This window comes from Felis catus, chromosome B4 (assembly GCF_018350175.1).
Source record: "Felis catus isolate Fca126 chromosome B4, F.catus_Fca126_mat1.0, whole genome shotgun sequence".
Taxonomy (NCBI): Eukaryota; Metazoa; Chordata; class Mammalia; order Carnivora; family Felidae; genus Felis; species Felis catus.
The window spans coordinates 135,942,927-136,078,818 of NC_058374.1; the positions used below are offsets into that span (position 1 = coordinate 135,942,927).

Below are 135,892 nucleotides of genomic sequence, written 5' to 3' on the forward strand. Positions count from 1 at the left end.
ACTCGTGGTTCATGGGTTCAGCCCCCGCGTCGGGCTCTGTGCTGACAGGTCAGAGCCTGGAGCCTGTTTCAGATTCTGCGTCTCCCTCTCTCTCCCTGCCCCTGCCCTGCTCACGCTCTGTCTCTCTCTCTCTCTCTCGCTTTCAAAAAAAAATAAACATTAAAAACATATTAAAAAAACACATCCCCCTCCCAAACGAGAAACAGGCAACAAAATCAGACGATGGCCCTGTTGCCTCAGGAAGGGTCCTGAAATGCCCTGAGGGCAGCACCTGTTTGATGACACAGTGGACACCTTGTGGGTGCCTGGTCACTGAGCAGAACCAGGTGCTGGGCCTGAAGACAAGCTGGCAGGGTGCCTGCAGCAGACCCTCCTCTGCCTCCCTGGCCTGCGGGAGGGTGACAGCCTGATGCTGGGGAGACCGAGGGCCAGGTGGCCTGGAGGAAGGCCCCCTGGGCTGGCCGGGAGAGGAGGCAGAGCTGGAAACAGGACCCAGAGGGAGGAAAGATGGCCCAGGCAGAGAAGAGTCATGTGGGTTTGGGGCTGGTGGACAGAGTGTGCACGGAGGGCTTCCTGAATCCCCCCAAGGACAAGAGGCTTGTAGAACCACCACACGCTGGGGAGAAATGGCTGTAATTCCGGAAAAATCCTGCTGGCTGGAGGGTGGAGCCTGACTGTCTGGGAGGGGGCTGCAGGCTGAGACCGGTGGGGGCTCTGGCAGGGGTCCAGGTGGGAGGCGGGGGGGGCGGGGGTTGAAAGGGGGGAGGGAGGGGAGGCTAAGTGAGGAGGCTGTCACCAGGCTTAGGGGCTGGGGGGGGGGGAGACTTTCACGAAGACATCTTCGTTCCCAGCTTCAGCACCCAGTTTGCCAAGTAGGCAAATGATGAACGTAGCCTGGGAAAAACCAAACAAATCAAACCAAGAATCATTGCGGGGGCGCCTGGGTGGCTCAGTCAGTTAAGCGTCTGAATCTTGATTTCTGCTCGGGCCATGATGTCACAGTTGGTGGCTCCAAGCGGACAGTGTGGGGCCTGCTTGGGATTCTCTCTCTCTCTCCCCCTCTCTCTCTGCCCCTCCCCCCCCGCCCCCCCCCCCTTGGGTGCACGCATACTCACTCTCTCTCTCTCAAAATAAACTTTAAACAAAAAAGAATCACGGTGAAAATGACCCTCAGACTTTGGGAAACTGCCCCCCCCCCTCCGCCGCAGTGCCCATCCAAAGGGAAATAATGGAAGCTGACAAGAAAGTGGCAAGTGCCATCTGGACGAATCCACGCGAGGACCACTGCTGGAGCCCCGGGCCCGGCCATGAGCCGCGTTTACAGCCGCTGTTCTCCCGGCCTGCTTCGGCCATCGCGCACTTCCCACCCTCCTGTGTTCCAGAAGCTCAGAGGAAACATCTGATGTCACTAATGGAACAGTCAACATGTGACAAATCTATTTAGCAGACACTCGCTCTCACCTAGCAACCCGGTCGTCGGCAAACTAAGCACCTCACTCCTGATGTGACCGGGCTGCCCTCCGTGCTCAGGCTGAGGTCACCGCTCCCCGCCAGGGACCGACTCCGCCCTTGTCCCGGATACACTGAGAGCAGAACCACAAGTAAGTGATTAGCCGGGTTGTAGGAACTCGTTGGGGGAAAGGCTGCGTGCAGGAGCCTGGAGCCAGGCCCGGGGGCCGCCCCCGCCCCGGGGTGAGCGGCCGCAGTCAGAGCCAGGACCCGGGGACCAGGGCCCTGCTTATTCCTGAAGCAAATATACTTAATCCCCTTTCTGCACGCTAGGAAGCGGAGGTCCCAAGATCCACCGGCTGACTGCCTTGGGACAAACTAATAAATGGCAGAGCCAGGCCTCAAGCCCAGGTCTGACTCAAACTCAAACTCAAACTCAAAGCCGCACCCGCCGTCAACACTGGACGTGACATCGAGGGCTGCACAGGACGCACATGCAAGTCCCGTCATTAAGGGGGAAGCTTCTCGGGCTTAAAGTGAACACCGCAGGCAACCCCCGCCCCCCCCCCCCAGTGCAATTCATCCGGATGCTGGTTTGATATTCACACTGTACCTCTCTTCCTTTCCGTCCTACCGCGTAAAAGGCCCTTTTCCCTAACACACGGGAGCGCACAGACACATGCGACACGACATCCAAGCCTGACGTGCGTTCACACCTGGGTACGGGAAAGATCCCGATCTCTTATGTCCTCGGGACAATAGCATGAGAACAGATCCTGTGACTAACACCGGAACCAAAAGGCAGGGGGGGAGTTCTAAAGATAGATTCAAGACGGTGACCGAAGCATCAGCAAACAGGTGTCCGGCAGGAAGGTCAAGTGAAAGGCTCTTACTAAAAGTAACCCACAGGGACGCCTGGGTGGCTCAGTCGGTTGAGCGTCCGACTTCGGCTCAGGTCATGATCTCACGGTTCGTGAGTTCGAGCCCCGCGTCGGGCTCTGTGCTGACCGCTCAGAGCCTGGATCCGGTTTCGGATTCTGTGTCTCCCTCTCTCTCTGCCCCTCCCCTGCTCTCAAAAAGAAATAAACTTAAAACAAATTAAGAAAAAAGTAACCCGTGTCTCAAAGTTAGAAAACGCGTCAGTCACTCTGCCCAACTGACTCAGGTGTTCCCGTGTCTTCCTGTGGGTCACTTAGCGTCCAGGGTGGCATCGTGTCCACACACCACATCTAGAGCTTGTCCTGGCTGATGGCCGCGGACAGTGCTTACCCCCCCACCCCCCAGGCCTGCGGCAAACCCAGATGCTGACGTCATGTAAGCCACGAGGCGGGAACCGTCTGGGCCCATCTGACAGACTCACCTACAAAACCCAAGTGACAGAAACGGGTCTCTTCCGACAGCACTGACAGACAAAGGCCTTCGTAAAGATAAATTACGGACAAGTATTTCCAGGGGCAGGTTTCCCTCAGAGTCAAGTGCAAGGGAAGGAAGCCAAGACGGCGGTCAGGTTCAGTGCCTCGCTTTGGCACAGCGGCAGGGGAGAGGGTCAGGTTTTGTTTTTAAGTTAGTGTGGTATTTTCAAAACGTGAACACCTCGTAAAAAACCAAATCACACGCCGAGGCTGGTACGCTCTGCGGAAGGGGCTGGTCTCCTCCACTTGTGAATCCATTCTTCCAGCTCTAATGAAATAGAATGGGGCGCTGGGGTTTATAAGCAACATGTATTTGGTTGTCACACGGTTCCTAAAAATACCCTTGTTAATTTGCTTTCCAGGAGCTACAGGGACATCATTTTGTTTTCACATTTCGTGTTGTTCCCAGTTCCTGAAATAGCTCCAGATAGCAAAGGTTGAAATGGGCGTTTTTCGGATTCGAACGAACCAGTTTGTGCTAAAGGCTGAGCGGTGGCTGGGGCTCCTGGGTGGCCTGGAGGGGGCTGGTTGCGGGAGGAACCACTCAGCGATCCCAGGGTTGGCACTTTCAGCCCCGCCCACACTGGGGAGGAGGTGGGGCTAAAGGGTGGAATCAATTCACCCATCAGTGGTCCACAGTTTAATCAGTCGGTACCATGTGAGGAAACCTTCATACACCCTGAACTATGGGATACGAACTACAGAATTCGGAGAGCTCCCGGGCTGGTGAACACACTGAGGCGGGGAGGCCGGTGCACCCGGGGAGGACACGGCCGCCCCCACCCCTTCCCCGCACACCTTGCCTTCTGCCTCGCTTTAGGGGGCTGACCTGGTGGCAGCCCCCATGATGAATCGGTAACGTACAGCGAAACTGTTTTCCTGAGTTCCGTGAGCCACTCCGGGAAATTAATCAAGCCCTCGGAGGGGTCTGAGAGGTGGTGGGAACCTCCAACTTACAGCAGGTAGGTCAGAAGTTGTGTGTGACATTCCCCGGGCACTCGCGGCCGCCCTAAAGCTAAAAAAGGAAATCACGAATGGTTACCTGATAGAGATCGCGGTCCGGCAGGACAGGAGGCTCCGTCAGTCTGCAACTGTTTTAACGATTTACAAGAAAAACAGGGCAAGCTCCAGAAACCTCGGAGCCTCCGAGCCTCCGTTTCCTGGAGCCCTAACGTCACCCTCCCCTCCAGAGTGATGTGGGGAACTAAGGCAAGAAGAAAATGTAGATAAAATTACGTGTCCTTGTAACCTGCAGCACACTGACAGATACCTGAGGCAAATACAGAGGAGAACATTCCTCCAGGAAGTCCCTAGGGTCTTAAGGTTAATGCTTTGCTTGCTGGAGGGAAAAAAACAATCTTAGCTTGACAATAGCAAAGGCTCAGGTATCCTAGGAATCCTCCTTCGCAAAGAGAGTCCTTTTGTTTTTTAAAAGTTTTAAATGTTTATTCATTTTTGAGAGAGAGGGGGCAGGGGAGGGGCAGGGAGAGAGGGAGACCCAGAATCGGAAGCAGGTTCCAGGCTCTGAGCTGCCAGCACAGAGCCCGACGCGGGGCTCGGGCTCAAGAACCGTGAGATCATGACCTGAGCCGAGGTCGGACGCTTCACCGAATGAGCCACCCAGGCGCCCCTGAAAGTCCTTTTGGAGGCCTCCCTTTGGCCTTCCCTCACCTCCCCTAACTCTGTGGTATAGAACCAGTCACGCCTCACGACCCCAGCGCAGCTTTCTGCCCAGGGTCCTGTCCACGTGCTTTAACAGAAGCACCTTTTCGCACCAAAGACGTCTCAAGAATTCTTTCTTGGCCGTGGGCCCCGGACCCCAACCGTCACTTCAAAAGCGCATCAGTGGGGGCGCGGGCGGGGCCGTCTCGCGGGACGTGGGCCCTTCACCCGTGGGATCCGACGCCATCTCCAGGCAGATGGTGTCAGAATTGAGTTAAATCGTGGGACACCCAGCACCAGCCGGAGACGCGCAGAATCGCTTGGGGTGGGAAAAAATCCCCCCCGTCTGGGGCCCGCAGTACCGTGCGAGAGTGACGGAGAAGCAGGGCCCCTCTCCCTCGCGAGACACCCCTTAACCTTTCAAAGAAGTGCCTTTATTTATTTACAGGGCTTACGAAAGGAAAAAAAGCTCTAGAAAAAAGGAAATTTCAAAATAGGCCCAGGTGCGGGGAGCATTTGGGAGGGTCGGGCTGCGGTCTTCTGCGCCTCCTGGTGGTCACTTCCAGGTTGTGAGGACGGTTCTCCCCGAGTCTCTCGATCGGCCCCCTCTGGGCCCCAGCGACTGGCCCTGGCGACTTCTCAGCTCCCGGTCGGCCCCGTCGCCCTGCGCCAGCTCTTCGTCATAGCTGCAAACAGAGGGACATCTTCAGGGTCCAGCAGCAGCAATGCCACGCACGGCCACCGGCCGCTGAGCGGCGGCGTGGCGAATCCCGCAGCAGCCAGGGAAGCGGCCCGGCCCCCACCCTGCGCTCCCCCAGCCCACCAAACCCTGCCCGAGGCCACAGAGCGCAGGCGTGCTGCCTTGTTAAACTGTTTTCAGGAACAGCTGACATCTTATAAAAGGCTACCAGATGGAACGGCGCAATGACCCCAAGGGACACATGAGTGAGACACCAGGGTGGTGAGGGAGAAAGCTGACGTCCGGAAATATTTTTACGCACAGCATCGGGGGCAGGTTATGACTGACCCAGGTTGAGATCGGGAACGGGGTGTGAATGACCCACCCGGGAGGAGGGGGCCAGGACAGGGAGAGGCTCACAAGAAAGCAGGGCCCTCCCAAGAAAGGCTAGATCCCGCCTCCACCAGCCTCGACTTACCTGCCCCTCTCCATTAACATTCGCGCACCAGGCCTGTGTAGGAAAGCGCATGATCTGTGTAGGAAACAGAGCCTGGGCTTTCGCCTTGGAAAGAACTGAGCTGGGACCCTGGACGCGCCCGCCCGATGATGACATCTATCGGGGCAGTCCCTGGCCCCTCTCGCCACGATGAGCCCCTCTTACGGGGTCCGTGAGGGTGGAGAAACCCCACTGCACCGCTTGCCGGCCCTGGCAGGTGCAGGCTCTGGCGAACGAGGTCTCCTACCCCCACCGTGACTTCACATCACCCTCCTGACTCAGAACAGCGGGCCTTATGATCCCCACTTTCTGTATGCTGTGAAACCTCGTTCACGGGGGTCATTTGGTGGCCACGCCCTGACCGAGGACCCTCTGTGATAAGCAGACATTCGTGCCAAATGCGACAGGGACTAAGATGCTGAGTTATGTCGCGTTGGCTGAATTTTGCTCACTTTGGGAAAAGGGTCTATTTCTGTTAAATAACTGTTTATTCCCAGAATCAGAACCTGCACGTCGAGTGTGGTGAGGGACGGAAGCTTCTCAAGCTGCAGAACACAGTCTCTGCATCGTGCTTCTGGTGGCAAACTGGGGGCTGAGAAGGAAGGGCAAGGAGGCGGAAGGCCAGTTTGTTGGGCTTCTCTCTGTCGGGATGGGGATCAGGGCAACAACGGCGGACCCCCGTCTCCCCCGTCTCCCTAAGGAGAGATGATGCCGAGGGGAGGACTCCCCAGGGACGCCGGAGGGTCCGCCTGTGGGGGGTCCTCCCAGGAAGCCTCCCGGGCCCCTCTCCACCCCAGGGACTGCTAGAGCCCCTGGACGCCCCGTCCGCATGTCAGCACCCACCCGTTGGCACCTGCTGCCGGTTCTGTGCCTGTGCTGCTGACCTAAAGGCCGGAGGGACCCCATCCACCTGGCTCGCAGTTGCCCCAGCACCTCGCTCTGGGGCGGGTGTGCAATGAGAAGGTACTGAATGATGGGGGGGGAGACCCACACAGGGATTACCAGTCTCACTGTGCATTTGTGCTGGTGTGTGCAGCTTGCAAACATGACAGAAACAAGCATTTGGCAAGCAGCTGGCATCTGGGACGAGCTGTTCCCAGGGGCGGGATGGCCCCCGATGGAGCTAATGTGGAGGAGAATCAGGCAGGAGGGTTTTCAAGGGCCCCCTCCCATTCTAGCAGGCTTTCCTCCTGGCTTTTTTTTTTTCTTTTTTTTTTAGCTGACTTATTTTGAGAGAGGGAGAGAGACTGAGAGAGCTCGCACAGCAGGGGAGGGACAGCGGGAGAAGGAAAGAGAAAATCCCAAGCGGGCTCTGTGCCGGCAGCTTGGAGCCCAGTGCAGGGCTCGATCCCACGAACTGCAAAATCGTGACCTGATATGAAATCCAGAGTTGGTTGCCCAACCGACTGAGCCACCCAGGCGCCCCTCCCCCTGGCTTTTTGACAAGTGGATGGCAGTCATCGGCAGGGTTCAGGCAGTGTTTTAAAGCCTGTACGAGTATACCCAGCACCTTCAGACCTGGGCCTGGAGGCCGCAGGTACAGAGGGCGGGGCCTCATGGCTTGAAGGCCAATCAGGGTGACGAGAGCGCCTATTTCTGGGGGCCGGCGGCAGCAGCAGCCCTGTGACCCTGGGGCAGTTAACTGGCACCCCGGCTTCCTCCTCCTCCTGCCGGCACCCCCGGAGGACGGCTGGGAACAACACTCCAGGAAAGCAGAGCACCTAGCTGGGCAGGAAGCCGGGGCCCGCCCTCCTGCTGCGGGAGGGAGGCCGAGGCTGTGAGCCACAAACAGGATTCCTGCCTATGAGGTCATCTGAAGCACAGGGAGCAGTCCTGAATGGAAGCGTCTGGAACTATCAGCTCTGTGCTGGAGCCTTCCTTACATATGGGGTGGGGTGAGGGCAGCTGAGTGGGTTGGTGGGGGGCGGGGGGGTCACCTCTGTCTCTTCACCTAACCGCAGGGAGGCTCTGACCTCCGCACCTTCAACAGGGAGCAGAGTGCCGCCCTGCCCCTCGGGCTCCCGGCAGCCCCGCCACCCACCACCCTGGGCTGGTAGCTCGCGGATCCGGATCCGGGTCCCTCACGCTGCTGGCGAGAGGCAAGACTCCTCCCCACGCTCTGCCCCCACCTGTCTCAGAGGCTGTCGGGGCTCAGCCCCCGTCTCCTCCATGTCACCCTGCACGTCCCTCGCTGCCACTCCCAGAGGCCCCACACACGCTCCAGTCTGACCCTCCCCTCCAAACTCTTCCTTCAGGCCCTGCACTCAGACCAGGCAGCTGACCGGGGCTGGAGAAAACGGTCAAGGGCACCGAGCGCTCGCGCTTGAAGCTCCCCTCCGCCGCCCTTGGAGGCTCCACGCTCTTCTCTGCGGAGCTGACCTTCCACCCTCCCCTGTACCGCTCGCCCATCATCAACACCAGGCAGGGCAGAGGCTCTGCGGTCCAAGCCCCCGCGCCCGCAGCGCCTCCAACTGGGGGCCTGGGACCTTGTGCTGAGAGAAGTTCACTACAAATTTCTTCCCTTGTTTTCTTGAAACATTAAACACCCGTTTTTACTTTCACAGAAATACATAACGTGAACCTGACATACGGGCCCCTTCCAGTTCGGGACACTATCTCCCTTTCTCTCCGGCTCCCTTCCACACCTCACGGCCTGTGGCGGCAACATCCGTGTGGACAAGCTGATGCGCAGCCCTCCACATTTCTGGGCTCGCCCACGCTCACGGAGGCAGCCCGACACACAGACGTACGTCCATGCTGGGGTGGGGGCTGAGGCCACTGCCCATTTAACAAGGATTCTGGGATGCGCTTTCCTCCCTCAGCGTCCCCGGCCCCACGGCAGAGCTCCTGGGCCACGTTTCAGTGGCCACCCACCACCCCGTGGTACGAACGAGTGGTACTTCACGTATCCACTGCCCTCCTGACGCTGCTCCCACTTTTTGTCACTGCCGATGGGCCACACCACCTCTCTAAACCTTTGTTTCCGCATGCCTAAGGTGGAGCTAATGACGACACTGACCTCAGGAGGGTGCTGGGGGAACGAAGCATGGGAACACGTGAGTAAAGGCCTTGGCAGTTTCTGGCATGTGGTCAGCCCTCAACTGCCTGCTACTATTGTTACCATTTCTTGTCCTTCCCTCTGTACAACAGCCCCACTCAAAAGGCGCACAAACTGAGGCTCAAAGAGTTGCAGAGTTCCTCAATGTCATCCAGCTCCAAGTGGTGAGGCCTGGGTGCGAGCTGGGCCCGGGGGGGGGGGGGGGTGGAGGTAAGCCACAGAGATCTCCTGTTCCCACCTTACAAGGTGCCCAGCATGTGGCAAATGCTTCATGAATAATTATCAAACAAAAGGCCTAGACAAACACCTAGTTTAATACCCGTTTTTTCGCTACCACGTGATCTATCCCGGAACACCGTTAGTAAAAGAAATGCTCGGCCCAAACAAGGCAAGTCCACACACAACCAGAAAATCCAGGCTGGGCCTTGCCACCCCTCCGTCTGACACACGCGAGGACGGCTGCCCGGTCTGCACGCCAACTTACAGAATTTCGTAATTGCCAAGAACTTCCTTCGGGGGTGATTTGTTCCATTTACAGTCTGGAATCTCGCCATTAGGGACTGCGATATTGAGGGTGTCATTGATCAGGTTATACTTAAGGATTCGGTCATTGGCGGTGCTGGAGGTGAGAGACGGGGACGCGTTCACCTACGAGAGGAAAGGAATCACTCTTCACGTGGATCACTGGCTCCTTTGGCATGAACACACACACTGCAGAGGAAAACGCTGGCTACCGCGCCTTTTAGGCAAAACTGTCAATTCGTCCCCTTAACGTATAGTATCTTTAGGCACCTTGTATAGGAAGCGTTTTAGGATCCTACTTGCATCAGCTGTTAGACGAAATATAAAAAGTCAGACACAGGTTGGGATTACGACCTACAAATCGCTCAGCGCACAGATAGAAATGTTGAGTGAATGCAGATCATAAACCTAACCTCCGTGTCTACCTGTGTGGACACTCTACCCCAAGTATTGGAAGCCACTCAGAGCTTTGCTAGAATCAGCAAACCCAATTACCCTAAGTAGCATCGTGGGGTTGAAGTAAAAAGTCATGTGTCCCCGGGGCGCCTGGGTGGCTCAGTTGGTTAAGCGTCCGACTTCGGCTCGGGTCATGATCTCACGGTTTGTGGATTCAAGCCCCACGTCGGGCTCTGTGCTACCAGCTGGGAGCCTGAAGCCTGCCTCTGATTCTGTGTCTCCCTCTCTCTCTGCCCCTCCCCTGCTCATTCTCTCTCTCTCTCTCTCTCTCTCTCTCTCTCAAAAATAAATAATAAAGATTAAAAAAAATTAAAGAAAAAAAAAAGGAATGCGTCCCCTCTGCTCCGCCTTTTAAGCAATCTCAACACCCAACGTGGGGCTCGAACTCACAACCCCGAGATCAAGAGTCGCGTGTTCCACTGAATGGGCCAGTCGGGCGTCCCCAGTGGGCCCCTTTTTGGCGAAGAGAGTAATACCTCACCAATAAAGCAATATTCTGACAAATGGAACCCATCTGATAAACGGAAGGTTAGTCCCCTAAGGCCTCTGAGGAGCTAAGCAACGTCGAGTCCTCAGGTTAAAATGCACGGACTGGGTGGAGAGTCCTGCAGGCCCTCAGTCACCAGCTATTTACTCCACTTCAGGCACAGCTGTAATGACCTTGGTTAGCTGCTTCCTCAGGCCACGGCAGAGTGGAGGCAAAAACCTGCAAGTTACTCGGGTTTCTCCCAAACAGTCAGGCCGTGTCTTCGTGCTGCTGGTAGGGCATCCAACGTATACAGTCAAAGGGGCTGCATGAACCTCAGGCGCCCTTGAAATTACCACTGTAGCATATCATCATGCCCTAATTATCATAAATAGGCTACAATTAAGGTCTGTTATGTTAGAAGGAGTATTCGTCACATTCACAATTAAGGTCCTGGCTCATCAAGGAAAGCTTGACTGCCATTCAAGTGAGTCGCTTTAAAATGGAAAAAAAGGGCTCTGTAGCGCAATGGCTAGCGCACTGAACTTCTCAAATGGAAAAACAGAGCACGTAAATATTTTACACACGCGTCTGTCGATCTCTCTACATATCTGTGTATGTCTCTGCACACGCGGGTTGGGCAGCGTAAGAAGTAACCCGGGAAGAGCTATTTTGGAAGTTTGCTCTCTGATAACCTGACTCTTCCGGCAGCTTCCCGCAGGGACGGCTCCCACTGTCCACCATCAGCAAACTTGTCCGACCTGCCCGTCTGTCCCCGTCACCTTCCAGAGCCTCACGTGCCCCGGCCCTGCCGCCTGGCCTGAGAGACGGGGCAGAGGCAGTCGGGAGGGCGACCGGCCACACGCGCTCCTGCGGGCGGTTACCTCAATCAGCCAGGGCTTCAGCTTGTCGTCGATGATGATGTCATAGCCATAGCACTCGAAGCAGTGTTTGTCGTTGTTCATCACCGGCTGTAAGACAGGAACTAGCGTCTTGTACAGCCAACCTCGGGGGGGGCCCGGCTGGGACCGCCGCCCCGGACACACAGCAGGTCACGGGGCAGGACCTCCTCGCGGTCCCGACGTAGCGTGCGGGGTCTCACCACCAAGATCAGCGCTCCCCACCTCCACCCCCAGTGCCGCCTCCCATCCTTCCCCGGCTCCTCCCACAGGACCCAGACTCGGAAACCTCCCTCGGCCTCTGAGGGCACTTCCTGAAGCGATTACCGGTGTCTCCGGGTCTCGCTCATCAGAGGCTTGATCAAAGCAACCATGTGTCTGCTGGCATGGGACTGTCCTCAGAGTGGACAGAAGCCCAGCTCCAGAGTCCAGGCCTGTGCAACCTCGTCACAGGCCCTTCTCAGGTCCTTAGGGATGCGGGCTGCCAGGCTACGAACCTCCGTTCTCTTTGACAAGCCAATCCGTTTACTAAAAATTTGGGGACTTTCTTTTTAACTTTTTTTGTTCCATTTTTATTTTAAAAACTTTTATATGTTTATTTATTTTTGAGAGAGAGAGAGAGAGACGGAGCATGAGCGGGGAGGGGCAGAGAGAGGGAGACACAGAGCCCCAAGCAGGCTCCAGGCTCTGAGCCGTCAGCACAGAGCCCGACGCGGGGCTCAAACCCACAAACCACGAGATCCTGATCTGAGCTGAAGTCCGACGCTTAACCCACTGAGCCACCCGGGTGCCCCTCTTTTTAACTTTCAATTCCACTTTATAAACCGTTCTCCAGGTACATAAAAAACCCTGCCAGCCGCTCGCTTACAATGCAGGTCCCCAGGCCCCACCGAGGCTGCGTGGATGAAAACCTGTGGGAAGGCCTAGCAAGCAGCCATGTCACATACACCTGGGGACCCTGCTGCCCCCCACAGTGAGTAAAGCCCACAGACACAGCAGTGAGGCCTTCTCACACATTAGCGGGCGTGTGGACTCTACTTCAAACACTGGATCTAGAACCAAAAACTCCTGAGGGGGACACAGGCCAGTCCAGCCTCACTCACTGGAGGAAAACTAGGCTGGGGCGGCAGAGGCTGGTTTCCCAGGGGAGTCAGTGGGCCCGCATCTTGCCAGGGAGTGGTCCTACCCCGGCCACTGCCCACACCACCGTCCCAGCAGCCCGTGCAGGACAGGAGGTTGCTAGCTCCCCCGGCCCCCACCCCACTGTCTCCTGGTTTCCCAGAGACGGCCTCCGAGGCTCAGAGGGGCCGGAGCACCCTCCACGGGACGTGCCGCCTACTCTCTGGGCCGGGCCGAGCGCCCTCGGGCATCACACCCACTGGGCCTGTCTGCTGGGAGCCCCCTCGGCAGGCCTGGGCCCCAACGCCTGTCCCCGCGCTTCCCCATTCTGGGGCCGGGCCTCCCTTTTGCTTCTGAGTCACGGGGTGATGAGCATCTGGGAGCCCACATGTGAAGCTCGGGGCACAGCCGCCCGCGCACCAGTGGCCTGCTGTTCATTCCTTCCCGTTCCCTCAAAACCAGCCGCACACCTGCTTCGGCACAGCAAAACAAGACACCGACGGGGACTGCGAGCCAGCCAATGAGGACCACGTTTGGGACAACAGGGAGGCGGGTTTCTAGCACCCCGACGTCCATGACGCCACAGAGCGGGAGGCCCAAACTCGAGGAGGCCACCGCGAGTCCACCTCTGACCAGCAGCTTAGGCCAAAACACGCCCCCTCGATCCGATGGCACGGACGGGCTGCAGGGGACACCGGCAGGACTCGCCTGGGCCGGCGGCTGCCGCGGGAGGCCCGGCAGCCGGTACGCCCTGGGCGGCACCCGGCCGGAAGCTGGCCCCTCTCCCTCCGCCAAGCTGCCCCGGCCTCTGGCAGACGTGTGGCCACGCGGGAGGTGGGCCCGTAAAGGCGAGTCTCCGTAGCCAAAGAACCAGCAGCCCTCCCCGCCCCGCTCGGTGGCTCCCGGGCCCGGCCCCTGCCCTTCCCTCACCGCCACGGCCTTCAGCGACTGCACGATGATCCAGTGGATCTCGTCGAACAGCTTGCCGGTCACCTCCTTGCCTCGGGTGCTCTCCAGGTACAGCCGCAGGTTGTTCACCGTCCACTTGCCCCCGTGGATGTGGTTGTAGTCCTCCTGGCGACGGGAAAGGACACGGGGCCCCAGGCAATGCACCCCGAGGACCCCAGCACTTGCTCTCTCACCCTAGGACGGTGCTGGGTGCTCCTGCCCCGTGAGGACCTGGCCCTCCTATGCGGCGCTTGGTTCAAAATACCCACCTGTGGGCGCCTGGGGGGCTCAGTCGGTTAAGTGCCAGACTTTGGCTCAGGCCGTGATCTCACAGTTCGTGGGTTCGAGCCCCGCGTCGGGCTCTGTGCTGACGGCTCGGAGCCTGGAGCCTGCTTGGGATTCTGTGTCTCCCTCGCTCTCTGCCCCTCCCATACTCGTGCTCTGTCTCTCTCAAAAATTAAAAAAAAAATAAAATAAAATACCCATCTCTGGGCGCCTGGGGGGCTCAGTCGGTTAAGTGCCCGACTCTTGGTTTCTGCTCAGGTCACAATCTCAGGATTCACGAGTTCGAGCCCCACATTGAGCTCTGTGCCAACAGTGCAGAACCTATTTGGGATTCCCTCTCCTTTCTCTCTGCCCCATCCCACTCGTGCTCTCTCGCAAAATAAACTTTAAAAAAAAATTAAAAAAAAAAAAGAACCACCACCTCTGTAGTTCACTCATAATTAGCAATTCATACCCTGCAATGAGGGTGGAGTATGTCACCCAGACCCCCCTTCAAGATCACGACACTCACTCTTCTGGCGGAGACCCTCGCTGGGAGCTGCCCTTGGCTAAGGGGAGCAGAACAGTCCAAGGTCACGCCCGCCCCAGCGGCCCGTAGTCCGTGACGGGCTGATGCCAGGGAATCTCGGTCCCTGCTGCAGCTGCGCCCCAGCTCGACCCTCCCTCTGCCCTGTCCTCACCCCCCTTCCCTCCCCATGTTGCCCCAGCAAACCCCCCATGCACTCATCTCTGCCTCCGAGTCTGCTTCCAGAGAACCCAACCTGAGACAGGCCGGTGCCAGGCACCGTGGTCCAAGAGCACCCCACAACTGGTCACAACATCCCGTCTGCGCGTAAGAGGGCTCGGGCTCGCGGAGGTTACCTGACCTGCCCAGGGTTCCACGCAGGCTGTGAGGGAGCTGGGACCCGAGCCTGGCTTTCCCACCCCCCATCCAGAGCGCTCTCTATTTCTCTGACTCTAAACATGAAATCTCTACCCCACTCCTCTTTTTTTGGAGGCAAAAAGCTAAAAATCCCGAAGTACATCTGGAGGTTGTGAGGCTAGGTTTCACTCTCCTAAATAAAAAGTTGAGAACTTTTGAAAAGAAAACCAGCCTAAGAAAGGACAAACACCACTGACTCAAAACGGACTTGGTTTTCATAGAAAAACAGAATTAACCACATTAAAAAAAATACCTTTTGAGGTCAGAGACACATTTACACGTCAGTTTCACTCAGATACCTTCAAAGACGAGCTACGCAAGCATGTTCACCTCAAATGGTCTCTCTAATAACTCAGCGTCTGTACCCCAAAAACAGGGACTCGGAGAAGTTACAGGGAAGCCAGGCTACCTGCCCACCCACACCTTCCTTTTTCCAGTTACAGATTCTCACTAGCAAGGAAAGTTTACTTAAAAGATAAAGTTCTGGGGCGCCTGGGTGACTTAGTCGGTTAAGCGTCCGACTTCAGCTCAGGTCGTGATCTTGCGGTCCGTGAGTTCGAGTCCCGTGTCGGGCTCTGTGCTGACGGCTCAGAGCCTGGAGCCTGCTTTGGATTCTGTGTCTCCCTCTCTCTTTACCCCCCCTCCCGCCCCCACTCGCCCTCAAAAAAATAAATAAATAAACAGGGGCGCCTGGGTGGCTCAGTTGGTTAAGCGGCCGACTTCGGCTCAGGTCATGATCTCACGGTCCGTGAGTTTGAGCCCCGCGTCGGGCTCTGTGCTGACAGCTCAGAGCCTGGAGCCTGTTTCAGATTCTGTGTCTCCCTCTCTCTGACCCACCCCTGTTCATGCTTTGTCTCTCTCTGTCTCAAAAATAAAAACGTTAAAAAATTTTTCTTTAAATAAATAAACATTAAAAAAAGAAATTAAAAAAAAAAGATAAAAGTTCTAAACATACAGAGTATACACGGCAAAACACTGTCTTCCACAAGCACAGACCTAAAAAGCGAGGAAATGTGTCCTGCTGTTAGGACTGTAGCAACACTAGTTTATCAGATTTACTCCAGGACACTCTATCAAATCAATCTGCAAATACTGCCCATGTCGGGATGCACCCCTGATCTCTCCATCCCCTTCTCTGCCTGCTGGATTGATCCCGCCTCCCAGTGCCCCCCGCCCCATACTCCTGCACCCCCTCTGCAGCCCTGCAGCCTCCCTTATCATCAGTCTTCTGTGATCTGCCTCCCCTGCTGGTCTCTGAGCCTCCTGAGGGCAGGCTGTCCAAGGGCATCTCTGTCCCAGGTGTCGGGCTATGCTCTGCACCCAAGGACACTCGGGAGATGCAGCCGTGGACTGCTTGACGTGTCAGCGTCCCGTGTAACATCTGTCCTTCATGCGATTCTGAATCGGAGCCACGTGAGGCTACCAGCAAGTAGTCTCCTCAGAGGAAGGACTTCCTCACGTTAAAAAGCTAAGCATTTACCAACAGAACCGACAGGGACGGCACAGAGGCTTCTGGAACACTGCAACGATGCCAAGCTAAGGTCCTGCCTTCTGCTCTCTCCTTCCACGGATTAAAAAAAAAATGACTTCTGTTTCTTATTGATGCAGCAGTGACTCAGCTGACTGGTGTCCTGAGAAGGCCCATCAAATGGAGCCTTCCCAATGTCAGTGTGGCCCTGCAATCCACGGGGGGGTTGGGGCAGGCCAACATATTCTGCACTGTCCTCAGAAACCAAGAGGACTGGAGGCTGGTCACTGGCCACACCCACACCCACTGGCCACACCCACACCCAGGCCTCACTAACTTGGCTACAAAGGGCCTGATGTCATTGCTCAGCTTTCTCCAAACGGCTGCGTCCCCTGAAAACTCATTTTCCCAATTCATTTTTTTTTTCAAGATTTTATTTTATTTTTTACATTTTTTTTGATGTTTATTTTTTGAGAGAGAGAGAGACTCAGAGTGTGAGCGGGAGAGGGGCAGAGAGAGAGGGAGACACAGAATCCCAAGCAGGCTCCAGGCTCCGAGCTGTCAGCACAGAGCCCGACACGGGGCTCGAACCCACGAACCGTGAGATCATGACCTGAGCTGAAGTCGGACGCTTAACCGACTGAGCCACCCAGGCACTCCAAGATTTTATTAAGTAATCTCTACACCCAACGTGGGGCTCGGACTTAAACCCGGAGATCAAGAGTCTCACACTCCACTTAACTGAGCCGGCCAGGCGTCTCCGTTGTTCCAATTCTTCTGAATAAAGTTCTGGCCAAGCCATCCTTTCTCCTCTAATCTTGACCATGTAACAGTGATGCTCAGAAGTTTGCTCTCAGGGAAACCCGAGGGACAGTGAACCAGGGCTGGCCTCACACAGAAGACCGTCAAGGCCCTCAGTAAATGGTGGCCATTGTCATTTCATTACCAGCAAGGTAATACCAGGGCTCTGTTTGCAGATGAGGAGGCCCAGGGAGGCCGTGTGACTTGCCCAAGTCACACAGAGAGAAGTGACAGACGGGGGACTGAGCCCATGCTGCTCTGAACAAACCCTTCAGTAGGTGACTCAGAAAAGCTTGGTTTGGGAGCGTCTAGCTGGCTCAGTCGGAAGAGCATGCCACCTTTTTTTTTAATATATTGTTTTTAATGTTTATTTGTTTTCGTGGGAGAGAGACAGAGCCTGAGCGGGGGAGGGCCAGAGACAGAGACGGAGACACAGAATCCAAAGCGGGCTCCAGGTTCCAAGCTGTCAGCACAGAGACTGACCCAGGGCTCAAACCCACAAACTGCAAGATCGTGACCTAAGCCAAAGTTGAATGATTAACCAACTGAGCCACCCAGGTGCCCCAAGAGCCTACAACTATTAATCTTGGGGTCATGTGAGCCCCCCAGTGGGCATAGAGATTACTAAAACAATAAACTTAAAAAAAAAAAAAAAGAAAGAAAGAAAAAGAAGCTTGTTTTCTATCAATGCTTACCCTCTTTCCACTCCAATTATACAAAAAGGACCAGGATACTCAAGGCCTCCAATCAAGCAAGATCCAAACAGAAGAGTCTTTCATAAAGAAATGAGACCTTCAGAACATTTTTGTTAGGACCAGATTAAAGCCCCAAAGCCCACACAGAACCGACAAGGTCCTGGGGCCCGGCCTCGCTGGCCTCACCAGGTACCTCTAACTCCACCACCCTCGGTCTGGGGGCTCCAGCCACCCTGGCCGTCTCTCAGCTCCTGCAACGCTCCTTCCTGCCACGGGATCCCGGCACAGGCTGTACCCTCTGCTAGAACGTTCCTTCCCCACCTCCACCCGGGGAACCCCCGCTTATACTTCAGGTCTCTGCTTGAGCATTTCTGCACACGGAAGCCTCTCCGGCCACCTGGACCAGGGACTTCATTCCATGCTCTTCCGGATCTGCGTCCCCTAGCTTGAGAGCACGCGGCTCAGTTTGTGATGACACATTCACCACTGTGATTACTTGACGGCCGTCTTCCCCTACGGGCCAGGCTCCGTGAGTGGGGACCATCAACGTAGCCCTGGCCACTCAGCACGAGACCAACCCAGACAGGTGCTCAGGGAGACTTTGCTGAACGAATGGCCACGCAGGAGCCCTCTCGTGAATCCTTCCGCCACCCCCATGAGGGGGTAACGGGATCTCCTTTCACAAATGGAGAAACCGAGGCTCCGAGAGTTCCAACGGACGCGCCCACGGCCATGGAACCAGAAGGGCTGATGTGCCAGGTCCTTAAAGCTCCCACCCCTCACGAGTGCCAGGGCATCTGGAATCCGGCTCCCGGACCCGCTTCGCCCGCGCACGCAAAAAGAAGGAGAGAGAAACCCACAAAAGCAGCCCATTTCCGTAAGCTGCAGCGAAGGGACGCACTCACCCCGTGCTTCTGGATGGCGACGTTGGTGAGATGAACAAACATGTTGTCCAGCTCGCTGGTGCTTGGGGTGTACTTCACCGTGCAGAAGCGGCAGAATCCAAGTTTATACCTGCGTGGGAATTCAGACCACTTCAGCACGCTGAGGAGATGCACAGATAAGACCGAACACTTTGTTCTCTTACAAGAGCCGCTTTTTGGAGCATCTGGGGGACTCAGCCGGTCAGGCGTCCGACCTCAGCTCAGGCCAAGATCTCACGGTTCGCGGCTTCGAGCCCCGCGTCGAGCTCTGTGCTGACCGCTCGGAGTCTGGAGCCTGCTTCGGGTCCTGTGTCTCCCTGCTCTCTCTGCCCCTCCCCTGCTCACGCTCTTTCTCTCATAAATAAACATTAAAAAAAATAATAGAAAGACCTGCTTTTTGATTTAGGCCGTTAAAAGAGCTGCTTTTTCATTTTTTACGGTTCTTTTCTTTGAACGGTCATGCTAAGGTACAATTCCTAGGCCACAGGACTCCCCCACCTAAAGCGTATGACTCAGTGGTCCTCGGTATACTGAGATCTGTGGGGCCACTACCACGATCGAGAAACCCTGTGACCGCCAGCCGTCACCCCCCACGCCGCTAATCTACTTTGTCTCTGAAGGGCTGCGTCTCGTGAGCTGCCGACCAACAAGACAAAACCCCAGCGACTCTCACATGTAACAGCGCAGTGGGCGGTACGTAGACACCAGCACGTACAAGCGCAGGTCAAACTTCCTCCCGCCGATCAGCAGCGGGTTGTTAATGTACAGGGAGATCACGTAGGCCTCCTTGGTGGACTGGGTCACAAACCTAAGGGCGGCGGAGACGGTCAATATTAGATGGCAGAGTCCAAAGACCCCCGTCGCGTCGGGGGGAGAAGACGGCGGTGAGCTGGCGTCCACGTGGGAGCCCCCAAGCCTGAGACCCCGCCCCAGAGGACAGTGCCAGCAGCCCCCCCCCCCCCCCCCCCAGGAACCCACCAGGGAAGTGCTCCCTGGGCCTGACCCACCTGGGGGCCGGCAACGTGCACTCAAACTTCAATGCTCCGCACAGGGAGGTGACCCTGCCACGCCCGGGAACGGTGAGCCACCAGCCCTCCGGGAGAGAACCACCTCCAGCATCTCTGTACAGTTCAGGACCCGCAAAGGCAGGGTGGGCCCCAGACAAAACCGCCTGGCCTGGTATCTCCGTTCTGGGGAGCCCTCGAACGCTGGGCAGAGACCTGACCTGACATGGCCTCGCGCTACCCCTGCTACTGATCACAGACACTCCCGTGTTCGCCTGTCCCATCCCCGTCTTGCCCCCGTGATGGTGCTGCTACTGTCCCCAGTTTACCCAGGTGAAGCATGTAAGCGTCCACAAAACAAAAGGTACTCAGACGGTAAGTGTAGACAGGGATTCAGACCCACACACCCTGGGCCCCGATCTTAAGCAGGCGCACTCACGAAGATGTTTTGCTGTCCCGGGACCACTTTTTGATCTGCGAGAGCTTGTTGATCAAAAAGATGCCCTTTCCCTGGGCTTTGCCACAAGGTTTCATGATCCAGGTGCTGGAGGGGCTTTTCCTGAACTCCTCCACGAACAGGTTGTAGTCCGCGGGCAGCATGTAGGTGACCGGAACAAAGTCTGCAAGGTGAAAAAGAGGGCGACGGCGGGTGAGCTAGCCCAACGGCGGCCACGGACGGAAACACACTGCCACGGCCTTTCCGGAGGCTGCTTCATGCCCTCTGCCCCAAGCCAGCGTCTGAAGATCAAGGCCCTGTGCCGTTCAGTTCCCGTACAATAACCTCATCGCCCGTGTGCTAAGCGCTTTACAAACCTGTAATGCCCACAGCAACCTGTTGTCATTCCCATTTATCAGATGAGGAAACGCAGGCCCAGAGAGATTGGTTATATAATTTTTCCCAGCTAGGTAAAAGGATTCTGGAACTATCCGGCAGGCCAGCCCACCAGATGGAACCGGGACACGCCGTTCCGCCTGGGAACAGCCAGATGCGGTAGTGACCGTGAATTCCAAAATGCAGCTTGCAGCTCACGCCGTTTCCCTCCATCCACACACCGGGGACACTCTCTCCCTCGCATGCACCACATTCCCTGGGCACCCATGGAAACTCAGATCCCAACGTGAGCCCCAGCCTGCCCATTCCAGACACACGTGGAATGAGAGAGGCGCCTGTCACAGCTGGCACGAACATGTTCACCCACCAAAGCCAGCAGTCGCCATCCCGGTAGCTCGTGTGACTAAGGAACTCTAGGATTCATTTAACACACGAGCCCAGTGAAAAAGGCACAAACCCAGATAGAGGTATTTCCCGTTTTCATCTTTTTCTGCCAGGGGACTCCCTTCTTTCTCCAGCTCCTTCCTGTATCTTTTAATATTCTTCACCATCAGATCCTTCCGGGTCAGTTCATAGTGGTTCGGAAAATGGTTGACTATTTGATCGTCTGAGAGCCGATAGCCAGTTTCGACACTAAAAACGTTTCGGATGGTTTGCACACTCATCCTAAAAGAGAAGCACAGAAGGGACGTGCAGGGCGAAGGCTCAGAGGAGGTCCCCGTGGTGGCAGTTCTCATTAAAGCTCGCGACCAGAAGGGCTGGCCCGTTCCCTGAGTCCCAGCACCCAGACCCGGAGATGCCCGGGCCACAGCGGCACAGCGTTGGGTCTGGTGACCGGCTGTGACCTGAACCTGAACTGAGGCAGGAACAATTCTGAGTCTGTCTTACAGTGGGCGGTGTCATTGCCCAGCACAGAGGAGATACTCGATAAATGCTTACTGATGAATCAATGATACCATTGACTGCTGATTACAAACTAATGAAAAATGGCCTCCTTCAGACTCTGAAATCAGGAAAATCATTTACACAGTATTGCACCCAAAGTCAAGAAGCACCCGGACCACTTTAAACCAAAATCACAGGGCAGGGGCGCCTAGGTGGTGGCTCAGTCAGTTAAGCGTCAGACTCCTGGTTTTGGCTCAGGTCATGATCTCACAGTTCGTGGGTTTGAGCCCTGCGCTGGGCTGACAGTGCAGAGTCAGCTTGGGATTCTCTGTTCCTCTCTCTCTGCCCTTATCCCGGTTGCGTTGTCTCATCTCAAAACAAATAAATAAACTTTAAAAGAAAATCACAGGGTGATTTCAGGGCTCTGGGTCATATTCTTGTAGAAACCGATGACAGGACAGCACCCGAGTAAATGAGGACGGTTGAAAAAGAAATTGATTCCCTCTAATCCTCTAAGAAACCCAGCCTCCCGGACACACCCCTCCACCCTACCAGCCCCTCAGAGAGGCAGGGAGGGAGGGAGGGGGCAGGAAGGACTGGACTGGCACTCACAAGGGAGCCACAGGCAAGGCAGGCTGGCATGGCTTCTTGCTCTAGGCCCCCACCCCACCCCACCCCGGGCACCAACCTACAGAGGGCCCCAAGCACCCAAAGGGTCTCTTCTGATTCTATGATCATTAGAATGATGGGGGAGTTTTCAAACTTTTAATTATGAAAGAGCTCAACCACAAGCAAAAGCAGAGAGGAGAGCGTAAGAGAATCCATTGCTCACTTTAGGGGCTGCAACCAGGCACCCGGTCTTGTCTTGATTGTACCCCACCTGTGCCCCACGGCACTGGCTTATTTGGAAGCAATTCCCAGACACGAGATTCCAACCAAAATGCTCCTGTAAGAATGTCTAACAGTTACGGACTTCTTAATATATGATATCCTACTAGGGTGCCTGGGTGGCTCAGTCGGTTGAGCATCCGACTTCAGCTCAGGTCATGACCTCGTGGTTCATGAGTCCGAGCCCCACGTTGGGCTCTGTGCTGATGGCTCAGAGCTTGGAACCTGCTTCGGATTCTGTGTCTCTTTCTCTCTGCTCCTCCCCCACCTGTGCTCTGTCTCTCAAAAATAAACAAATGTTAAAAAACAATTTTAAAGAGAGATACGATATCCTACTTCATACTGCTATCACAACTAAAAACAAGCAGCAGTGATTTCTGGATATCATCAAATATTAATCAGTGTTCACATTTCCCAAGTCATCTGATAAGTATTTTTAGAGCTTGTACAGATAAGGGTCAGGCCTTCTGATGAGTTGTTCTCTCTCTCCCGACTCGTTTAACCTACAGTCTCCCTGCTTTCTTTTTCCCTAGGCCATCTGTTTCTGGAGGACCCTGGGCCACCTGCCTTCTACGTCCTCACACGCTTCTTCCTCAGCCCAGTGCCCTGGCTCCCGTGCCACCTGTCAATCAGGAGTCAGACCGCAAGGCCTGGGGAGCTGCAGGTCCATTTGGGGCACACCTACAACTGGGCCCGCCACGCCGAAGTGCTCGTCAGCCCCGAGCTCAGCGGCTCCCATACTGGGCGGGCCTAGACCCTTAGGTCATTAGGGGAGACGAGATGGTGGACCCTCTGCTTTCATTTCTTCATGTGTTAGCAGGAATATTTCTACAAGGAGAAATGTCCCTTCATCAACAATCTGGACACCCCAAAACATAGCTCATAGAGGAAAGACTAACTAAATGCTTGATTCTTGCCCTTTATTTATCGGTTTTCAAGATAATGAGCTGCTTCCCTACCACTCTCGGGTATGTGATGATATATTCTGGGTACCTCTTACTGCAAAGCAAGGTGCCTGGTGTTAGCAACTTAAGACAACAACCATTGGATCAGATCTTGTGGTTTTGTGGATCAAAACATTTTTTTAAATTTCTTAATCTATTTATTGAAAGAGAGAGAGAAAATGCGTAAGCAGGGAAAAGACAAAGAGAAAGGGAACGGGAGAGAGAATCCCAAGCAGGCTCTGAGCTGTCAGCGCAGAGCCTGACGTGGGCCTCGAGCCCACAAACCGCGAGATCATGACATGAGCCGAAGTTGGATGCTCAACCCACTGAACCACCCAGGTGTCCCTGTGGACCAAAATTTTGGGCAGGGCTCAGGCGAGCCTGCCTCTGCTCCATGGGGCACGGACTGAGGCCACTCGGTGGTATTCAGCCAGCGGATGACCCCATTTGGAGGGTCCAAGAAGGCGTCGTTCGTATGTTTGGCACCTTGGTGGGCACGGCTGGAAGGCCAGGAGTGGCTGTAACTACCACACACAACACAGCTCCTCCAGCCAGAGAGGCCCCACCTGGCAGCTTGGGGCTCCCGCAGACAGTTCCCATAAAGGAAGGGGAAGCTGCTAGTTTCTTAAGGCCTGGGCCCAGACCCGTCTCACCTCGGCTCTGCTTTGGCCAAAATGCTTCTGAGACTAGCGCCGAGAGGCCTTGGGAGCTTCCTCCCTCCCTCCTGGACCCCAGCCGCCCCAGGAGGGCAAGCCCAAGCCAGCTGGCTGGAGGGCCACGAGAGATCTGTGGTGAGAAGCCACTGTGGTCCTGGCCAACGGCATCCAAGACCAGACAAGCCCCGGCTGGACCCCCCAGGTGACAGCAGGGGAAGCCCAGGCAGGATCAGCTAAGTCCTGCTGGACGAAAGGAACCGACCAGCCAAACCGATAAATGCGCGTGCTGTGCAAATGGTTGTTCCAAGCCTAAAGTTCTGTAGTGTTTGTTACACGCCATCAATCTGGCAATCGGTGATTAATGCATCTCCCTAGCGCAGCCCTGACTCCCATGTTTCACGTGCTCCTACTTCCTGCCCTATACTCAAGCTGTGATCAGAACACAGATACAGTTTCATAATATGTTTTTCTTCAGACTTTTTGTTACGCGATTTTCCAAATTGCTTTATAATTGTCCTAATTATTTTCACAGCTGCACCGTAATCCACTCGGTTAACTTGGTTACCTTTTCCTAACCATTTGACATTTAGTTGTTTCCGGTATTTTACCCTAACCAACTTTTTTTTTAACTTTTTTTTTTTTTTAATTTATTTTTGAGACAGGGAGAGACAGAGCATGAACAGGGGAGGGTCAGAGAGAGAGACACACACAGAATCCGAAACAGGCTCCAGGCTCTGAGCGGTCAGCACAGAGCCTGACGCGGGGCTCAAACTCACAGACTGCAAGATTACGACCTGAGCAGAAGTCGGCCGCTTAATCGACTGAGCCACTCAGGCGCCCCTACCCTACCCAATTTTTAAGACTCGATGGTACACAGAGTGCTTAGGACAGGAGCTCTTAAGGCACCAAAGGGCCAAAGTTACACAGTTCCGCTCTTTTCTCTCTCTGTCTTGTGAAGACTGGCTCCAAGATGCTTCTTCCGTGGTAGGAAGCAGGGAGTCGCCCGACACCCTCCCCAGCGCCGATTAATTACCCAGAGAAGCCAAAAGGGCTCGCCGAGAACTGGCTAAGCCCATGGCACAGAGCCGTGGGACGCAGAGCGAAAGTACCAAACTCTCTTCTTTCAGAGCTGCCATGAAGCAGGGCTCTGGCGACATTATTTCGCTCTACCTTCGAGGACGTGAACCCGATGCCAAAGCCCACGCAGGGGCTGCACTTCTCTACCAGCCTCTCCCCGTCTGCATTCCGTGCTCCCCCCGGGGAAACGTGATCGTGGTTTAAAGCACAGGTATCCTCAGCTGCCAGGGGAGCAGAGAAAGGGTCATCCCTGCAGTGGCTGCTGGAGATGGAAGCGGGCTGCCAGTCTACACCGCACCTGGGCCAGGGCCGGGCTCTGGGAGGCTGGGACCAGCCAGACAAGGTCCTCACTGTCATCGGGTTCACAGCAGCGCAGAAAGACGGGACAGGCGGGGAAATCCCAAATCCTGGCACGCGGCACTTGCTGCAGAGCACTGAGGGGAGCCGTCTGCGAGGCTGGAGGGGCACAGGTGGCTTCTAGGGCAGGAGGCTCGAGGAGTGGTGTGCGAAGGCCAGCAACCGCTGGCCGCTATCACATGCCACACGCTCTGTGCTTTACTGACTCATTCAGGCTTCCGACAGCTGTGTTTGAAGGGAAAGGTCAAGTCCTCTGCTAAGGGCCACGCAGGCAGCAGCGGGGGAGCCAGGGTGTAAAGCCAGGCACGACTTGGCTCCGGCGTCTGGACGTCTAACCGCCGGATGCGTGGCGTCCCCGAAGGATGGGCTGAGGAGGCAGAGAGCACCGCCCGTCTTAGCGGGTCGGCAGGGGAAAGCGTGCCGGCGGCTGCACTGGGGCGTGGGGGGGAAGGAAGTGGCCGGAACAGCAGGGAGTGGGTCTCAGGGAGTGGGGGACGCATAGGGTAAAAAGGCCTCCGGAGACCCACCAGCTCCCCTCCCTCAAAGGTTCGCTCAGGGCTCCGGGCCCGGGAGCTGCGGAGGATGGGGCCCGGCAAGATGACCACGGATCTGTGTTCGGGCACACGACCCTGCCAGAGGGTGGAGGCCAGCCTGCGGCGGGGAGCACACCAGGCCCGGACAAGGGAGGACACGGGACCTCAGCCCACGAGGAGGGGGAGGCGGGGCGGGGGCAGGAGGCGAGGACAGCTCCCAGCTTTCTGGCTGGAAGGAGCACCACCGGGGAGTCAACACCAAACACATTGCTCTCCCGTTCGTGCGTCTCCCTCGCTTTTCGGTTGTCGTTACCCAGTCCAGCCAGCGCCCTCTGCCCTGCGAGAGGAAGCAAGGGAGGCACAGGCCCCTCCCCCGCGGTCCCCTTCCCCAGCGCCGGGCAATAAGGCACGGACTGGCGCCGCCAGGAGGGGCCTCTGGCTTCTCACCCGACCCCCCACGGGATTCGCCAGGCCGAGTTGTGCAGAACCGTCCTGGGACTTCTGACGCCAGGCTGGTAAACGGGAGTGTGAGGGCACCCCACAACGCGTGCTCCCAAAGAACTTGGGATGAAAGATGTGTCGGGGGGGGGCGCCCCTCTGAGAACACAGCCTGTGCCTGGGCTGCCGCCATTCACAAGACTGGTAAGAAGCCTTCAGGGGCGCCTGCGCGGCTGAGTCAGTTGAGCGGCTCTTGATTTCCGCTCAGGTCATGATCTCGCGGTTTGTGAGACCGAGCCCTAGGGTCGGGCTCCGTGCTGACAGCGCACAGCCGGCTTGGGATTCTCTCTCTCCCTCTGTCTCTCCCCCGCGCGCACCTGTGCACGCTCTCTCTCAAAAATAAATGAAAATAAATGTTAAAAAAGAAAAAAGCAGGCTTCGGAAAAAGAATCAAATCCTGCGTTTCGTACTTACCAGTAGAAGTTCCAGTCCTCGTTTTCTGTCACTTGGACCCATCCTCTCTTTTCAAAGTTATTTATCAGCACCGACTTCTCGATATCAGTGACCCATTTCACTTTCCCTGCCATAATCCTGGAAGAAGTCAACTTGTTAGAGCTTTGAAACGGCAGTGGCCACAAGCTTCCCCTTCGCACACCCCAAGTTCGACCTGCTGGGCAGTGGTTCTCAGCCAGGGGCCACTCTGGCCCCCAGGGGACATCTGGCTGCGTCTTTTTTTTTTTTTTTAAGTTTATCTATTGATTTTGAGAGAGAGAGAGAGAGAGAGAGAGAGAGCAGGGGAGGGGCAGAGAGAGAGTGAGAGAGAGAGAGAGAGAGAGAGAGAGAGAGAGAATCCCAAGCAGGCTCCACACTGTCAGTGCAGAGCCCGATGCGGGGCTCAAACCCACGAACCTCAAGATCATGACCTGAACTGACATCAAGAGTTGGATGCTTAACCGAGTGAGCCAGCCAGGCGCCTCTGGCCTCGTCTTTTGTTGTCACAACTGGGGGCAGGGAGGCTTCTGGTATCTAGTGAGTAGAGGCCAGGATGTTGCCCAATACCCTGCAGTGGACAGGACGCCCCCCCCCCCCGCCCCAAAGCAAGTCCCCCAGGCCAAAATGTCAACTGGGCCAAGACTAAGAGATCCTGGCCTAAGCGGGGGAGAAAGACAGCAATCAGATAATCGCCACCCAGTGTCCATCACGAGGCACGAGGCAGGGACAGCACTGGGGCTGTGAGAGCCACGGCAGGAGCTGCCCATCAGGGTGGCTGGGGAGAACCACCCTGAGCAGGAGGCCCTGGAGCTGACTTCCAAAGGGTGGGAGAGAGCGCCTAACCCAGCGTGAGCACCCCCAGCGCTCCCTGCCTCTTCCCCTGCCCCACTCCAATTCACTCTCTGTAAGTGCCGGTGACGCTTACGTGTTTATCTGACCCCGTCACTCCCGTCTACCAGTCTCCGTGGCTCCCCAGTGAGCTTAAGATACGCAGACCCCTGCCCCTCACCCGCTTCGCCTTCCCCTGCTGTGTTCTCACCACACTGGACTGCTCTGCCCACACTCCACCCCGGGGCCTTGGCACATGCTGGTTGTCTCTGCCTGCAGCACTCTCCCTCCCTCTCAGCCTGGCTAAGCTGCTGCCCACTCACCTGCCAGCATTAGTGAATGTCACCTCCTCCACAAGGCCTCCCTGACGCCAGGTACACAGGCACACAGCCCCTCCGCACTCCTGCAGTTCTGTCCCAGCTAGAGGGCAAGGGGGCCGGCCTTCTTCCTCGCTGCTTTGTGCCCGGGGCCTAGCACTGTGCCTGGGATGTGGTGGATGCTCCATTCAGACTGACCGACTATGGCCCCAGGCCTGTCAGCACCACGGTGTGACTTGGACAAAGTTAAAAGGTGGGCACCCAGGTCTGTGCTTGCTTTCGGAGAGGGAAAGAGAAGGCGCTCCCGTGGGGCTCTCACACGAAATCAGCCCACTGCCTCCTCAGAGGAGGGACTGTGGTAAGAGCGCGGGCTCTAGGGCTTGAGTCTGAGGCCCAGTTCTGACACTCACTTGCTGTGTGACTCTGGAGAAGTTACTTAACCTCTCTGAACTTCTGTTTCCTTAGGCGTAAAATAAGAGGAACGACAGCAACCACCCATCTCACGGGGTTATAGTAAGGATTAACTGAACGAACACGTTAAGGCACTGAGAACAGGGTGCTCAAGAAATATCTGGTGTTATGACTGTCATCGTCCCCCTTATGGGTAAGGAAGCTGAAGCTCAAAGATTAAGAACCTGTATGAGAATCAGACTGAACGCTGGGGCGCCCGGGTGGCTCAGTCGGTTTAGCGTCTGACTCTGGCTCAGGTCATGATCTCACCGTTCGTGAGTTCGAGCCCCACGTCGGGCCCTGTGCTGACAGCTCAGAGCCTGGGGCCTGCTTCGGATTCTGTGTCCCCCTCTCTCTCCGCACCCCGCCCCTGCCTGCACTCTGTCTCTCTCTCTCTCAAAAATGAATAAACATTAAAAAAAATTGAGGGGTGCCTGAGTGGCTCAGTCGGTTAAGTGTCCGACTTTGGCTCAGGTTGTGATCTCATGGTTCATGGGTTTGAGCCCCGCGTCGGGCTCTGTGCTGACAGCTCAAAGTCTGGAGCCTGCTTCGGATTCTGTGTCTCCCTCTCTCTCCGATCCTCCCATGCTCACACTCTGTCTTTCTCTCTCTCTCAAAAATAAATAAACATTAAAAAATTAAAAAAAAAAAAGGAATCAGACTGAACGGGGCGCCTGCGTGGCTCAGTCAGTTAAGCATCTGACTCTTGATTTCGGCTCAGGCCATGATCTCATGGTTCGTGAGATCGAGCCAGCACAGAGCCAGCTTGAGGCTCTCTCTCTGCCCCTCCCCCGCTCGTGCCTGTGGGTGCCCACGCTCGCTCTCACACACTCTTTCAAAATAAATAAATAAACATCAAAAAAAAAACCATACTGAAGGGACCCATGGTGCCCTGATTTGAATTGAGGGTGACCCGACTCTGAAGCACCACCTCTTTTCACACAGCCCTCTGCCTCCCTGGCCTTCATTAGGATGATGCCAGTGGCCATGGGGTCAAGGTAATCGTCCTCTGTGAGCCAGAAGGTGCCATATGTTAACGTGGAGAGTCAGCAGTCACCGCACAGAAACGACGGTAGGGGCAGCACGGGAGCCAGGTCCCCACGGCTGTTACCCCGCACCCCTCACCGAGCAAACTCCCCACAGTGTCAAGACCCACAGTGGAGCCCGGGAGCCCGGTTCCCCCCTTGAGTGCGGCCTCTAGAGCCTGCATCCCTGCCCAATCCGGCTCCAGCTCTGCTCTGCCCCCTCCAGTCCGACTGCAGACTCCAGGCCGGAAACGCCCACATCACCACCACCACCACCAGCAGGGGCGAAGTCCTATATCTCAGTGTGCCCCTGCCCCCTGGCACAGGTGCTGCCCCACCCCGGGTGACCCAGCACAGTGCCTGATACCTGCCCTGTGCTTTAACAGTCAGCAAATACTTCTGGGGGGCCGGGGCGGGGGGAAGGAGGGAGTTGTCCTGGGTGGCTTAGTCGGTTAAGCATCCGACTCTTGATTTCCGCTCAGATCACGATCTCGCAGTTAGTGAGATCGAGCCCCACGTCGGGCTCGGTGCTGACAGTGCGGAGCCTGCTTGGGATTCTCTCTCCCTCTCTCCCTCTGCCCCTCCCCTGCTCATGCTCTCTGTCATACTCTCTCAAAAAATAAGTAAACATTTAAAGAAAATGCTTCCCAGGCACGACCCCCAAAACCAATAAGGCAGACAGGACAGATATTCTCATCCCACTTTACTGAGCAAGGACACGGAGCCTTCAAGGGGAGGTTTTCCTGGTGCGCCCCCACCCCCCGCCCCCGGCTCCCCCTTTCCACTGTGTGGACAACGGGTGCTAAGGAAAACCAATCACTCAGGCCGGACCCACCATAGGTACTTATGGAGCCAACAGGAACGTCCAATTTCTCTCCTTCAGTGACTCGTGCTGCGGGTTCTTACCTAAAACAAAACGAACACGCAGACGAAATGTACACAGCACAAGACCGAGAGACAGAGAACACCGCAAGCCCGCGCCTCGCCACGGTATCCGGGACATACGTCTTCTGCAGAACAAGGGCACGCCGCCAGATGCTTCGGGGCCTCACTGTGCTAAGTATCTCTGAATTCTATTACTTTCTGGCTCCCGCGGCCTCATTGAGCTGCCGTGACACTCCTTCATTTCGCGCACCCCTGCTTGGGCGAAACACCACCACCTCCCAGCTGCTGCTCCGGATCCAGCTCCGCCAATCACACAAGGCGCGGTTCAAAGGCCGCCTCCCCCAGGGAGCCGCTCTGGTCACTTTTTCCCTCCACCAAACTTCCTGTATCCCTCTCCTGGGATACAGTCGGCACACAGAACTTTCTGGCTTGTGTTTTAGTTCTCTGCGTACGTTCCTTCTAGAAGTGTGCGAGGTGAGGGCTCTCTCAGTCACCTGTTTCCTTCTCATCCCACCGATTCTTTCTAGGTTCAGGTGGGAGCATTTGCAACAGAGCTCACAGTCCCTTTGGCAGGCCCCATTATCTCCAGATGGCGGGCTCAGTCGGTGAAACACGCGACTCTTAATCTCCAGCTTATGAGTTCAAGCCCCACACTGCGTGTAGAGATTACTTGAAAAAAAAAAAGGAGGAGGAGGAGGAGGGGCGCCTGGGTGGTCCAGTCAGTCAAGGGTCTGACTCTTGGTTTCAGCTCAGGTCACAATCTCACAGTTTGCGAGTTCGAGCCCCACGTCGGGCCCGGTGCTGACACTGCAGAGCCTGCTTGGGATTCTCTCTCTGCCACCACCCCGCTCACTCTCTCGGTCTCTCTCTCTCAAAAATAAATAAACTTAAGAAAAAAATTAACAACAACTAAAAAGGAGATCTGGACACAGACACAGGCAGAGAACGCCATGTGACGACACAGGGTCGTACAGACACACGGGGAAGACGGTCACGGGAACATGAAGGCAGAGATCACAGCGATGCTGCCACAAGCCAAGAAAAGTCTGGGTCCGCCAGAGGCTGGAAGAGACGAGGAACCCGCCCCAGATTCTTCAGAGAGACCGTGGGTCCACCGACACCTTGATTTCAGACTTCTCGCCTCCCTGAGCCACCCACTTCGTGGCCCTTTGGCAGTACGGCCCTCGGAAACTTACGCAAAATAGAACCGTCCCAGACACGAGGAGACGAAGAAGAACCTTCCACCCATAAAGGGCTTTAAATACGCATGTGGCAGCGAGAGCACAGCACAGTGATGGGCGACAGGGCAGACCAGTTATTGATGGTTAAAAAAGAAGAAAAAGAAACGAACTCAGGCCACCTCTCCTTTAAAGACACACAGGACTTTTCAGAAACGCACCGAACCAGCACGGTCACCACCACGGAGAACCAACGATGAGGCAGCCTGGGAGGGGCCAGAGCACCAGTTGGCAGGTTCCTCTGCACCTGAACCCTGGAGACGGTTCGTTTCCGGTGCTCGCATGCCCACGGACGCTCGCTAGTTCTCTTGGGGGCCTCGGCACTCCCCCCCAAAACGGGAATGAAAGCCACAGGTCCTTCATGGTATTGCGGGGGTCACGGCACGGTCGGCAGGGGTGGGCCTGGCACACCACAGGGACTCCGGTTCACTGGGTTGGAAATGAGTGCCTCGGCTCTCCCTGATTCGGCCCTGCACACTCCTCCACTCCGCCCCACCTGCAGTGGGCCCACCGGGCCCTTGGCTGGGTGCTGGCGACCCTCCCCACCCTCTCGGGGTCGGTAATTGCATTTGTATGCTATCACTAGAAACAACGGCTACCATTCACGGAACACCAGGACCCACGGGGCACAGAGCTGGGCAGTTTGCCCCCGCTCTTCTCTACCACGGGTACCGTTCTGGCTCCCGGGCTGTCGGGGGGCAGGTGTTCTCCCCATTTATAAGATGGGGACAGTGGGGCTCCGAGAATAACGGGCAGAGCACAGATAGCAGCCTGAGGACACCCACACTCGCCTCCCTCCCACAGTGTCGACTGTCAGTTCACCCACAGGGCCGGGGGTGGGCTGATTCGTCTCTGTCCCCCAGCACCCAGCCGGGGCCAGGCACAGTGAAGGGGGCTCAGAAATGGTCTGCGGAACAGGCGAAGGAGCCAGCTGGCCAATCCGCCCCCGGCACAGAAGCTGGGGCTGCCTCCTTCCCAACCCTAAGAAATACTAAGCCCTTTGCCTTAGAAAAATCAAGAAATACCTGACGTCAGATGGTCTTCCTGTTACTTCCTCCTAGAAGAGGGGAAAAAAAAAAAAGAAAGCTAGGTTAACAGTAGCCTGCATTGAACTTGATAGGTCGCCTCTCTAGTGGTTCCCAGGAATGCGCGTTAAAGCCATTCGGTCTGCTGCTTTTCAAACCGAACATCAGAAAACCTAACCCAGAAAAACAGTCAGTTGTGTGCTGATCTCTACGCTGACCGTGCTCGAAATCATAGCGGACTGTTGTCACCTCCTAAGGTACGTCAGCCAGGCAAAGGCATTCGGAAACCAGGCAGTTGGCAATTTTCAGAACACGGCGTGGGACCCACTCCTGGGGCCGGTGAGTGGGACCTTCGTAAGCGTGAGGACAGGCTGGCACAGGGATGCCCTGGGGTCTGTGCTTCGACAGCCTAGCTTCTTTCTCACCCACCCCCTCAGCACCGACAGCGGCTCTGTGCCGGGTCCGTGACGGGAGCCACAAAGCTGCCTGGAACGAGGTGCCCGTGGACGGTGTTGATCCAGGGAGGCAAGAAACACACCCCATCCGCTGAGGGCCCCAGCGGCAAAGTACGTCGGCGCCCCAACAAAGCTCAACTGTGGTCCTGAGGGGGAAGTGGCTACTAATTCATCCAGCAGCAAATGGTGCCAGCTCTACTCCAGAAGATTCCAGATCTGTCTATATATCTCTCCCCAGCGTCCCCGTAATCCCGGATGACCATGGCAGGCTCCCACCGGCTTCCTTAGTGCCGGCCGCACCCCAACGCACCCATTCTCCGCCCGGCAGCAGACTGACCCCTTTCACACGCACCTAGCAAATCGCGTCACCCTGCCCCTAAGCCTCCAGGGGCTTCCAGAACAAAGCACCCAGAATAAAGCTGTCAGTCTGCCGATGACTTGCAAGGCGGACCCCGTGAAATCTAGGCTTCCCGTCACCTCTCGGACCTCGTCTCCAGCACCCTCCCCACGCGCCAGCTCTCTTCACCTGCTCACACCCACCAAGCCGCATCCTGTCTTGAGGCTTTGCTCTTCCCCCTGCATCTGGCCCCTTCGCAAAGGTCAACCTTTCCGAGTGGCCTTCCCAATTCCCAACCACTCACCACGCTGTCGCTTTGCTGCCCGGTGGCACCCCGGCTGTGCCCAATCGTTCGGTCCCGGGCCAACTCAAAGCATGGCCCGTGAACCCGCAGCAGCCGCACCACCAGGAGTTTGTTAGAAAGACACATTCCTGGGGCGCCTGGGTGGCGCAGTCGGCTAAGCGTCCGACTTCAGCCAGGTCACGATCTCGCAGTCCGTGAGTTCGAGCCCCGCGTCAGGCTCTGGGCTGATGGCTCAGAGCCTGGAGCCTGTTTCCGATTCTGTGTCTCCCTCTCTCTCTCTCTGCCCCTCCCCCGTTCATGCTCTGTCTCTCTCTGTCCCAAAAATAAATAAACGTTAAAAAAAAAAAAAAAAAAAAAAAAAGAAAGACACATTCCTGAGCTTCCCCCAACCCCTACACCGACGCACATGCTCAGACTCTCTGGGGGTGGGGCCCAGGAATCTGTATCTTAATAAGCTCTCAGGTGAGATTCCTACCCCTGCCCAAGTTTGAAAAGAACTGGTCTAGGGGCGCCTGATGGCTCAGTCGGTTGAGTGTCTGACTTCAGCTCAGGTCGTGATCTCATGGTGTGTGGGTTTGAGCCCCGCGTCAGGTTCTCCGCACTGTCAGCACAGAGCCTGCTTCTGAACCTCTGTCCCTCTCTCCCTGCCCCTCCCCTGCTGGTTCTCTCTCTCGAAACTTACCCAAGAAACGTTTTACAAGAATCTTCAAAAAGAACCGGTCTAGTTCATGAACTCGGTTCCCCGGTGACTCCCTATCTTTGACACACACACCTCCCACCAGGAGAGCAGACATGTTGTTCCGCATTATTGCCTGCTGAATCCCCTGCGTCCAGAATAGTGTCTAAAAACAGCAGGTGCTCAATCAATATTTGACAAATTAACTAAACTAAGGGTGGGAGTTCCCTCCGCACACCATCAAACAAGTGCTGTCTGCGCCAAGTAGAGAACGAGGCACGGCCCAGCCCCACAGGGGCCGTCAGCCCTGCAGGGGACAGAAAACCAGTAAAAGCACCCACAGATCCCAGTTTTTCCAGGGGCCTGAAGCAGACCTGGAGTTGGGCGGATTTCTGCTGAGCGAGAGAACATCTCGGGGAATAGCTGGACCTACAACCCCAGGAGGACAGAGCTTTGCCAAGAGGCCTTTCACATCCCGGAGTAACGACTACATCCAGTTACAGCCAGGACAGCCATTCAGGAGAAAAAGCAGACAGAGGGAAGAACTTCCATTCATAGAGTCACTGCACTTTTCTGCGTCCAGCCATAAAAACAACAACAACAACAACAACAACAAAAACCGAAGCCCTCTCTGTCTCCATCCCCACTACCCTCCCCCCCCCCCAAACACTCTGGTCAGTATCACTTTCCACAAAGTCCCAACGAGCCCAGGATTCTAAGGGCATTTCGATTCCTTTCCGGCCAGTCTTCCTTGAGAAGGAAAAAAAAAAAAAAAAGCCACCCTTAAAGAAAACAATAGCTCATAGTGAAAAACAAGGACTTTCCGCACCGCTGGATGGCCACCATCCATGTCCACACCCCACCGGGAGGCAGTGCCAGCCTCCACAGCAACTACTCAGCACTCTTGGTAATCCCCCGGGCACAGAGCAAGACCAACCTTTCAGCGCTGCCACAAGCCAGCACTGAAATGTGCTCATTAAATGTTTTCGTGAACAAAGAACCTCTCTGCAAACCGTAAACGGCTTACAATAGGATACTTTTACTTCTCGAACGAATGCCCTGTAATGCCCCAGCTACTCTACGGGGTGCATGGCTACCTACCCACTCACTCCCACTCCCTTTGAGTGATGAGGGCACGGGGAGGGGCAGTGCCTAGGTCCCATCCCTCAGAGAAGGGCGAGCAGGGCGGGGGACACGAATCTGCCTCCAGACCACAGCTGCCGCCACAGGTACACCGCGCCCTGCAAAAGATGCCGAGAGAAACAATACAGACTGCAAATGAATGGGAAAAGCCCAGGAACGATGAAATGCGGGGATAACCCATATGAAGAAGAATGCAATTACAACGAGCGGGCAGCGCAAGGAAAGTCACAGGAACTCGGAGGAAAAACAGGGGCACAGTGATCGGCGCAGGCTTCCCGGGGGCCGCGGGTCCGGCAAGCAGCACCTAAACCACACGGTCGCGGCCGCGTAGACCCGGGCGCCCACGCTCGCTCGCGCATGCGCACCCGCCCACCAGGAGCGGCCACACCCTCGTCCGGGGAGGCGACGGCCTCGGCGGCGGGACCTCACCTGCGGGACCTCACCGGGCAGGGCGGCCCCGCGCCGGGCCCCGGCCCCGCCTCCAGCCCCACTCCGGCGCCGGCAGCAGGACGCCGCTCGCCGCCCCGCGGACCGGCCCGCCGCGCGCCGCGCTCTACTTCCGGGGCGGCGCTCTGGCAACCGAAGACGCGGCCGCTGGCGCCGCGACTGCTTCCGGGGTCACATTTTCCCGGCCGCTCCCTAGGACCCCCGCCCGCCGCGCGCTCGGCGGAGATCCTAGAAGAGCCGGCCCTCCATCCCCGGGAACCTCGCAGCCTTCAGGACCCAGGAATGAGGTTGAGAAGGGTCGGGGCGCGAGGTGGAGCCTGACAGTGGGAGGCAGAGCCGTGGGGTGATTAGGGCCCGGGGTCCGGTCCCCTCGGCTGCTCAGCTAACGTGTGTGTGCGCTTGGCGCTGTCGGTAGTGCCTCCCTTGGCGGGTGCGTTGTCCTTAGGTGACATGTGCTCGGCACGTAATAATCAGTACGGGGCCTACTCAAAGGTCACCTCATTTGCGAAATGTCCCCTGACCGTGGCGCAGGTCTAGTTTCTCTAACTGTATTTTGTAAACTCTATCAGGAAGAGGCAGCTTGGCCCAGTGAGAAATTTAAAACCAGAGCCAGACCTGGATTGAGCCCTCGCTCCAAAGTCCACTAGCTGATGTGGCTTTCGGCAGGTCACTTCCCTTATCTGACCTTCAGTTTTCCTGTCTATAGCCGGAAAGAAGAGAAGCAGAATTTTACGTCCCTGCTCTGATACATTCTAGCTGTTTGGGCACAGGCACCTCCGATCCTCTCCATTACAATTTCTCCCCAGAGAAATCTCCGTCTCTCAGGGGTGGAAGAGATTTTAAATTCCTGGTGCATGGCACCTAGGAAGTCGCATCACTTGGCTTCCCACATCCTCCTGCCTTATGCAGCATACGTGCCATTCCAGATGCATCACCAGCAGCCAAAATACTGGAAGGCTTGGCGACAGCCAATGGAAGGAGACCAACATCACAGGGAAGAGCAAATAGTAAAAAAAAAAAAAAAAAAAAAAAAGTTGTGGCCAATATGGAAAATTAACTGGGAGCTAGGTGATCCCAGAGGGAAAAGACAAACTGAGATCACGTAAACGTAGTTTAAAAAGTTTTCAAGGGCTAGGGGCTCCTGGGTGGCTCTGTCGGTTAAGCATCTGACTCTTGATCTTGGCTCAGGTCATGATCTCGCCAGTTCGCGAGTTTAAGCCCCGCATCAGGCTCCCCACTCTCAGTGCCGAGCCTGCTTGGAATTCTCTCTCTCTGCCCCTTCTCTGCTCATGTGTGTGTGCTTTATCTAAATAAATAAATAAATAAATAAATAAATAAATAAATAAATAAATAAAAGAAAATGTGTTTTTGAGAGAAAGAGAGAGGAGGAGAGGCAGAGAGGGAGGGAGACAGAATCGCAAGCAGGCTCTGCGCAGTCAGCACAGAGGCCAATACAGAGCTCAAAGTCACGAACCATGAGATCATGACCTGAGCAGAAATCAAGTCAGATGCTTTTCCAACTGAGCCACCCAGGCAGCCCCAGCCTGTATCTTTTATTGTCTGGATTTTAGTAGCACAAAAATATTATTTTGTAATTTTTTAAAAGCTACAATAAAATAAAGTTAAACTTTTTTCAATTTTGAAATGGCAGTCTGAACATACGTATTTCCCTTCATACCCCCAAATCGCAATGAAAAAGCAGAAGAAATAGACAAATACAGTAGAAGATGAATCATTCAGGATTCTAAATACCAAAGGCATCCAAACCAAAGAATTACTCTATCAGGTTTTGTCTTAAGATCATCTGTTTCTCATGGAAATGCAAGCTGGTGCAGCCACTCTGGAAAACAGTACGGAGGTTCCTCAAAGAACTGAAAATAGAACCACCCTACGACCCAGCAATAGCACGACTAGGTATTTATCCAAGGGATACAGGTGTGATGTTTTGAAGGGACACACGCACCCCCATATTTATAGCAGCACTATCCACAATAGCCAAAGTATGGAAAGAGCCCAAATATCCATCGATGGATGAATGGATAAAGAAGATGTGGTATATATACACGATGGGATATTACTCGGCGATCAAAAAGAATGAAATCTCACCATTTGCAACTACATGGATGCAACTAGAGGGTGTTATGCCAAGCGAAATTAGAGAAAGACAAATATATGACTTCACTCTTGTGAGGACTTTAAGAGACAAAACAGATGAACATACGGGAAGGGAAACAAAAATAATATAAAAACAGGGAGGGGGACAAAACACCAGAGACTCTTAAATATGGAGAACAAACAGAGGGTTACTGGAGGGGGTTTGGGAGGGGGGGATGGGCTAAATGGGTAAGGGGCACTAAGGAATCTACTGAAATCGTTGCACCATATGCTAACTAATTTGGATGTAAATTTAAAACCATAAAATTCAAAAAATAAAAATAAATAAGATCTTCTGTTTCTCAGTCATGCCTCTGGGTTTGCTGAGGATCAATGGCCATATCCCATTGTCACTGGTGCTGGAAGATCCAGCAGGCGGGGCGAGATTCATTGCCCATGTCAGGTGGTCCCCGTGGGTAGAGTGACGACAGGAGATATTACATGGTGAGGTCACAGCACGGGTTCTGGAAAATCCCAGTTTGTGTGTTTTTGAAGGATAACAATTGTATAAAGTCCTAAGCTGAAAGTGTGCAAATGTAAGTGCATTGGTTGTTAAGTTCTTTTCAAGGACATTACTCTCTTTAGGTGCTAAAATAATGGAGTTCCAGAAATAGTCTTTACCCAGGACGGATCCGCTTCCAGAACTGGTTCTCTGCATGAATGACTACCTGCTCTAAATCTGTGACATAGTTGGGAAACTGGAAGAGATGCTCCCGACAGACAAAACAGTGAGGAATTCCTGGAAGATGTGTTCAGAACCGATGAATGGGCGGCAACCCCGATAAAATGGGGACAAATACTCCCCACCAAGCAAAAGAGAAAAGCTCCTAAAAAGGTGCATTTTCTTTTTTTTTTTTTTTAATTTTTTTTTTCAACGTTTATTTTATTTTTGAGACAGAGAGAGACAGAGCATGAACAGGGGAGGGGCAGAGAGAGAGGGAGACACAGAATCTGAAACAGGCTGCAGGCTCTGAGCGGTCAGCACAGAGCCTGACGCGGGGCTCAAACTCACGGCCCCCGACGCGGGGCTCGAACTCACGGGCCGTGAGATCATGACCTGAGCTGAAGTCAGACGCTTAACCGACCAAGCCACCCAGGCGCCCCTTCTTTTTTTTTTTTTTTTTGACAGAGACAGAGTGCGAGCATGAGCTGGGGAGGGGCAGAGAGAGAGGGAGACATAGAATCCGAAGCAGGCTCCAGGCTCCAAGCTGTCAGCACAGAGCCCGACGCAGGGCTCGAACTCACAAACTGAGATCGTGACCTGGGCCGAAGTCAGACGCTTAACCGACTGAGCCACCCAGGCCCCCCAAAAGGTGCATTTTCTGAACAAAACCCTGGCACACCTCAGATAAGAAGCAAGAGGGAAGGTGAGAAAATACACATGTGGACAGTTGGCCAGAAAGTTAATCAATGGTGTGGCTGGGTCGTTGGTCTCCCCAGAGAGCAGTCTCCCATTTCAGCTGAAATGCCTTAGACCGTCTCAGATTGCCCAGACCACCATCACAAATCCCCAGACACTGGTTGCCTTGCACATGCCACAGATTTATTTCTCAAAGTTCTGGAGGCTGGGGAGTCCAAGATCAAGGCACCAGCAGGTTTCGTGTCTGCTGGGAACCCACTTCCTGGTTCACAAACCATCATCTCCTTACCCTGTCCCCACAGGACAGAAGAGGTGAGGGAACTCTCTAAGGTCCTTTTTTTTCTTTTTTTTTTTTTTAATGGGCACTAATCCCATTCATGAAGGCTCTACCCTGGTGCGCTAATCACTCCTCAAAGCCCCCACCTCCTGTCATCATCACGTCGGGGATTAGAATTGCAGCACATGAATTATGTGTTGGGGGGGGGTGTAAACATTCAGTCCACTGCCCCATGAGAATAAATAGTTCATGAAAGAGAGAGTTTGGACGAAAATATTAAAGAACAACAATGGCACAAAATTCAGCCAAAGGACAACTGAGCACCAAGGAAACAGAGTTAATACAGTTAATACGCTAGGTCAGGAGACAGCAAACCACTGGCCACATCCAGCCTGCCACCTGTTTTTTACAGTTCGAGAAAGCTAAGAATGGTTTATACCCATGACCATTTGCAATCGATTGGATGACAGGGAACATGCTAACTTTGAACCCCAATTTAGTGAAAGTTATCCCCTCTCCTCCCCCCAAAAAAGGAAATTCATCCTACTCATTAGTAGACCCATATTACAAAAACATATGTATATTCTCAATTATGTTTTTAACTTAATTCAAAAGTTGTGAAAATGTGTGGACTTTGTAAGTGGCAGAGCCTGGATTTGAACCCTGGAAACCTGACCATTCACACCACTGCCTCCCCAGAACATAAAGAACCGCCTTCTGGAGAAGACAGGTGCATTTTCTAGATGGTGCTCTGAGCTTCGCTTAGGGGCATTTCTGAAACCTCCCTACAAATCTAGCCAAGGTCCATCATCATTTCCATTCAGCGCCACCTAGTGGAACCAGCACTAACCGGGAGCCTGACTGGCCGAGTTTGCACCCTCTACTGCCCCTGTCCCTCCGTGCCTGGTCTCTCCGGGGCTCCAGGCCTTGGTGTTGTCACCTTAAACCAAGGAGGTGAACGAGAACAGCAAGATCATGCAGGTGAGGCTTTCCGGCCTCGCACTGCTGGCTCATGGGTGTTCAATAAACCTTATCTCCTGGATGAAATGTACCAGCAACGGCCGGTTTCCCAGGCCGGTTCCAAGGGACACTTGAAATACTGACTTGCGCATCGTTAGGGCCTTTTTTGGGACGATCTGGACCCAGCCCCCTCCCAACCTCTGCTCTCTGTGGCCCTCTGCCCTCTCTGCAGGTGGCCCCACTGCTTCTCAACCCCCCCGCCCCGAGAGGTCATCATGTGGCCCTGATTCCCTTCTCTACCCCCACCATCCGTGTCCCCTACACTGAGCTCTTCCTGCACAGAAGTAGGGACAAAGTCTGTCCAAGTGTCCTTCTTACTAAGAACCACCAGCTCCTGTGGTTCTTAGGGGCCGAGGGCCAGAACCAGCTCCATCGTTGGAGGGGCCCAGTGCAAAATGAAAACGCAGGTACTCTTGTTCAAAAATTATGAAGCATTTTAACAGTTACAGTAGCATTAAGCCAGCTGTGGGGCTGCGGGAGCATCAGTTGCCCAGGTGACAGCCCACAAAGCCCAACCCACCGTGTGCAGGACACCGGCCAGAACGCCCCTCACCGAACCCTCACAAGAGTCTTGCCCAGCAAGTGGTGTTCTCCCACCTTTTCTTTTTTTAAATTTGTTTGTTTGTTTGCTTATTTAGAGAGACAGAGTGCGAGCAGGGGAGGAGCAGAGAGAGAGGGAGAGAGGAAGAATCCCAAGCCGGCTCCAGAGCACGATGCGGGGCTCAAACCCGCAAACCATGAGATCGTGACCTGAGCCAAAACGGAGTCAGACGCTTAACCAACTGAGCCACCCCGGCGCCCCCTCCCACTTTTTACAAAAAGTGATGGCAAAATACGTAGAACATAGAATTTGCCGTCTTTACCATTTTTAAGTGTACAGCTCAGCCGTGTTAAGTATATTCATGTTGCTGTATAATCCCCAGAACCTCATCAGCTCGCAAACCCGAAACTTCATCCACGAAATGATGACCCTTCCTACCCTCTCCCCCCAGCCCCTGGCAACCACCTTCCTACTTTCTGTCTCTGCAAACTGGAAGGCTCTGGAGACCTTATATAAGTGAAATCATACAGCATTTGTCTTTTTTGTGACTGACTTATTTCAACTTAGCATAATGTCCTCACTCAAGGTTCCTCCCTCCTGTAGCCCGGGTCAGGATTTTCTTCTTCTTTTAAGGGCGAGTGATATTCGATTGTATGTACAAGCCACGTTAGGCTTATCCATTCATCAGTGGATGGACGTTTGGGTTGTTTCCACCTTTTCATTGCTGGGAATAATGCTGCCGTGAACGTGGGTGTGCAAATATCTGTTCCAAAACCCTGCTCCCGATCCTTTTGGATATTTACCCAGAAGTGCGTTTGCTGGCTCACGTGATACTTCAATTTTTTTTAGGAACTGCTGTACTGTTTTCCATAGTGGCTACATCATTTTATTGTCTCACCGATAGGGTGCAAGGATTTCAATTTTTTCCACATCCTTGCTGATCTTTATTTTTTCCTTTTGTTTTTGTTTTATTTTTTTTAAGTTTATTTTTTTTTAAGAGAGACAGTGCGCATGTGCAAGTGTGAGCGGGGGAGGGGCAGAGAGCGCGGGAGAGAGAGAATCCCAAGCAGGCTCCCCACCGTCAGTGCAGAACCCGATGCGGGGCTCGAGAGATCATGACCTGAGCAGAAATCGAGTCAGATACTTAACGTACCGAGCCACCCAGGTGCCCCTTTGTTTTTGTTTTAAATACCAGTCATCCTAATGGGTATATTTCCACTATGGTCACGCTGCCACCAAGGAGGTCTGCTCACCATTGTCAAGGTGCCAGCGGAAAGCACAGTAGAGAACTTTGAAGGAGCCCCAGCGCCTTGCTCCCTGAGGCCATCGTGAGCCCCCAGTGGCTCCATATGCTACTGTGGAACCAGCGACTCACCCACCCAGCGCCCAGGCTCTCACAGACCCGCAGGCCCTGTCCTGCAGCAGGCACAGACCAGTGGTCTAGCCAGGCACTGCCCCACCTTCAGAGCCTCCAGCGGCCCCAGGGCCACCCTCGGGCTTTGGCTCACCGGTGTTTCTAGCACCCCCACGCCAGCCCCTTGCAGCGTGGAGGCCATGGGCTTGATGGTGAGAGTACCCGGACCCAGACTGGGCACCTACCAAGCATGGGGAGGGGCTGCATACTAGGGCCCAGCTCTGGCTCAGCTCTGCCCACTTCTGGTAGGTGGTGAGGCGGGAGGGAGGGCGTTGGTGGGGGGAGGGATTGAAGCCCAGAGGGCAGGCTGCCTGGCCTGGGGCCAAAGGAGTGGAGTCCTTGGGGGCTCAGAAATGATGAGAACAGAGATGGGGAGGGGTTTGAAAGCAGGGAGCCCCTGCCTACCCCCCTCCCTGCCTCCCCCCACTCCTGCCACTGGAAAGAACGCTCTCAAGAATAGTCTCTTTCTTGGTAGTTGTCCAGGAGTGGGAGACAACCCCCTGGTGGGCTGTGAGCTCTGTTTAGAGGGTCATGACCAACATTAAAAAGCAAACATTAATTCATTCAATAAATAATTACCGAACGCCTCTCCCATGCTTGGCTCCGGTGGGGACAACACACATTCCGCGGGGCAGAGGAATGATCGGCAGGTAAATGAATAAATACAAACATACCAGGTCGTGTATAAGAGAAGACACACAGGCTCTGTGGGGCTGTGACTTCTGGCCTCCCGGAGGCTGTCACTGGAGGCCTTCATTCCACCCCCTTGTCTGTCACGTCCTCTTTCCTTCCTCTCTTTTATTTATTTAAAAAAAGTTTTTAAATTTGGGGCACCTGGGTGGCTCAGTCAGTTAAGCGTCTGACTTCGGCTCAGGTCATGATCTCGCGGTTCGTGGGTCCGAGCCCCGTGTCGGGCTCTGTGCTGACAACTTGGAGCCTGGAGCCTGCTTCGGATTCTGTGTCTCCCTCTCTCTCTGCCCCTCCCCCGCTCCTGCTCTGTCTCTCAAAAATAAATAAATGTTAAAAAAAAAAAAGGAAAAATTTTTATTTTATTTTAGAGAGAGCAAGCGCGAGTAGAGGGGGAAGGGGGGGTAGAGAATCCCGAGCAGGCTCCACACTCACTGCAGAGCGCGGGCACCCCACTCAGAACTGCCTTCAAATCTCAGTCCTGCCAGCTCTCTGGCTGTGCAACCCTGGGCAGCAAACATAACCACTGGGCACCTCGGTTTCCTATCTCATGACCCTTGTCCCAGGCCTGGCACACAGCAGGGAACCTGGCCCAGGGGTAGCCAGAGGGGCCTGGAATGCCACGGGGCCCCATCCAGGAGCCTGGGCTGTTGGGAGCTGGGCCCAGCCTCCTCCCGTCCCCAAGTCAGGGCTGGCACGGGGTAGCTGAATGGGGAATAAACATAAGAACAGGGTTTTGGCGACACCTGGGTCACACTGCCACGTCAGCCTCATCTAGCTAGGTGACCTGGGCGGCTCGTGGACACACAGCAGAGGGCGGAGACAATTCAGCAGAGTTGTGGGCCCGAGAGGGCCTTTCAGACATGAAAATGCCCTCCCGGCACTTCTGTGTTCCTGGCTAGAATCTTCAGTGCCTGGAGCCGGTGGGAGGCAAAGGCCACTCCTCAAAGCCAGCTGGGTGGGCCATTTCCGTGGGGGGCCCCGCTTTCTCCCACCCCGTCCTTCCCTTCTCATCCATTTCTGCGCCTGCAGGGACCCCGCCCCTTTGCCCTCATGCTGGGATCCCCCAACTGTCCCCCAGCCCTGGGGGGGCCCCAGGTGTTCAGACCCTCCACCAGGTAAGGCTGAGTAGGTGTTTAGTCAGCAGTAGAGGAAAAACAATGACAAAAGAATCAATTTATATCCCGGAAAGCCGCCCACAAGCTGTGGTTTTGAATTCTTAGCCTCTCAGGTGCTCAGTTCCTCCTCTTTAAAATAGAACCAGCTGGGGGGTTGTGAGGTTCAATGAGGCCGCATGGAACAGTCCAGCAAGAAGCCGGGCCTGGGGGCGGGGGGGGGCGGTTTCTATGATCATTCCTGTTATTACTATTATCATTCATTATTAATGAAAGAGAAGCACTCAGATGAGGACCACATTCTGTGTGTGTGTGTGTGTGTGTGTGTGTGTGTGTGTGTGTGTGTGTGTTTACCCCATGGCAGGACTGAGGTTTGATGGGTTGGGATGGGGGTTGAGAGAGAGTCTAGAGTCCAAACCTTCTCTCCAGACAAATCTCAGATTCATGGGAAATGCTCCCCCCCCCATGTTAAGGCCCCAGGACAGACACAAAGCCAGTGAGAGAGATGGGGTCCTGTCCCCCCACCCCCCACCTCTGAGTGCCCGTGAGCCAACCGCACACATTCGTATCCCGTCCTGCTCAGTACTGCTCATATGGGTAAACCTGCACCATGGAGGGAGCCAGCTGGTGCCAGAGGGGATCTGAGCCCAGGTCTGGGGGACTCTGAGTTTGCTGCCCTTTGTCTTGGGGCAGCTGGAGGCAGGCAGGCTGTGCACCATCGGTGGGGGAAGGCAGGGTGTGCGGGCGACTGCCGTGGGTGGTGGAGGCCGAGAAGTGCAGCTGGAGGTCAGGGAGCCCATCATAGGAGGCTGGCCGATCACCTGTCTCCCTCTCCGACCGCCTGTGACTATTCACGGCTGTGCCCCCCGGGGGCCTGGCATGGGTCTGGCCACGGAAGGTGGCCAGTGAGGACTGGGAAGGACCAAGAAAAGAACAGCTCCCTGTATGAGCGCGCGTCTAAAATACCCAGACATCTCCCAGCCCTGGGGCCCCTCTCTCTCAGAAGAAAAGGTCTGAGTACGTACCTGACCATCTCTTCTGGACCTGAGCTCGCCCTTTCGGGCTCCTGGGCCTTGGTTTCTCCATCGAGAAGGGTCCACGCACCTCACCTGGCAGTGCTTTCGACGAGATGGAATTTAACAGAACCGTGTGAGCGTATGGACCCTAATGTAATAAGCCCTCGATCCTCCCTCCGGCCCCCACACACTTGACCCCTCACCCCCTCAGACTGCCAGAGGCGGTTGCACCAGACGAGGGAGTGAGGAGGAAAGCATCTGCAGGTGGCGAGGAGGGACCGGGTGTTGGTGAAGAGACCCAAGAAAAGTTCCTACCAATGAATTAAGCCACCCGGCCTCGAGCAGGAATATCTGAGCCCCGACTCACATCATGATATCTGCGACGGCCTTCTGAGGTTCAGAGTTACCCCTGTTCAGCACTGAAGGGAACTGAGGCAGAGGTGAGGAGGCTGGCCCAGGCCCCACAGTTCATCTGGGGCCCACACAGACCTGACGCGGGACCTGTAGAAAACTCTGGGCAGATGCCCTAAAACGAGCACGTGCACCCGAATGGGCTGCGCTGGGTTCCATTTCCGCCCCTGCCCCGAACTTCCAACCCCATCCCCCCCAAAAAGACCCACATTATCAGAGGAGGATTCAGGCCCCTAAGCCTTTGGCTGGATACTTTTTCCCATTTTCGACCTCCCCTTTGGATGCTGAGTCCCCTGAGGGCAGGGCTTTCGACACCCCGTGTTGTTCCCAGAGTCTCACTGCTCAGTGGAGATGCCATGGGGAGGTTTGGGCATGAATGGATGACCTTGAAATCGGGAATTGGACACAGCTGAGTGCAAACTGTTTTTTTTTTTTTTTTTAATTGCATTATGACTTCAGGCCTGTTGCTGAAGCCTCACTGAAGTCAACTTCCTCATCTGTGAAATGGGCTCTAGATACAAATTTCACCAGATTGCACTGGAGAAATAAAACAAAGCCTTACTGGCCAAACGCAGGCCCTCACCGGCCAAACACTGAGGGGTCAGTTTCCACCCCCCCCCCCCCCAGTGGGCTCCAGGCCCAGGCCTCCTCCAGCCAGGATCATTGGCTCACTGAGTGCTGAGCCCAGTCCTTGATGGGGGTGATCCGTCCTGCCACCGGGCTTGGCTAGCAGCTCCCTCCTTCTGGAAACAAAGAGCCAGGTCAAACGTCTGTGCTTTAACTCTCCAGCCTTCATACCTCTGCTCACGCTGTTCCTTCTACCCTGAGTGTCCTTTGGTGAAATTTCTGGGTCGTAGACGTTTTGAGATGTTTACCAGGCTGACCTCCAGGCTTCATCTCTGTGTGTTCCCAGTCCCAGCGCCCAAGGAGACGGGGCTCCCCACTCCCCTGTGGTCATCAAAGGCTCGACTGCTCGGCAGTATCTTTATTGATTCAATTTGGGGGAAATGGGGACACCTACACTTCTTTGGAAGAGAGGACAAGACTGCAGAACTTTTTTTTTTTTTTTTAATTTTTTTTTTCAACGTTTATTCATTTTTGGGACAGAGAGAGACAGAGCATGAACAGGGGAGGGGCAGAGAGAGAGGGAGACACAGAATCAGAAACAGGCTCCAGGCTCTGAGCCATCAGCCCAGAGCCCGACGCGGGGCTCGAACTCACGGACCGCGAGATCGTGACCTGGCTGAAGTCGGACGCCTAACCGACTGCGCCACCCAGGCGCCCCTAGACTGCAGAACTTTTAAGTAAGAAGAAAAATGATCTCTCTCCGAAAGAAAAATTCCCAAAATGCTGTGGTCTCTCGGGGTCCTCCTCACTTTTCGAGGCTGGAGCAGGGGCGTTTGGGACAGCTGTGGTTAGCAGTCCTGCGACGGGGAAACCTGCAGGCCTGGGAGGAGAAACGGGGTCCCGCTCGAGTGGCCCGCATCACCTCCTGCTTTCAGTTTCTTCCTCTGTAAAATAGGAACGGCACTGTTTGTCTCCTAGGTTGTTGTGAGGACAGAAAGGGATGGCGAAGGGACATTCCCTCATTTGTAAATCAGAGATCTGCAGAGGGTCCGGGGTGCGGGGTGCAGGAGAGGGAAAGGGAACCCGGGCCCCGCCCCCTCGGAGCTTACAGACCACAGGAAGCCAGACTGGGAGAGGTCCTTCCAAGGGTGCCTCCTCCCCCCAGAGAAGAGGTGTGGACAGCCGCTGCCCTGACACCACAGGCCAGCCCCTCCTTGTGGACCGCGGGCATGTGAGCCGTAGAAACTGCTGTTACTGTTTTCAAAAAATCTGCTATCACTGATAAACTGAGCTGTCAGAAGGGATGTTATTTCTGGGTGAAAGGAGATTCTGTAGAACCGGGGCTCCTTCCTGCCTGCAGCCACGCGGGCCAGGTCCCTCTCGCCAGACCTGACTTGAGTGATAACCTGGGGCCTTGAACCTGCTCCTGGCATCGAACGGCGGTGGCCGTCGCTGCAGGATGTCCACGGCCTGCGGCTCAAGGCCCCCACAATGCTTCAGGAGCACATATCACCTTCTCTCTGACCCTGGATTCCTGGAATTGTCTGATGGAGCGGAGGCCTGTTCTCTGTCCCCCTGACAGGTTGCATGAGATTAGGTTATTTTGGTCACTCGGGGCCATTTGGTTTTTTTGGCCCGAACACGTGTCTATTAAATTGTTGTGGCACGAGTTGAGTGGCCTGGCTGGTTAAGCCTCCTTAATCTGCTCTGAAATGCACGGGCTCTGTTTTCAATTGTGATACGACCCTTGTCACCAGCAAAGGGGGCCCCTCGGGTTCCCATCATGGGCTCCGCCCACCAAGTAAGTACCCCTGGCAGCCGGGCATCTGGGTCTTAATTAGAATCCTTGCTCTTGGCTATTTTAAGTCTGATGTGTTGTGCTTTGTGTTGTTTAATTTTATTTTCTAGTATCGAGTTTTCATTTACATACCGGAAAGTGCGCAAATCTTAAGCGTTCAGCTGGACGCACGGTCACATAGGTACGTACCCCGTGAGCACCATTTGCACCACCCCAGAAAGTTCCCTCATGCCCTTTCCCAGCCAGTACCCACCCCCACCTCGAGACCTAGCCAATAGTCTCACCTCTATTACCATAGATTAGTTTTGCCTGTTCTTGAACGTCACCCAAGTGGAATTGTGCAGTATGTTCACTCTGATGTCTGGCTCCTTCCACTCAACATAATATCTACTAAAAAGTTATTGTTTTGGGGCGCCTGGGTGGTTCAGTCGGTTGAGCGTTCAACTCTTGATTTTGGCTCAGGTCATGATCTCTCGGTTGGTGGGATCGAGTCCTGCGTTGAATTCTGTGCTAACAGCTTGGAGCCTGCTTGGGATATTCTCCCTCTCTCTCTTTCACCGCCCCCCACTCTCGCTCTCAAAATAAATGAACATTTGGGGCGCCTGGGTGGCTCGGTCGGTTGAGCCAGCGGCTGACTTTGGCTCAGGTCATGATCTCGCGGTCTGTGAGTTCGAGCCCCGCGTCGGCCTCTGTGCTGACAGCTCAGAGCCTGGAGCCTGTTTCAGATTCTGTGTCTCCCTCTCTCTGACACTCCCCCATTCATGCTCTGTCTCTCTCTGTCTCAAAAATAAACATTAAAAAAAATTAAAAAAAAATAAATGAACATTTAACAAGTGTTATGGCCAGAAACATAATACATCTTCATTGGAAAACTTGCAAATAATGTACAAGAGAAAGAAAAAAAAAAACACTTGATAATATCTGCACTTATTAACCACTCTTGACCTTCTAGAATGTTCCTTACAGACCTTTCAAGGCAAATGAAAAAAAATTTTTTTTTCTAATGGTGGAAAAATTTGTATTTAGATTTGGCCAGCTCGCCTCAGTTTAGATGATCCCCATTTTGTTGGCAACATCCAAAGCATCATGGTCGGGAGCCAGTCGAACATATGCCGTCTTCTCTCTATCGGGCCTGATCCGGGTGTTGACCTTGGCCACGTCAATGTCATAGAGCTTCTTCACAGCCTGTTTGACCTGGTGCTTTGTTGGCCTTGACATCTATGGGGAACACAAGTGTGTTGTTGTCTTCTATTTTCTTCATATCTGACTCCGCAGTCAGGGGGAGCTTGATGGTGGCATAGTGATCAAGCTGGTTTCTCCTAGGGGGCCTCTTTCCAGGATATTTGGGCTGCCCTAGGAGACACAGTGTCTTGGGCCATAGGAAAGTAGGTGACGTGCGGATCTTCTTTTTTTTTTATGGCTGTGGACGCCTTTCAGCGCTGCTTTCTTGGCCTTCAAAGCCTTTGCTCGGGCTTTGGTTTCGGGGGGCGGGGGTGGGGCAGGGGCTTCCTTCGTCGCCTTTGGCGCCATCTTTGTGAAGGGGGAAAATATTTTTCAACTTAAGTCAACTCCTGTGATACATTTTACCCTAGAACATTTTTGTCTCACTCAGCACAGCCGAGGTGCGATGCCTTTCCACGTCAGGACGTGTAGACCCACGGCTGCACGGCATGGCATCTTTCGTCCCCGGATGATGGGGACTTAGGTTGTCTCTCCCGTTTGATCTCCTCTTGCTTCTCTCTCACTCCCGGGACAATATGCTCCATAAGAACAGAAAACGTATCTGTCTGTGTGCCGCCTCGCCCACACGGCGTGGGTGCGGGAGGGAGCGGACAAGTTTCAGAGAACGTGCTCGCACACACACCTGTGACAACTAGTTTAACTATGTTTGCAAGAAAATTCCTGAAATTCGGATTGTTGGCCCCCAAAGAATACACATTCTTAAGTTTTTGGGTTTTCTTATAAATATATTTTTTTTAATGTTTATTTACTTTTGAGAGAGAGAAAGTGCACAAGCGGGGGAGGGGCAGAGAGGAAGGGGGACAGAGGATCCATCTGAAGCAGGCTCTCTGCACACAGCAGGGAGTCCCATGTGGGGCTTGAACTCAGGAACTGCGAGATCCTGAACTGAGCTGACGTCAGCCACTCAACTGACTGAGCCACGCAAGAGCCCCCACATTCTTAAGTTTTTTTGTTCTACATTGCCAAATTACCTTCTGGAAAGATCTGTCTAATCATGTGTTCATTCTAATTTTTAGTGAACACCTACTCTGTGCCAGATACGGTCCCAGGCGCTGTGTTTATAGCGGTGAGCAGCCCGCGTCTTCATGGAGCCCGTGTGTACCCCCCCACGAATCGGGAAGGCCCAAGGCCACTTTCCCACCGCTCATCCTCACTCAATTACCTCGTGCTTTTGAAACATTCCCCATTGGGTGAGAAGAGATATCTCACCACTTTTTAAAAAAAATTTTTTTTTAACATTTTTTATTTATTTTTGGGACAGAGAGAGACAGAGCATGAACGGGGGAGGGGCATAGAGAGAGGGAGACACAGAATCGGAAACAGGCTCCAGGCTCTGAGCCATCAGCCCAGAGCCCGACGCGGGGCTCGAACTCACGGACCGCGAGATCGTGACCTGGCTGAAGTCGGACGCTCAACCGACTGCGCCACCCAGGCACCCCAACACCACTTTTTTAAAACGTGTATTTATTTTTGAAAGGGAGAGAGGGAGAGAGAACGAATGGGGGAGGGGCAGAGAGACGGGAGGGGGGGGCAGAGAATCCGAAGAGGGATCCGTGCTGATGGCAGAGAGCCCGATGTGGGCTTGAAGTCACAAACCGTGAGATCACGACCTGAGCCGAAGTCAGACACGTGACCGACTGAGCCACCCAGGAGCCCCTCAACAATTTTTTCAAAATGTATTTATTTGGAGAGGTGGGGGGAGGGGCAGAGAGACAGGGAGAGAGAATCCCAAGCAGGCTCTGCGATGTCACCACAGAACTTGACACGGGGCTCAAGCCCACGGACCGTGAGGTCACGACCTGAGCGGAAACCAAGAGTCGGACGCTCAACTGACTGAGCCACCCAGGCACCCCGAATGCCGACTCCAAGTTAAGCCTTGTTCTAGGCTCTGAGGATACGGTGGTGAAGACGGGAAAAAGGATAGACAAAGATCCCTGTCCCTGTGGCGCTTTTATGCCAGTTGGGGGAAACATACCATAAACAAAATTGAGAACTATAGTGCCCGTAAGAGGTCATAAATGCAAGACAGTCGTCAAGAACTCTAGGAAGCCAAGGATTGCAGGGTTAGGTGGGAGTGTCAGGGATGCCTTGCTGACAAAGGTGACGTTTGAGCCAAGATTTAAGGAGACCAGAGGACCAAGCTGCAGATTTCTAATGGAAGAGCAATCCAGGCAGAGGAGTACGTGTAAAGGGCCCGAGGCAGCCGAGAACCTGTGTTTGAGGAATCGCAAGGAGGCCAGGGTGGCTGGAATGAAATGCACAATGAGAGGAGTAGTTGAAAATGAGGCCAAGGGGTGCCTGGGTGGCTCAGTCGGTTAAGATTCTGACTTCGGCTCAGGGCATGATCTTGTGATTTGTGAGTTAAAGCCCCGCGTCAGGCTCTGTGCTGACATCTCAGAGCCTGGAGCCTGCTTCGGATTCTGCGTCTCCCTCTCCGCCCCTCCCCTACTCATGTTCTGTCTCTCTTCCTCTCTCTCTCAAAAATAAATAAACATTAGAAATTAGTCCCTGGAAATCAGTCCCTGGCTGGCTCAGTGAGTAGAGCAGGCGACTCGTGATCTTGGGATTGTGAGTTCAAGGCCCACGTTGGGGGTAGAGTTTACAGGAAGAAAAGAAGGGAAGAAGGGAGGAGGGGAGGAGGGAGTTGAACCTGGCCCACATTCAAGGAGGTGGCAGGTGTAAGAGAAGGAACCATCGAGGACAACTCTGAGGTCTTTGGCCTGAGCACCTGGAAGGACGCGGCTGCCGTCAGCTGGGACGGGATGTCAGCTGAGACTGGCGGATGCCGGTGTGGGAGCAGGTGAGTTAGCGGGGCTGTGAGAAGGCCAGCGCCAGACTCTTGGGAGAGATCTGAGGGGGTAACTAAGCTCTCCGGGTTTCCAAGGCATTACTCAAGCAGCTGAGAACCAGCCTTGACTTTCAAAAATACTCTTACTACCGCTGACTCTTGTCCCCTGAGGCCTCTCTAGGGCCTGGAGAAGTATCTGCCTCCAGGCTCTGGGCACCCAGGGACCCTTCCCCACCTCCACCTTCCCTCCATCTCCAGCGGCTCCCCAGCTGAAGACAGATGCTTGGTTCTGGCCACTGACCTTGATCTCGGTCATTCCTGAAGCTTCCTCGAATTCTCAGAGAAGCCAAGTGCTATTGGCTGTATACAGCCCGGACTCCAGATTCATGTGCCCCGGGGCCCCCACGGATGCATGGTCACACAGCCCTACGGTGACCTGTAGAGACTGCCTGGACCTGCTCCCCAGAAATTCCAGGCAGGGCTAGCCTGTGGGGATGTGTCTCTTAACCCAGTGACCCGGGGAAACTCCCCCCTGCACAAAGGTTCAACCCCCCCCCGCCTCCCCCCCCCCACCATGTCATTGGACTCCAAGGGGGACCAACCCCCAGAGGTATCTGGAGAATGTCCCCATCTTCCCCCCTACAGTTCCATAGACAACATGTGAATATGCACACACATACCCCACTCCCCAGGTTGTAAAGCCGCAGTTCCTCCCCCACCCTCACTTAAAGAAGAGGGAGGAAGCTGCGAGCTGCCATAGAAACTATTGTAAAATGTGGTTCTTGGGGGAGAAATGATGTAAGGACACAGGGAGGAAACTGACTCAAAACAGACAAGCCCGGAGGTGCTCATCCTCAATGCATTTGCTGGCTCAGCAAGTACTGACTGAGCCCCCACCCTCGAGCCCTGCCCAGAACAAACCAAGCCCGGCTCAGTCTCAGTGGGGAGCGGGGAGTCCGACAATAGACAAACACATTTGTAAATAAATACGGGCGACAGCAGAAGGTGTGGTGGAAGGACAGAGCAAAACAGGTAACAAGGGACGCAGTAGCCCCACCAGCTGCTGAGTGACCTGGGACAGTCATCGCATGACGGTCTCTTCAGGCACCCGCTGCCGTCCTCACAACTGGGTGTCACTGTCCCCCACTCCCTGCAAAGTGAGAGAAACAGGCTTGGATGCAGTAGGTGAGCTCCTGCTCACATAGCTGGGAAGGGAGCCCCCTCCCCTCATCCCAGTGCAAAGGCACCTCCCTATCCTACAGCTCAGCTGGCCTCTCTGAGCCTCAGTCTCCTGGCCTGTAAAATGGGAATGTCATGAGGTTCCCAAGGGCTTCACAAGAGGTCCATCCATAGGGGGCCGCACTCACTGTGGACTGCAGTATCGTCTGGGCCAGATGAGCAAAGTAAAGGAGACCCTGCTGGCCAGCTGTGAGGGGGGGGGCGGGGGAGGGTAACCTGGGTCTTTCTACTAGTTGGATGGAAGCTGGGATGCCCTCCCTCCCCCCAGTTCAGGAGCCCTGGCCACTCTCAGAGACCCCAGGCTCCATCTGCCATCCAATAACATCTCATGTGGCTGCCGGGTCCAGTTCCTAAAGATCTAGTCCTGCTCAGAGCCCTTCCATCGGCCCCCCCAGTACCCACAGGACAATAGGACCAGACTCATCTTTCCCTTTTGGTCGAAATCCAGCCCTTTCTGGCTCTCAAACCTAGCCCTTCAAAGACCTCTTCCTCCAGGAAGACTTTCCTGATATGCTTGCGTCTTCTCTAAGGAGCCTGACTCAGTTTTCCCTCTCCCAAGGCCCGGAGCTTTCTGCCTGAGAGCCATTATATTCTTCTGTCCTGCTTTTATCTCACTTGGAGCTATAGATTTGCCCATTGTCTTTGGCTCAGCTCCAGTCTGAGACAAGACCAAACAGTTTTCTTTCTCTTCCTGAAGAAAAAAAAAAAAAAAAAAAAAAAAATTTTTTTGATTCCCAATACACATCTGTAGAGAAAAAAAAAAATCTGGAAAATACAGAAAAGCACAAGGCAGAAAACCATACCAGTTATCCGTGTGCCCAGAGATGACCACTATTGCAGGCCTATATTTCTTCCCAGACTTTTCTATAAGGATATTTTCAAGATGTGGGATTGTAGTGAACGCACTGGCTTGTAAAAGTGCGTTTTCTCGTTTAATAGAAGCTGTACCTCCGAGATACAGTTTCTTTGGTGAACATGCCAAGTGGATTCCTTCAGTAATAGCCTCTGGGTTTCCTGGCCTCCAGCTGTGCGCGGGGCACTGAAGTTTTCCTATGCTTCCATTTCCTCAGCAGCCCGAGGCCACACAAGTTATAGAGTCAGGATCCAACCTCAGTGCTGAGTGATCCCAGAGTCCCCGTTCTCGACTTTCTCACTCATCAGGCTGCAGCCTCCCTCTCTGGAAAAGGCAAATACCCCAACTGAAAGTTTACTTCGTTAGAAGGGGTTCACAGACTTCCTGAAGCCTTGCTACAGACCCCCAAGTCAGATGGGACAGAGAGACCAAGGTTCAAGCCCCAGTCTTCCGATCTCTTGGCTAGGTGACCTTGGACTCTTTAGGACCCCTCTCTGAGACTCAGTTTCCTCGTCTGTGCAGTGGGGAGACCTACCTTGCAGGAGCACATGAAGGTGACACGAAATCACCCAGGAACACGCCCAGCCCACAGAGCTCTCCACAGCCTCCTGGCGAGGAGCTCAGGCACAAGTCAGGAGAGAACAGCAAAGCCCTTTGATGGGTCCCTCCTGATATTACGAAGCCTCTCAGAGCGGGAGAATTTTCCAGATCAGGTGTCCCAAGGCGAGGCCAAAAGTCTGGGATGGCAAGTGGAAAGACAGGACCATTGAAAATCTCACCGATGCCCGGTTCCCCCACCTGGGCCCCGGTCACTGAGGCTGGCACTTGGCAGACACACTTGGCCAGCCCTCCTCGCCCCTGCCGCTCCCACCTCCCCTGCCCTCCCCTCCCTCGCCTTAGGCAGGGGAATGTTCTCATCTAGGGAAGGCCCTGTCCTCATTTCTTTCCTCCCTCCACCACCTTGGCTAGAAGACCTGGCCCTCCCCCTCTCCCCACTCACCGCCTGGCTTTACTGTGCCCCCTCCAGCATCCACGTGCTCCAAGCTGCCCCGCTCTCTGCTCCCTCTTCCCACCGCCCCTGTCTCCCCACCAGCCCCCCGCCTTGGGTGAATGTCCTGCTAGAATGTGTCATCTCTAGACCCCCATCAGCTACCACCCTGCCTGGCACACGGTGAGAATCAATATTCGTTAAATGAATGATCCAGAAAAATGTCATATCAAGGACAATACTCAATCCTAAGTTGGTGCCAGAGAATCTACTGAATAGTGGATCCCTAAACTGCTGAGAGAAGGGGGCGGCTGGGGCTGGAGGATCCCAAGGCCCCTGGAGGCAGCTCCTTGGGATGGAGACCCTCCCCCCTCCCTGGGAAGGAAGGGGCTGCCCCACCAGGTCGTGGTGTTCTCTTAGCAGGATTCACGGCATGATGGCCCTGGGACAGGCCAGCAAATCCCTATGGAGAAGGGGAAACTGAGGCCCAGGAGGTTTGAGCCCAGCTGTGGAGGGGTGGAAAGGGCACTGAAAGGACCTGGGCTTGTAACTGTCTCTGCACACAAAGGCTGGCTGCGTGATCTCCTGCAACTGACCTCCTTTTTTTTTTTTTTTTTTTTTTAAGGTTTATTTATTTATGTAAGTAAGCTCTACACCCAACCCCGGGCTCGAACCCGGCACCCTGAGATCAAGAGTCGTACACTCCTCCGACTGAGCCAGCGGGGCGCCACTAGCCTCCTTTTTTAGATCCTCAGTTTCCTGATCTGTAAAATGGGGTCGCAAGTTGTCTCTTGCCTGCTCTGGGACCCGTTGTGGGTGCTCTGGTGTCTGTGACACCAGGATGCTCATTCCTGCTGCATCAGGCAGTCCTAAGAATGACAGAGGATAATAAAAAGTCGTTAGCCCTGGGACGGGGGGACAGAACAGATGGTTGTGGATGCCAGCATTCTCATTACTGTTATTATCTAACCCAGGGCTTTTTCTTGGACTAAAAGGAAGCCAAGGCCTTCTACAGGCCCAATTTTTTTTTTACTTTTTAAGTTTTTTTTTACTTTTGAGAGACAGAGAGAGAGAGAGAGGGAAGGAGGGAGAACAAGCTGGGGAGGGGCAGAGAGACACAGAGACACAGAATCCAAAGCAGGCTCCAGGCTCTGAACTGTCAGCACAGAGCCCGATGCAGGGCTTGAACTCCTGAACCGTGAGATCATGTCCCGAGTCGAAGTCGGAAGCTTAACCGACTGAGCCACCCAGGTGCTCCTCTTTTAAAAAAAAAGTTTTTTTGGGGGGGGAATGCAAGCTGGTGCAGCCACTCTGGAAAACAGTATGGAGGTTCCTCAAAAAACTAAAAATAGAACTACCCTATGACCCAGCAATTGCACTACTAGGCATTTATCCAAGGGACACGGGTGTGCTGTTTCGAAGGGACACATGCACCCCCATGTTTATAGCAGCACTATCGACAATAGCCAAAGGATGGAAAGAGCCCAAATGTCCATCGATGGATGAATGGAGAAAGAAGATGTGGTACATAGACACAATGGAGTATTACTGGGCAATCGAAAAGAATGAAATCTTGCCATTTGCAACTACGTGGATGGAACTGGAGGGTATTATGCTAAGTGAAATTAGTCAGAGAAAGACAAATATCATATGACTTCACTCCTATGAGGACTTTAAGACACAAAACAGATGAACATAAGGGAAGGGAAACAAAAATAATATAAAAACAGGGAGGGGGACAAAGCAGAAGAGACTCATAAATATGGAGAACAAACTGAGGGTTACTGGAGGGATTGTGGGAGGGGGGTTGGGCTCAATGGGTAAGGGGCATTAAGGAATCTACTCCTGAAATCATTGTTGCACTATATGCTAACTAATTTGGATGTAAATTTTAAAAAATAAAAAATAAAATTAAAAAAATTGTTTATTTTTTTAAATGTTTTTTAATGTTTATTTATTTATTTATTAAAAAAAATTTTTTTTTCAACGTTTATTTATTTTTTTTGGGACAGAGAGAGACAGAGCATGAACGGGGGAGGGGCAGAGGGAGAGGGAGACACAGAATTGGAAACAGGCTCCAGGCTCTGAGCCATCAGCCCAGAGCCCGACGCGGGGCTCGAACTCACGGACCGCGAGATCGTGACCTGGCTGAAGTCGGACGCTCAACCGACTGCGCCACCCAGGCGCCCCGATGTTTATTTATTTTTGAGAGAGACAGAGAGACAGAGTGTGAGCAGGGGAGGGGCAGAGAGAGAGGGAGGGACACAGAATCCGAAGCAGGGTCCAGGCTCCGAGCTGTCACCACAGAGCCTGATGCGGGGCTTGAACCCATGAACCATGAGATCATGACCTGAGCTGAAGTCAGATGCTTAACCGACTGAGCCACCCAGGCGCCCCAGGTGCCCCTCTTTAAAAAAAATTTTTTTTGTGGGGGCGCCTGGGTGGCGCAGTCGGTTAAGCGTCCGACTTCAGCCAGGTCACGATCTCGCGGTCCGTGAGTTCGGGCCCCGCGTCGGGCTCTGGGCTGATGGCTCAGAGCCTGGAGCCTGTTTCCGATTCTGTGTCTCCCTCTCTCTCTGCCCCTCCCCCATTCATGCTCTGTCTCTCTCTGTCCCCAAAATAAATAAACGTTGAAAAAAAAATAAAAAAAAATAATAAAATAAAAAAAAATTTTTTTAATGTTTATTTACCTTTAAGAGAGAGAGACGGAGCATGAGTAGGGCAGGAACAGAGACAGAGGGAGACACAGACTCCAAAGCAGGCTCAAAGCTGTTAGCGCAGAGCCTGTCGCAGGGCTAGGTGCTGGGCTCGAACTCACCAACCAGGAGATCATGACCCGAGCTGAAGTGGGAAGCCTAACCCACAGAGCCGCCCAGGAGTCCCTCTACAGGCCCAGTTCTTATTCAAAAGCTTTTGTCTCCTTCTCATCTATTGGCTCAGCATATTGTTTTAGGACCTCGCAAAGCAAATATTTTTACATACCCCTCCCTCGGGGACACTTATCCCTCCTCTGTCCCCAAACTGTCCTTCCTCCTCCATCCGTTCCACTAATGTTTGTTCAACACCTACTATGTGCCTGGCCTCTGCACCTTCAGCCTCGAAGCCCCTCTGGAGGTATTCTCCGGCACATCGGGTCTTTTTGGCCCACCAGCCTCTGTGTCATTACTTTCCTTCTGAGTGAGGCATTTGGAGAGGGTCCCCTATTTTATAGGCCTCCTCACTCCTGCCTGTAAGGCAGCCTGTGGCTCTCAGAGAAGGTTGGGATGATCCAGTCTTTGTGGGGCTTACAGGTGATGGGATTTGGGGGTCCTCAGAGGATTACAAAATGTAAGAGGTCAGAAGAGCCCCCAGAGAGGGGCCCCTGAAGCTTCAGCTCTGTTGTTTACTAAGGATTATCTGTTGGTGGTCACAGATCATTATCTCCTCTGATCCTCCCTATAGCCCTGCCTGGTGTGGGGTGGGGTCAGCCCATTTCACTGATAACACTGAAGGAAAAGTGGGCATCACTGCCTGTCACTCCAGAAGTGGGAGGAAGGGGTCAGGGGGCCCCAACGGTAGCAAACGGCAGAACCAGGGGGGGAGGGGAGCTCCCCTGGACCCGCAGTTCTGCCTTCAGAGACTCGTAAACAAGCCTGTTGTGTTCTTGGAAAAGCGGTTACTTTGTAATCCTAGCCCGACCTCTGCCTTTCTCTGCCTCCATCACCCTCCTGTGCTGCAGTTCTGGGATCGGTCCTACCCCTCCCTAACCGGCCCCAGGGCTGAGTCCCACCCTACTTAGAAACTTTCCCATTCTCCTCCCTCAATAGGGGCTTTGCCCCCCCACCCCCATTTCTCCCCAGCCCAGGAGCCCCAGGAGCCCCAGGGCAGGGCGGCTGCTCCCATTTGGAAGGCAGCAGGGGAATGGGGGGGGGGTGCCGCGATGGTGCAGGTAGGAGTGGGGTAGGAAGCCCCAGCCTTGGATGCTGCTGATGCTATTTCTACCGGTCTTAGTTTTTTCATATTTGTGAAATAGGTTCAAAAATACCTAATTCCAAGTGGGTGCCAGAGCCTGGGGGAGGGGGGAATGGGGAAGTGTTTGTTGTTTGGTAAGCAATCTCTGTACCCAGAGCGGCGCTCCAGCCGTGGACCCGGAGAGCAGGAGTCCCTAGGTCTGCCCACCGAGCCAGCCAGGAAAGGGGAGTTTTTAATGGGTCTAGAGCTTGTTTTACAAGATGGGTGATGGTGATCGCTGGAGATTATGAATGTATTTAATACCACTGAACAGTGCACTTAAAAATGGTCAATATGGCAAATTCTGTTATGTGTATTTTACCACAATGAAGAAAATTGAGAGAAGCAAAACAAAACCCAACTCCCGAAACTGCTAGCACAGAAAGCATGTATATATTTGAGGATTTCCACTGCCCTTTAGCCAGTCGTTTGGTCCTCTCTAACCCTCAGTTTCCTCATCGGTAAAATGGGCACGAAAAAGCAGCACCGAGCGCTTAGGACTGCGTGGAGGGCGACGCGGGACCATCCATGTAAGGATCCTGGGTCATAACACCCAAATTCAGCCAGCGGATCGGCCCACGAATCCTCCCCGGGGCCCACTGTGCGCACCGCCGTGCGGGGAACCCGCGCACACGCCAAACAAGCTTGCAGACGGCCGCGGGCAGGCAGCAAACAAGTAAACATCACACTTGTAGCAGTTCTGTTACCACTGGGACCCGGGTCCCGGGTTCCGAGCTCCTCGACCGGAGAGGCGGCCCCGGGGCGGGCCGGGGCGGGGCCCGGCGGTTTATACGCTCGCGCGCCGGCCGGCGGCCGCAGACAATACGCTTCCCGGCCCGAGCGCTCCGGACGCCGCCACCATCGCCGCCGCCGCCACCGCCACCTCCGACTCGAGGTGAGTCCGAGCCCTGCCGCCCCCCGGCTGTGGCCCCAGCCCCTCTGCCCTGCGCCCCCGCGCCAAGCCCGAGCCCGGCAGGTGAGCGCGCAGAGAGCGGCTGGAAGGTGGGGGACCTGTGCCCAGGGTTTTCCGTCCCGGGCGGCTGTCGGTGTGTCACTTTCGGGCGACGTTTCGGGACGCTGGCTGCGTAACGCACCCTCTCTGGCGGGGTCTCCAGGCCCCCGCCGGCGACTGTACCAGCCGCAGCCCGCGCGGGCCTCAGTCTCCGCCTCCGTGCAATGGGGCGCCCCGCCCCGAGGGCCGGATACCCCGTCGCCCCGCACCGCCCACCGGCTCGGCCTCCCGGGGCCCGGCTCCCACCGCCCGCGAACCGGGCCGGAGCGCGGGACCGCCAGCCCCCGGCCGCACGGCCCGGTGTCCACCCGGAGTCCGGGAAGATGGCGTCGGGCGCTGGCCCCCGCCGGGACCCGGGGCGCCCCGAGTCGCCCCGAGTCGCCGCGCACCTGCCAGGGGCCGGAGAAGGGCTTTATTGTGGCCGCGGGGAAGTCCGGAACAGGAACTGCGCGCGGAGCGGGGGCGCGGCCGCCGCCCGGCACCTGCCCTCCGCCTGCACAGGTGCGCCCGCCGGTGTCGCAGACCCGCTGGAGGGGCCGCGGGCGCGGTCCAGCCGGTGGCCCGGAGGGGTCCCGCCGCCAGCCCCGCGCGGCCAAAACAAGGCCGGGGACGCTTGGTGTGTGTGTGTGTGTTGGGTGGGGGGGGGTGCGCCGGCCTTGGTTCGCTTTCGCTACGAGCCCCGGCCTCCTGGGCGCGAAACCGCTTTGTAAAACCGTTAATCGTTACTGTAATTTTCGCTGGCAGGAGCCACCCCGGGGGGGGGGGGGGAGGGGACGGCGGGGGCGGGACGTTGTTGCTGCGGCTGCAGTTGTAACACTTTCCCCAGCACCTACGGTGGCCGGGCCCTGGAGCGGGTCTTCTTAGAGCTGCGCTCCAGCTCCCCAGGAAGGGAGGCTTATCAGTTTTCTCCTTCCCGCGCGAGGAGGGGGGCGCACAGGGGAGCTCTGTGCCGGCCTCGTTTGCGCATGGAGAGTTGGTTCCAGGAGGCGGCCTGCAAGCCGTCAAGCCAGAAAGCCCAGAGCCGTTGTCTGGAAGCCCCGCCAGACCTCGCCACCCGGCCACTTTCCAACGGTGTCTGTCTTAGACGGGCCCCTCGGCCTTCTGAGCCTCAGTTTGCCCGTTCTGTGAAATGGGTCTGCGAGGCTTCCCACCAGGTGTGGGCAACGCCCACCCAAGTGATGGTGGCTGTCAGTGGCCTCCCTTAGAGTGAACACTCCAACCTTATTTCTACTTATCTTGGGCATGCCTTTGGGGTGATTCTTCGGAGTGGCGCATCGTAGGAGTTTACTAGTGTGGTTTTGCACTGGCTCTTTAAATGGTCTGTCTGAGGCTGTAGCCGGGTCTGGATCCCAGCTTCAGCACCCGGCTGGTGCCGCCCCTCTTGCCTTCCCGCTCCAGGATTTGGGGGATTTCCCACCATTTTAACCTCAAGGTCACAGGGCTGTCACCGATGGCTTTGGCTGTGGCCGCTTGAGCTTTACCAGCCTTAACGCGGTACAAGTTTATTTTTGCCTGTTTTTGGTTTAAAGTGTCTAAAGCATCTGGGGAGACTGGCTTCCAGGGTGTGGGCTTTCAGCCAGGGCCTCAGAACGCCCTCTGGGCAAGAAACCTGTTTCATCAACCTTCTAAGATGGCTGCCAGGTGACTTTTTTTTCCCCCCCTTTTTTTGGTGGGAACTACCTCGGCAAGGATGTTTCTGCAAGCACCAGGGATCCTGTGAGGCCCTCTCTCTATGGGATGGCGAGAGGCCTGAAAGAAAAGGAGTGATGATAGACTTAGCGCAGTCCCTAGGGGCATGTGGGTATCAGACTCGTCATCTCTTCCCTATCTCGGTTCCATGCTGCCTCCTCTGAGCAGTCTTTCCTGATTACCTCATCAAAGGTGCAGCCCTTCCTCTCTTTCTGCCAGTGCCTCTGAGCAAGGACCCCGGTTTACATTTTCTCGGGACACTAAAGAGATTGTGCTACCCTTTTGTGCTTAGTGACCCTGGCCTGCAGCTCCATGAGAACAGGAGGACCAAATGTCACCCTTAGTGGAGTATCCCCAGCAGCTCACAGCCTGGGCATGCTGGGAAGAAGCTGGATGGAGGGTTGTATGCATGTTCATTATCCTAAGTTTTTTTTTTTTTTTTTTAAACGTTTATTCGGTTTTGAGAGCGAGCATGAGCGGGGGAGGGACAGAGAGAGAGGGAGACACAGAATCCGAAGCGGGCTCCAGGCTCCGAGCTGTCAGCACAGAGCCCGACGCAGGGCTCGAACTCACGGACTGCGCGATCATGACCTGAGCCGAAGTGGGCTTAACCCACTGAGCCACCCAGGCGCCCCCGTATCTTAAGTGCTATTAGGTGGGTATGAAAGCTGGGTTCACGGAGCTGCAAAGAAACCAGCGAGCAGTGTCAGCCCAGTTCAGTTCTCTTCCGATGGCCCTCTAACATATGGAAGGGGCTGCTGGGGGATGGCTCCATCCGCTGGTGAGCCTTGAAGCTGACCCCCGAGGTATTTTTCCCCTCTCCCTGGAAAGCATCCTGTTTTTAGCGAACCCTATTAAGTTTGTAGACAATTAATGGCTTCTTGCTTCCCCTTGCCTCCAACCTAGTGGATCCCACGAGAGTCCGGCTGTTTGTTCTCCCTGCTCAGAACAATTCCAAGAGGTTTCAAGGAAGTTCCCGGCACGCTCGGGTTTTATTGTGGGTCGCGGCCAGGAAGCCTGCAGCGGGTCCGGAGTGGACACAGGCAGCCACTCCCTCAACTTTTTGTCCTGCCGCTGGTTGGCCGGGGCCAGGCCCTGGGAGACATACAGAATGTAAGCAAATAAGGCCACGGCCCCCAGTTCCTTGTTGGCACCGAGGCCGGCGGGAGCGAGGCCGGGGCTGGGTGGGCAGCTGATTTTTGTAGTGTCAATATTAGGATGTGACAATACAAAACACCCACCGGGCCTTGCCGGGCAGCGCACGGTAAACCTGTTTTCCTGGAGGTGGGAGAAGGTACCTTGTCACCCGGACTGAGAGGAAAGTGCAAGCTTAATAGCCAAGAGCGACCCGTCTGGCTACTTGGGGGGGCGTCCCTGTGACATGAAGTTTTAGGCTGGCGAGTTCCTGCCCCCCCCCCCACCCCAAGTTGGCACTTGTGTGCCTGTGGCTTGGAGCTCAGAAGAGGCAGAGTTCAGAAGGGGAGGGCACGGGTCTGCCGGACTGCCCATACGCAGACAGTGACGCATCAGGAAAATCCCAGCTCTGACTGGGAGGTGGTTAGCATGGTATGCACCTCTCCCGGGCCCCGGGTCCCAGGTTCGTGATGGTTTCTCATTAGTGAGCACTGACTGTATACCATGCACGCAGCCTCCGCCTCCTTCTCAACAACTACCCTTCCTACTGGGCTCTCAAAAGGTGAGGGTCTCCTAGCCAGGAATTGCCTGTCCCTGTGATCTGTCCCTCGATCGGTTTTACAGTCTATTACCTGCCTCCCCTGCCCCCTCATTGTCCCTGTTCACTAGGTCCCTGCTCTGAACTGGGGCAGACAGACAGGTAAACATTGAATGAGACTATCAATGGGCTAGGTGCCCAATCCAGGTCTGTTTGCCCAAGGTGCTGGGATAACTCAGATGAGGGGCAGTTAATTCTGTCTTGGGGAGGGCAGAGAGGAGGTGGGCTCTGGGCTGGGTCTGAAAGAAGCATCAGGCATCCTCTCCCCCCCCCCACCCCCGCCCCCGGCCATGCCAGCCTGGGGAGGCAGAAGGAGGCCAGAAGGTCAGGTTGAGGGTTCAAAAGGGCCAGGGTGGCTGGCCTCTGGGACCTGAGGACTTTGTCCTAGGGAGGAAATGGGAATCCCTAAAACTACTGACCAGGATTCGGGGAGTAATTAAAACTCCTCTACACTGAGGGAACACCCAAAACTCTGGAAGAAAGGATCCCTGAGGGCTGTGTCTCTCTCCCTGGGCCCTTCAGACCTCGGGCCTAGCAGGGCACTGTCTTTGACTCCTTTTAAACACATGGTAAGAACTTATTGTAATTAGTTAATGCTTCTTTAATGATTTTATTTGTTTATTTATTTTTCATGTTTATATTTTGAGAGCAAGAGAGAGCAGGGGAGGGGCGGAGAGAAAGACCAAGGATCAGAAGCAGGCAGCCGGAGCCCAATGCAGGGTTCGAACTCCTCAACGGTGAGGTCATCAAAGCCAATGCTTAGACTGAGCCACTCAGGAACTCCTAAAGATTTTATTTTTATTTTTAAAAAAGATTTTATATTGTAAGTAATCTCTACACCCAGCGTGGGGCTTGAACTCACAACCCCCAGATCGAGAGTCACATGCTCCACTGACCGATCCAGCCAGGCACCCCCACCGCCGCCAGAACTCATTTTAAATACATGCTTTTTAAACTTGAAAACTGCAGGCCCAGGTAGTATCTTGGCACCCTGTCCTTTTTTTTTTTTTTAATTTTTTTTTTTTTCAACGTTTATTTATTTTTGGGACAGAGAGAGACAGAGCATGAACGGGGGAGGGGCAGAGAGAGAGGGAGACACAGAATCGGAAACAGGCTCCAGGCTCCGAGCCGTCAGCCCAGAGCCCGACGCGGGGCTCGAACTCGCGGACCGCGAGATCGTGACCTGGCTGAAGTCGGACGCTTCACCGACTGCGCCACCCAGGCGCCCCACCCTGTCCTTTCTAATGGTGATGGAAAAGCCCAGAGATCCCCTTGGGCCCCCTTTTGGATACCAAGGAGGACTTTGGGATCCCTTGGATCCTCCTTGCCCTGTTTCCACACCTGCTTTCTGTTCACTCTATTGAACTGTGTATTATAACAAAACACCACAGCCTGGGTAGTTTATAAACCACAAATTTATTTCTCACGGTTCTGGAGACTGGAAATCCAAGGTCAGGGTGCCACAGACTTCCTGTATCCTTGAGTGGGGGACTGGGGGACCGGAAGGGAGCTTTCCTGGGCCTCTTTTAGAACAACACTGATCCTGGGGTGCCGGGGTGGCTCTGTCGTCGGTTAAGCGTCCGACTTTTTTTTTTTTTTTTTTTTTTTTAAATATTTGAGATAGCACAACTGGGGTGGGACAGAGAGAGAGGGACAGACACAGAATCCGAAGCAGGCTCTGAGCTGTCAGCACAGAGCCCGATGTGGGGCTTGAACTCACAAACTCTGAGATCATGACCTGACGTGAAGTCGAAAGCATCCCACTCCTGATTTCAGCTCAGGTCATGATCTCTTGGTTCCTGGGTTCGAGCCCCATGCTAACAGGATAGAGCTTGCTGGGGATTCTCTCTCTGTGCCCCACCCCCCCCCCCCCACCCTATCGGTGCATGTGCGAGCTCTCTCTCGAAATAAATAAGTAAACATGAAAAAAAGCACTAATCCCATTAGTGGAGCCTGCCTGATCTAATTGCCTCTCAAAGACCCCGCCTCCCGATACTGTCACCCTCTGCATTAGGTTTTCAACGTATGAACTTGGGAGTGGACACAAACACCCAGAGCACAGCAAACTGGGGTAAAGCCAATTGCAAAATCAGTCGCCAAGAGAATTCTTGTGTTGTACTTCCTCTAGGTTGGAGTGTCTTGAGCAGGAAAGGACATAAAAGAAAATCTCCCCAAGGCCTGTTTTCCAAACGCGGAATTAGGGGTCCAGAGGGGCTAAGGAACTTGTCCGGAGCCAAACGGCCAAGCTGGACTAGGACCCAGGTGGCCCAGCAGCCGAGTGCCCCGTGGCACAGTGTCCCTGTGCATAGGTAATGAACAGAAGCAGTGAGCCGTGGGTATTTGCATAAATGCATCACAGAGGATCCTCATCTTGCCATGACTTCTTTCCCTGTTGCTGCGCCGACCCACCTCTTTCCATTTTCGTGGTGGCCGACCTGACCCGGTGTGGATGGGATGGCGGGGGAGGGGGGGGAATGATGCACTGGTTTTGCATCATTTCCACTAGCAAACATTCCTGAGCGTCCTGATGAATCGGGACCAGCCTGGGGCTCCGGGGACCTGGAGTTGAATCAAGCCTGAGCAGACTCCCGCCGGACTTTGACCTAAGCCGGCTGCAGGGGCCAAGAAAGTGTCTCGAGTCGGAGGCCAGGTTTAATGCAGCTCCCGCCCTCGCCTCGGGTGCGGGACAAGCCCTTCCCAGTTCTAAACCTCTTCTGAGTGGTGGGTGATGTTTCTCTGCCTCCCGGAGGGGTCAGGCCTGTAAAGTGCCTGATGCCGAATACTGCACATGCGTGGTTTACATTCGCCGTCATGCCGGCCTCCCCACTCATGTGCTCAGAAGGCACGATGCTCAACGATGTATCGGGCCGTGACTGGGCCCTACACACGGCCCCAGCATGTCCGTTGCGTCACTGTTCAGTGGGGAAACTTATCTGGCGTTTCAGGCCCCAGCAAGGCTTTTTCTTCTCGTAATGGTCAAAGCTGCCTGCCTTTTTCTAGTATCGTCAACCTGCGTTGCTAGGCCGATGTATTTTTGGAGCCCGGGGGTGGGGAGCATGATTGGGTGGCCGAGAGGCTCTGAATTTCCGTTCTCAACCTTCCTGATCCCCCGTCGGTGAAGTGGGGCAGACACCTCCTCCTGAGGGAGGCTGGGCTCAGCAGCGGCACCAAAGAAGGACGTGGGATCCCCGAGAGCCCTTAGCAGCAGGCCCAGAGAGGACAGTCCTTGCCCGAGGCCACAGAGGCCAAGCCGAGATGGGCCACCTGGGTTCAAGTGGGTCAGGCCAGTATCTGCGCTGGGGTTCCGGGGGCGGAGGGCTGCGGGGCTGTGGCTCCCGGGGCCCATTCCAAGCTGCCACTTTCCAGATCACCGAACAACTCCCACAACCCTCCAGGGGTGAATTTCCAACTTGTCTTTCTACCTGAAACCCCTTTCTGCCTCCTTCCATCTCTCTCCTCTTTCTCTCGCTGCTCCCTGTCTCCCCCCCCCCCCCCCCCCCCCCCCAGTTAATTTCTCCATCACTCAAGGGAAGTGAGCCCTGCCTGCCTCAGAGGAGCGGTTTTGGGCATCTGCAGGTTCCTAAGGGTGGAGGCTGGAGGCCAGACTTCCCCCACCAGGTGGGGAGGGTGGGTTGGCGACTTGATTCCTGAAATAGACCCTCAAGACAAATTATTTCCATTTCAGAAAAATTCCAGCTGTTAACCCCAGAACAGTTTTTGCTTTATTTTTTGAATCTGCGATCACAGCACGTGGGTGATAGTAAAGGTTCGAGAACACAAAAGCGTACAGTTAAAAAGATTCAGTCCCCTTCCCCGCCCCTGCTCTGTCCCAGAGTGACCCCTTCCCCTCTTCACTAATCTCCTTGCCTCTTGCAGGAGATGATCTGTGCAGATAGAAGTGTTTGTCTGTTTATGTCCTTTATTGTTTACACACGCCGGGCAATACAGTTACAGTTACGAGCTGTTCTGTTCCCTGCTGTGTGCATGTAGCCATGTGCTTTCAAGATCCTGGCACATCAGCGCTCACAGGTTGGTTGCTTATGTTTTTCAAGGCTGCCGGGTACATGCAGGGGTCTGTACAGGAACAGTCCTAGAAACCAAAGGTTCTGTGCACTTGCTACTTTGGTGGATACTAATCTCCCACTCTCCTGGGTTTGTTGATTCCTTAACCAGCTTTGGAGCCCCTGCTGCGGGGCAGAAAGGGGGCAACAGCTGTATCTGTTAATCTTACTCTTTGCTCTGGAGGCTGTGCTATTTCCATGCAGAAGAGCCCTCTCTGAGCTAGGCTCAGAATTAGGTGACTGGTCCTGGTCACACAGCGGTGGCAGAACTGGGACTGGAAGGAACCTGGGTCTGTCTCGGCTGAGGTCAGGGCTTTAATGCTTGAGCGAGCACCTGATGCTTTGAGCGCTGGGTGCTCTGTAAACCAGGACCCCACCCCCGTCGTGGGCAGCGGCAGGGCTGGGGATTGGGTCAGGTGTGGGTGAGAAGCCCCGATGGAAAAATACTGAACTGAGGACCCAGGGTTTCTCGGCTGGGTCCACCCCGCAGCCACTGGCCCTGTACCCAGGACTCCAGTGACCTGTGGGAATTGATGGGGCTCCAGGGGTGTGGCCACCTGTTCCAAGGCATGCAGGGACACATGGCAAGGCTGGGCTTGGGGAGACTCAGGAAACCGCAGGCTGCTGGGTCCAGAGCCCGCCCCTCACCATCTCCCAAGCCCCGCAGGTGTCCTTGTGGCTGTGTGGGCTGCACTCTTCTGCCCAGAGGCGAGACTGGCATCCCCAGCTCTGCCAGTAAAAGAGCGCTCCTGGCTGGTGTTTCCACGGAATGTGTAGGAGGGTGAGCGTGTGGGCTGCAGCCTGGGTGGGGACGCATGGCTAGGTGCGCCTGCCTTTTTGCAAATCTGCTTGGAAGAAAAATAGGTGCTTAAAAGCAGTCCAGGCCCCTGGGCCACCAGTGACCTCAGTAACGGCCTTTGTTTGGTCATTTGACAAACGTGCTCTGTGCCGTGTGCCGGAAGCCAGAGATCAGTGACTATGGCAAATGCCCGGTTTGTCACTTTACGTGGTGTTGGTGTCGGGACATTAACATTACTCTTTTATCTCTCGGTTGTTATTTTTTTATTAAAAAAAAATTTTTTTTAATGTTTTATTTAGTTTGAGAGAGACAGAGCATGAGCGAGGGAGGGTCAGAGAGAGACACACACACAGAATCTGAAGCTGTCAGCACAGAGCCTGACGCGGGGCTCGAACCCACGAACCACGAGACCATGACCTGAGCTGGAGTCGGAGGCTTAACCGGCTGAGCCACCCAGGCGCCCAAGTATCCTCATTTAGAAGGGGGAGAAGCTGGAGGCACAGAGAGTCCATGCTCTAAACCCCCAAAGAGGAAGAAACAGCAACTCAGTGTGGTCGGTTGGAGATAGAAGGGACCAGGGACAGGGCTGCCTGAGCTCCCTGAGCGCCCCCCTAGCCTGGCTCAGAGGACCTAGGAAGGCAGTGCCGGGGGCTGAGCTCTCGGCAGAGCGTGGTTCACGGAAGCACGTGGTCTTAAGTGTGTGGGAACCTTGGCCAAGGTTGGATTGGCAGTGCTGGGGCCGGCGAGGTGGCCAGGGGGAGAAGAGAGGGCCCTGATAGCCACGTGCCACAGCTCCCGAGGGGACTGGGGAGCCGAGTGGAGCGGTGGCCGGGTCAGATCTGAGGCTGCTGCACGGAGATCAGATTGGAGAGATTTCTGGTGGAGACTGGAGGCCGGCTGGGCATCTACAGAAGAGCCGGGCGGGAGGTGACCAGCTCTGGGCTCCCCTGGGGCGGTGGGACTGCTTCAGGGACCTTGGCTCCCACCTCCCTGACCACACTCTGATTTCTCCCCCTCAGATCTATAGCCCTAAGGCCCACCCAGGCCTGGCTGGGTGAGCATTTCGTGAGAATCCTTGCACAGGGCTTAAGTCAGGGCCAAGTCGGGGCCGGACAGAAGTAGGTGCTCAGACATCAGTCTGGATTATCGTAGGCAGTCTGTGCTGCTGCTTGCCTGGAGAATGAACCCTATTAGTTTGGGGTCATTAATCCCCAACTGATAGATGAGGCAACTGAAGGCCTTGCCCGAGCAAGTGAGCACCTGGGTTAGGAGGTTCACCCAAGACTCCCCCCACCTGTCCAGAGGGTCCCATGCTGGAAGCTTAGCTCCAGGGAGCAAGCACAGACCTGGAGAGGGGAGCCTGTCCCCGGTGTCTGTCCCCGGCCAGCTCAGACTGGAGGTCAGTCTGGTGGGCTCGGGGGACCCTTAGGAGGGGACGGTGTAGACCCTGCCCCCAAACAGTTTCAGTCTGCTGGGGCCGTCCCACCCCACCGCACACCCAGCCCTGGAGCTAGTGAGACGCAGGCCTCCGCCTCCCCCCTACCCGCCCGCCCCACCCCCTCCCCTGCCAGCTGGGGTGCTCATGGTCACTGTCCCTGGTCAGGCACATGCTCCTGCAGGGCTCGGGGGCCCCATTCCCATTTGGTGCCCAGGGATCCTGGGAGGGTCTGCTGGAGGCTGATGGATGCTGGGACAGTGGATGAAGGGGAGGCTCAGGCTACGTGCCCACCCACCGAAGTCCCGTAGTGGCCCCTTGGCTGCGGGGAGGCAGCGCTTTCCATGGGAGCACACCGCAGCCTCTGGGGAGAGAGCAGGCCCCTTGCTGGGGTGTGGTGTTGAGGGTGAGGGCTGCTGGGGGCGGATGCAAATGAGGGCTGGGGCTGCTTTTCTTGGGGGATTGCCATTTGCATAGACACCAAGCTCCCTGGGGCCTGGGGGCAGCCAGAGGCCCTGGTCCCAATTCCTTAAATGCCCCCCCCCCCAGTGCAAGCCGAAGGGTGTACTCAGTCCTCAGACTCTGTGCGGTGTTAAAATAGCTCAGCTGTGAGAGTTGTCTCTCTCCGGGTCCTTCATGCCCTTTGCTGAAGTTTGATACGTTTTTCTTTTTAAAAATTTTTTTAAAAGTTTATTTTGACAGAGTGAGTGAGCGGGAGAGGGGGAGAGAGAATTCCAAGCAGGCTGTGCACTGTCAGCACAGAGCCCAGTGTGGGGCTTGAACCCACAAACAGCAAGTTCATGGCCTGAGCTGAACCAAGAGTCAGACACTTAAGCAGTTGAGCCACCCAGGTGCCCCTTACATTTTTTTCCATAAAAGCTTTAAGGATTTAAAATTTTTTAAAATTTTTATTTGAGAGAGAGAAAGTGAGTGAGTAGGGGAGGGGCAGACACACAGAATCTGAAGCAGGCTCTGAGCTGTCAGCACAGAGCTTGACGCGGGGCTCGAACTCACGGATCGCGAGATCATGATCCGAGCCAAAGTTGGATGCTCAACCGACTGAGCCATCCGGGCGCCCCAGTCATGTTTAAAAAAATCAGATTCGTTCCTGGGGCGCTTGGGTGGCTCCGTGGGTTAAGCGTCCAACTTCAACTCAGGTCATGATCTCGCGGTTTGTGGGTTTGAGCCCTGTGTCAGGCTCTGTGCTGACAGCTCAGAGCCTGGAGGCTGCTTCAGATTCTGTGTCTCCCTCTCTCTCTGCCCCTCCCTGGCTCATGCTCTGTCTCTCCCTGTCTCAAAAATAAATAAAAACATTGAAAAAAAAAAAAAAAGATACAGGGAAGGGGTGCCTGGGCGGCTCAGTCGGTTAAGTGTGTGACTTCAGCTCAGGTAATGATCTCGCGGTTCGTGGGTTCAAGCCCCGCATCGGGCTCTGTGCTGACAGCTCGGAGCCTGGAGCCTGCTTCGGATTCTGTGTCTCCCTCTCTCTGTGCCCGTCCCCCACTCGTGTTCTGTCTCTCCTTCAAAAATAAACATTATTTTTTTTTAAATCAGATTCATTCCTGACTGCAAGCCTTCTATGTCTGCAAATACAGATTTATTTGCTACTGTATTTTCTGGTTGCCTTGTTGCTGTTGGTTTTTGCATGTTGATCTTGTATCTGGCAACCTTGAAACTCTTCCGTGATTCCAAGAGGTGATTCTCTGTTTCCTACGTGAAAGTTCATTTCATATCTGCTAGAAATCGTCTTTCTCTGATCCTCTTGAAATGATCGCATTTTGTTCCGTGGCTTGAACATTCTGGGTCTTTTATTATTTCAGCAGTCTAAATGATTTCACTGGTGAGTTCTTTTTTTCCTTAATGTTTGTTTATTTTGAAAGAAAGCTCGAGCAGGGGAGGCACAGAGAGAAAGGGAGAGGGAGAGAGAATCCCAAGCGGGCTCTGCACTGCCAGCACAGAGCGCATCCGACGCCCGGCTCCATCCCACGAACCGTGAGATCGTGACCTGAGCGGAAACCGCGAGTCGGACGCTTCACCGGCCGAGCCGCCCAGGCGCTCCTCTTTCTTTTTTTTTTTTTTTTTAACGTTTATTTATTTTTTGGGACAGAGAGAGACAGAGCATGAACGGGGGAGGGGCAGAGAGAGAGGGAGACACAGAATCGGAAACAGGCTCCAGGCTCCGAGCCATCAGCCCAGAGCCCGACGCGGGGCTCGAACTCCCGGACCGCGAGATCGTGACCTGGCTGAAGTCGGACGCTTAACCGACTGCGCCACCCAGGCGCCCCTCCTCTTTCTTTTTTTTAAAGTCCGCTCTATGCCCAGCGTCAGGCTTGAACTCATGACCCCAGTATCAAGAGTCATGCCCCAGAGACTGAGCCAGCCAAGTGCCCCACACCTCGTAGCTTTTAGCTGCTACCTAGCGTTCCCCGGAACAGATGAATAAGGATTATGCACTCAGAACGGTGCCTGTGCTGCTAGGTTGCTGGCAGCAGCGTTTCGGGGTTTTAGAAATGCCACCTGACCCTCCCTGTTGGGGGCGTGCTGGCCTGATGGTGTGGGAGGGAGTCGCTGGGTCTCAGGCCTGCAGGTGCCCTCAGCAGGTGGTAGCACCCCCGCACCCCCCCCCCCCCCAACCAGGTCTGACCCGACGGCTCCTTTCAGCCCACAGGGGATGGTGCTGCCCTGACAGGTGCGGTGACATATGTCAGGCCACGGGCTCTTTGTGGCCGTGTTTACACGTCTGATTTCTCCAGCCCTTGCTCCTGCTACAGCCGCCTTTCGAGCCGGGCTTTCATCTGGAACAGACGTGAGCCTACTGGCTTCCCTTTAGGAAACTGAAGCAGCCCTCTTGAGGCCAATTCTGGGCATCTAGTCTCTCTGGAACGATGCTGTTCTTGTGTGGTGTCCTTTCTCAAAGGCCAGAGTGCCCCAGCCCCTCAAATCTCAAATACCTGTCTGCGCCCTTGATGACATCACAGCACGCCCAAATCTGACCGCGTTTTGGATGCTGTGTTGAGAATAACCTGTCTAGACTCGCCCTTCAACACCTGGAGGACCCAAACTCTCTTCTCTGCTCCCGTGAACCTGTGTCCTGTCTTTGTGTTTCCAGTCATCACCCTTTAATGCTGAAAGCAAGTTGTGTGCGCACTCTGGCGTAGACCCGGTGTCCCCGGAGGGTCCCCGCGTGCGGGATCCGCTTCAGGGAGGAACATTGTCCACCCTGGACCTGGGGAGCAGTGAGGCTTCACTCTCTCTCTTCTTGGCTTAATCCTGAACTTTTCTAAGCCGCCAGTGTCCTCTTACTAAATACCTGCCTTGAAGGTTAGGGATCCAACGAGATGACGAGAAGGTTCTGTCAACTCAGGGCAGGCTAACGTGAAGAATCAGGAAAAATCGTAAAGCCCAGGCCCTTATCGTAAGACAGTGGGTTGAAGTGCAAAGGTCATAACAATTGGTGCCCGTTCCCGCAGCATCACACCTACTAAGTGACACAGCTGGGATTTGAACTCGAGTCCTTTGGGTCCACATCCTTCATCATATTCTGGACCTACGGCTGTTCGGTACAGTGTGGGGTAAATTGTGGTGAATCGGGTCACAGAATCCTACCTATCACCGGCGATGACTTGGGAGTCCACAACTGGACTAGGAGTGCTAAATATGTGAATGGTGATTTGAACGTGTTGAGTTTTCTTTTTAAGACCTTTTTTTTTTTTTTTTTAATTTTTAATGTTTATTTTGAGAGGGAGAGAGACCGAGAATAAGTGGGGGAGGGGCAGAGCAAAAGGGAGACAGAATCTGAAGCAGGCTCTCCACTGTCCGCACAGAGCCCGACGTGGGGCTCGAACTCACCAACCGTGAGATCATGACCTGAGCTGAAACCAGGAGCCGAAATCAAGAGTCAGACGCTCAACAGACTGAGCCACCCGTGTGCCCTGGGTTTTATTTTTCTTCCACAGCTGGGCTGGCTGTGGCTTGTGTTTTTGCGAGTGTTGGATCATGCCGTCAGAGAGCCGGGCTCTGTCCCTGCCTCCTCTGCATATTCTTGGCACGCTGGGTATCCTTAATGTTCAACACCCTGGGGTCATAAAATGGCTGCTGCCGCTCCAGCCTTCACTCCTGTGTTGAAGGCAGCAAGGAGGGGGAAGAGCCGCCCTGGCTGAGGCCGCTCCCTTTCAACTCCCGCGTCAGACTTCTGAGGCCTCGTTGACCGGAACTGGGTTATGTGCTCCCCACCAACTGCAAGGCATGCTGGGAAAGTGAGGACGGGAGAGTCCCGGTTGGCTTAGACGCACCAGGACTCAGTCAGTGTCTCTCTCCCCCAGAGAAGAAATGTCTCACGCAGGACCCCTCTCCAGGAACGTCTTTTTGAGCACCTTCCTGCAGGAGCATGGCCCGGAAGTTCTGGACGTTCCTGGCATGACCGATCTCGTGGAGTACTATGATCCCGGGCCCTCCCCTAACAGGTAGGTCCCAGTAACCCTCTGGGAGCCCCACCCCACCCCCCATTTCTGGTCAGTGACTTTCAGGATATGGTTAGAAGAGCAGGCCTTGTGGGCTCCCTAGGCAGGGATCCAGAGCGGAAACTCCCTAGGTGTGGTCGTGGAGGCCTTGCCCTGGGCCCGGCAGCTCTGCTCTGATAACCAGCCCCCAGAGGCCCTCGGCATCCAGCATATTCCCAGGACGGGTCTCGGCACTGCTACCAAAATGGCTTAGACCTGTGGCTTTAGGGCCGGGTGTCTCCTGGCCCTCAGTGACCACGATCGCCTCTTGACGGCCTTCTGAGTTGGTTCCGCATTTTAGAAAATCAAGATGGAGCCTGAGGCGACTTCCCACATGGCTCCTGTTAGGGCGGCAAAGGAGGGGTCTTCCCAGGATCAGCCCCTGGCTTCTGGATGGTTCTCTTCTGCCTTAGGCCTCAGGATTGATTCCCTTAATCTCTATTAGGCCCTGGACCTGGGCACTGGGGCTGGTGGGGATTTTAGAGCTGGAGGGACCTGAAAACCTGCTTCCTCTTCTGTCCCTGCTCCACTCGTAGATGGCAACAGGGGACGTTCCGCCTGGGGCAGTGTTTTGCTGAGGTCCCACAGGGTATTGGGATAGAGGTGGGCCCTCAACCCTCCATCGGACCTTTCAGCACCGCTGGAATAAGAGAGCACGGACCCCGGGGAAACGTGGGCAGGTGGCCGGGGCTGAGCCGGGATCCGCTGGGAGGCCTGTCTGCCTGGAAATTCCCAGATGGAGGGTGCGGGCAGACCCCCGAGAGCAGGGCTGAAGCCGGCCCACTGCCCGGAAGGTGTCGGATTTGGAGATCAGGTGTGAGCGCGGGCACCTCTTTCCATCCGCGATTCCAACCAGTGAGCGTAGGGGCCCGGGACCCCCTCCTTTCTGAAAGGAGTGAGGACACCAGGAGGTTTGAGGATTGGGAAGCAGGGAGCAGGTCCTAGAACCCCTCCCACCAGGAGGAGGGTAAGTCGAGGCTTCATAGGAAGCCAGTCCCAGTGATCCAGGGGGCTCAGAGCCCCAACCTGCCTAGCCCCCGCTGGGTGGTCTCTCCAGCCTTGAGTTATCCTTGGAGGGGAGAGGGAGGCTGGAACAGAGGGGGGGGAGCAACCCGCTGTTTATGCAGCCGCTAAATGGCTCCCTGCCCTCCCTTGAGGGGCCTGCACGTCAGGCAATGCACCTGCGGACTGGGCCTCGCTGGCTTTTTCTCGCTGACAGGTTCTCTGCTCCCACACCTCGCTCTGTTGCCCCTGGCCTCCCAAGAGGCCCGGTGCCTCTTGGCACCTGGCCCGGTGCCTGGTGGGCCTGGGTGTGTGGGGTCAGTGCACAACCACACCCCTATTCCCCATGCCCTCCCTACAGCAACAGCCCCGACGATGTGGCCATGCGGCTGGCCTTCATCGGGGACGAGATGGAGGTGAGGTGGATGATGCCCCGCGTTGGCGAGCTGCCCGGGATGGCCGTGTACAGGTGAGCGGCGCCCCCAGGCCCTGGGAGGAAACCGCTCCCCTCCCAGGCAGCCCCGAGCCCTCAGCCCCTGCTCCCGGGCACCAAGTGCCTTTCTCTGCTTCCTCATGGAGCTGAGGCCGAACGTTTCCAAAAGGGCCTTGACCTCACGTGCAGATGGGGAATGCCGAGTGTGCTCGGCGGGAGCTGTCCGTGCGTCCTGCGCGGAGGTATCTGTCCTGAGCACGCTGTGCCTTCACGATCTGCCAGCATCTCTGTGGGTTCTCAGAACCTCCCAGAATTTCTCAAGGTGGGGGTGTTTGAGACCAGAGTGAGAGTGGTTTCTTCTTGGTCCCCAGAGAGGCAGCCTTCTGTTGGCGAGCCTGGGCCTCCATCACAACAAAGATCCTCTGGGTGGAGGACGTGCTCCCCTGGACCTGCCTCCTTGGGCCTGCGGGCAGAGGAGCGTTTTCCAAGGGCCAGCTCCAGAAACCAGATCAAACTCCCAGTGGCCTGGAGGGGCGGGGGAAGGAAACAGGAAACTGGATGAATCTTAGGCCCAGAAACCGCCCATGGAGAGAGGCCCTCATCCATGGAGCCGCCCGGAGAAGGCTGGCGGTGAACGCGAGGGGACGAGGCCCTCTGCTCCCCACAGGGGTGCCCTGAGATGAAGGCCGTCTCTGTCCCTGTTCCTGCAGTAATGGCCCCGCCTCCCCTCCCATTTGTCTCCCAGCTTGGCCTTCACCTACAACCAGACGGGCCTGAGAGGTGTTCTCAGAAGTCTCATGGATGGTCTGGCCAACCTCAGGGAGAACATATGGATCTGGGGCTTCCTGACCCTCAGGAACAGGGTAAGATCTCGTGACCTTGACTTCTTCCCCGCCTGCGTGTGGTGACACGCTCCCTGGGGCATGTCCTCTCGGGGCGCCACGGACCCCACTGACTGCCTGTTGTCTTGTCTTGCCTGCTTCTCCTCCTCGCTACTCGTGCCCGGTCCCAGAGGCCTCTGGCTTTGAGGACTCCATGCTCCAATTCAGGAGTGTGTTTGCCGGCTTCCCCGCCTGCCCTCGTGCTTTGTTGGGCAGACGTGACTGGTTCCTCCCTCCTCTGCCCAGCAGGCGCCTCCTCCCCTGAGCACCTCTCCTCACCCCTCCTCCTTCCTCCGGGGCCCGAGTCCCCAGCAGACTGGCAGCCCGGGTGGCCTGGCTTCTCCTCCTCTGCCCTGTCCTCGGGGGCCTTTGCCCCACCCCACCTGTGCTCTCTTTCTGGCCACCTCGGCCCAGACCTGTCCCGTTCGGAGCGGGGCGCTCCTGTGTCCCCCACCTTCCCTGACTCGTTCTTCCCACCCGACGTCCGCCACGCGGGGCTCATCCCCGTGTCCGCGGAGCCGGCGTAGGAGGCGTTGTGGAATGGGCACCCCTGTTCCGGGCTGGGGGTCCTCACCTCTCTCCCCCTCCCCCTCCCCCTTCGTCCCACAGGTGTCCCCCAACTCGGGGCGCGGGCTGGCGCTGTCCCTGCTGCTGCTGGTGTTGCTGCTGGGCTGGGGGCTCCACCTCCTCCAGTGACTGTCCCCTGCTGCTCAGCATGGGGGCGGGGCTGGCCTCGCCCCCCCGACCACCACCCTGGAGGTGGCCTCAGTTGGTTTTGTTGTCTTTTTAACTGTTTTCTGATGATCCTTTTTTTTTATATTTAAACTCTGAGTGCTGGGACACTACTGAGGTTTCATACTAGTTTTTTCTTTTTCTTTTTGTAAGAGAAATGAATTCATTATACCTCTGGGGTCGTTACTGGGTAACTGCCCGCGCCAAGGCCTGGCTGGGCCTGCTCTCCGGGCCCCACACCGCGCAGTGGCCGGTCCTTCCTCTAGCAGGTCGGTTACACGGCGGGCAACGGGGGGAGTGCTGGCCGCACCCCCGTGTCTGTGATGCCCGCAGCAAAGAATCTGCTGGAATAGATTTGGGAGGGGTAGGAGAGCTCAATAAAATGTTGGTTTCCAGCTGGTCTCTGGTCCTCTCTGGGGTCTGCAGCATGGGCTCCTCTTGCGCCGCGCGGGAGAGTCAAGGTGGGCAAGGGGGGGCAAGGGGAGCGGGCGGAGAAAGGGCGGGGCGGGCGCCCAGCCACCTGCGCGTGATCACACAGCCTGCAGGCTCTTTCCTGCACCTGCTCTCAGAGTTAGGCCCAACACGATCAGGTTTACTCCTCTGCCCTGCCTGGTGCCTGAAACCTACTGTTAGGGATTATTTCCTTTGGGCTGTCAGTCTCTTATAATTGGGCTGCCTACCCTCCCCGTGTTTGGTCGTGTGGCTTGTGGGGCTACTCACATAGGTGCGGAGGCGGGGGAGAAGGGGCACCAGTGCCAGGCTTCCCACCGTGCGGGCTCAGAGTGCCCCAGGCCTAGGCCTAGTGCTCTTTCTAGACCACCAGGCCCTCCTCCCAGAACTTGTGCTCTGACTCCCTGCACCTCCACCCACAGTCCCCGATCTCAGATGCCAACGCTGGGCTGGGGTGAGCCACTTGCCTCCAGCCCCTCAGCCCCCCATCTTCTCCAGCCTCCCCTTGCTGTCCCCTCCAGGGCCTAGGCTTGGGGAGCCTTCCCTGCCCTCCTCCATTCAACCGCAGAACCGTGCTGTGCCCCACCCTCCAGCCAGGCTGGTCAGGTCCTGCCCACTCCAGCTGCCCCCTCCCACCCTCACAACTGAAGGGACCCTCCCAGCCACCACTGGGCCTCCCAGGCTGCAGCTCTGTAAGGTCTGGCCCTTCACAGTCTTGAGGCCCGATTTCACCTCCTTCTCCTGTGTCAGTTGTCCCTTGGGGCTATGTCAGGCCCTCCCCAGGCTTCACAGGGCAGGCCCAGAATCCCCCAGTTCCCAGGTCCTCGCTGGGAATGTTCCATCCTGACCCCTCGCTCCACCCAAAGAACACTCCATCCCCAGACAGGCACCACTGGGCTTGGAGACCTGGGAGTGACCCAGGGCTTGCTCTGTGTGGGTGCCCTGACCCTAAGGCCCTGGGGATCCACTGTACAATCGGTAGGTCAGGCCATGGCTTAGACCCGTTCTAGAGGCACCTCTTGTTTGTCTTTTTTTTTTTTTTTTGCATTTTTTTAATGTTCTTATTTATTTTTGGAGAGAGAGAGGGAGACACAGAATCTGAAGCAGGCTCCAAGCTCCGAGCTGTCAGCCCAGAGCCCGACGCAGGGCTCGAACTCACGAACCGTGAGATCAGGCCTGAGCCAAAGTTGGACGCTTAACTGACTGACCACCCAGGTACCCCTAGAGGCACCTCTTCTAAGAAGTCTTCTGTGACCACCAGCTTGCTCTCCCCTAAACTGTGGGGACAGAATTGCCCACCCAACCACGTACCCAGCTTAGATGTTAGATGTGGCCGGGGGCGCCCATGGCTTCTCCAGGAGTTTGGGGTTCTTCAGAGAGAGGAGGGAAAGGAAATGCTGTTTATGGAGCCCTCGGGTATAGCTGATGCAGTGGCTCCTCCCTGCAGGAATTTGGGGACCCCTTCCCCAGCGTTCTAGGGTTTGTGATATTCGCACCCATGGACATCGGAGGAGCCCCTACTGTGCTAGGCTTGGGCACGGGTCCTGGGGGTGTGAATACCTGGTCCCTCAAATCTCCCATTGTTTTTTGGGAGGAAAAAAAGCACACGCAGATGAGCTAAGACCTGTGGGCTGTGTTCTGAAGGCGGGAAAGGACTGAGAAAATGGCGGGGCCGGGGTGGACGAGCCCCAGGAGACCAGGCCCGTCTGGAGACGCTGGCTGTGGCGAAGAGGAGAGGGGAAGGGTCACCCAGCTGCTGGGAGCAGCACGTACAAAGGCCCCAGGCCAGGGAGACTCTCCTGAGCACGAGGGAGGTGGCCGCGGCCAGTGTCTACTCCGTGCCAACCCCGGGGCCTTGATGAGCTGGCCCCAGCGTCTGCGCCCCCGTGCGAGGTGGTGGCCTCTCGACCCCCAAAGCCGACGCAGCTGTGGCCGTCTGGAGCCAGCGCTTTACTTGTCTCCTCAAGAAAGCCCACCCCTCCAGGTGCGGAAACTGAGGCCCAGAGAAGGAGGAGGCTCGACCAAAGTGGCACCAGGATCCACCAGTCCCCGATCCAATTGGGGTCCTCTGACCACCAACGTGAGCCGGTCCGGGTAGTAAGACGCCGAGGTTGAGGCCCATAGACGGGGAAGGGGGCGCAGCCAAACCCAGTCTGGTTCATCCACGTGGCAACTTGCACGAGCTGCAGACAGATGCTGAGCAACAGTGTTACCGGAAGTCACTCTCCCAACAACCGCCAAAAGGCAGGACCGGAGGCCCGTCCCTCCCCGGCAGGGGGCAGACCGCGTGGTCGCCCAGGGGCCTCGTGATTCCTGAAGCATCTCTGCGTGATGCCCCTGTCTCCTGGGCCTCTGCAGCAGGTCCCAGGGGACCACAGGGTCCCACTGCCACAGGGTGGGCATGGACCCTGACCCCCTGGGGAGACAGGAAGTACTTTCCCAGAGGAGGGGATGAGGCTGTGGAGGCACGAGGGGCCCCCTCTTTGCGGTTTCAGAGGCTTTTGATCAAGGCCCTGGGTCCAGGCAGCATTTCTGCACGTGAGGCAGCAAGACCTGATTCTCTTAGAAGGTGCCCAGGGAAACCCGGTCCCGCCAGTCAGGGAAGCGGCCCCTGGCCCCCGGCGGACTGAGGGAGGCAAGCTGCCGGGAGGACCAACGGGCCAAGGGTCTCTGGTGGCGAGGGACCCGAACGCGGTGGCAGGTGGGATTCCTGCCTCAGGGTGGGCCGGCACCGTGGGACCAACTATGGCAGAGGGTATTTTCCTCGGGGTGGGGGTGGGGGGGCGCGAACCAACCCGCATCCTGCCCAGGAGCCGGCCGCAATTTCCACCACCACCCAGACCCTGGCTCCCCCATGACTCCCCGCACCTCGTGACTCACCCAGACTCCAAGTCTGCGGGAGCAGGGTGGACGAGGGGCCGCCCGGCCCGGGTCTCCCCCAGTGGAGGTGAACACTGCCTGCTTTCATCTTTCTGTTCCCCCCCACGGGGCAGAGATCTTGCCAGCTTTCTGGAACCTTCTTTAAGGTAGGACCATATGTCCCTTGACTGCTGTTCCATCCCCCTCCTCTGGCTTGGACCTGAGGACCTAAGGACCTGGTAGTGCCATCCCAGACCCCCGAGAAGGGCCGTGGCCCAGAGAGGCAGTGAGGCCTGCCCCGTGGGAAGTCTCGCTCCCGCCTCTCCAGGTCCCTCCTGTGGGACCACGTTCCTCGGGGCCGAACGAAAGTCTGCGGCACCATTCCGCCTACCGCACGGCCAGAGAACGAAAGCCTGGCCTGGAGAGCCTGGTCTCCCAAGGCTGCCTGCGAGGGAAGCCCTCCCTCGGTGAAGAGGGTTCAAACGGACTTGGCAATTATTTAAAAATAATAGCAAGGTTCTTTGTGAATATTTGAAAATTTCCACAACAAAATTTTAAGAGAGAGTTACTTCGTCACTGAACTCCAAAGAGCGGTCACCTTCAGGCCAGGGTGAAAACCGGGTTCGTGGTCGTATCTGCAGGGGTTCTCTGGGGCTGCGGACACACGTGGGCGTGTGGGGGTCACGATGCCCGGAAGTGCTGTGGGCGTGGAGCGGCCAGGAGCCGGGACGGCTGTCCACGTTGTGCGCCACAGTCCCCCACGATGCAGTCCAGTTCCGCCCAGAGGCCAGCGGGGCCCCTGTTGAGAAACACTGCTGAATTCAAAAGGAGAAACCTATCCAGGATTTGACATGTGCCCACACAACAGCAACATTTCCAAACGCGGCGGTTCTTACCAATGTTTTCCCGCTATCGCTGATCCACGAAAAAGCCACCGAGAAGCTTAGGATAACCCCTTAGTATCAGCGCAGGAGCTGCGTCCACAGAGAACCCGCACTTTGCTCCCGCTGTGGGGCCGGCGGGGAAGCTCAGTGAGGCTCGCCCGTGCCAGTAGACCCCTGGCGATCACCGTGTGAAGGGACGCCTGGGGGTGGGGGAGGCAACAGGGCCCCCGGCCAGCCTCCCCAGACCCCTCCCGCCTCGCTAAGGACCCTCTTCCCCACCAGGGCAGGGGCCACTCGTTCACAGGCATACAGCAGGCACTCAATACTATCTGTCGGGTAAGCAAACAAACGTTGCCCCGGGTCTCCCAACTGCTGAGTGACGGGGTGGACAGAATGGCTGCCAAGGCCGACTGTGTCTTGAAGCCCTTTGCATTCAGTGACGAAAGCGCGAAGGTTCTGGCGGTGGGTGTCCACGGGCTACCAGGGCAGCGGAGGAGCCCGCGTGGCACCGGCCTGCCTCGTGGCCATGCCAGTATGCCCATGGCACCCACAGGGCAACAGGCCAAGCCTCCGCGGTCCCTAGGCCCCCCTGCCAGCCTGGCGGTGTCTGCCCTCTTCAGAGAGGCGCCCCGTGCCCCCAGGCAGGGCTGGCGCGGGAGGAGCCAGACCCCGCCAAGACTTCCTGGCATCTTTCCCCCCAGCACCGCACAGGCCCCGGGGGGAGAAAAGGAGACGTGCACCCCGTCAGCTGGAGACATACTTTTTATGCGGCACTCAAAGCGCTTTGCAGACCACGCCTCCCCATCACTCCGGGAGGAGCAAGCCAACAGAGGGGCCGGTCCGGCCCCGCCCCCCGCCCCCGCAGCCCCTCCCGGGGCCCCCTCTCCCTCCCTCCTGCAGGGCCGGGGCTAGGTGCCGTCGTCCTCCGGGTCCTCCAGAACCTCCACGTGCCCGTAGGACCTCCAGGCCTGCAGGTTGCAGCTCTTCAGGATGCTCCCCAGCTGCTTCCCCGGTCCTACTTCAAAAGTCTCGGGGAACCCCGTGCCCTTCCTCCTCCCGTAGACGGCGTGCATCGTCTGCTCCCACTTCACCGGGGAGACCACCTGCTGCGCCAGCAGCTTCCGGATGTGTTTCGGGTGCCTGTATCTGTTCCCATCGACGTTCGAGTGGACGGCAACCAGGGGCTCCTTCACCGCAACCGACTTTAAAACTTGGGCCAGGGGCTCCAGGGCCGGCTCCATGAGGCGGGTGTGGAACCCACCGCTGACCGGCAGCATCTTGGTGCGTCTGAAGTGATACTTGGAGGAATTCTTCCGGAGGAACCGCAGGGCCTGGAAGGAAGGGAAAGGGAGAATCAGCCAAGGCCGTCCTAGGGGGAGAGACACGGGGGGGGGGGGAGGCGGCCCCGCACGGAAGCTGCTACCCCCGCACGCCCACACCTGTCCGTCCCGCAAATGGCTGTGAAGGACAGGCTCCCTCCCCTCTTTGTTCCAGTTCAAACCAGCCATGCAGCTGGCACCCTGCGAGTGCCCCTCTGGGGCGCGGCCACTCGCACGGCCTACCGTGCAGGTGACCACCGCGGGGCTGGGAAGCGCGGTCCCTCCCAGCGCGCCTCCTACGCACCTTGGGGGCCCAGGGGAAGTCACTCAACCTCTCTGAACTGTTTGCATCCATAAAACGAGCACAACTGCACCTGCTGCACCAGGCTGCTGGGAGGTGACCCGACGGGGGACACACGGCTGGCTTTCAACGATCTGTCAGCCACCCTCCGAAATTGTTCGTGAGCCTCTTTCCTTATACTCCGTAAACCTCAAGAGAAAAATTCGGGAGGCTCCAAGCCTCGTTTCCTTCTATCGGAACCCCCTCTTCCGAGCTTTCTCTAGAGAAGAAAAGAGCTCTGTCTCCCAGAAGCCAAAAGCCTCCTCCTGAAGGGGGTCTCAGCTCAGAAGGGGCCTCCCTGGCTAACCCGCCCAAACTTGGGACTGTTTGCAAACAACGGCATTTGCAAATATTTAAAAAGTAGTAGATACTCTTAAGGGACCCTATACCCTCTGGACACAGCCCAGGTCCTGCCACCCCGACGGCCCTCCACTGGGATCTGCTGCAGGGCTTCCAGGGCACCAAACCGTCTGTCCGGCCCGGTCTCTCCAGGCTGTCCCCACCCGCAGCGGCTCAGAGGCTGGGCAGCCGTTCCTTAGAAGACCGAAGGGAAGCCTCGGTCACAGCAGCTGTATGACCTTGGGCAGTTTTGCCTTACCTCTCCGTGCCTCAGTTCCCTCTTCTGTGAAATGGGGATAATGACAATAGTTACCTCCCAGGCTACTAAGGAGAACTCTGCTTGGCACATAAGCGCTATATAAGGGTTAGCAGGGATTTTGTAGGCCAAGCCCATCCACATCCACTGGAAAAAAGTACGTAACAGGATGGCTCTTTGTGTCCCCAAAGGGCAGGAAGGATTCGAGTTTGGCTGGATGGCACTCGTTCACCCGTCCCTGGGGCCCTCCCGGCACAAGTGTACTTCGTCTGCCCGGGCACTGCCGATGCAGACTGTGGCCCGCCGCGTCTCGGTGTCCTGTGCCGGGAGCCCGTCAACTCAGCACAGCTCAGCACGCTGTACCCGAAGTGTGAGCCACGTCTGCGGGAAGCAGTGAGGGGTCGGGCTGGCTGTCACTGCAGCAGAGTCCAGCCTGTCCTGACAGTTCACATCACCATCCCTCTCCCTCGTCCCCACGCCACTGAGGGGCACCCAGGAGCCCCCTCCGAACACAGGCCTTCCCACCGTGCCCGGACCGCCCGGGCAGCGGTGTCGACACGGATGGCTACTCTGCGGCACTTCCTGCATCATTCGGCATCCTTCCACGCGAGGTCTCTGGACTCATCCAGCTCAAATCCGAGGTTAGTGCCACAGGACTCGAGGCCACGGCCTCGGTGCAGCGGGCTCCTCTGTGGCTGCCCTTGGCCCAGGCGCCGGTTTAGCAGAGGCCAAGGAGTTTTGTCACATCAGCCGTTGCACAGGGACTGCCTGCTCAGGGAGACCCCGCCCTCGCCTGAGCTCTCTGCTGTGGCACTTCCGAACCCCCCACAGGGCCAAACCCGGGAGCCCGTACCCGACTGTCCAGGAGCTCCCGAGGGAGACACCGGCCCTGACTTGGAGCCCCTCCTGGCCCACTCCAGGCCCTGCCGAGGCTGTTAATGGGAATGAGAAAGCAGCTCCATGGTGAACGTGGGGCCACAGTCACTGGTCTTCCCGTATCTCAGAGCACAAGAGGGACCGTGGCTCTCACTGGTTCAGAGGAGATTCACAAAGACATCGGGCACACGGGCAAGGCCTCACAGGGATGATGGATGGAGCGCAGTCAAGTGGAGGAAGAAGGTTCCAGAATGAGACAGACCAGAGCTCCATTCCGCCTCCACCATCTCTAAGCACCGGCCGCTCTCTCTGCCTCAGCTTCCTCATGTGTAAAACATGCTTCTGTGGAGCAGAGACTGGCCGCAGGGCCGGGACGAGTCGGGGAGGCACAGGCCCGTCCCTGCAGCCCCTGGTGGGACCCTGTGCGGACCCACCCGGCATCCCCTGGGCCAGGCCCTTTCCTGTGGTGGCTCCCTGCCTCTCCGCTGAGACGCCCTCCCCCTGCAAACTTACCCTCCCAGCACCACTCCTGGTGGCGCCTCAGGCCCTCTGGCAGCCAGCCTGACCCTTGCTGTGCCCCAAACCTGAGGCCACCTGTTCACGGCTTGTCAGTTTGTGTACCCTCAGTGCTCATTACAGAGGAGCTGCTCGGGAGACGTCTGGAAACACAGTGAATGGAAGGAAGGACAGGAGGAAAGAAAACGAACTCGGGACAAAAACAGACACCTAAGAAAAGACACAGCAGGAGGGAACAACCTGGCAAGAATGGCTTCTCTGTCGCCAAGCAAGCAAGCAGATCAGAGGTTGTGAGGATCGCAGAATTTACAGGAAGGCCCTGGATCATCTGCTCCAGCCCCTTACCTTCCACGAGGGCCAGGTGATCTGGTTATTTGCCCAAGGTCCTCATCTATGCGTGGCAGGGTGGGGACAGTAGCCCAGCCTCTCGCCTCTTTCTGCAGTGCTACCCCTGACTCTGCCCCCTGCTGGCCCTCGAGTACTTCCCAAAGGCCACGGCTGGGCAGAGCGCCCATCACGCCACCGCGGGCTCACGGGTGTGGGTGGAACCTTCCAGGCTGGACTGGGGTCTATGAAGGCTATTCCCATCAACACCAACCTCCAGGTGTCCTGAGATCACCCTGCAATCAGGAAAGAGGTAGCTGGCCACCTCACACACGGGGTTCTCTATGCCCAACGTCTTGCAGTGCTCCCGGGCTTCCAAACAGGCGAAGGTGAACTTGGACTGAGGCTGGCCAAGGACAGACAGCATCCCACTGGGGACAGCTTCCGAGGCTTCCTGCATGGCCTCGGCTCGGATTTTCACCGCACGCAAACCTATCCGGAGAGAAGCGCATTTGGAACGATCAGGGCACATGAGGAAGGAGGGATGCCCAGACCCGAGAGACAAAGCACAAGTTCCACACTGCGGGCTGGAGACGCAGACGGTGGTACCTGTCACCAGTCCACAAGGCCACAGTTCCACTACATCTGTACCCATGACACAGGGGTGGTGCTGCCATCACGAAAAGGGTGGGGGCGTCCTTGGCACCATAGAAATTGAAGCACGGAGCTCCCGGCCTTAAAGCCGGCTTGATGTACGATGGTGGTTCTTAACCAGGGGTGATTCTGCCTCAGGGCGGTATCTGGAGACACTTATTGTCACAAGAGTGGAGTGTGGGGGGCCGTTGGGGGGGCATGTGCGCGTGCTACCGGCATCTGGCGGGTGGAAGCCAGAGATGCTGCTTGACATCTTACAGCGCACAGCCCCGCCCCGAACATGGAATATCCGGCCCCAAACGTCAACAGTGCTGCTGCTGAGAAGCCCTGGTGCAAAGGAACAGACTTTGAGCTATACTGCTTTGGGCAAGTCATGACCTTCCGGGTCCAGTTTTTAGTAAAATCAGGATGAGAATATCTCATCTGCCTGGATTGTTGTGAAAACTGGGAATTAGTGTTGCAATAGTACAGGATTCTCATAAATCCGGCTTTGCTGCCCCCACTTGGGGCTGGAGAACAAGGACACCGCCAAGGCAAACAAGCTGAAATGCAGAGCTCCCGGGTCAGTGCAGCTCAAGTGCAAGGTGAGGGGACAGGCCAGGCAACTCCACTGACTGTGACGTAAGAAGGGCCTGTAACCACTGGACGTCCATCATCCTGGTCCTGGGTCTGCTCCTCCCTGGCGGGTGGGGGGTGACCGGGCCAAGGAGAGGGTAAGGGCCCAGTCCGGGGTTTGCTGGGACAACAGAGGTGTGAGGGGCACCCCCTGCACCCTTTCTCACGCACGTTCCTTCACTTGGCACATACACTCATTTGTACTGGCTTGCCGGCCCCTTACACAGGTAAGGCTGCGGAGCGGATACAGAGACGGCCTGAGGTAGGAGGTAGGAGAGAGTATTGCAAGTCCTCCCGTGCAGGCATTAAGTAACCATGCAAAGCGTCAAGTGAAATAAAACCAGGAATACACATACGCTCTAATTCTGCAAATTATGTGCACATAAAACTACGTACGTATAAAATAGTTTTATTAGGATGTGTGAATATGCAACATTTCTTATCGCTTCCTTAATAGTGCCATAACGCTGCATCAAAGTAAAATGCAGTAAAAGTCAGTTTCAAGTGTATAATTCAGTGGTTTTTGTTGTTTCCATAAAACACCCCGTGTCTGCTAAGTAATCTCTCCCCACTTCTCCTTTCCTCCACCTCCAGTAACCTGTCATCTGTTGTCTCTGTGGGTTTGCAAATTCTGAATATTTCATAGAAAAGGGGTCACACAACATGTGACCTTTTGTGTCCAACTTCTTCTACTGAGCATGCTTTTGAGGCTCATCCATGTTGCACCATGTATCAGCACTCTACTCCTCGTCATGGCTGAATAATATTCCATGACGTGGCCAGAGCACAACTTGTTCATCATCTGATGATGGACATACGGGTTGTTTCCATCTGTTGGCCATTGCAAATAATGAACACTTTTATGAACATCCGTGTACAGGTTTTTCTGTGTGGACACGTTTTCATTTCCCAGGTATATACCTATGGGTAGAATCACTGGGCCACAGGGTAATTCTATTTGTAACTTCTTCAGGAACACTGCCAAACCGTCTTCCGCAGAGGCTGCACTGTTTTACAGTCTCACCAGCGATGTCTGAGGGTCCTATTTTTTCCTTCTTGCCAACGCTCATGATTACTACTATTATTATTATTATTTTAGTTAAAGCCATCCTAGTGGGTATGAGGTGGTATCTCAGTGTGGTTTTGATGTGCATTTCCCCAATGCTGAGTGATGTCAGAACATCTTTTCATGTGCCTGTTGGCCATGTGTATGTCTTCTTGAGAGAAATGTCTGTTCAAGTCCTCTGCCCATATTTAACTATAAGTGAAACAGTTTATGAGCAAAACTCTTAGGAAGGAAAGGAAATAGGAAATAAATACATATTAAAAAAAAAAAAAAGAAGTGAAACTGATAGGTTCAAGATCAAACAGTCAGTTACCCTTTTTCATTCCAGGACTGTCTGCTGAACACCTATCACGTGACGGGCACTGTGGTGTGGGAGTGGACTGAGAACACCCAGGACAGGGTGCAGGGCAGGCAAGCAAGCAGAGTTCGGGAGATTCCAAAAAGAAAGAAAATCCCCAAGGAACCCTTCAGGCTTAAAAGGGAATCAAGGGAATCAAGTCTGGTCCTCGGGTTCCCATGCCATTCTCATCTATGTGCTCCTCTATCACCCGAGTGGCTCTAGAATGGTTTCTGGCAGTGTCCTTTGTCCCCAGTTGAGCCCAGCAAGAGAATACCCCAGCACAAAACCAAACCCCTTCCTGGGTACCTTCAGAAAATTCCATGGCTCCGGCAAACACTAGGGCTGCAAATTCTCCCACACTGAATCCGGCAGCAGCAACACAGTTCTCAATAACCTGTGGTGACAGAGGCAGGACATGAGGCCAAGTTCTTGGGGGGGGGGGGGGTTCAGTCTGGGGCTCTGCACCTGAGAGCTGGCAGGGTGTGGAGAGGCTCCAGAAGCCAGGAGTCGCTGGCCCGGTGCTCCAGCTAGAAGCGGGCACTCCTCCTACTGATGAGGACCTTTCCTGGCCAGGCAAGTTAAAGCCTGCTAGCTGGTTCTGTGGTGAGCTGGGACTCCAACCCAGGGCTCTGGAGTCTCTTGCCTCCACCCTGGAGATGCCCCTAAGGCCCGATGGAGCTGGAGGGAGCTAAGGAGAGAAGAACATGTCTCAGAGTCAGAGCTGGATTTGATTCTTAGCCTGGGAGAGTTCCCTAACTTCTCTGAGCCTCAGTTATCCCGTCTGTGGAATGGGGACAGGGCAGAACCTACCTCACAGGACTACTGGGAAGCTTATGCAAAGATCATGTCTCTGAGGTGCTAAAGCACAGACCTGGCCCAGGGTGAGCAGTTGTTACCGCCACGACTCAACAGGACCACTCGACTAAGTCTGTTAGTGTCTCTGAGTCACCTTCCCTCATCCACAAAGTAACTGTATTTACCTCACCAGGTTGTGAGCACGGAGTAAAGGGGGTAAAGTAGCAGCTTCGCATTTACTGTTCCGATATCATTAAATATTAACAGCAGTCAATTCACACCTTCAAGTGAAGTGACATTCTCACACATCCTCCTCCTCATGATCCTTCATTTAAGGTTGAAGTTTAATCCTTCTAAAATAATTTAGTAATGGGGCGCCTGGGTGGCTCAGTAGGTTAAGCAGCTGACTTCCGCTCAGGTCATGATCTCACAGTTTCGTGGGTCCAAGCCCCGCATTGGGCTCTTTGCTAACACCTCAGAGCCTAGAGCCTGCTTCGGATTCTGCTTCCTTCTCTCTCTGTCCCTCCCTCGCTCATGCTCTGTCTCTATCTCTCAAAAATAAATAATTTAAAAAAAAAAGTTAAAAAAACTTCAAAAGAACTTGGTAGTCAACAAATGACTCGGGTTATTTAAAATTGCAGCCCAGCCCTCGACTTCCCAACCCCCTTCCCTGCTCTATTTTCCTTTCTAGTACACCCTATGTAACATGCTATGTCATTGACACAAATAGTTCTTCATTATCTATCTCCCTTCCCCGAACACGCAGGCTCCCCTAGGGCACGGATCCCTGTTTTGTTCAGGGCTGTATCCCCAGCGCCTAGAACAGCGCCTGGCGCCGAGGGGGAACTCGGTGAGAATGTGCCCCGTGCGTCGTACGTGGGAGCACTGGGGCCTGGCAGGTGCGTCCTGGCCTGGCTGGCGGAGCTCGCGCAGGGCCGGGCCTCACCGCGGGCTGCAGGTGATGCAGTTTCTCGACGGCGGCCAGCGAAGCCACGAAGACAGCGGGCTGGCAGTGCACGGTGCGGTCCAGGGCCTCCTGCGGCCCGTGCAGGCTCAGCTCCAGCAGGTCGTAGCCCAGCACGCTGCGGGCGGCGGCGTAGAGCTCGCGGACGCGCGGGTAGCCGAGCAGCCCCCGGCCCATGCCCACCACCTGGCTACCCTGGCCGGGGAAGAGCAGCACCGAGCACTGGCCCGGCGGCCGCCGCCGCGCCGCCGCCTCCCGGGGCCCTTCCTCCGCGGCCGTGGCATCTCGCAGCAGCTCCGCCACGTTCACGGCGCCCGACGGAGGCAGCGGGAAGTTCGAAACGCCCCGGCGGCAGCCAGCGCCCCAGTCTCGGGCCCACGCAGCCCGCGCGACCCGCACGCTCATGGCGAGGCAGCGGCCCCCGGTGCGTTACCGTGGCGACCGAGGCGCAGTGAGGGCGGCGCGGCGCGGCGCGGTCCTTGTCGCATTTCCCGCCGGGCGGGCCGGGTCTTCCAGGGGGCGGGAAGAAAGGTTCCGCGGCTACTGGTTCCGCCCCGGCTCCGCGAGCCTGTGCGGCTGCGCGCCGGGGCCTGGGGTGACCCAGGCGCTCGCGGGAACCCGCGCCGGAGCGAGTAAGGGTGGGCACCGCACAGCCGTCCGCCGGCGCAAGTAGTTATTGAAGGAACGGCGAACGCGCTGTAATACTCACTCTTTCTACCTAGCTTGTGAAGGGCGGTTGAGACGCTTCCACGTTGTTCCTCCTGCCTGATTTCTCAGCAGCTCTGTGCGGTAAGCCAGAGAACAGCTCTCTCGAAGAATCTTGTCTACAAGCCAAACAGGCACCTGTAAGCATCCAGTAAGTATCTGTTCCATTGAACAAAGTCCTGGATGTTTTTCAGACCTTAGCTTATTTTGTATTATGTATATATGCATGTATTTAATTAATTGATTAATTTTTTTATTAACGTTTATTTATTATTGAGACAGAGAAACAGAGCATGAGCATGGGAGGGGCAGAGGGAGGAGGAGACAGAATCCGAAGCAGGCTCCAGGCTCCGAGCTGTCAGCACAGAGCCCGACCCGCTGCTCGAACTCACAAACTCAGGGAGATCATGACCTAGCCGAAGTCAGACGCTTAACCGACTGAGCCACCCAGGCGCCCCTTAATTTATTTTTAAAGTAGGCTCCATGCCCGATGTAGGGCTTGAACTCATGACCCTGAGATCAGGAGTCGCTTGCTGTACTGACTGAGCCAACAAGGCAGCCCGTGGCATTATTGGCTGATTCAATTCCTCAGGGCAACGAAGTGATGGATAGGTGCTATTATTATCCTCAATTTACAGGTGAGTGGGCAAAGGCACAAAGACTGAATGATAGGTGGTTGGAGACAGAAGGGGCATTCGAAGTGGGGGTTATAGGTTTCTGAGCAGTAGTGTGAGTCTGCTCAGGGAGAGTGTAACTCTGACCTCACCCCACTTACCCTCTGCTCCTCTCTCATTTCCTGCCAGCCCAGGAGACAGACAGACAGACAGACAGACACACACACACACACACACACACACACACACCATAATGAGAAAGATTCAGATAGAATTACATCAGCAAATCTACTTCAGTGAGTTGGTCCTAAGAATCACATGTGCAAAGCCCTAACTCTCAGAACATCCAGTGCAGCCTTGCTTTTAACAAGGAAAAAGTGGAAATAAGCCATATATTCGACCAGAGGAGATTCCTTAAATGGGTTACGGCAGATCTATATGACCCTGTGGTCATCAAAGATGTGGAGGAGGTTTTCAGGTTAAGACATGAATAGAGCACACGCTGCCTCCAGAAGCCTATAAATCCACAGTAAAGGAATCTTTTAAAGACGTAAGTCCGCAGAGACAGGGAGAACAAGAAAGAGGGCCCTTGCAACAGAACTTCTGGAAGCTGAAAAGAAGGAAGACCAGTATTACCTGACTTCGTAAACTCCGGATAGCCAAATCCCTCCTGACCGTGGGGAAAGGCGACCAAGTCCTGTTTATCAGCAGATTCCTCAAAAGCTTAGGGACTGGCAGCTTATAGACGTAGGGGTAAAAGAAGGTCAAAATAAGGAGGTATCTTGAAGGTATCTTTGAAGAACAGATCTTTATTTATTTAAAAAAATTTTTTTTAGTTTTTTTAATTATTGTTGAGAGAGAGAGAGAGAGAGCGAGAGAGCGCAGGGGAGGGGCAGAGAGAAAGAGAGACAGAATCCAAAGCAGGCTCCAGGCTCTGAGCTGTCAGTACAGAGCCCGACACAGGGCTCAAACTCCACAGATCATGACCTGAGCCAAAGTCAGACACTTAACCGACTGAGCCACCCGGGTGCCCCAAACAGTTAGATCTTTAGGCCCCTCTCTCGAGCCACTGAGTGGAACCCCTCCCTCATCTGGCAAACATCTGGGGTTTAGCTCTGGAAAGGACTGGACAGGGACAATGGTGAATGTGGGTACTCTGCTAAAGTGGGTAGGCCGAATGTAGAGATCTCCAGTGCTCTCCCCCACTAAGCTCTCAGAAACCTGGAGCCAGGCCCCTACCCTCCACGGAAGGGACTGAAGGATCGTGGGGGAATCTGACCAGTTCAAGAGGAAATCTGAAAGATATTGACAATCCAGGAAGTTCCCAGACAAATGGCCAGACAAGTTCCAACTTACAGTGATGTTAAACCAACAAATACTATCCTCACACGTGTTTTCTTTCCTCATAATCATGAGCAGCCAGCCCAAAATTCCCAAGCATCTGAGGAAAGCCTCTTACAAACAGAACACACACACACACACACACACACACACACACACACACCCACAATACATGGGATTCAGAGACTATGGTAAGAGAAGAAAATCATTGTTTTAAGAAAACTATCACAGATAGTTGAGAGGTAAGAGAAGATGCAGTATCCATGAACAAAATCAACAAAAAATTATATATAAAAAAACATTTAGGAAACAAATAAGAATCTCTTGGAAATTAAAAAGAGGACAGCAGGAATGGAAAGCTCAATAGAAGGCCAGGAGGAGAAAGTTGAGGAAACCTCACAGCAGGTAAAATATAACAATCCTGAAATCCGAAAATCAAACCAAAACCAAAAGCCCATGAGAAGTGGAAGAGAAAAGGAAGTTACGGGACCAGCCTAGGAGGCCGAGGATTCTGAGTAACAAGGGTTTCAGAGAGAGAAGTGAGAAAATGGAGGGAAGGAAATCATCCCAAAGAAATTCAATTTCTGAAAAACGAAGGGTATGAGTTTCCCATATGGGAGGGCCCCCTGAGCACAGGCACAATGGATGAAATTAGACCCCCATAGAGGACTATCCGTGTGACAGTCCAGACCTCTAGGGACAAAAGTCTTAAAATCTTCCAGGAAGAACAAAATAGGTCACATGCAAAGGCTCCAATCTCTGAATGACTCTGGCCTGCTCATCAGCCCAGCGTCAGCAGGAAGACTGAATGTCTTCAGGATCTGGATGGATAACGGTCTCCAACTTTGAGCTCTTCCTCAGCCAAGCATCAGTCAACCATGAGATAGAAGGCAAGATTTCTTTTTTTGAAAAAATATGTTTTTAATGTTTTTATTTTATTTTTGAGAGACAGAGCATGAGCAGGAGAGGGGTAGAGAGAGAGAGGGAGACACAGAATCCGAAGCAGGCTCCAGGTTCCGAGCTGTCAGCACAGAGCCCGACATGGGCCTCGAACCCATGAGCTGTGAGATCATGACCTGAGCCAAAGTTGGACGCTTAATTGACTGAGCCACCCAGACGCCCCTGGATTTCTTTTCTTTCTTTCTTTCTTTCTTTCTTTCTTTCTTTCTTTCTTTCTTTTTTTTTTTTTTTTTTGAGTTTATTTATCTTGAGAGAGACAGAGACAGTGTGAGAAGGGGAGGGGCAGAGAGGGGGAGAGAGAGAGAAAATCCCAAGCAGGCTCCACACCGTCAGCATGGAGCCTGATGCGGGGCTCGAACTCAGGAAACCGTGAGATCATGACCTGAGCAGAAACCAAGAGTTGGACCGTTAGCCGACCGAGCCACTCAGGCGCCCCTAGAATGCAAGATTTCAAAATGGCCCTTCCTACACAGTCTTTCTCAAGAACCCCTGGAGGATGGGCTCAGCACAAACATGGGTGGAACCAACCAGGAAATGAGGAGCCAGCCAGCAGAAGGGGTCGAGGGCATCCCCGAGGTGGTGGCGAAGAGAGACCCGGAATGATGTGTGCCCCACGCCTGCGAGGGCTGCCATCACCAAGACCCTAGCAGTGGCTCTACTGCCTCCTTGGGAACAGAATCCCCAGTGAGCCCGGCCCAGATTCTTGTCTGCACTTGGCCGATCTGGATCACAGGGTGGTGAGACCCTCTTGTCCCCTCCATTCCCTGCTGCCTGGCTCAGCTGCCTGTTCCCCCCCTCTCAGAAGTGTGCACCCCTACTCCTGAGAGCTGAATACAGGTCCGGTGAGCTCACAAGCAACGAGGCAGAAAAGCCCAGGCCTCTGCCCATTTCCTGCGAAATGCCCATGTCCCAGCCACAGACGTGCCGGCAGGGGAGCCTCACCCCCAACCTTACCCTCTGCCCCTTCAGGGGCTCTTGCCAATGTCTGTCAGAGGCCTGATCCAGTCTTCCCTTCCTAGGGGTCTTCCTCTGGTCTGACCGTCATGCCCACTCTCTCCAGCCAGTTTTGTGCTGCCCCGCTGTTCAAAGCTAATCAATAGGGTGCTCAGGGAGTCATAGCTGGGTGGTATTAACAGAACCCTAAAGGAAAGCACGGCCATGTTTAACACACAAGTCCAGTTAGAGGTGATCTTGGGGTGGCGGGGAGGAATCAGAATACCAGGAGGCCCCTGGGGCGCTGGCAATCTTCTATTCCTTGACCTGGGGAGTGGACACTCAGGTGCCTTTTTATTTTTATTTTAAAGTGTACACAGCATTTTATATATATTTCTGTTTGTAGGGAACACTTCACAATTAAGTAAAAACACTGTAGGCAAACGTTTGCTAGCGTAGAAAGAGGCTTCTGGTATTTTGTAAGGGGAAGGAAGAAAAACTATAAAACCATTTACAGTGTGAAGGCGTTCTTTTTTTTTTTTTAACATTTATTTATTTTTGAGACAGAGAGAGACAGAGCATGAACGGGGGAGGGGCAGAGAGAGAGGGAGACACAGAATCAGAAGCAGGCTCCAGGCTCTGAGCCATCAGCCCAGAGCCTGACGTGGGGCTCGAACTCACAGACCGCGAGATCGTGACCTGAGCCGAAGTCGGACGCTCAACCGACTGAGCCACCCAGGCGCCCCCGTGAAGGCATTCTTGTAAAGGAATGTGTGACGCCCTTAGAAAAGGGCGTGGACAAAGTCACTCACTGAAGTATGGGCAGTGTTTTGCTCTAGGCGATGGGTGAGTAGGTGGCTTTAGGTTTGCCTCTGTGCTTTCCAATTCCTTTACAATAAATGTGGATTTCTCATGGAATAAAGTAAACTCATAAATAACATATAAGGAAATACTGTGCCTGAATCGCGCTTGGAATTGGGAAGCTGAGTGACACACTGGTTAAGAGTGCAGATCCTGGGGGCGCCTGGGTGGGAATCCTGACTCCATCCCTCTGGCGCTGTGTGACCTTGGGATGTTCCCTCCCCTCTCTGAGCCTGTGAGGGTGTTTTCCATGCCTCCTTCCTGGATCGACTGAGGCCAAAGGTTGGGTTTGGTTGTGTTGTATCCTCCAGGGTTCAGCCCAGCGCTGGGCACCTTGCAGCGCTCAAGATACAGGCCAAATGCCCTGGAGAAGCTCCAAGCTCGGTGCCGTGGAGTTCAGAGGTCACTGCCCACTTAGAATGGGGGTGGCACCGAGTTGGGGTTCTGGAAGAACTTGCTGGCGCAACACTGGAGAGCAGTCAGACTCGGACACGAAGAGGTGTCCAGGTAGGGGGTGAGGGGTGCTTTGGCAGGGACACAGAGGAGGGAAAGGGTGGGGTAGTCGGCTTGACCCCATTTTGAAAGGGCCTCCGGTGCCAGTTTGGACTGGATCCTAAGCAGCTGGAGGGTCCTCAGCAGAGGAGGGCAGTGGAAGGGACCAGAGGGGAGCTGGGGGCCAGCTAGAGGCTGCGGCTGCTGCTCAGAGGAGGGACGGGGACAGTGGCCCAGGCTCGAGTGGGGTCTGTGGGGCTGGGCAGGAGCGAGGCGGAAGTGATGGGAGGTTTCCAGGCACACCAGGTGCGGCATCGCGGTCTGCACGAAGACCTGCAGTGTGAACCCCTCGGGCAGCGGCTGGCCCCTCCAAACTGCAGGGTCACATCTGTGAAAGGTGTGCACACTTCACACAAACCTTGTGTGTTTGTTCTCAGTCCCTCCCTTTGGCCCTGGCAAGCAGCAGACATGTGGGGGCAGAAGTCTCTTGAGCCTTGAGCCCCATGTGTAGTAGGGGTGAGGCTGGGGGGAAGCTGCATTGTCTCCTCCCCACGAGTCTTCCGGGGGAGGTGAGCAGCGGGCCACTTGGCCAAGCCACAGGCACCTCCTTACAGGAAGTGGGTGAGGGCTGCCTGGCAGCTCGCTGGGAGGTGTGCCCAGACCGATTTCATCAAGGACAGCAGTCACAGGACCAGCTGCCACAATACTTTAAGGGACCCAGGAAAATGTTTTAATTTCTTTTATTTTAATTAACTAATCAGTTAACTTATTTTAATTAACTAATTAGTTAAAATATTTTACTTTTTAATGTAAGCGCTACACCCCACATGGGGCTCGAACCTACAACCCTGAGATCGAGACTCACATGTTCCACTGAGCCACCCAGGCACCCCATCTTTTTTTTTTTAAGTAGGCTCCCCCTGCCCAATGTGGGGCTCAAACTCGCGACCCTGAGGTCAAGAGTTGCATGCTCTACGGGCCAAGTCAGCCAGGAACCCCTTGTTTTAATTTCTTTTAAAATCAGAAGAAAAAGAAACAATGTAGCCTGGATTATACTTGTCTTTTTTATCAAAGCAATCAAAGGAGGAAGGGGCTGCAAAGGCCCAAATCATTTGTGCTGCAGCCGGGAGGCTCCAAGCTACTGTGGTTGGGGAGAAGGAGCTATATATAGTTCATGTTGGTCCCCCGAGGACCAATTTGGGCAACTTTGGCTCCTGCAGGCTGAGGGTCCCTCGGCCCAAGGACAGACTCTTGGCTTCAGGAATAAAGCAGCACCTGTAGATGAGGAGGTGAGGGGTCCAAGGCCTGGGGCTGGACATGCTGGGCCCATCAGGGTGACTCTGACAAACTGGAGGTCACCTCTGGGCCGTGATGGTTGCAGTCTCCCCTGAGTGCCAAGCGTCTGCAGGGCTCCCTGCCCACATTGCTCTGTGGCATCCTCATTAGTCCCGAGCTGTCGTGCCCATTTTACAGATGAGGAGATGGAGGCGGAGAGAACCAGTCACAGAGCGGCTGAGCCAGGACTAAGAGTCCAGCCTGCCTCGTGCCCGGGGTACCAGTTTAAGGAACTGGGGTACTCTTCCGGGGATGGGGAGCCAGGGCTACTGTATAGGGGTGTTCGGGGCTTTGCTATCAGGGGCCGTAATTCCCCTCCCCGAGGTCGGGCCCTGTTGCCCCATATTATAAACGGGAAAGGTGAGGCTCAAGAAGAGAAGCGACCTGCCAGCCGGCGCAGCCGGGAAGGTCGCCAGGGGAAGGCCTGGGGTTGACGGAGCCCCGGGCGCAGAGGCGGAGGCGGAGGCGTGCCTCGCTGGCGGGAAGGAGGCAAAGAGTGAGCTCTCCGGCGGCTTCCAGCCAAGCGGGGCGGAGCCAGGGCGGGGCGGGACCGGGGCGGGGCCTCGCGGCCGGGGCGGGGCGGGCCGGGGACCTGGGCCACCGCCTCCCGCCGCGCAGTGCCTTCCCGGAGCGCGTCCCCGCGGCTGGTGAGTGGGGCCCGGGCGCCGAGGGGGCAGCGGGCGGGGCGGCCCAGCGCAGGTGCGACACCCGACGGCGCCCGGCCGCCTGCGCGGGGGCCGGGGGCGAAGTGAGGCGGGAGGAGGCGGGCGGGAGCGGCGGGGCGGGGATCCCACGGGCGGCCGTGGGGCAGCGCTAGGGGCTCGGCCGCCGGGTCAGCGGGCAGGGCGGCCCGGGCCCTGACCTCCGCGGTCGGGGCTGCCGTACGGCGGGGTTCCGGTGGGCGAGCGGGAGACGGAGGGGGAACTAGGGCAGCCTCGCCGGGGCCCGGCCCTCCTCGTCCCGCTCCGGCCCTCTTCGCTCCGCCCCCGCCCCGCCCCTCCTCTCCGCGCCCCTTCCCTCCCCTCCCCGCCGCTCGGGTCTGGAGGGAAGCGCAGCCCCGGGAGGGACCGGACGCTCCCGGCTCCCGCCCATTCCGCAGATGTGGAAGCAGGGGTGGGGATGGGAGGAGGGCGAGAGTGGCTGAGCGGGGTACCGTGAGGACCACAAAATGCCCGAGAGACCTCAGGCTGCTGATCAACTTGAGACACTCCATTTCTAGGGGAGGAAACCCAGGCCAGATTGGGAGGTTACTTGCACACAACCGGTTGAGGCCCCAGAGGGCCTTAGAACTGGGTCCCAAGATTCCCAGTTCAGTTCTCAGGTGCGCTGTAGCCTGGACAGAGGTCTGGTGTGGGCAGAACATCGCCTAGGACCTGCCTGTCCCCTGGCCCTCCTGCAAAGGAGCTCAGAGCCTGGGTGGGTGGGTGGGGGGCTCCCGCTGTGAACACACTGCCAGTTCTGGGGTCCACCCTGCTGGCCTGGCCCGGCCTGCGAGCCTCTCTGGCTGGCCTGCTAGTGCCCGATGGTACCTGGTGCCGGCCGCGAGCTCTAAGGTGGATGGCAGAAGGGTCTGGGCTTGGGCCTGCCCTAGGGGCCATGGACTGGGGCTGTTCCAAAAGGGTCATGGGGCTAGCAGAGGGTCAGAGGAGGCTGTGCACAAGAAGGGTGCCAGGGTGCCTGGCACACAGCAGGCTGTCGACCGAAAGGCCTAGCTGGAGGAATGTGGGCCTGGAGCCTCTTCCTCTGCGGGCAGAAGTGGGGAGCCTCTGTGGGGGATGCGGGACAGCAGTGGCCGATGCCTCCTTCATGGAGCAAGGGTGTTTGTCCACTTGCCTTGAAAGGAACCGGGGAGCAAGGGGTGGGGGTAGCAAGCCTCTTGGTGGAGCAGGGGATAGGCTGCCTCTTTCTGTCTCTAGAAGGCTGCTCAGCACACCCAAAGGGAGTCTCTGAGGGAATCCTTTGAACTGAGGGAAACTGAGGCTCACCCAGGGGCCCTTGTCCGGGGTCACACAGTGACAGCGGTGGAGCCAGGGTTTGAACCAGTGTGGTTCAAAGCCTTGCTTCCTCCACCAGGCTCGAGAGGCTACTTTCTCCGCCTGCTGTGTGTGTGTGTGTGTGTGTGTGTGTGTGTGTGTACGCCAGGCACACATTTGTGCCTGGCAGTGACTGAAACAGCTGGCTGGATCTGCCAGAAGCCGCTGACAGTGGGTTCCTTGGGGTGGGGTGGGGGCTTGGGCTCAAAGGGAGGGAGCCTTCTTTTTGCTTTTTCACTTTTGCTTTTTCAGTATTTTATTTTCAAATCTGTTTCTCTCTCTTTTTTTCAAAGTTTATTTTGAGAGAGAGGGAGGGAGGGTGGGAGAGAGGGGGGCAGAGGGAGAGGGAGAGAATCCCAAACAGGTTCCACGTCCATGGAGCCCCACGCCGGGCTTGATCCCAAGACCCTGGGATTATGACCTGAACCAAAAACAAGAGTCAGATGCTTATTAACCCATTGAGCCACCCAGGTGCCCCTATTTTTTCTTTTTTTTTTTTTTTTGTTTTTTACTTATATCTGATTATGCAAGCCATGCCTGAATATGCTCTTTGTGTTTAAAAAAGTAGTCATCTGCCCCATAAAGCAAATACCCCCTTGTCACTCCCAGCCCCACCCCATCCCAGACCTCCCAGGTCACCAGCTGGATGGGGATCCTTCCTGACCTGTTGTCTCTTATGCTGGGCACTTTCATAATGAAGAAGATTCACAAAGGTTATGAATGAGGAGGATTCGCTGTGAGTCATTTAAAAGTAGAAAGGATCGGGGCGCCTGGGTGGCTCAGTCGGTTGAGCGTCCGACTTCGGCTCAGGTCACGATCGCTCGGTCTGTGAGTTCGAGCCCCACATTGGGCTCTGTGCTGACGGCTCGGAGCCTGGAGCCTGCTTCGGATTCTGTGTCTCCCTCTCTCTCTGCCCCTCCCCCACTCATGCTCTGTCTCTCTCTCTCTGTCAGAAATAAAATAAACATTAAAAAAAAAAGTAGAAAGGATCTTCTGTGTCTCCTTCTCTCTCTGCCCCTCCCTTGTTCGCACTCTGTCTCTCTCTGTCTCTCTCAAAAATAAATAAACATTAAACAAAAATTAAAAAAAAAGTAGAAAGGAGCTTTAAAACAAGTCCCTGGACAGCAGTGGCTTGAGTGAGAGATAAGGCCGAGGAGAGCTGGGCATAGCTGGGGAGGCGAAGGTGGGAATCAGAGAGACAAAACTCTTTTTTTTTTCCGGGGAGCAGTTTCTGCCACCCCCAGGGAACAGGAGGATCCCCTGAGACTCACTAGCTCAGTCCGCACTTCACAGATGGGGACATAGAGGTTTAGGAGGTGAGATCTTAGGGCCAGAAATGGGTCTGGAGTCTCTTGGCCAGGAGCGGGGCATCTTAAGGACAGGTCCTGACTCCCACCCTGAGGGGAAAGGAAGGATTCAGATCCTATAAGTGCCGCCCCTGGGCCAAGGTGGGGTCTGATGCCCTGTGGGGGCGGGGACACTGGTGCTGGGGCTGAAGAGAGTGAGCCTGTTGACCCTGACAGAATCTTCTGACACTGGGCACAGGGTGGGACCGCTGAGGCCAGCAGACTCCCAGCTCAGGGGGGGGGGGGGTGCTTTGGGCCTCAGAGTCACACAGATCTGGAAAATTCTGCGACTCCCTGTGCCTCAGTTTCCTCATCCGGACGGTGGGAATAGTGACGTCCACCACGGAGGCTGGGAGGGTGTGGCTCAGGGTCCCCGGAAGAGAAGCGGCTGGTCGCCTCCCCTGCAGCCACTGTGACGAATTAAGTGATGACCAGCAGCATGGGCCTGGCCCACACGGCTTGCCATCCACCAAGCACCACCCATGATGCTCATTCCCCAGAGGCCTAGAACCTTCTCCTGACCCAGGTCCTCAGCCCTCTGTGTTGGAAGTGCTCCTCTGGGAGTAGCCCCTGGCCGTCTGTGTGAAGCATCTTGCCCCATTTAGCGCCCTGTGCCTGACTGGCTGATGTTTTCTCAGCCTTGGGTCTATGCCACGGGGCTGTTTCTTCCCCCGGAGGAAATGGGGTGAGTGGCCCCAACACTGGCAGCACAGCGCCTCGCTCATCTGGTCCTCGCTTGGGCCTCCCCGTGACCCCATGAAGCCGGCCGGGCAGGTTTTCCACGCAGCTGATCAGCCCTCGAGCCCTTTCCCAGCCTTGGGTGCTCCCTCACCTTCCCCGGCCCTCCCTGGGACCCCATCCCAGAGCAGACCTCTCTCAGGCCAGCCCAGCCCAGCCCAGCCCAACCCAACCAAGCGTGACTCAGCCTGGTGGGTCCCCCCGTCGTCGGGTGATTCAAGGGCTGAGCAGTCCCCGAGAGGCCACAGGAAGCTCCCTGCCCGGGCTCTCTGCGTGGGAGGCATCTGGCCTTTCTGTGTTCGACCTTCGGGGCGGGCAGACTCTCAGATCCCCTAGGCCCAGTGAAGCATAACCACAGCCAGGCTCTGGAAGGCGCAGCCGGGGGTGGGGGCAGGAACACGGGCTCAGACCCTACTCTGTCCCTGAGGCCTCAGGGAAGCCACCGCCCTCTGGTGGCCCTTGGTTTGTCCTGTACCGCAGGGACCGGGTTGGTGGGCTGTAGGGCCCGCTGGCCCTGTGAGCGAGTCCTGTGTGGGATTTCCTGGGCACGGATTTCCTGCTGTGGCAGGGTGACACGGGCGCCCCTGCCCACAGCACCTTGGGGAGGAGTATGGACCCACGCGGCAGTGTGAGCACGCCTCAGAAACATCACGGTCAGGCCCCAAAGGCCCCGTGGCGTATGATGCCATTTACATGAAATGTCCAGAAAAGGTAAATCCGCAGAGACAGAGGGCTGGTTACCAGGGGCCGGGGGAGGGAGGAGCAAGGAGTGTACGGGGGTTCATTGAGGGTTTTGAAAACGTCTTAGAACTTGGTGTGGATGGCGATCACACGACATTGGGAGCGTAATACTGTCACCGAATTGTGCGCTTTAAGGGGTTAATTTGACGTCATGCAGATTTCACCTCGATTAAGAAAAAAAAGTAGGAGAGAAAAAAAAAAAGCCAAAACCCGGGACCGGAGCCACTGACAGTCTCAGAGCAGGAGTCTTGGGGTGGAAATGGAGGCTCGGAGGCTCTTGGTGGCACTTGCAGCGGGGTCTGGGGCCCGGGCTCAGGGCCTGATGCAGCGACAGATGCCGAGCGTAATAAGCTTGGGATGGTGCAAGCTGTTATCCAAACCAGGATACTTCTTTTTGAACGGTCTACTTGGAACCAACTTGGGACTGGTAGAAAAGTTATAAAAGTGTCCCGAGAGTCCCCACGTAGCCTCCACCCAGCTGGGAAGTCACTGTGGTGCGGCGCTCGCGACCACAGACCCCCAGTCACCCTGAGGAGACTTGAAGTCTGACATTCAATGCCTGACCCCCAGCCCCTCCCCTCGGTGTCCGGGCCTCAGTTTCCCTGCTGGCATGTGAGGATCAGGACGGTGTGAAGGGCTCCCACCTGCTCAGCCATGTCCCAGTCTGGGGGAGACCTAGGGCACTGACCACAGCTCCTGGGGTTGCCAAATGCTGTCACTTTACTGTGGATCCAGCATATTTGTTAGGCAGGCTGGGCTGTGTCCCCATTGCACAGATGAGAAAGCAGCTGAGGAGGCCCGAGCCCGTCACATGTGTCACATGTGTCACCAGGTCACATGCTGGTGAGCCCAGCGGGACGGCTGGGTCCCAGGGCTCTGCGTCCAGAGTTCCACATCCACCTGGCAGGAGCACAGGGCCAGGGGTCCTGTCGCTTGTGGTGAGAGAGACCCTCAGGCTCACCTGTTCTGTGCTCTCTGGAAACCAGAGGGCAGCGCAGGAGGGCGGGGGAGGGAGGAACCAGTCAGTCCCCAGATGGCAGAGCTGGAATCTGCTAAGCACTCTCTTGATTGTTCCCTTTAAAATGGGGGCGCCTGGGTGGCGCAGTCGGTTAAGCGTCTGACTTCAGCCAGGTCACGATCTCGCGGTCTGTGAGTTCGAGCCCCGCGTCGGGCTCTGGGCTGATGGCTCAGAGCCTGGAGCCTGTTTCCGATTCTGTGTCTCCCTGTCTCTCTGCCCCTCCCCCGTTCATGCTCTGTCTCTCTCTGTCCCCCAAAAAATAAATAAACGTTGAAAAAAAAAATTAAAATGGTGGTGGGCGGTCAGTCGTTCCCCAGCAATGTTAGCTTGTGATTATGACGGTTGCTAACAACTTCGTGAATCTGTTACAGGTTTTATTTTTGTATTTTATTATTTTTTTAAGTTTATTTATTTATTTTGAAAAGGAGAGATCACAAGCAGGGGAGGGGCAGAGAGACAGGGAGAGAGAATCCCAAGCAGGCTCTAGGCTGTCAGCATAGAGCCCAATGCGGGGCTTGAACCCACTGACCATGAGATCGTGGCCCGAGCTGAACGCAAGAGTCGGGAGCTTAACCGACTGAGGCACCCAGGCACCCCAAATCTATTACAGTTTTTTTTTAATTAATGTTTATTCTTGAAAACAAAATTTTTAAAAATGTTTATTTTTGAGAGAGAGAGAGAGAGAGCGAGAGAGAGAGAGAGAGAGAGAGACAGAACATGGGCAGGCAAGGGGCAGAAAGGGAGACACAGAATCTGAAGCAGGCTCTAGGCTCTGAGCTGTCAGCACACAGCCTGACTCGGGGCTCGAACTCATGAGATCATGACCTGAGCTGAAGTCAGATGCTTAACCAACTGAGCTACCCAGGCGCCCCTGTTACACTTTTTAAAATGCTTATTTGTGTTATTTATTTATTTTTAAATGGGATCATTCTGTAGTCAATTTTATATTCTTTCCTCACTTATGTGGAGAACAATTTTCACGTTATGAGAGTCGTCAACAGCCGGCTTTGGGGATTGACTGGGCCCTGATGGCTCCCCATTGCCTCCAGAGTGAGCACACCCCCCCCTTCCCTGCACCTGCTCCCCCGCAGCCCGACCCCCTCAGCCCATGCCCATCATTCTCTTCACCCTGACCGGCCCCGCCCCCGTGTCCCTGTGCAGGAAGGGCGCACTGTGCCGCCACGACCTTCTTTTCTTTGAGCCCGGGTCAGGGGTGCCCTTTCTGACTGAGGTCTGTGTGCCTCTCCGGGACCCCCACTCCGTCTACCCTGGGCCCCAGCCCCCGCCCCAGGAGGCCGTGCTACAGGTTTGCTGAGCTGAATCTGGGTGGGTGGCTTCTTATCTCCTGCATACAAGCATCCCCATCCCCAGATTCTCCAGTTAGGATCAGGCTCTGTCAGCGGGAGCCCAGCCTCCTCATTTTATGGTAGGGAAACTGAGGCCCAGTCAGGGTGCTCACAGGCTTGGAGTCCCACAGCAGGTGCGGTCAGAGCTGGCCTGAGATGCCCAGCTGGGGGTCCCCCTTGCTGTCACTCTGGATTCTCAGCCCCAGTGAGCAATTCAGTCTGCTGAGAGCCTCACTGGCTGCTGGGCGCCTAGTAGGTTCTCCGAGACCTCAGGGCTGCGGGGCAAGGGGGAGTAGCTGTTGAGCACAATGTGCAAGCCTGGTGACTGGGTCCCCAGCCCTTGAGGTGGCAGCATCCAGGCCTGACGCAGGGGGCCTTCCTTGCCCTGAGCCCTGCCAGCCTCTCAGGGCCGCCGAGGGGACCTCACCAGCCTTGAACTCTTGCTAACTCCTGTTCTTTCCCACCGACCTCCTCAATGAGCCTGGTTGTCATGGAGGGAGCAGCTTTTGGACTGGGCAGAGCCTGGCCCCAGAGTGCTGTGTGACCGCTTTCCCTCTCTGGCAGGCAGGGCAGGGATGGTGATTTTAGGGTGGGCCTGAAGGTTGGTGGTAAATTACCTGTGTACTGGGATGCTCCCCTACTGAGCTTGGCCTTGGTAGGTAGGCAGTGTTGATATCCCATTCTGCAGAAGGGGATACAGAGGCCCAGAGGGCTGAAGTGATTTGCCTGAGGTCACAGCGAGTCAGTGGAGAGCCAGGGTTTGAGCCACGCTCTGTGTGATCCCAGCTACTGAATGAATGAGTGAGTGATGAGAGAATGAATGAATGAGAAGTACTAGAACATAAAGTAGAGGGTGTGGACTGATGCAGGCTTCCTAGGGCACCGAGCTGTCAACTGGCCTGGGGAGGAAGGGTTGGGAAAAACTTCTTGGTGGAGGAGACACGAACTGGTCTTGAATCCAACTTGACAGGAGCCCCAAGGTCAAGGGTGAGGGTAAGAGAGAGGACAGGGCCCTGGCCGCTGAGGCAAGAGCTGAGGTTGGGGCCACCTGTGGGGGCAGGGGTGACCCCAGGCTCCTGCCAGTCAGGGCAGCCTTCTGGGTTGGGGGGCAGGAGTTTGGGTGGAAATGCATTCGTTGGAGCCAGTGCACTCGGCTGGCAGGGGCTGCCTGGGTGAACCTGGCCCCTCCCCGCCCAGTGCTTGGGGAGGCCTCGCCCCAGTTCTGGAGTGCTGCCCCGCCCCTCACCCCACCCCTCACCCCCACCCCTGTCTTCTCTTTCAGAACTTTCCAGAACAGCAGCCGCAGCAGCAATGGCCCCGCCTTGGGTGCCCGCGGTGGGCTTCACTCTGGTGCCCAGCCTGGGGGGCTTCCTGGGCTCCTACTATGTCCGCGGGGAGGGCCTCCGCTGGTATGCCGGCCTGCAGAAGCCCTCCTGGCACCCGCCCCGCTGGACGCTGGGCCCCATCTGGGGCACCCTGTACTCCGCCATGGGGTAGGTGGGCGGGGCCGTCCTCCCCCTTCCGAGGCTGAGGCTCGAGTTTAGAGCCTCTCCACGTGCTCCTGGGGCCGCAGGCACCGTTTCCTGGCCGGGTTTGCCAAGCGAGGGTGGAGGCAGCTTCGGGACCGTTGCTCCAACAACTGAACTTTCTCCTCCAAGGCCTCCCGGGAGGGGCGGGCCGGATGGCGCAGCCTCACGCTGGCACCCTGGCTGTTTTCGCAACTCCGGGGAGTGGGGGTGGGGGGGGGGAGCCTGGCTCAGTGTGTCAAGTCCAGACCTGGGCGGCTTCCAAGACCCGCAGCGGCAGCAACAGGAACGGCAATTCTCGCGGCTGCCATTTGTCGAGCACCTGCTCCGTGCTAGGCTGGGTCTGGGTTAATTTGCAAGGCCACCCATTTGGCAAGGGGTCTGGAGAAGACACACAGCTAGCAAGTAGGGACCCTGCAGGAAACCCTGTGGCGAGACGGCGGCAGCTGGGCGGGTGAGGGCACCCTCCTGGTGGCTCTAATGGGAACTGCAACCGGCCGCTGCGGCCCGCTTCCTGCCCTGGAATGTTCGTTGCCTCCCTGCATCCTGAGTCTATGCCAGCCCAGGGTGGGGCTGCAGATGCCAGGCGCCCGGGGAGCAGGTGGCACAAGCCAGGCTGGATGCCCCCCGGGGTTCTGATGGGACCGAGACACACACAAGTCCGCACAACCCGGGTATCACGTGGGCATCACCCCCAGAGTCCCAGGCCCTGCCCATCAGGCTCCCAGCTCTTCCTGTGTCCTGCTTTCTCCTCCCCGATCCTGGCCCAGGCATCACTATGTCTACCTCATCTTGCTTCAGTCTCCAGGCCTCCCACTCCTTCTTGGCCTTCCTCCTCCCATGAGATCCTGATAAAGCACAAATGCAACCCTGGTCTCTCTGTCGCGGGACCCTGCGGAGGCTCCCTGTGACCCTGATGAGCTCGAATCTCTCATGGAGCAAAGACTTCGGGCTCTGGCCTGGCCACCCGGATTCAAATCCTGACTTTGCCTGTTGGTTGCCTGCTAAGGGGTCTTGAGGGAGTCACTTCACCGCTTTGTGCCTGAGTTTCCTCACCTGTAAAAGGGGGGTGACGATACTGCCCACCTTCATTTATCACGAAGATAAAACAAGTTAACGCTCGGAAAGTGCCAGGGCAGGGCCTGCGTGTGTAAGAGCTGGAGGACGTCACCTGTGCCTGTGCCGGTCCCCTCCCCGGCTGGGCCAGGAGCCTCTTTCTCGCTTGTGTGCCTCACGTGCTTTCCTCTTCAGAGCCTGATGTGAATGATGGCAGATATTCATTGAGTGTTGCATGTGCCAGGCGCTGACCGAAGCACGGCCAGTGTGTTAACTCACATCCCGACAGCAATCCTGTAGAGAGGATGAAGGCCCAGAGAAGTCAAGCAACTTCCCCGAGGTCACAAGGCAGTCAGCGGCAGAGCGTGCCTGAGCCGTCACTGTGTCGCCCCATAGGTGAGCTTTTGGGTCTCTTCCCTGCTGGTGCCCTGACCTGTGGCCTCTGTTTCAGGTATGGCTCCTACATGGTCTGGAAAGAGCTGGGGGGCTTCTCGGAGGAGGCTGTGGTTCCCCTGGGGCTCTATGCTGGGCAGCTGGCCTTGAACTGGGCGTGGCCTCCCCTCTTCTTTGGCACCCGACAAATGGGTTGGGTAAGTGTGGCCTTGGCCAGTCCTCTTGGTCCCTGGAGATGGCCTGTGGAGGAGTGGCCTTTCCGTGGGGGACATGGGGCATCACATCCTAGATGGAGTGAGGGTCTCGCGACGGGGGCGGCTCATGGTCAGGATCTCTCAGAAGCTCAGGGGGCCGGCAGCCCTCCACGGCTGCTCCTCCTTCAGTGAAGGGAGCACTGCGGACTCCTGATGGAACCAGATGGGCTGGCGGGCTTGGTTGGGGGGCCATTGTATGCTGAACACAGCGCACCTGGTGATGTGCCTCCCTCACCCAGCAGGGATCTGGCGGGGGTGATCGTTCCCATTTCACAGATGGGAAACGGAGGCACATAACGAGGGAGGGGCTTGGCTGGGTCGCTTAGGGGTGGAATGGAGGAGTGTTCCCTCGATCGCCGCCTATAAGCGGCCAGCTGGGACACACGTCTCGTGGCTACGTGAGCCTCAGGCCTCCCTGACCTCTCTGCCCGTGTCTCTGCAGGCCCTGGTGGACCTCCTGCTGACGGGCGGGCTGGCAGGAGCCACGGCCGTGGCCTGGCGTGGGGTGAGCCCACCGGCCGCCCGCCTGCTCTACCCGTACCTGGCCTGGCTGGCCTTCGCGGCCGCGCTCAACTATTGCGTGTGGCGGGACAACCACAGCCGGCGCGGCGGCCGGAGGCTCGTCGAGTGAAAGCGCGCCTCGTCCGAGGACTGTGGCCGCCCGCCGGTCAGGTGGTGCCCGTGGTGGCGGCCCTTCTACTTCTGTGGCCACCGGGCCTGTAGGTGTGCCCGGGTCTCAGCCCCGGGGGCTCACCACCCGCTTCGGAAGTGCTCTAGGCCAAGCTCCTGCCCCAGAAACAGCGTCCTGTGCTCTCTGCACCTGCTCCAAGCAAGCTCTCAGAACGTGGAAGGTCATAAGGCAAATAAAGTTTTTAACCTCCTGGCAGCGGCCCTCTTACTTGGGCAGGGGCTGCTGGCTGCGGGTGGGGGTGGGAGGGACTAATCCTCCTGCGGGATCTGTCCAGGCTGAACCATCCAGACGGGGCTGGACCAGGTCAGTGCTCACCCACGCTCCTCGCGCCTCCCCCCAGACTCTCTGAGAGGCGGGGTGTCTTGCCTGGCCCAGAGCAGCCTGGGTTCAACCCGGAGCCCACACCGGCTATGCCGCGGCTTGGCTGGCGTCCGGCAGGCTGGGACCTCAGTCCTACCCACTCTCTAAGCCCCCCGGGAAGCTCAGCCTGGGGCGTGGGCCCACAGTGGGCCTGGGCCAGCACCTCGGCACCCTCAGCTGGCCTCGGCCGGGATGGGGCTGGACCTAAAGCTGGGGACACCGCCTGACCTGCCCCTTGGGTGGTGGGACTCATGCCGGCCTCACCCCACCAGAAGCAGCCTCACAAACACCAAATCGGCAGGAGGGCGTGTCAGAGGCAGTAAGGCCCGTGTCCCGGCTGTTGGGAGTCGGTGAGGTTGGCAGGGCCCCCCCTCGCCCCACAGGCAGTCTCCCCCTGGTCCCTCTGCTCCGGCTGCGAGCTCCCACATTCCGTGTGCGTCCTGCCTCTGCCGCTCGGCCGCCTGGCGCCCGTGACCTGCCGTGCCTTTTGTTGCCTGGTTTTGCTTGTCGATTACCCAAATTGGCAAAACTTTGGTGTTTCGCTCTGTCATCTCGGGAGGCCGGATGCTTCACGGCCCGTCTCCCCTTGTTCTCTCCCCACTTTACGATGTCAGGAAAGTTCGGGGAGAGCCAGCTGACTGCATTGTTCTGAGAGAAGGGGCGGCTGTCTTCCGGGGCCATCGCCCTGCTGCTTACCCTCAGCTCCGGAGGATTTTGGAGCCCAACAGACGATGCTCTGCAGGAACCCGGCAGCCTGGCAGCCGGGAGCACCTTGGCCAGCTCCCCACGCTGCTTTCCTGATGCTCGTGAGAGCAGAGGGGTCAGATGGGGGACTCTTTGAGCATCCTCATTATTTCCGAAGTTCTCCAAGAAGGTCAGGGGGCCCCTGGATGTGTCACAGCCACCCCTGCGCCTGCCAGATGTCCTGCACTGAGGCTTTTTTTTTTTTTTTTTGTACTTAGCACTTAAGTGCACCCGAGACTTCTGCAATCTTTTCTGTGATGCTGGTGCAGGCGATTTTTTGTCCCTTCCACTCACTTGTGGGTCCGTTCATCCCTAGCAATAGCCCACACACTTCCTACTGGCCACATACCACGCACGGCCACAAAAATGCCTGGCGAAACAGACGAGAGGCAGATGCACTTTGCCATTTTGTTTGCTGGCTTTCTTGTGATGCTTCCCCCTCCTCCCACCCCCTTCTTCACACACAGCGTTCTCTTCCTTTCTGGGCTGTTGTCATCCACTAGGAACGTCAGGGTGCTGGCAATTTCCACGTTCGTTTAACAGGAAAACCCACACCTCATGGATGGGTCACGTCCTTCTGGGCTGTGCTCTTCGCTGGAGCTACTTCGTGCCGTTGAAATCTTAAATCTGGGCATTTGTCTCCTTCTGCAGCTGACTGGCCATAAAGGACACAAGGCCATTCCCGCAGCCCAGGAGGGCTCGGCCGACTGTCCGCAGGGGCACAGCAGTGACTGGGTGTGAGCTGAGTACTTTAAAACGTGTGGTCGGCCGCTCTGAACCCCACAAGTGGAAGCCTCGTCTCTGGTGCTAAGAGGTTCTCCTACATTGGCGCCTCTCCAGGAGAGCGCCACCGAGTCCGGGGGTGCCGCTGTGGCCACGGAACATCACGGAGGGTCTTTCTAGATGTCACTAGGAGCATCTTAAGCTTCACCTTTCGGATTTGTGTGGCTCTGTGGAACATTGGTACAACTGATACCATGGCTGTGGCTCCCCGGTCAACTCCAGATGTCCTGTGCTTACAAATTCTCCGTTTTGATGAATTCTCAATGCAAACAAAAGGACTCCAGGGAAGATAATACCAGAAAGAGGCATTCCCCGGGGATAAGAACCGTCTCCATGGCAAGCGGTCTGGGCTTCAGGGACGGTGGAGGCCCTGCTTGATGCCCTTCCTTGGGGGTTGTCTGCGTTTCACTGATCAGAGATGCGAGGACAGCGAGAGTGGGGGACAGCCCATTTATAATTAAGGAAAGTCTGGATCACGGGGTCTTCTGATCCCAGCCGTGCCTGCTCGGAGTGTCCGGGTAATCAGGTTTTAAGTGGACTGGGAATGAGCAGGAGTGCCACCCCTGATAGGCAGCTGGATGAACAACCGGGTGTGAGTGCCCACCCTGAGGGGCGCAGGAGGCCCCTTGCAGGGCACGCTGGGGAGGGGACCTCTGCCTTCCTGTCGTCAGCTCCATCACCACCAGGGGGCGTCGCTGTGCAGGCTAGCGGCGCTCACGCCCCTCCTGACACTCTGGCTGTCCTAAGAGCAGTTAGGGTCTCCTCTCACCCCCGTCCTCAGGGTGAAGAAACGGGCAGAGATTCCCATTGCCTGAGGCCCCAGAAGTGTGTGCCGGAGCCGGGGTTTAGGGCTCGCGCGAGGACAAGGCTCCTGGGCGTTGCCTGTGATGCGCCTCAGCTCCACGTCTGTCCCCACGGCGCTCCGCTCCGCAATGGAACCGGTGCTGGGAAACCCAACTTTGGGTTAGGAACCTGCTGTGGTCTGAGTGTCCCCCCCCGCCCCCGAATCCCTCTGTTGAATTCTAAGCCCCGATGTGATGGTCCTAGGAGGTGGGGCCTTCGGGAGGCCTTTAGGTCACAAGACGGAGCCCTCATGAGCGGGATCAGTGTCCTTACAAGAGACCCCGCAAAGCTCCCTTGCCCCTTCCCACCTGTGACCAGGAAGAGGGCCCTTATGACATCGTATCCGCCGCCCCCTGATCCTGGGCCACCCCACCCCCGGCCTCCGGAAAGGAAGGAAGGAAGGAAGTCCTGTTAAGCCCCCAGTGGGGATATCTGGTCACAGCAGCCCAGACGGACCGGGACGGGGAACCTGGAAGCCTCACCGCGATCCCGTCTCTCCCATTTTTCAAAGCGCCAGTCTTGGCATTTTGGTTTTCTTCCACAGCCCAACAGGCAAACGGCTGACACGCTGCGCCAGGCCTGTGGTTCCAGGGCCTCCCAAGAGAAAGCGAGGCCAGAGTAGAGAAGGCATACTTTATTGTGATACGAATCGAGTCAAGGAGAGGACGGGACGCCAGCGGCCCTCCGGGGCGACGACCCGAGACGAGGTGCCCTGCTCTCGACACCTGTGTGTGGCTGGAGGGAAGGGGCGTCCCCCCGGCCGGCAGGCTGAGGTCCTGGGTGACAGAGGCCGACAGACACAGCCAAGGAGACACACAGAAGGAGGCACAGTCAAGTCCAGTTTTGCCACCAGGATCACTCTTGGCTTCAAAACGAAAGTAGCTCCCCGGTCCCCGGGAGGCGGACTGGCCCCCCTGCCCTGTCAGCGGGGCCTGGGCGTGCTGCGGCTACACACAGGCTGGCATCGGACTCCAGGTTTCGGAAACAAAAGCATGGGAAGGACAAGAAATTTCAATTTACTCCCGTAAGTGAAAACTAACAAAAACCCAACATTTTGAAACTAGACTCTGGTGGAAGACGCCATCTAACTATGACGCGAAGTTCTCCCTGGAATCATCTTTGTCGGCTCTCCACTGCCTGGTGCCCTGCTGCCCACACTTGTCCCCGAGGCCCCTCGTCAGGGAGTCCCAGCTGACGTCGGACGAGGGGGAGAGCGCTGCTGTGCCCGGCGGGCGGTGAGGTCTGCGGGGGCCACGGAGGTGGGAAGGACGGCCTGCTTTTGTCAAATGGAAAGGCAAGCGAGAAGCTTGCCCGTAAAGGTTTTGGTCGAGGTTGGGGAACAAGAAGGCTGGCAGGTTCCCAGGGGTTTTGGGGACACAGGGGTGCAGCGGGGGACCCCGACGCCCTGCCCTGGGGGAGCCACGACGCACAAGCAGCATCTGGAGAAGGAGCCAGCCTGGCCCCGTTCATGTTTGGGCTCCACAGGTGCTTCCGGGGAAGCCTGTTTGTGGGGACGCCTCGTCACGCTCCCCGGAACCCGTCTTCCGCCGACACCCTGGAAACACGGCAGCCCGGGAACCAAACTCTTTGGAAAAGCCTTTGGCTGAGCAGAGATGGCGGTGAGGGGACTGTGCACGGGGGCCTGGCACTCAGCCCCAGGGGACACTGTGACCGGCCCTGCTCCTGAGTCAGGAGGCAGAGGAGGACCCTGAGCCCCCAGAGGCGGTGCTGGGGCCAAAGCTCGAAGGCGAGGCTTGTCCGAGGGAGGACGGGGAGGAGGACTCTGCAGAAGCAGCCCGGGGAGCTGAGGCTGGAGGACCCAGCCTCAGCAGGACCCGCGGGCACCTAGACCAGGCGGCTGACGTGGCAGTTGCTGGGCTCGTCCAGGTACAGGGTGCTGAAGACGTCGTTGAAGAAGGTCGGGTGGTACCTGCAGGCTCGCTCGCAGTCCGGGTTGAAGTTCACCTCCAGGATCTGTGGCTGCATCACCCGCCTCCCTGACGGCGCAAAAGCAAGGGCACCTCACTCCCGGGAGGGTGGGCTGGACCCTGGCCGCTGGGGCCTCGGGGCACAAGGGCCCTTTCCTTTCGAGCTTCCCCCCGACACCACAGCCCACCGCCCTTCCTGCCTGCGCTCTGCCCTGGGGACCGCCACCCCTTGGCGGTGCACCCCCTAGACCAGACCTCCCGGCGAACGTGAGGCAGAGTACAACCCGAGGGGCACCCACCGACAGGGGCAGGGAAGCGAGGACGCCCTCTCTGTCCCCTGGGGGCGCCGGCAGGGGGAGGGCTGGATGATCGGCTTTGGCTAAGTGGAGAGGGCGTGGTTTGGATTACAGGGCGGGGTGGGGGTGGGGCTCACCATCTGGACGGTCGTCCCACTTGAGCATGAGGTCGATGGCATACACAGCCCGGGATGAGGCATAGTCGCAGAGGCCCAGGGGCGGTGGCTTGGCACATGCCGCTTGGAACAGCTCCGTGAAGGCCTGGAAGATCTCACCCTGGGGACGGGGGAGGTAGGGCTGGGGGGCTGCGTGGCTCTGTGGCCGGGACCAGCCCCCAGAGCCGCTTTTGACACGGGCTCCCTGCCTCCACGTGGGCTGCGGCCCCAAATGGCCCAAGACCCCTCCTCCTGCAGCCTTCGCATCTCCGCACCCGGCCGCCCCCTAGGACACCGGCCCCTCGCTCGTGGCGTCCGACTACCACAAAGCAGCCGGTCTCCTGCCTCAGAGCCCCCTGCTGCCCTCTGCACCGAAGCAGACAGAGCAGCACCAGAAGCAGCTGCTCTAAGAGACGGAGGCCAGCCTGTGCCACCAGCCGTGTCCCTGCTGTCCCCTCAGGTTTGCAATTTCTGGGGCAGGTAGGGCCTATTGCCATCGGGCTGTCCCCGTAGTGCCCCGAATCCCCTCCAGAGCACCCCCACAAGGTCTAGAGTGGGAGGAGGGTTGCAGCTCACACCATCTCCTTCCCTAGTCTCGGTGGGAGGAGCAAAGACCCCCACCCGCCCGATGCCGGCCGGTGAGGGCAAGCCCCAGCCTCTGCGGCTTTGCTCAGGACTCACCTGGACGCTCTTCCAGGGGAATTCTGGGTATTGCTTCTCAAACTCAGGGATGAACTCATCATAGTGCACCTGTGACAGACACAGGGACCGTCACGCTCTGCCCGGGGCCTCCTCCGGGCCGGGAGCGGGGAGGCCTGCCCCACCTTAATTTGGGGCCTCTGACACTCGCCGGGGCCACGTGTCGGTGCCAGCCGCCTATCCAGCAGCCCCACCTCTGGGCACAAATGGAGGCAGGAGGCAGTCCGAGTCTGGATCTTACTATAGACTCAGGACAAGCAGATTTACTTGTCCGAGCCTTAGTGTCACCGTCTGTAAAACGGGAGGATGCTCCCTGCCCGGCACTTATTTGCAGGGCTCTCGTGAGGCTCAAGTGAGACGCTTAATGCTGAGGGGTCAGCAGACTGCAAGGCCCGGGGGGACACAGCACCACGCCGGTCTCCATGCACGGGGGGCAGAGCCTGCACCCGCATCTGCAGGGCCCAGGCCGGAGCTCACCGCTCAGCACCAGCTCAAGGTGCCTGGGGACGGCAAGATCTCCCCAGGCCAAGGCTTCACCCCAAACACACCTGCGTGAGCTGGCAGTAGGCTCAGGCTTCTTCCTGCAGAGGACGAGCCAGGGTGGGCTCACTCACATCCTGTTGGACATGTGTCCCCGCACACAGGAGCTTCAGGGGAAACAGGACCCTTGGGGCATCACACAGTATACAGGGCGGCCCTCGGTTGTCTCAGAGACAACTTCCAACCGTGTCCTGGGGTCCCATGAGGGCTCAGGGTCCCAGGCGCCGGCCGCCAGCACAGCCCGGGACCAGAAGCAACCACGGGGCGTGCACGTGGGCAAGGCCACTCCGGTCGCACGGTCATGGCGAGGCGTCTCTGGGAGTGTTCGATGCAGCACGTTCACGAATAGTGAACACCGCACGTGGCCCAAATGTCTGTTAGCAGGTGAGTGACGAGCCCATCCCGGGGACAAGAACGCCCCCGGCCGCATTCAGCGATAATGACGGATCTACACACACGATGCTCAACAACGACAAAAGCCACAGAAGGATTTGCTCCGTGGCATTTACACACAGACTCGTATAGTACGTGCAAAACAGTCCTTTGAGTGATTGCGGGAGGTACGCACGCTGAAAAGAATGTGCCCGGGAAGGATAATCACCCCTTTCAGAGGAGTGGGTCCTTGTGGGAGGCAGGGCAGGGAAGGCCACCTGCAGGCCTCGGGCTGAGCAAGGGTGCATGAGTGCCCGTGCCCTACTTCCTGCCTGCCTCAAACAGCCGTTACCCAGCGCGCAGGTCAGGGAACAGGGAGGGCCTCCGGGAGGAGGCAGCCTCTCTCTCCTCCCCTCCTTCTTCCACCCAGAGCCGGCCTCTGCCTCCGCCCAGGCCACGCCCACCTGGCCAGGTGCACTGCTGGCCGGCTGGGGTGTGATGCCCTCACCTAGAAGGGAGCCTTGCCCTGATGTCCCCTTGCTCACGGTGCCCAGATAGCACAGGGCACGGAGGATCCAGGCAGGGTCACAGGCCAGCAACAGCAGCAGCCGGCCTTGGGGTGAGGGTGGCGGCACGTGACATGCACCCCGTGCCTCCCCACCCCCACCCGCCTTTGTGCCGAGCAGATGCTTCCAGGGGAGACCTGCAGGCGACCTGCCGCAGGGCCCGGGGAGGCCGCGGGCACCTCAGACAGAGCTGCAGGGGTGCCGTTCTGAGATTGACACAGGTACCCCAAGTCCACTCCTCTGACCATCTACACAGCCTGCCCAGAGGACAAGCCGATGGGTGTGGGTCTGCACCCGCCGCCCCGGTCTCTACCTGCTTCAGCACCACCTCCGGGTCGTAGTTCATGACAGTGAAATGTTTCTCGTAGTCGTCCAGGTCATCGAGCGCGAAGGGCCTGCGGGAGGAGCGTGCAGACACGGGAGGGTCCTGAGCGTGGCCGCAGCCGAGCAGGGACAGTGCCCTGAGTGAGCCCGCCGGACGCCTGTCCCCCCATCGGCGCGAGGGGGTGGCCCCACGGCCCCGCAGAGCTTGGGTCAGAGCGAGCGATGAGCTAACTGTGAGGACGCCCCGACGGCCCGGACACGTCATTGCGAGACTCTGGGGTCGGTGCCTGTTCCGCAAGGACTGTCCCCAGCGGTGGCTGAGGCAGGCAGGGCAAGAGCCCCCGCCATTTACCAGCTCAGCGGGCCACCTGCCGCGTGCGCGGTGGGGGAGCAGCCCAGGGCAGGCCTTCTGACCCCCGAGGAAACGAGGGGCCCCGCTGCCCACCCCCCAGCCAGTCTCCCAGTTACCGGTTGGAGAACCGCAGCCAGAATACGTCGTACACGAACAGCGTCAGGGGCTTCACCGAGCGCAGCAGCACGACGTAGCGGACGTCAAACTTGACCTTCCCCACGTCTTCTCGCAGGAATAAGACTGGACTTTCAATGTACTTGGACACGACCTGGAGAACACAGACGCGGGGTCGTGGGCGGGCTCTCACCTCCCCTGGGCCAGGACCCAGTGCCCGGAGGCACCCCAGCCCCGCCCCATCCGCGTCCGTCCTCACTGGCTGCGGGCTCGTGCTTGTGGCGCGTCTGCACGCCGTCACATTTCCTGGGGACGCGGGTGCGCTCCTGCCCCGGTCCCGGGAGCGGGCCGCTTCCCGTCCAGGGGTCCACGGAGGCGCGTGCACCCTGCACCTGGCTTCTTCCTCGGCCTTTGCACACCCTGTCCAGGCTGTGGCAAGTTCTGTACCCTAAGCTTCACTTTAACCGAGGGAAAGGATCCCACCAGTTTTTGGGTTTTGAAAACTGAATACAGATCCTCAGCCATAATCCCGCCGACTCCCCGTCCGCTGTCTGGAATCCCTGCGACAATCATCCCCGTGGCGCGCTTTCCTTGGCTTCCGCCCAGATGCGCTGCATCTCACGAAGCCCCCGACGCCGCCCCTGTGCCGTGTGTCCCTGCAGCAGCCTTGTCCGGGGCCCCGAGGGGCTCCCTGGCCTGGCCACCTGCCCCCTGCTCGGCGGTCACTCCTGGTGCAGCACGTGGGGACTCTGAGGTCAGACACACCAGGGGCAGCTCCGAGCAAGGGCTCCCCCGTGTCACCCGGACAGTCACACAGCCCTTCCCTGACGGCCAGGCCGGTGGAAGGAATGGAGTGTGGGCTTCAGAGACACCCGTGAGCTGAGTGACCCAACACCAGGACCCGCCCGCACCCAGGCCCGGACACGCGAGTCCCCTTTGCCCCACTGACTCGGTGGCCAGCCGGGGCACTCAGTGCCCCTCGCCCCCGGAGCGCCAAGGCCCACCTTGGGGGTGCTCTCGCGGTGCCGGATGACGCTGTGGAGGCTCCTGGTGATGTGGGTGTCGAGGCTGCGGGCCAGGTTCCAGGGCTTGCAGATCCAGTGGTTGTCTTGGCCCCTGAGAGCACATGGGGTCGGCTGGGCTGCGTCCCGGGCCCACCTTCCCGGGCAACGTCTCCCCAGGACCGTGGCAGCCCTAGGAAGGGGGCGCCCAACCTCCCGCAGGGAGCAGTGGCAGGTGTCACAGAGGGGGCGTTAGGGGCCGGACCTCAGGGAGCAAGGAGGAGCTCGCTCGGCAGGGGCGTGGAGAACTCCCCCGGCAGTCACGGCCGGCTGCGGCACCAAGGCGCGGGCCGGGGGCCGGTGAGGACGGGCACAGGTGGGGTGGGGGCTGTAGGGACGGGGCGCACGTAGGAGTCTCCGCCTCGAGGGGGCTCTTACCGCCTCTCCCGCTGCTGGAAGTAGCTGACGAACTGGGGCAGCTCGGTGCGCAGGTTGAAGGTACGGGGCAGCCAGGCTGGGCCCTCGGGGCCCCCCGCCCGGCGCGCGATGGAGGCCAGGCAATCCTTCACGGTCAGCAGGTTCTCACAGGGGAACTGGTTCAGCAGCACGTTGGGCCTCTCCTGGCTGAGCCTCCTGGAGGGCCGAGGGAAACGCGGGCAGCTCGGGGTGGCGAGGGGACTCGGCCTGGCTGGCGGGCGGCGGAGGGGGGCTCACCTGTAGTCCTTGAAGTGGGAAAAGTTGTAGAGAATGTCCGCGTCCGCCTCGCTCTGGGTAAAGGTGAAGCGTGGGTGGGTGAGGTGGCTGAGCACCTGCTGGACGTCCGTGTAGACCCTATAGGGAGAAGTCGGGCTGAGCCGGGCCCCCGCCTATGCTCGCCACACCCCTGCCACTTGCCACTTGGGGCTGATGTTAAGGAGGACACGCTGGGCGTAAATTCGACCCTGCGGTCCCAGCGCGGGCCCTGAGGGTGGACAGTCAGACCCCAGCCCCTCTGCTTGCCTGCCGAGGGTGGGGCAACCACACACCTACCTGTGTGACCCCAGGTCCCCCCGTAAGATGGGACCACGGCCTAGCTCACACTCGTCACTGGGATGAAACGGGCTAACCCGAGTGTTTAACAAATGCAGGCTTTCCTCCCACGTGGAAGCAGGAAGAATAGACACACGAAGAACCCTGCCCTCAGAGAAGGCAGCTGGTGTCCTGGTGCCTACAGGTGAGCGTGTGGCCCAGACAAGTGTCCTGGATGTAGCCCCGCTCCACACCAGTGCTCACTGCTACCTGCCTGGCCCTCGCTGGCCCCGGGCAGAGGTGAGGACAGAGCCTGGGAGCCCGGTTGCGGGGTACGGCAGAGACAGAAGGCAGTTAGTCTGTGGCTGGACCAGGTTTGCGTAGACCGAGGGCTGGGCCCCGCCTCCAAGCCTGCCCTACACCGGGGGGGTGGGGGGGGGTGGGGGGGTTCGGCACTGACTTTTACACCCTCACCTGTACATGAAGTACCTGCTTCCCCCTGGGGTCCAGCCTGCACCTGCCGGCCTCGCATAACCCGCCGGCCCACCCCTGCAGACCCTCCTGGGCGCCCTGCGCCTTCACTGTCCGCACAGGCTTCCTGCCTTCCGGAGGGGCCGCGGTGGGCAGGCCTGGCTATGACTTCACCCCAGGACGCCCCCTCACTTTTCACGGCGCTCTCTCTGTGATCCTCAGACTCTGTGCCTAACACGTCTGTCACTGCCATGTCGCCAGGAGACGGCAGGCTTCCTGAGCGCCTCCCTGTGCCAGGCGTTGTCCTAGGGGTTGTGGGAACTCGGGGGGGTGAGGGAAGTCTCATCACGAGCCGAGAAGGGAGCTGCGCACCTGAACACGTGGTCACGGGGATACGCCACCGGACTGATGGCGAGTGGCAGCTTCTCCTTGTTTTCCTCCAAAATGGCCTGGAAAGAAAGCACCGAAGGTGGAAACAGACCCTCGAGAAAGGGAGCACGTGAACACGCCCCCCGACCCCCATCCTGGCACATTGGGGGTTGAGATCTCAGGGGGCACACTCAGACCCCAGCCAGAGCCAGAGCCCTCTGACCACCCTGCCCCGGGATTCTGGGCCTCAAGGCCCCACAGGGGCCGGACTGCCCGTTTTGTGTCGAGAAGAAGAATCTTCCCGAGGCGCTCTCCAAATCACAGGCAGCTGAGACGATGTCAGGCCCGTCCTGGGAGGGGGCTGCCCGGTCCCAGCGGAGCCCCGAGGTGCTGCTGGTGGTTTAAAACACCCCCACGCTCAGCAGCCCTGCGGAGGGGGCCCACGGGGCTGGGCGGGTGAGCGTCGTGGAGCCAGGTCCTCAGCCCCATCGAGCCTCAGCTGACAGCCTGGCTGTGCGAGCGGGGCTCCGAGCCAAAAGCTCCCCCGACGCCTGTTCCGCAGACAGCGGGGGTGAGATCACAAACGTCTGCTGTGTGAAGCAGCTGTCTTCGTGTCCCTTCTTATCCACTGACAGCTAACTAAGACCGGCTACCCCAGGGCTCAGGGCTCAGGGCCCAGGCCGATCTAGACGGTCAAATGGGGAAAAGCAACCAGGGGGTGACAGACAACCAGAGTTTGGCCCCATCGCCTCTTCCTGGGCAGTAGAGGGCATCCCAAGGAAAAAAAAAAAACCCTAATTCGTGAGTGCGAACTCCACTCTGCAGTCTTAGCTCCTGAGCCCTGAGGTCGGAAGGCCACGTCACCTGCTTGCTTGCTTGCCCGCTGAACAGCCTCACCACCAGGAGGACGTCTTCATCCCTAAGCAATTCTTAAGCCTTCCCCCCTTGCATTCACTTGTTCACTAAGCACCTACTACGTGCAACTATCTATCCCATGAGGCTCGGAAACTCGCCTAAAACTCAAGATGAGCAATCACCGTGATCGCGCAGTTTTCCGCAGGGAGGGTTCGACCACCACTGGCTTACACGGGATCCACCAGAAAGGTGCCAATAGTTCCATCATCATGGCCTAGTCTCTCCCAAGCAACAGCGTGCATGGAATCGACACCATCATGCGCCGCGTGACATTCTCACTCTTCCTGACTTGTGTACTCCTTCCCATGATCCTCTGAGGCGCTCAGTGAGTGTCTGATGTGCCAGTGTGGGCTGGGAAATTTCCACACACTGGGGTGAGGTTGGAAGCCTCTGCCCACAAGCTATCGGGCGCCCCTGGTATTGGAGCCCAGCTCCCCCACCAGCTGTGTGACCGTTTGCAAGTTACTCAACCTCTCTGTGCCTGTTTCCTCATTCTCAGTGAAATAGAGATAGAGACGGGACCTTAAGGCCTACTGTCGTGAGGATTATAGTCAAGCATACCCATAGGTGCTAACCACAGGCTCACTTGTGGCCTGGTTTCCAACTGGGACCAGCCAATGGGAAGCAGTGGTGGGAGATCAGAGGGCAGGGGAGGGAGGAGAGAGGGGCCAGGGGGTCTTCCCTGCCCAGCCCTTCCTGGTCTGGTAGTGGCTATGTTCCTAGAGGCTCCCCCTTTCCTCCCCTGCCCTGGGCCTCCCTGACCCCGACTCCCTAATTTGCCCAAGAGGCCACCACAGAGCACCTTTGTCGCTCGTAACAGTGACGCCGGTGACTAGTTGCAGAGGGCCTACTGTGCGCCAGAAAACGCGCCTTGCAGTGTTCGAGTCCAGCGTCTTCACGTTCCCGGTGAGGGGGGTGTCGGGGGAGGAGGAAACGGTACCGAGTGGGGATTTGTAACCAAGCCACATGGCCCACGCTGTGCCCCCCAGTCCCGGCGAGGAGTCCCCGAAAACGAGGAGGAGCAGCACGGACGACCAGCAGCCGCAGCTCTCTGATCGCCTGAGAGCATGGTTCCCAGCAGCCGGCCCCTGGGGTCTGGGCTCAGGGCTGGCAGCTCCTGCCCACTGCCTGGGCTCTGAGCCCATCTCTCCGGCACGCCCAGACTCTCCGCTGCCCCCCACACTAGCCAGCTGGCGCTCAAGAACATTGGGTGACTGAAGAACATTCCAGAAGCCACCAAGCAGGGAGGCCCAGGGTCGGAGGGGGACGGTCACACCTGGTAGTGCTGGTCCGGCGGCTCGGGCGTGGAGGAGCTGACGTCCAGCATGTCGGCGGGGACCCAGGGCAGCAGCCTGCACCTGCGGATCAGAGGGTCCGCCTCTCCGTAGGCAAAGTCTCGGGTCACCTCCTCTGCATCAAGACACGTGGCCCATCAGGAGGCAGCGGGAAGCCAGGGCCGGGGCCCATCCCTCAGGGCGGGCGGGGGTCGGACTTACCGCCCGTGTCCAGGTCCCTCAGGGGCCACAGCAGCGTGTAGGCCACCTGCTGGGGCATGTAGAAGAAGGGCGCGGTGGCAAAGCTGGGCGTGTCCGAGTGCTGGATGCGCGAACCGAACTCGTCCATGATGTACCACACGGGCACCTTCTCCTCGGCCGTCTGTAGGCGGAGCACATACAGCAGCCTGCGTCCACCGGTCCGCCTGCCTGCCCCCTTCTGTGGCACATCCTCCCACCCGCCCATTCACCCAAACGGCGGCCCGTCTACACCCAGCTCCCAGAGCCTGGAGCGACTATCACATGCACCTTTAACCGGGGGCCTCCTGGGCCGTTCTGGGCTGACTGCAGTGATCGCTTGTGTGGGACAGGTGTTAGACCACGGCTGCATCGATGTGTCTGGCTTTGTGCGTGTGGCAGGGAGAGAGCGAGGGAGGCTCCTCGGAGGAGGGGACATCTAAGCTGAGACCCTGAGAAACAACTTTTGTCTCTTCCCAAACTAAAAGTGGCAAGGGGCTGGAGTGTGAGGGTGAGTCTGGGGATGCTGGGGGGGAGGGGTGGTCATGACAGCAGGGACTCGACTCTTCTGGAGTCAGTGAGGAACAACTGAGGGCTTTCACGGGGACGGGACAACAGAATCTGAAAGCATCAGGAAACAGACAGCCAAGTCACGGAACTCAAGTCTATGGTCCGAGAGAGGGTGGTGTCTTGCGAGCTCAAAGGCCCCCAGATACACGGGTCCCCAGTGCTGGGTGGCCCAAAGCAGAGTAACAGGCCCACGATGAAGCCACAGGGAATGAGGGGCCCCACGGAAAGGAGTCTGCTCACCCCAGGGTGACGGCTCCTGGGGCCGGGTCCTGGCTCTCCTGGGCTGCCCCTGACGGCCCAGGGCAGTGAAGGCCCCCGTCCCTGTCCGTCGCCCGCCTCCCCCAGGTCCAGCTGCCTGCTCACCCCGTGGGACAGTTGGTAGGTCTGGTTGAACCGCCACATCTCCTCCAGCACCAGGTCCACAGCCTCCGCGCTGGGCAGCTCGCCGTGGAACTCGACGCCCATCAGGTTGGCCATGCGGTGCAGGAGCCCGGGCACCTGCTGCAGCTGCTGACGCGCGTGCTCCACGCGGCACGTCCAGGCGTGGTCGATGAGGAAGATGCTGCGGGCACAGACCAAAGGGGGCCGTGAGGCTGCCCCACGGGCGTGGCAAGAAGGGCAGGACAGGAGGGGCCAGCAGGAGATGCTGAGGAGGGAGAGGCCTGCAGCTGTGGCCTGGGGAGGTTTCTCTCCCTCTTCCAATTCTGAAAAAGCCACCGGGGTCCCCGCATCCCATCCGTTGGACCTTGCCTCCCATCAGCAGGACCCTGCCTCATATCCGTGGGTCCCTGCCTCATATCAGTGAGACCCTGCCTCCCATCAGTGGGAGATTCTGCCTCATACCAGTGGGTCCCTGCCTCCCATCAGTGGACCAAATGAGACCAAACATACAACATGCTGACCACACATCGTGTACTTGTGTTTCTGCCGACTGCTATTCATCACTGTAACAACAAGTGACTTCAACTGGATTTGGAACCGCTGCACAGGTGTATGCCCCCCTCCTCGCCACCTGCAGGCCCGGCACACGGCAGGTGCTCAGCAAAGGCAAAAGCTGCCCATGGCCGAAGGCCAGCGGCAGGCGGCTGTGCACAGAGGCCGTCACTCGGAGCTCACTCACGCGTGCCGGGGGCTTCAGGGCACTTCCTGGGAAAGCCCGAGGCCTTTTTGTGGGAGAGGCTTCAAGTCTCCACACATATGGACAGCTGTGCCCCGTGTGGTCCAGTCCCCCTGGAAGAGCCCAGAGGGGCGTGGCTGCCCTCACACACGGCGGTGGGAGCGCGTTGGAGGGCCAGGCAGGCATCCCTACCGCCCCACGGGGCCCGCTGGGCCAGGACGGTCCGAACACACAGGCGTGTGGTTTGCCTGCCAGGCCACACGGCCCTCACCTCCATTCCCTTGAGGAGATGAAAGGAACAGCAAACGCTCCGGTGTTTCCTCTGGGTGGCAAGATCGGCAGTGTTTATTTCATTGTGCTTGTGGTACTTTTTGTTAGCATACCCGGCAAGAGATGGAGATTTATCCTTGCCCTTGTGCGCAGGGGATACGACCGACCGTAGGATGCAGGGCACCCAGCCGAGCTTCAAGGTGGGATACCTGGGGGTGGCCCCGGGCACATGCTCACCAGGGGGGCTGGACACAGCACATATGGAGAGAGGATGAGGTTGGAACCCGGCAATCAGGGGAGATTCACGAGGCTCTAAAGGGAGAAAGGCCCAGGAGCAGGGAGGGCTGTGGAGCTGAAACCAATGTCCGGAGCTCCAAGCCCAGGACTCCGCCCGCATCCCCTCCTGAACCTGCCCGGTGGCTGCTGGGCCGGGGCCCCAGAGCGGCACGGCCGGGAACAGAGCAGGTGCATGCGGAGGCTGCTGAGCCGAACTTGACGTGAGAGGTGAGTCTGCAAGTTTCTGAGCGAGAGAGCGTGTGGGTGGTGGCGCCTGGCTGCTGTCATGACCTGTGTGGCCTCTCCCGCCCCCTCACAGGCTGGCGAAGGAGGCCAGAAAACCTTTGCAGAAGAAGAGGCCAGCCAGACCCTTCCCGGACACAGAAGACCCTGTCTCTACGGACACAGGGGCCCGGTGACCTCGAGAGGCCGGCAAGTTTCCTCCTTAAGGTTCCAAGAAAGTGTGGCGGACGGGCCCGCCATGGCTGACGACAGCTTCTTTTGGTCCCTGGGAGGCAGGAGTCCTGGGTTCGGTCTGAGCTCCACCCCATCTACCCTGTGGCACTGGGCCCTGGTGCCCCCCGCCTGAGAAGCCAACCAGACCACAATGCTCACAGTCCGGGCATAAAGCCCTGGGAGAACCTGTTTATGTTTCCTGGGCTCCACCCAGAGACCCAGATCCCGTAGGACCGGAGACAGGCCTTCAGAGAAGGGCAGGCTCACGGGTAAGGCTGCCTTGCACCCACACACACGCTCTGAACCAGCTGGCAAAGAGGCCAGTGCCCGGCACACAGGAAACACTAGTGCCTGAATTTACCGCTTCTGGCCTCGGTGACACCCTAGGAAGGAGCCCATCCTGAGGGCCACGGAATGGACGATGGGCGTCTGGCCTGAGGCTCCTACCTGTTGGGGTTGGCCGCCTGGAGCCCGTTCTCGCTGGTCACGATGACCTTGTAGCAGAGCTCGCTGCCGGGGTTGGGCTTCTTCCTCCGCACTTCCCGGGCTGCCTCGCCCTCACTCTCCTCCTCCACCTCCTCCACTTGCATGATCCCGAACATCTCCCCGGCATCAAAGACCTGGGGCCACAGCAGGCGTGTTGACGGGCTACCCACCATCCCCCCCCCCCCCCAGCCTCAAGGACCAGCTAAGCCCCTCGGGAGAAGCAGCACCTATTTATTAGCCGACTACCCATCTTACAGGTGGGGAAACCGAGGCTCCTAGAAACCAGTCGGGACTGGGACCTAACCGCCGTCACCAGCTATTGTCCAAAGTCCCTCAGCCCGGGACACCCGGTCTTGGAGGTAGGGCTGCACGTACGGGGCGGAACCCTATCTAGTCTGGTCTTTACTGCGCAAGGAGAGGAGTCCTGAAAGGCAGTGGGTGGCCCCGGTCATGTCAGAAGTGAACGTAAGAGGTGGGGTCTTGGTGGCAGGGGATCCCACCCCAATTCCACCAGAAGAGCCGATCCTATACCAAGGCAGCTGAGGCAATCCAGAAGGAAACAGGTGCCCTGGAGCCTCCCACAGCCACCACGCCTGCCCAGACAAGAGGCAGTCTGGGTCTGCACAAAGCGGGGCCTGGGCCTGTGGTTGGAAGATAAGGGCCCGGGTCCTTAAGTTTCCCTGCAACGGACAGTGCCAGCCCTGTGCAGCCGAAGTCAGCCCTCTCCTGCGTGCTCTGGAGCCAGGCTGCCCCCCCTGCAGCCACACTCACGCACTGTGTCTGCCACGAGTTGGCAAGGGGCCTCAGGGTAGATTCTGGAGCCAGCCTATGGGGCCTTGGACAAGTCACTGAACCACTGTGCCTCAGTTTCCCCATCCCTCCAACGGGAACATCAGAACCTGCCTCAGAGGGCTGCTGGAAGGATTAAATGATTAAGACACGAAAAGCTTAGAAGCGCCTAAGCCCGGCAAATGACGCAGAAGCACTTGCTGTCATCACTGCACTTCGGAGACCAGTCTCTCACCAGGGAGGAAGGCATCCTCTGCCTTCCAGGAGAGCTGAGTGTTAAACCGATAGAACAGTGCACCGTAGGTCCCTGGCACAGAGCAGGGACTCCACGAAGGCCAGTTCTCCCCCCAAGCCTACTTCTCATGACTCTGACAGAAAAAAACTGCATTCCCAGCAGAGAGAAACCAGCTACCTATTCAGGCACAAGCAGCTTTTTTTGTGCTGGGCAGGTGGGCACTTTGGGGTGTGAACGTGGACCCCTCATGATCTTGCCTAGGGAGCTGGCAGCCGAGTGGCACAGAGGAGTAAGGTCGGGCCGTGTGACAGGCCCAGGTAAATGGTGCTGGGGCCTGATGGGAGGGGAGGGTTAAAGGGGGGGGGAAGCTGTGGCTAGGGGTGGTGGTCAAAGGACCCCAGGCAGGGGGGCACAGAAGCTGGGGGTAGGGAAGGCTGTGGAACCAGCCAGGCTCCTTGGAAGACAAGGGGGGCTGCCTCAAGCCAGGCTCCCTAAGCTGTCTGAGCCTGGGGAAGGCTGTCACCTTCCTTCCAGCACAGAGCTGCTCAAAGGACTGGAATTCACACGCTGGGTTTCAATCTAGAACCCTAACTCCTATGCGAGAGAGGGGCACAGTGGGGCAGTATAAGGCCTGGGGATAGAGGGCCTGCCTTTGGGGGGGGGGTGACCATGATCCCTTCTGGTTTCAACTACAGAAGGCCCTAAGGGTGTAACGAAGGGTGTGGTCTTGCAGCCAGGAAGTTTCTGCAGGCAGCGGGAGTTGCAACTTATTTTAAAACACTCCCCACCTTTTCCAACAAAACTGATTTGAAGTAAGGCACCAGGGCCACGGGCCCTGCGGGGAGTTGGAGGGGCCCGGTTCCTGTTGGCAGGTGCCCACCCCCACACCTGGCCCCCAGCGGCAGCAGGCTTCACTGAAGACAATGGATGCAGGTTTGGGTCTGGCGATGTGATGACTCACAGCTCTGCCCATAACCCCTAATGGCAAGGGAGGGTCATGGAAAAATACTGGCTGCCCCTTGGTAGAGCCACAGCGGCCAGTGCCAGCGCGGAGGGGACGCTACACTCTGGTGACCGCCCACCGTGTGCTGTGGCACCTGCTGAAGCTCATCTCCTGCCTCCCCCACCCAATCCCCACTAAGACTGTGGGAGCTGGGGCCCTGTTCCACCGTCGGGCTTTCCAGATGGAGACTCTGGCTTGGATGGACCAGTGACTTGTCTAAATGAGGGTTTACTGCCCATGGAGGCTCGCTGGACTGGGGCCGGGGGGTTCTCCCACATGTGTGCCTTTAACCCAGCACGAGGACCTTCTTATCCTAACAGATCGGTGGGGTCCCCAGCACATGCCTGGGACCCGAACCAAGTGCTCAGGAAACACTGGTGGAATTGAGAGGGCAAATAAAACAGAGGGAGGAAACTCACTGTTTGCTACAAGAGGTAGGTATGTATTGAATGCCACTGACATCGTGTCTGTTTTACAGCAACTATGTGTTAGGAGCAGGAGGGTACCTGGTGAACCCCGATTTCCCACAGAAAAACTGGCTGGGTGGGTGGGGTGGGGGCGTGTCCAGCAGCTAGGCTTGGGGGACAACCTCTTCCTGGATCTGGGGGTCCCTTTCATCACCTGTGCCCCTCGGTCAGTCTTGGCCCCAGGGAGCAGCACCCCCCCCCCCCCCAAGAAGGGCCTAATTGCAGCAAAGAAGGCCCCACTAGCTGGCCTGTTGCTCTGGCTTCAGCACCTGGGCAAACTACCAAAAACCAGGGACCGCTCTGATCAGCCAGCACCCGCGGGGTGCCACACTGGAGGCCCAGGCTAGATAAGACTGGTAAGGGAGCTGTCCCCACAAAAGGGCACAGAATCTGGAAGCAGGTCAGCCCTTTTCTTCCTTTCTGTAGAGTCCTGTTCCGTCTCCCACAACCTCGGTTTTCTTTCATTTGCAAAATGAGGGTGAGCGGGGGGGGGGGGGGGGGGGGGGGGGGGGGGCTCAAATCGAATGATGAAACATGTTAAGAGTTCTACGGCCCCGACAGTTCAAGCCACACAAATTCATGGGGCATCTATTCTCCTTGAAGGAGTGGCTGAAAGCAAGGCACAGGTTCCCGAGTCTCACAGACCTTAGGAAGCTCTTCCTCTTCCTGTGACTCAGTTTTTTCAACTGCACAATGGGGATGTATGTGGGGCTCGGAACTCAGTACAGGGCCCGGCACAGAGCAGGAGCCCCAGGCGCTGGCAGGATCGGGGCCACAGGCACTGGGCTCTTGCCGCCACTCTTGGGCCCCAAAGTCTAGACACCTCCTAAGCTGCCAAGGAGGCACCATCTAAGTCGGTCGTCACGGCGTTCGTGCTCTTCGCGCCTCTCCCGCCTGGTCCCCGCCGCGCCCCAGCGCCGACACACCCCCAGCGCGTCGCCCCCGGGCCTGCCTACCTGGGCGCAGGAGGGCGCCTTCCCCCTCCTCCCCCAGGCACCCTAGCAGCCTCGTCGGCAGGTGACCCCCAGGGCCCCCTCCCCTGCCTCCCCACCGGCGCACCTGGCCCGGCCTCCCCTCCAGGGCCCCGCTCGCAGCCACACCCTTGCCGCTTCCCCGGCTCCGCTCGGCACCCCGGGTCCTCCCGCGTCGCCCCAGCCCGCACCTCGTGCTCCAGCTTGTGCAGGAGGCGGCCCCAGTACCGCTCGGGGACCCCGGACGCGCGCAGCGCCGGGCCGTGCAGCGCCGCGAACTCGGCGCGGGCCCGCGCGCCCTCCTCCGGAGTCAGGCCCGGGCTGCCGCGCTCGGCAGGCGGGTCCCCCGGCCCCCCGTCGGCCTCCATGGCGCCCGCACCAGCGCCGGCGCCGAGTCCCACTCCGCCGCCGCCCGCGGGCCCGGCCCTCCCGCCTCGGCCCGCCCGCCCCGCCCTCCTCGCGAGCTCCCCGCGGCCCCCGCCCACCGCCCGCCCGGCGCCGGCTCGCCGCGGGCCGCCGGGGGCTGAAGCTCCGGGAGCCGGACCCGGGGCCCGGCCGCCCGGCCGGCCGAGGGGCGCGTGCGCGAGTGCGTGAACGCGCGGGCTTGCGCGGCGAGGAAGCGGGCGGGGGCGGGGGCGGGAGGGGGGGGACGCGGGCGCGGGGCGCGTTGGGGGCTCGGTGCTGCCGGCGAGTGCGCACGCGCGTCTGCTGGGGGCGGTGTTTTCTCGCTCGCCCCGCGGCTGCCCCGGGGCATGCCGGGAGCGAGGCCGTGCGGCTTCCACGCGGTCGGAAGCGGAAGAGACTCCAGACACCGTCCGAAAAGGAAACTGAGGCCTGGAGTCAGGGCCGTGCCCCGCACCCACCCCGCTTGGAAGGGTCGCAGACCCCGGGGGTGGGAGGGGCTCTCGGATTCTTTTGAATGCTTCACCGGAGTTCAGTGCTGCCGGGTAGTGGCGCTTCGATTCGCACAGTGTGGATTCAAAATGTAAATTTATTCAGTTAAACTCAGAGGTTTTTTTTGTTTGTTTTGTTTTTAAAATTTTTTTAATGTTTATTTATTTTTGAGACAGAGAGAGACAGAGCATGAACGGGGGAGGGTCAGAGAGAGAAGGAGACACAGAATCCGAAGCAGGCTCCAGGCTCCGAGCTGTCAGCATAGAGCCCGACGCGGGGCTCGAACCCACGGACCGTGAGATCATGACCTGAGCTGAAGTGGGACGCTTAACCGACTGAGCCACCCAGGCGCCCCTTTTAAAAAAATTTTTTTTTTTTAAATTTTTTATTTATTTTTGAGACAGAGACAGAGTATGAGCAGGGGAGGGTGTTTTGTTTTTAAACAAGTGGAGGTAGTTCAAAGGTATTTCAAAGTGCGATTACAGAATTTCAAAAATCATTCTTTGAGCCTTCTGTGTTTTCAAGTTCTTCTGTTGCTTTATAGGGCTACGTTTCATGATCTTGTTTGCAATTTTGCAATCGTAATTTGCTACAAAGCTTCAAGACTTTTGGTTTTTTTTTTTTTTTTTTTTTGCGGGGTGGGGGGGGTCCTCCAGTGGCCGAATACTTTGATTAAAAGTTTTAAACCGAATTTGGGTAAAATGCAGCATTTCCGAGGACTCGTTAAATGTCACTAGGACACTTAACGGTGGTGTACCAAGGCTCACACGCTTCCAAAGTGCCCTTGTTGAGGGGCCCAGAGAAAACCATTACCCCCATGTAGGAGTACAGTTTTGTATCTACCATTGACTTTTTTTTTTTTTTTTAGAGAGAGAGAGAATGAGCAGGGGAGGGACAGGGAGAGAGAGAATCTTAAGCAGGCTGCACACCCAGTGCACAACTTGACTACAGGGGGTTTGATCTCACCACCGTGAGATCATGACTTCAGCCGGAATCAGGAGTCAGTCGCTTAATGGACTGAGCCACCCGGGTACTCCCCTACCATCACCTTTGTCACACAAATGTTGTAGTTCAGTTATTCTAATTATGAAAAAAAATATTTGTAAATTTTGGCAACTATGATTTCGAATCCAATTTACAGCCTGTTTGGATGAAATCATTACACCCGATTCCAAGTACGTTTCTGCTCTGTGGGGGGTTCTTAATTTAGTGGGAACGTTAGTCCCTCTCTGCTGTGCCCATCACACTCTAGATGGGTATTATCATTGCAAAAAAAATGCAGTCTGTGTTCAACTTTTTTTACTGAACTTAGCTGAGTAGCATTCCCTGTAACGCTGGGTTTTTACTTTGTGATGAGACGTGGGCAGGGAGAGAGAACTGTCAAGGAATTCTTGAGACAATTTCGGTGCAAAAAGGTGGTTTTATTAAAGCACAGGGACAGGACCCGTAGGCAGAAAGAGCTGTGCTGGGCTTGTGAAGAGTGATGGATCGTATGGAGAAGGGAGGATAGAGATAAATGAAGTTCCCAAAAGGATTTTCATGTGTTTTTTTAAAGAAGACTTCCAGGATCCTGGAGATCTGGCCGTTGTTAAGCTAAGATTGTTTTTTGTCTCTAGCAGGGCATTAAGACCGTTGGGAGTTCCTTGAGGAATGTCATCCTCTGCCTGTGTCAGATAGTTACGAACGGGCTGCAAATTGTAAGGCCACTCAATTTCATCTGCATTTCTTTTGCGTTCGTTCTCCTTGTCACTTTGGACAGAATAAATTTCCAAAAGCTTCATTTTGATTCCATAAATTGGATGGAAAAAAAAAATGGAACCATCTTAGGATTTTGATATTACATTGGCATCCTCTGTGGAGTAATTCCTCAGCCAGTGGGGCCAGTGCATCTAGAGTGATGGCTTTACTTCCCACAGGAGAATGAGAAAACTTGGAATTGGAACAGTGAGTGAAATTAATGTAGAAAAAGTCATTTGATCTAAATGAAGTCATGATTTATGCAGTGACGTGTCAACCCGCTTCTGTGACTGCACGTGTCGATTCATTTTGGGGGCACAGTCTTCGAAAATAATTACCAACTTTTGAAGTAGGTGGGATGCTTCTGAATTGGAATTGTGTTATCTGACGTGGCTCGTGGTTAGTGACATCTTTTCAACCCCCATGGTGGAGGGTAAAAGTTGTCCAATATTTTGTGGAAGTTTCTATTTCATAACCAACTTTGACGTCGGGCTCTGTGCTGACAGCGCGGAGCATGCTTGGGATTCCCTGTCTCCCTCTCTGCCCCTTCCCTGCTCACTCACTCTCTCTCTCTCAAAATAAATAAACTTAAAAAAAAAAGAGAGAGAAAGAAAGGACGTAATCAACTTTGAGAAATGGAGATTCAGGACTTAATTTTAAATTAAATGTGGACTCCTCTTTTGTAAGTATCGTGCTCCTGAAAAGATTTATTGCACAATGAGAATAAGTGCTACTTAGGGGCGCCTGGGTGGCTCAGTTGGTTCAGCTCAACTTCGGCTCAGGTCATGATCTCACGGCTTGTGAGTTCGAGCCCCACGAGCCCCCTGTCTGTGCTGACAGCTCAGAGCCCGGAGCTTGCTTCGGATTCTGTGTCTCCTTCTCCCTCTCCCCCTCCCTTGCTCACGCTCTATCTCTCTCTCTCTCCTTCAAAAATAAATAAACATTAAAAAATTAAAAAAAAAAGAAAAAATACTACTAAACAAAATATAAACAAAAAACCTGCACCCATACGAGAAGGGACAGACAAACTGCTGGACAGGAGTGTTCAGTCTTCTCTGCACAATCCGGAGCAGAGCCTCTCAGCCTCGATTTCCCACACACATCTCGTGCATACCTACCCTGTCATTTCCCTGGCCTCCTGCACCTTGTGAGGTCACAACTCAGGTGGTAGGTAGGCAGGGATGGCAGGACCTCACTGTGAATATTCAGTGAATCACAGTATTATTTGTAACTAGGTGAGAATGAAACTACTGGCCTGATCATCACGAATAAGAACTATGCTATATTTTTGACCATGCACTACGGCCTTATGCCCACGTAGATAGCATATGTCATACTTCTTTTCTTTTTCTTCGATGTTTATTTATTTTTGGGAGAGAGAGCACAGGCACGAGCAGGGGAGGGCCAGAGAGAGAGGGAGACACAGACTCCGAAGCAGGCTCCAGGCTCTGAGCTGTCGGCACAGAGCCCGATGTGGGGATCGAACTCACGGACCGCGAGATAGTGACCTGAGCCAAAGTCGGACGCTCAACCGACGGAGCCCCCCAGGCGCCCCAGCATATGCCATACTTCTAATAATTTTCTTATTATGAGCAGCTCTGTGTTGCACTGGCTGAAAACCCACCTGTCATCCCTGACACCACATCTTCCTCCCCTCCGTATCAGTCTGGAGTTTATCCACTCCAAGGGACCGTAAATCCAGCTCGAACGGGCTTAAAGATAAAGGGTATTTAGGGGTGCCTGGGGGGCTCAGTCACTTAAGTGTTTGACTTCCGCTCAGGTCATGATCTCGCAGCTCGTGAGTTTCAGCCCCGGCGTCTGGCTCCGTGCTGGCAGCTCGGAGCCCGGAGCCTGCTTCGGATTCTGTCTCCCTCTCTCTCTGCCCCTCCCCTGCTCGTGCTCTGTCTCTCTGTCTCTCAAAAATGAATAAACGTTAAAAAAAAAAAACCCAAAGATAAAGGGTATTTATGGGCCCATACAATGTTATGGCCTGACTGTATCTACCCAAATTCAGATGTTGAATTCTGACTGTATTTGGAGAAAGGGCCTGTGAGAAGATGAACATTAAATGAGGTTGCAAGAGTGGGGTCCTGATGGGATAGGGCTGATGCCCTTACAAGAAAAGGAATAGATATCAGAGTGCTGTCTCTGCCAAGTGAGGACACAGTGAGAAGCCAGGAAAAGGACTCTTACTGAGAACCAAACGGGTTGACCCCTTGCTCTTGGGCCGCCCAGACTCCAGAAGATAAATTTCTGTCGTTTAAGCTACGCAGTGTGTGGTGTTTTGTTATGCCCGCCAGAACTGCCATTTGACACTTCACACAGGTGCTCAGACAGGCTTCAGGTCCAGCTTGATCTAGGCGCACACAAGCATCGCTGGGATCCGGTTTTCCTATCTTGTCCCTCAGCTCTGCTCTTCTGTGCACTGGCTTTCCTCTCCGATGGGCTGTCCCCTTGTAGTGATAGAATAGTTGTGGCAGCTCTGGCCGCATCCTCCCAGAGGTCATTCCCACTGGGAGAGGGAGCCTGAGTGTCTGTGTTTCTCTCGCACCATGGTCACGTCCTGTGAACGTGGCTGACCCGTCCCTCTGACAGGGCAGGCCTGTTTTGCCTTCCCTTCCCCAGATGCAAACCCGATGGCGTCGGGTCTCTACTTGAGACCTCGTGTGGCTCCCCAGTGCCCAGGAGTAAAAGCCCAGCCCCTCATGGGACCTCCTGGCAGCACCTTCTCCCTCGCTCTTTGAGTCCTGCGCCTCTGGCGCCCTCCAGCTCTTGCAGTGGGTGGCACAGCCTCTCTGGGGGTTGCTCTGCCCCTTCCGCCTGGGGCCCTCGCCCTCCGCTCCCCTCCTTAATGCCAACTCATCCTTTGGGTATCTTCTGAAGTGGCGCCCCCTTTCGGGAGGCACTGAATGTGCAATTTGACTGACACCTAATCCCGCCTCTGTTCCCCTCGCCCCTAGGAAGAAAGGAAGGAGAGGAAAAAGGAATTTCTATCCCGAAAATTGCAAGCCCTGGGGTGACCTTTGGTCCCTGCGATCTTCTCCTGCCATGGGCTGTGCTGAGGGTCCTTGTAGAACACGGGTTTTTCATACACCCTGGAGCCTAAACCCAAGACAAGGAGTTCACCTGTTGCTCAACCAAAGAGGCAGAGGTTGGCTTCCCTGCTGGGGTGGGGGGTGGGGAGGTGAGGGAGTGAGGAGGTGGAGGGAGTGGGGGGGGGGCAGGGAGCCCGCAAGGAGACTGCAGGCTGGTCTCCAGTCCGGTAGCTTCCGAAGGACATGTGTTCAAACCCACACTTTCCCTTTGTTTGCCCATAAAATACTTAATACAAATAAAGCGAGAAGGGAAACCCTACGGAAGTTGTCAAGCAACAACAGTGTGGTGCTTTTTCTCCATCGTGATTTTCCCTTCTTTCTCCTGGAAGGGAAATCCTTGTTCTGGAAGGGATGTTTGTGACTTCCGTGCTTTAAACTATTCCTTCCAGGGGCGCCTGGGTGGCCCAATCGGTTGAGCGTCTGACTTCAGCTCAGGTCATGGGTTCTTGGGTTCGAGCCCCGCGTCGGGCTCTGTGCTGACAGCTCGGAGTCTGGAACCTGCTTCAGATTCTGTGCCTCCCTCTCTCTGCCCTTCCCCCACTCATGCCCTGTCTTTCAAAAACAAATAAACGTTAAAAAAAATACTCCTTCCTCACATGTGGGTGTTATGTTTACTTAAGCAATATATGGTTCGGTTTTGCTTGTTTTTGAGATTAAAGATACGGTGTTATTAACTTAGGAAGCTTTTTTTCACTCCACATTGTGGTGTTTTGTTTTGTTTAGACTTGAACTGTTTTTACTCACATTTTTGACACCAAATGTGTGTGTTTTTTGCCCCCCCCCCCACCAACCAATTCTCCACCCGCCTCTAATTCAGTTTGATTCTGACACGGTCTACCTGGAACTAGCACAGACCCCACAGGTTAAGGGCTCAGTCCCCCAGGCTGCCCCCACCTGACACCCGGACCCGCGTCCCAGGGGGTCACCCGTGCTTCTGACCAAGCTGCTATAAATTCAGGGCATCCCCATGACCTCCTCCTTGGGTTTGATAATTTGCTAGAATGGCTCACATTGCTTTCCTTACTACCACTGGCTTTGGATAAAGGATACAGCTCAGGCACAGCCAGCTGGAGGAGATGGTAAGGCACAGCCTGTGGGGGAAGGGGTACGTGGGTTGTACCACCCTCACGGCACCTCTGCATGGCCGCCGACCTGGAGGCTCTCTGAACCTCCTTCTTGGGGGGTTCTATAGAGGGTTCGTTACGTAGCCACAACCGATGCATCATTGGCCATAGGTCAGGGGGTGGAGCTCAAAGTTCCAACCCTCTACACAGTCTTTCCAGTGACCAGTGACCAGCTCATCCGGGGACCCCAGCCCCTAGTCCTTCATTAGCCTGCAAAAGACATCAGGAGGCTTTAAGGGTTTTAGGAACTGTATGCCATGAGTTGGGACAAAGCCCAAATCCAAATACCTATTGCTTTTTTCTTTATTTCTTTTTTTATATTTTAGAGAGCGTGCACGTGTGCGAGTCGGGGAGCGGAGCAGAGAGAGAGAGAGAGAGAGAGAGAGAGAGAATCCCAAGCGGGCTCTACACTCACAAGCCCGATCCCATGACCCTGGGATCACGACCTGAGCTGAAACTGAGGGTCTGGTGCTTGACCAACTGAGCCACCCAAGTGCCCCGGGGCTTCTCTCTTTTTTAAGGCTGAATCCTATTCCGATGGATGGACCATGTGTGGTTTATCCTAACATGTTCCTAAAGGAGCACTGATGTTCCTGTTGATGGGGACTTGGGCTGCCTCTATCTGTTGACGATTGTGAGTCATGCTGCTGTGAATATGGGTATACAAATTTATCTTTGAGACCCTGCTTTTCAGTTCTTTGGGGTATATTCCAGAAATCTCCTTAGACTTTTAAATTATTGTGTGAAACCAACAAAACAAAAAAAAAAAACAAAAAACCAAGCAACCGACCAAACAAGCAAAACAACCTTGCTGTTTACTGTCACTTATTTGGAATATTA

The 135,892-nt window shown here is 56.5% G+C and overlaps 6 protein-coding genes, 3 long non-coding RNA genes and 1 pseudogene across 26 annotated transcripts; 5 read left to right on the forward strand and 5 right to left on the reverse strand.

Annotated features, from left to right (window-relative positions):
* The first annotated feature begins 1,460 nt into the window (after window positions 1-1,460).
* LOC123386761 lies at window positions 1,461-9,234 on the forward strand. 3 transcript variants are annotated; one of them, XR_006601176.1, is made up of 4 exons: window positions 1,461-1,601; window positions 1,783-3,823; window positions 7,954-8,754; window positions 8,849-9,234. It is a non-coding gene; the product is annotated as an uncharacterized LOC123386761 (long non-coding RNA). The 3 variants fall into 3 exon arrangements; XR_006601175.1 differs by having other exon boundaries at window positions 7,954-8,444; window positions 8,695-9,234; XR_006601174.1 differs by having other exon boundaries at window positions 8,263-9,234.
* On the reverse strand, window positions 4,936-35,602 carry TTLL1 (tubulin tyrosine ligase like 1). 11 transcript variants are annotated; one of them, XM_045062480.1, is made up of 14 exons: window positions 35,479-35,595; window positions 32,135-32,166; window positions 31,068-31,126; window positions 29,822-29,892; window positions 26,349-26,465; window positions 20,554-20,762; window positions 19,704-19,884; window positions 18,934-19,068; window positions 18,243-18,351; window positions 13,149-13,292; window positions 11,085-11,171; window positions 9,241-9,404; window positions 5,681-5,734; window positions 4,936-5,209 (listed from the first exon to the last, which is right to left on the reverse strand). In XM_045062480.1, exons 5-14 carry the CDS (start codon window positions 26,459-26,461, stop codon window positions 5,080-5,082), a joined length of 1,326 nt encoding a protein of 441 aa, XP_044918415.1. In that variant the 5' UTR covers window positions 26,462-26,465; window positions 29,822-29,892; window positions 31,068-31,126; window positions 32,135-32,166; window positions 35,479-35,595; the 3' UTR covers window positions 4,936-5,079. The 11 variants fall into 11 exon arrangements, with proteins under 11 accessions (XP_044918415.1, XP_044918412.1, XP_044918414.1 ...); XM_045062477.1 differs by lacking the exon at window positions 31,068-31,126 and having other exon boundaries at window positions 35,479-35,588; XM_045062479.1 differs by lacking the exons at window positions 31,068-31,126; window positions 35,479-35,595 and adding an exon at window positions 35,251-35,270.
* On the forward strand, window positions 35,407-41,000 carry LOC109501832 (translation initiation factor IF-2-like). 3 transcript variants are annotated; one of them, XR_006601173.1, is made up of 3 exons: window positions 35,620-35,783; window positions 38,236-38,485; window positions 40,946-41,000. XR_006601173.1 is itself a non-coding variant. In XM_045062484.1 (2 exons), exons 1-2 carry the CDS (start codon window positions 35,407-35,409, stop codon window positions 38,240-38,242), a joined length of 384 nt encoding a protein of 127 aa, XP_044918419.1. In that variant the 3' UTR covers window positions 38,243-38,584. The 3 variants fall into 3 exon arrangements, 2 of the variants coding, with proteins under 2 accessions (XP_044918419.1, XP_023113551.2); XM_045062484.1 differs by lacking the exon at window positions 40,946-41,000 and having other exon boundaries at window positions 35,407-35,783; window positions 38,236-38,584; XM_023257783.2 differs by lacking the exons at window positions 38,236-38,485; window positions 40,946-41,000 and adding an exon at window positions 36,203-36,582 and having other exon boundaries at window positions 35,407-35,783.
* A 7,671-nt stretch (window positions 41,001-48,671) lies between these two features.
* Window positions 48,672-49,800, reverse strand: LOC123386848 (annotated as a pseudogene).
* Window positions 49,801-51,620: 1,820 nt separating this feature from the next.
* LOC123386762 lies at window positions 51,621-59,508 on the reverse strand. The gene is made up of 4 exons (XR_006601177.1): window positions 58,036-59,508; window positions 55,668-55,835; window positions 54,514-54,715; window positions 51,621-53,036 (listed from the first exon to the last, which is right to left on the reverse strand). It is a non-coding gene; the product is annotated as an uncharacterized LOC123386762 (long non-coding RNA).
* Window positions 59,509-59,732: 224 nt separating this feature from the next.
* Window positions 59,733-77,626, forward strand: BIK (BCL2 interacting killer). 3 transcript variants are annotated; one of them, XM_045062486.1, is made up of 6 exons: window positions 59,761-59,851; window positions 65,518-65,698; window positions 74,007-74,147; window positions 75,547-75,654; window positions 76,364-76,481; window positions 77,109-77,626. In XM_045062486.1, exons 3-6 carry the CDS (start codon window positions 74,014-74,016, stop codon window positions 77,193-77,195), a joined length of 447 nt encoding a protein of 148 aa, XP_044918421.1. In that variant the 5' UTR covers window positions 59,761-59,851; window positions 65,518-65,698; window positions 74,007-74,013; the 3' UTR covers window positions 77,196-77,626. The 3 variants fall into 3 exon arrangements, with proteins under 3 accessions (XP_023113333.1, XP_044918421.1, XP_044918420.1); XM_045062485.1 differs by lacking the exon at window positions 59,761-59,851 and adding an exon at window positions 59,992-60,469; XM_023257565.2 differs by lacking the exon at window positions 65,518-65,698 and having other exon boundaries at window positions 59,733-59,851.
* Window positions 77,627-82,168: 4,542 nt separating this feature from the next.
* MCAT (malonyl-CoA-acyl carrier protein transacylase) lies at window positions 82,169-90,304 on the reverse strand. Of its 2 annotated transcripts, XM_003989380.6 has the most exons (4): window positions 89,811-90,300; window positions 88,376-88,463; window positions 85,669-85,886; window positions 82,169-82,755 (listed from the first exon to the last, which is right to left on the reverse strand). In XM_003989380.6, the coding sequence occupies exons 1-4, from the start codon at window positions 90,231-90,233 to the stop codon at window positions 82,333-82,335; spliced, it is 1,152 nt and encodes a 383-aa protein (XP_003989429.3). In that variant the 5' UTR covers window positions 90,234-90,300; the 3' UTR covers window positions 82,169-82,332. The 2 variants fall into 2 exon arrangements, with proteins under 2 accessions (XP_003989429.3, XP_006934209.3); XM_006934147.5 differs by lacking the exon at window positions 85,669-85,886 and having other exon boundaries at window positions 89,811-90,304.
* A 7,324-nt stretch (window positions 90,305-97,628) lies between these two features.
* On the forward strand, window positions 97,629-108,403 carry TSPO (translocator protein). The gene is made up of 4 exons (XM_023257568.2): window positions 97,629-97,716; window positions 105,574-105,784; window positions 107,325-107,463; window positions 107,963-108,403. The coding sequence occupies exons 2-4, from the start codon at window positions 105,603-105,605 to the stop codon at window positions 108,149-108,151; spliced, it is 510 nt and encodes a 169-aa protein (XP_023113336.2). The 5' UTR covers window positions 97,629-97,716; window positions 105,574-105,602; the 3' UTR covers window positions 108,152-108,403.
* Window positions 108,404-111,560: 3,157 nt separating this feature from the next.
* Window positions 111,561-128,628, reverse strand: TTLL12 (tubulin tyrosine ligase like 12). The gene is made up of 14 exons (XM_023257569.2): window positions 128,394-128,628; window positions 124,699-124,871; window positions 122,496-122,694; window positions 121,548-121,707; window positions 121,328-121,461; window positions 119,140-119,216; window positions 118,003-118,119; window positions 117,727-117,921; window positions 117,292-117,403; window positions 116,290-116,441; window positions 115,811-115,892; window positions 114,002-114,070; window positions 113,303-113,441; window positions 111,561-112,938 (listed from the first exon to the last, which is right to left on the reverse strand). Exons 1-14 carry the CDS (start codon window positions 128,568-128,570, stop codon window positions 112,787-112,789), a joined length of 1,938 nt encoding a protein of 645 aa, XP_023113337.2. The 5' UTR covers window positions 128,571-128,628; the 3' UTR covers window positions 111,561-112,786.
* A 313-nt stretch (window positions 128,629-128,941) lies between these two features.
* LOC123386849 lies at window positions 128,942-131,098 on the forward strand. Its single transcript, XR_006601292.1, has 2 exons — window positions 128,942-129,187; window positions 130,716-131,098. It is a non-coding gene; the product is annotated as an uncharacterized LOC123386849 (long non-coding RNA).
* The last annotated feature ends 4,794 nt before the right edge of the window (window positions 131,099-135,892 follow it).

What these genes read in the sequence shown, in the direction of transcription:
- TTLL1 (XM_045062481.1), bottom strand. Translation starts at nt 26,461, where the DNA reads ATGGCAGGGAAAGTGAAATGGGTCACTGATATCGAGAAGTCGGTGCTG. An exon ending in CGCCCACTGCGCTGTTACAT is followed by an intron (nt 18,352 to 18,933) that starts GTGAGAGTCGCT and finishes ATTCCCACGCAG; the next exon opens with GTATAAACTTGGATTCTGCC. An exon ending in CTTGGCAATTACGAAATTCT is followed by an intron (nt 5,735 to 9,240) that starts GTAAGTTGGCGT and finishes TTTCCTACACAG; the next exon opens with ATCATGCGCTTTCCTACACA.
- LOC109501832 (XM_023257783.2), top strand. Translation starts at nt 35,407, where the DNA reads ATGCGCACCCGCCCACCAGGAGCGGCCACACCCTCGTCCGGGGAGGCG. An exon ending in CTTCAGGACCCAGGAATGAG is followed by an intron (nt 35,784 to 36,202) that starts GTTGAGAAGGGT and finishes TCCTGTCTATAG; the next exon opens with CCGGAAAGAAGAGAAGCAGA.
- BIK (XM_045062485.1), top strand. Translation starts at nt 60,133, where the DNA reads ATGGGGCGCCCCGCCCCGAGGGCCGGATACCCCGTCGCCCCGCACCGC. An exon ending in CCTGCCCTCCGCCTGCACAG is followed by an intron (nt 60,470 to 65,517) that starts GTGCGCCCGCCG and finishes TACTTCCTCTAG; the next exon opens with GTTGGAGTGTCTTGAGCAGG. An exon ending in CACAGTGTCCCTGTGCATAG is followed by an intron (nt 65,699 to 74,006) that starts GTAATGAACAGA and finishes TCTCTCCCCCAG; the next exon opens with AGAAGAAATGTCTCACGCAG.
- MCAT (XM_003989380.6), bottom strand. Translation starts at nt 90,233, where the DNA reads ATGAGCGTGCGGGTCGCGCGGGCTGCGTGGGCCCGAGACTGGGGCGCT. An exon ending in TGCATCACCTGCAGCCCGCG is followed by an intron (nt 88,464 to 89,810) that starts GTGAGGCCCGGC and finishes CTGTCACCACAG; the next exon opens with GTTATTGAGAACTGTGTTGC. An exon ending in TGATCTCAGGACACCTGGAG is followed by an intron (nt 82,756 to 85,668) that starts GTTGGTGTTGAT and finishes CCTTCCTTCCAG; the next exon opens with GCCCTGCGGTTCCTCCGGAA.
- TSPO (XM_023257568.2), top strand. Translation starts at nt 105,603, where the DNA reads ATGGCCCCGCCTTGGGTGCCCGCGGTGGGCTTCACTCTGGTGCCCAGC. An exon ending in ACCCTGTACTCCGCCATGGG is followed by an intron (nt 105,785 to 107,324) that starts GTAGGTGGGCGG and finishes CCTCTGTTTCAG; the next exon opens with GTATGGCTCCTACATGGTCT. An exon ending in GCACCCGACAAATGGGTTGG is followed by an intron (nt 107,464 to 107,962) that starts GTAAGTGTGGCC and finishes GTGTCTCTGCAG; the next exon opens with GCCCTGGTGGACCTCCTGCT.
- TTLL12 (XM_023257569.2), bottom strand. Translation starts at nt 128,570, where the DNA reads ATGGAGGCCGACGGGGGGCCGGGGGACCCGCCTGCCGAGCGCGGCAGC. An exon ending in TCCCACTTCAAGGACTACAG is followed by an intron (nt 117,922 to 118,002) that starts GTGAGCCCCCCT and finishes TCGGCCCTCCAG; the next exon opens with GAGGCTCAGCCAGGAGAGGC. An exon ending in GTGGGACGACCGTCCAGATG is followed by an intron (nt 112,939 to 113,302) that starts GTGAGCCCCACC and finishes TTGCGCCGTCAG; the next exon opens with GGAGGCGGGTGATGCAGCCA.